At 37.9% G+C, this 144,179-nt stretch overlaps 1 protein-coding gene across 1 annotated transcript; it reads left to right on the top strand.

Annotated features, from left to right (window-relative positions):
- The first annotated feature begins 28,400 nt into the window (after window positions 1-28,400).
- On the top strand, window positions 28,401-134,286 carry LOC100713932 (zinc finger protein 124-like). Its single transcript, XM_013152689.3, has 5 exons — window positions 28,401-28,539; window positions 98,232-98,358; window positions 98,560-98,620; window positions 99,266-99,300; window positions 133,683-134,286. Exons 1-5 carry the CDS (start codon window positions 28,537-28,539, stop codon window positions 133,688-133,690), a joined length of 234 nt encoding a protein of 77 aa, XP_013008143.1. The 5' UTR covers window positions 28,401-28,536; the 3' UTR covers window positions 133,691-134,286.
- Window positions 134,287-144,179: the final 9,893 nt, after the last annotated feature.

The raw sequence follows: 144,179 nt of genomic DNA, 5'->3' as shown, positions 1-144,179 counted from the left end.
TAGTTTTATTTTGGTTATGACTATTTGGAGTTCTATATGCTTCACTGATCCTGATGTCAGTTTCTGATCTCATGCTTGGGAAATTTTCAGCTATTACTTCTCTAAATATCCTCTTGACATCCTTTATGTTGTCTCCTTCTTTTTCATTAATCCCTATCATTCTTATGTTATTTTTCTTTGCATTGTCTTGCAGTTGTTGAACTGTTGTTTCCTGATTCCTTGTTATTTTTAAAAGATCTTTCCTTTCCTGTTCACTAGCTGCAATCCTGTCTTCAAGGTCTGAAATTTTATCTTCACTTTCATTAAGGTGGTTTTTACAACTTTCAGTGGAGTTTTTTATTTCCTGTATATCTCTGTGCATCTGCATTATGTATTCTGTTTGTTTCTTATATTGCTCATCTAGGGATTCTATCTTTTTGTTTAGTTCCTCCAATTTTTTATCTGTGTTTTCTTAAATATATTCAGAATCTCTTTCATTTCTTTTATCATTTCTTCTTTTACCTGGGAGATTATTTTGAGTTTTAATTTCTTGAAAGCTTCCTGGAGTTGCTTGTTAATTTCAGTAGCTATTGTGTCTGATATTTGAGGTGAATGGCATATATTTTCTTCTATATACGTTGCTCCTAGGGTTTCTTGAGATGGGCTGGAGGTTTGAGGTTGTAATTTGGTCTTTCATTTTGTCATTTTCCTATATTTCTGTGTTCCCAGTGTTATTTGAAAGCTTCCTCAGGATCTGTTGTAAATCCCCTTCCACGTTTGCAGCTACTGAGACTCTGGCACCATGCTACCCCAAGCCATTGGTCCTGCAGAACCAATGGCCCTCCTCTGCCTGCTCAGAGCTCTGCAGTTCCAGACAAGCTGGGCCTCAGGGACACTGTGTGCCCACCTGCCTGTTGGAAGCTCCACAGCTCCCCAGTCACAGCCGGGATGTGGAGGCAGATGTAGAGGCCTCAAACCCACCTCTCCACTTCACTCCACCTGGAAGCCTCGAGGGACCCAAACAGTCTGGGCTCTGGGCAGAGTGCACTGAGCACTCACCACAGGCTGCAGGGCCTCCGGAACCCATGATGCTCCACCACCCACAGAGACATCCACAGTCCTCCAGACACCTGGGGAGGCTGATGCAGGCACCCCAGATCCGCTCAGCCCCTCCTCTGCACACCGTTGGCTAGGTGCAGGAGGCCCAAACAGGCTGGGCTCTAGGGATAGTGTGGGCCCGCCCACCCATTGGAAGCTTAGCAGTTCTCCAAGTGCAGCCGGGATGGGGAGGCAGATGTAGAGGCCTCAAACCCACTTCTCCACTTCACTGCACCTGGAAGCCTGGAGGTTCCGGAACAGTCTGGGATTTGGGCAGATTGCACTGAGCACTCACCACACGCCGTGGTGCCTCCGGAACCTGCAATCCCTCCCTGCTGGCTGAGATATTCACTGGCCCATGGGCTTTTTAGAAATAGGTATCTGTTTATAATCTTGTGTCTTTATAATCATAAGCTTTTATAGTTTGAACGAGATCTTTTACATAGTTTATCAACTCACTCACAATACAAGGCCCAGTAGAATTAACAAAGGTCTTGTAGCTGCCATTATTAAAGCTGTTAACCAAAAGGAGAAAGAAAACCAACATGTAAATTAACTCTGTTTTGTCTGATGACTCCAGAATGATTGACATATAAGTAACAATTTTTTTAAAGCCAGACAGAGGCCTCTTTGGGGTTTCTATAAGGGAAAACACAAGATTATCAGTTACATTTGGCATGCTTAAGTTTTAAAAAGTCCTTGGAGGGAACAATAGTCCACTTATCCATAGATTGATCATCTTTGGAAGCTGGGACCTGCTTGAAGTGGGAATGATGAATCCATGCAGCTTTTTTTGGCTACCACCAAGGCTCAAGAGATTCATGGTGATGCCACTTGATAAGCACCAGTGTCCAGCCTCCACAGAGGGCATTTGTCCTCACAGTGCACAGCAGGTGGAGGATATTTTTGTCCAAATAACTGGTGGGTGGAAGACAGAACTGGCTGAAAATCTGGGGGGACTTAATAAGATCTTGATTAGCTAAATAAGTTAAATTTTTTCAGAGATCTTAGGGACAAGAGGAAGAGGTCTCCCATACAAAGCCTCAAAAAAGGGAAATACCTACAACATAGGGGTACACCATGCATGCAAAAGAGCAAAAAGGAGACTCACCCAATTTTTGCCAGTTGCTAAGGCCATCTTAGTTATTATTGTCTTTAAAGTCTGATTTATCCTTTCTACTTGTACTGAAATTTGAGGCCGGTAAGCACAATAGAGTTTTCAATTGATCTGCAAAGCTTAGGTTAGTTTTTGAGTTATCTGGGCTATAAAAGCTGGGCCATTGTCTGCCCCCATGGGTAAAGGTAGGCTAAATCGGGGAAACTGCTATCAGGGCTGACTCAGCCTTAGTAGGCAAAGCTTTAACCTATCTAGTGAAAAATATCTATCATTACTAATAGGTACTTATTTCCTTGAAGTCGAGGCTTCTCCATTTTTGTAAAGTCTACTTCTCAATGTTCTCTAGACATAGTCCCATGAAGGCAGTGGTTTTTATTTGTGGCAGTTGTTTTGGGTTCACCAATTGGCACTGAGGGCATCTGAGGCTCACAGATGGGGCAAGCTTTGATATTAGCCCCCAGAGATCACTTGAAGTTGAGCTGCCAGATGCAAGTGTTTTTAAGTGTAAATAGGCTCTGACAAAGTAGGTGGGATCAGCAATAATGTCAGAGCTATCTCAGTCTCCACTGATTTTGTGCCTGCCTTTTGGGTGGTGGCATCTGCCAAATTATTTTTCTGTATGACAAGGTCATCTCCTGCCCAATGGGCTCCACAGCAGATAATACCTACTCTCTTTGGCATCAGATGGCAGCCAACAAGTCCAAAATTTAGGGGGCATTTCTAATGTTTTGACCCCACAAGTCAATAAGCACCGTTCTTGATAAATGGCCCCATGAACATGGGCAGTAAAAAATGCATACTTTGAGAACTTGAGGCTTCAGTGAGGGCAATGAGTTCATCCCATTGGGCAGATGTTTTTGGCTCCAGGGTTTGTTCCCATAGAATCTGAGAGTCTGTGGTAACAGCAGCTCCTGCAACCTGCTTACCTTGATAGATGTAATTGCTTCCATCAGAGAAATACAAAGGAACTCTGAATAGTGGCTCATCTGTCAAGTCTGATCCCCAATACAGTCATGGAGGGGCAAGGAGGGGCACCATCAGGCAGCAGAGTAGGAGGGTTTGAAGCTGCTGTTCTCTTGAAACTGATGGTAGTCAGATCTAGAAATAATGCCTGATAATTTATGACTTGGGAGTTGGGCAGCCATCGGTCCAGTGGAGCTTTGATGAGCATCTCCAGCAAATAGGAGGAGACAATTAAGAGTTTTTGTCCAAAAGTCAGTTTTTAAGGTTCCTTTACCAGGAGGGCCACTGACGAAATGACACGGAGACAAGGTAGCCATCCCGCTCCCACATAATCAATTGTCTTGGAAAGATAGGCAACAGGCCTCTGCAAGGGTCCCAAACTCTGGGTCAGTCCTATAGCTCCTAGAAATTCTCCAATTTGCTTTTTAGTCACAGGGACTGGAATCTGTTGGATGGCTTGCATCCGCTGGGAGGAAAGAGACTTATTTTTTTTTAATGAAGAGTCTAACAACCAATGTAGTCTTTTTGCCCAGCAGAAACCTCTTAAGCTGGGTCTTTAGGGTCCTCTTGGTTGTCAAGTCTCTTTTAAGCAACCTCTAATAACTGACTGAAGGGCATTTCCTCAAATCTCTCAAACTTTTGCAATGTTTGTTTAATATCAGGGGCCGACTGGGTTACAAAGACAATATTAATGGCCCTTGCATTTTTAGGTGCTACCGGTGTATAAATGTGATGGGCCTTTTGCAATCTTTTCAGAAAACCCCGAGGGAGACTTATTAGCCAACTGTCTCACATCTGTTATCTTGGTCATATTGGTGGGTTTTCTGGGGTGCCCTAATGGTGATATTGGCAATATTGATGGGGAACCTCCTTACCTCTGGTTGTCCATTTGGGGTGGGACAAAAGGAAAACATGGTTCTGGCATTTTGGATCAGAGGGCAGGTTTCATCTGGATGGCACAATGCTTTTTTTGTCCCAGGGCGCCACATGCAGGCCATTGTTCTACTGAAATTTTATACTTAACAAAAAAAGGGCTTTCTCATAGGTAACAAAATTAATTGTGCTGCATACTCTCTCAGATATTCACAGCACATGCAAGAACTTGTATTTCATCTCTATAATCACCAATCACATTAGGCACAATAGTTATTTTTTTGAAATTTAGATTGGCTTTTTCCTGTATAAGATGAATTGTTCCTTTTTTTTTTTTTTTTTACAACAATCAAAATAAAATCTCAACTCTGTCTTTACAATATATAGCATTCCTGGAAATTTTCCTCCCCCAAACTCACAATATTGCAAATTATCCCATTGGGGCCTTTGCTCTTGATAGCCATGCCACAGAAAGAAAGGCATTTTCTCTTTTACATTTTTACTTTAAGACAAAACCACTTTTTTTACTTATTGACAGTCAATTACCTTTTTTTGTTTTTTAGACATTAAAACCTTTAACAAAATCTTTGAAGTGACCTTTCTAAACATATTTTATGATTTTATGTCTTTTTAACCCATTAAAATGCTACATTTTAAAAACTGTAACTTTTTTAACTGGCTCAATTACAGTATGATCTGACTTTATTTGATAAAGTTAACATAATTTTTAAAAACCATAAATATACATATATATGTGCACATATAACCAGAAAGAAAAATACTTTTTAAAAGGCATGCCAAGGTCACAAGCAATCAAATCAGGACTACCACATTAAACAAGGTGCCACAAAAGACAAGACCAACATTAAAGACACAAACAAAGGTTTTTCTGTCCACAGTTTGGCGAGCTAAAGGAACACAAATGGACCCCAATACCCCACGTGGGCCTACGTCCCACACACGGGCCTAGGCCACACACATGGGCCTAAGCCCTGCACACAGGCCTAAGCCCTCACATGGGCCTAAGCCCTCACATGTGCCTAAACCCTACACATGGGTCTAAGCCCCCAAATTATTAATGGGTGAAAGTCCCTGGAGTCCGGTACAGAAGGAGCCCTAGCTCATGTGCAGTCACTGCACACATCTAATTACAAATGGGCAAAAACCCCCACAGGGACCGAAGCCCAAATTTACAAATGGGTCCCCAAAGCCCTAAAATACAAAAGGGGGAAAAGGCCCCCAGAAGTTGTCTCATTTTATCTGCAGTTATAAATGTGTGCATTCAGACTACAAACAGGTAAAAAATCCCCAAATACTTACAGATGTTTAGCTGATCGATCAGTGAAAAAATAATTTGAGGTGGTTCCCTCAGTAATCCAGAGTGAGCCCCCAAATCTTGTAATCCACAAATGAGCCCCCAAACTCGAGTTCAAAAAATGAGACAAAAACATATTAAAAAAAAAAAAAAGCAGCATTGATTTATTTTATCCTGGGCCCAGCAACACAGTGCAGTTGGAGTTGCAAAAGCTGTGTGTTGCTCCTCCATACTTGCAGCTTTTATGTACACATCACAGCAAAGCTCTTTTTGCTAGTGTACAGCATTCATGTATTTATTTATCTACTTATTTACTAAGCTACATGGATGAACTACCTGAGACCCAGAATTTAAGAAAATTCTGTTCATTTTGTCTCATGGTTTCAGATTGCAGTTTGCTTTGTGCTGTGTCAGGCATACACAGTACTGGGAGCAGTCTTAGGCTGAATCTGTTTGAGGATTTCACAGCAAACAGGAGATCAGTGCAGAGACAAACAGGATAAGGAGTAGTGGGCAGGATGAATAAAATACTGCTGGCAAGCGACTTGCCATATCAGCCATATTTGGAAGCCAACATCAAACCTATATCTAATCCAGCACAAATCTATTACACAATTCATAGAACACTGTTTGAGACAATACCACAAAGCAGTGGACACAAGAGGAATTTCATTTTTTTTCTTTGTTTCTGTGTATAGCCTTATATTATAAGACCCATCAGCCCTTTTACTTTTCTGCAAAAGAGGACAGTGCAGCCTAACAACAAATTTTGCTGGCAAACACAAGGGTGGGTGCTTATTTTCTAATTAAGTTTTGTTTGGTTGGTGTTTTGTTTCATTGATTATTCAGGTATTTATTTTTCTTTTTTGTGCTTATACATATATTTTTGTTCTATTCTATTTGTCTTTTTTTCTTCCTCTCCTCAAGTATCACTTTGCATCTTAGAATATCTTCATGTGATATTTTAAGATCCAGAGTGATGATCAAGTAAACATTGTACCCTAGCATTTTTAATTCACTTCCATAATCTTTGCTTTCTCCTGCATTGTCTCCTGCCCTATTCTCCAGCTTCCCAAACCTTGCATAATCATCCTACATCCTCCAGTTTTGCTATGACATTTCTTTTCATATCTCTCTCTGTTTTGCCCTCTATACTTCCTAAACCTTCTCACTGCAGAGAAAAAACACTCCACTTGAAAGAAACACATTGCATACCAATTTCTAATTTGCTTTGTGGTTTCTTAGAGAATTGCAGACATAGCCCTTATAGCTAATGATACCAAATCAAGATTTACCACAATTTGAAAGTTTGTAGGTTGTGCATGATTCTATTGTTGTGGCTAATCATAATACATTAGCCAGTATGTTATACTTGCAATAAGTTGGTCTGTCTTCTATAACAATACTGTGACAATTGATACTAATAAATGTCACCATTATGCAATACCAAGGAAATGGAGGCTGAGTGAAATTGATGGCAGCATCCCATACTTAAGAAATTGGAAAGATAGGCTCTTGAGACAGGCACAAAAACCAAAAAATTTCTACCCATAGAGTACATCTCTAAAAATACAAACTGCCTAGGGAGTCTCATATTAGTTAGGAAGCTATCTAATGTAAGAAATATGCAGGAATCAACATAGGAAAAATAAAATTAAAGTATCAGAAAATGAAAAGATACAGGACAACTGAACCCAACAGTTCCAACCCACCAAGGAAATGCCCAAGTGACAATGAGGTAGAAGAAAATGGAAGCTACCCATTTGAAATTTCTGAAATGTTTGCAGTACAAGTTCAAAAACACATGGAGAATTCTACAAAGGCGATAAAATGAGATGAGATCAGGTGAAATGGGAATTGTAACCACAATGAAAGACTTACTCACCAAGGCCATAGTAGACATAGATAAAAAAGACCAGTAAATGAAAACAATATAAATCAATTTTGCACAACATAGGAATAAATGGAATCCATGAGACAGATACAAAGAGATATTTGGGAAATAAAAACCTTCATTCAAAATTGGAAAAATCTCCTCAATGAAAGTGAAAACAGAATTGAAGACCTAAGAGACAAAATTACAGCTGGTGATCTTGTAAAGCAAGATATTTTGAAAATAAGTAGGGATCATAAAAATATTCCCATACCTGAAAAATATAATATCTGGTTCACTAGAGACAATGAAAAAGCAGAAGTCAGCACAAATGACATTAAAAAAGTTTATGGAAGTAATGACAGAAAACTTCCCAGGTATAGAAAAATAATTCCACTTACACATAATTGAGTTATATAGATCTCAAATTAGCCATTACCAAAATAAATTTATAAAGGCACATAATAATTAAGATGCAAGAAATCTATCACAAAGTCAGACTATTAAAATCTGTTACAGAAAAGAAACAAATCACCTATTAGTAAAAGTCCATCAGGACCACAGCAGACTTTGCAACATAAAAGCTTAAGTCATAGGGAACTTTCAGTGACATATTCCAAGTCCAGAAAGAAAATAACTTCCAACTCAGATTGAAGTATCCTGCCCAGTGAACACAAGGAGCTTGCGAGCTTCAGTGTGCCATGTGGCATGAATTCAAGGCCTTCACAGCATGTGCCACCTCACTTTGCAGCATTGATGCACCACTCAGGATCTGGTATGACCCCATCTAGTGGTACCAAGCAGCCAAAGAGCTTCAATGTGCCATGTGATACAAGTTGAAGGTCTCTATGTTATACTCTACCTAGATGTGTAGCCCCAGTGCACACTCAGGACATGGTAGGTTCCTGCCCAGTGAACCTAAGAGGCTATGAAACCTAGTTTGACTGTGCAGAGTGAGCTGAAAACATGTACAGTACATTCCACCTTGCTGTTCAGCACTGGTGTGCCACTCCGGAACTGGTATCGTCCCACCCTAAGACCCCAAGGATCTGGGAAACCTAGTTTCCCTGTGTGGGGTGATTCAAAGGCTGGCAAAGTGTACTTCATGTAGCCATGTGGCCTTAGTGTGCTGCACAGAACCTAGTGAGCCTTCCCAGTGAACCTAGCTTGAGAGCCTTTCTGGGCTATTCTGGACCTGCGAAGGTCCCACCTAGCAACCCCAAGCAGCCAAAGAACTTCAGTGCATAATGTGTGGTGAGCTGAAGGCCTGGAAACATTCTTCACCTAGCCATGCAGCTTTAGTGCACTGCTTGGAACTTGGTAAGGACCTGCCCACTGATGCCAAGCAGTCAGGGAGCCATGGTATGCCACTCTGGGCCTGGTAAAGCATTATCCATTGACCTCACACAGATGAGAAACATAGGTGTGCCTATTGGGGTGATCTGAAGTCTTGTACATCATACTCCACTTATTTGTGAAGCACTGGTGCACCTCTCAGGACCTGGTAGGGTTGCGTGCAGCAACCTCAAGCAGTCAAGGAGCACTGGTGTGACATGTGCCATGAGTTGAAGCCTTGCAAAGCACACTCTACTCAGCCATGTAGTCTTGGTGCCCACTTGGACCTGGTAGGGCCACACCCAGTGACCCAAATCAGCCAGTGAGACTCACTGTGCAATGTGGGGCATGCTGAAGGTCTACCCAGTGTACTCTTTCCATTCAGGGGGTCTCCAAGAGCTGCTCAGTATCTGGTAAGGCCTACCTAAGAAGCTATACTCAGCAGCCACTCCAGTATGGGCAGTCATACTCAACCCAGGAAAGAATGGAGTGTTAGCATTTAACTTCCCCAGGGAAACACAAGAAAATGAAAAAACAAAAGAGCAAAGTGCAATTGCAAAGCTCCAACCTATCCCCAATGAGCCTAGCAGACTTGGACTTAAATTAAAGTGTAAGTCATGCACCTGTCATTTTTGAAAAGATAGCAACTAAAGAAACAACTCCATGAAAATGTAAAAGAAATCAGATCAGAAATAATCTCCCAGGTAAAACAAGAGATGGTAACTATAATGAAAGAAATACTGAACACATCTAAAGAAGACCTAGTTTAAAAAATAGAGGACCACTGCTAAATGATGGAAACATTGGATGAACAATATAACAAAGAATTAGAATAGATAAAACAAGTTCAAAGTTGTTTACAGGAATTCAAAAATTCTATCAAATGCTGCCAAAATGGACTCAATGTGTGTGAAGATAGGCTTTGAGACCTCAAAGAAAAGATTGCTGCTAATGAACAGGAAAGAAAAGATGTAAAATTAACAAGGAATCAGGAAATAATGAATCAGTTATGATCAGACTATGCAAAGAAAAACAAGGTAAGATTAATAGGTGTCTATGAAAAAGAAGGTTATAACACAAAGATGCAAAGAGTCTATTTATAGAACTAATAGCAGAAAATTTCCAAAACATGGGAAAAGAAAATGACATACAGATAACTGAAGCATGGAGAACTCTAGTTAGCCATAAACAAAATAGAACTACACCCAGGCATATAAAACTCAACATTCCAAAGATTCAATATAAGGATAGAGTATCAAAAGCTGTTAGAAAAAGAAAAGAAATAAACAACTTATAAAATAAAACCCATCAGAATTATAACATTCTTCTTAACAGAAAAGAATCAAGTCAAGAAGATGGTGAAGTGAACTATTTCAAACCATAAAAGAAACAACTTCCAATGGGATGGATGTACCCTGCAAAAACATCCTTCAAAAATCAATGCAGAAATAAGATACTTACATGACAAAGAACAGTAAAAAAGCTTTATGATTACAAAACCAACCCTACGAAGAATGCTGAAAGATATGCAAGATAGACATAATAGTCAGTATAAATTCAAGGACACCAACAGAAAAAACCACCAAGCATGGCAATTAATTAAACAGAGGGGAGAGATAAAGAACCAACATAGAAAGATAACATGACAAAAATAAGGCAATATAAATGGTCCCAACTGACCAACAAAAAAAAAACCAGAAAGACAGAATAGATAAAGAGACAACATTCAACTCTCCACTATATACAAGAAACCCATCTAACTAAAAGGGAAATTTGTAGACTAAAAGTCAAAGAATGGAAAACAATGCTTCATCTAGCAGAGCCCAAAAGAAGCAGGCATAGATTTTCTATTTGCACACAATGATCAGAAGAGACAAGGAAAGTCATTATATTCTGGTTAATGTAAAATTTCAAGAGGAATAATTAACAAATTGAAATACATATGCTCCAAGTATGCGAGCACTCAGTTATATAAAACAAATACTAATAGAAAAGCAAAATCAAGTAAGCAATAACACAATCATAATGGGAGACCTTAACACCCCATTGACACAAAAAGACTGACCAACTAGACAAAAATCAACAAAGAAATAACAGAACAGAGCCAAACTGGTGAACAAATGGACTTAGTAATTGTGGACAGAGTGTTCTACCTAACAACATCAGAATACACATTCTTCTCAGCTTCACACAAGACATCTTCTAAAATAGATCATATACTAGCCCATGGAACATGCTTAAGTAAAAGAAAAGAATGAAAATTATCCCACGCATATTACCTAGTCAAAGTGCCATGATATGGAAAATTAATGACAAAAGAAACTGGAAACAATCCATCAACATATGAAAATTGAATAATACATTCCTCAGCAATCAGTGGGTCCAATAAAAAATAAAAAAGACATTAAGCAATATCTAGATGCAAATTAAAATGCAAATACAAGTTACCTGAACCTATAGGATGCAATAAAATAGTCCTCAGAGGAAATTTATTGTGGTAAATTCCCACATCAGGAAAACAGAACAAACACAAATAAATAACCTGATGCTACACCTTAAATATCTAGAAAAAGAAGAGCAAATCAAGCTTTAAGTCAGAAGTAGGGAAGAAATTCTAAAGATCAGAGCAGAAATTAATGCAATTGAGACTATGAGAATGATACAAAGAATTAATGAATCAAAGGGTTGCTTCTGTGAAAGGATGGGAATGGACATTTTTGCAAAATTTGTATACCGATGTAATGCAATTCCATTCAGGATATCACTAACATACCTCACAGATGTAGAGAAATCATTCCTAAAATTCATCTAGAACCAGAAGAGACCTACAATAGCAAAGGCCTTTCTGGGAAACAAATACAAGGCAGGAGGCACCACAATCCTTGACTTGAAAATACAGTACAAAGATACTGTGATAAAATCAGCATGGTACTGAAATTAAAATACACCTAAAGATCAAAGGCACAGATAGATGATACAATCAGAACTATAAACACAATCAGCTAACTCACATTTGACAAAGGATACAAACATTTTCAATGGAAGAAAGATAGCCTCTTTAATAAGTGATGCTGGAATAACTGGCTTTCCATATGCCAAAAATGAAAGCTAGATCTATGCCTAACATCATGCAGTTATCTATAGTCAAAATGTATCAGAGATCTAAGTATATAAAAAGAAATATTGAATCTGCTGGAAGAAACTTTAGGTAGAAACATGAAAACATGCTGTCCTCCATCATGAGCAAGTATTGTACCATACACCACTAGGGCACAAAAACAATAAAATTGAAAACTAAAGTAAGATTTACACTAAATAGTTTTTCTGTATTTTTCAGAAGGTATTTTACCAGGCCTAGGGGATGTTAAACAAGTTACTGTCTATTGGAGATAAATCCCAGAGTTCATAATTTGTATTCAAAGAGGGCCATACTCAGTTCTTCAGGCCAGCTGTTGTAACACTTCCTGTCAGAGTCCCCAAGTGGCTGAGAGTAAAGTTGTGAACTACCACACATCACTGATGATTATTTTACCCAAGCATTGAAATCTTGGCACATCATGCTGTATAAAAACATCCCAAAATTAAAGTGATATAAAACACATGTTTTGTTTCCTCACACTAAATTAGTTACCAACACTATAAAAAATTCACACCACTTAGGGCCACTTAGTAAGATCACATCTCAAAAATTTTTAGAAAATTTAAAAACTTAGCTCAGAGCAAAATTCCGGATTTCAGTCCTACACCAAAAAACAAACAATCAAGCAGGCTGAGCAGGGTGGTGTACACCTATAATCATAGCTCCAAAGAGGCTGAGGCAAGGAGTTTACCATGAATTTGGAGCCACCCTGCATTCCAAAGTGAGACCTTGTCTCAAAAAATTAATTAATAAATTAATCATTAAGAATAGCTGGAAGCACTTCCTGTGCAACTCCTGCTGGCCCTGGGGAATACATTCTGACCTCAGACCTTGGCCCGCACAGGTGTGTACTTCCTGCATGAGTCCAGCTGGCAATGAGGAATGCCACACCATCCTGGGACCGTGGCCTGTGCACAGCACGTGACCAGACCTAGGACATCTGCTGGCTCCTCAGCAATACTCTCTACCTATGGGACTTAATACTGCTGTTGATCTTCAGCTCCCACCTTTCTCCCAGAATCTTGAACTACAGCAGATTAACTGTGCTAGCTTGAAGGGAGATTTGGTAACTGCCTCATCCAAACAGGTCTCAGCAGTCTCCAGTCAGTGTGGTGGGTATGACCCTAAAATAGAGGTGTACAGTGGGTAAATAGGGCCAGTAGTAAAGCTCCCTCCAAATAACTGTCAGACCTTTGTGAGTCTGACAAGAGTCCTTCCTGTGCACAGAAAACATCAGGCAGAGTGAGGAGTGTGCCAATAAGGACTCTCCCAACTAGGAGAAAATCAAAAGGGCTTATGAAACAACAGGCACACAATAGGGACACAATAGGGCCTCAGCTTACACAAACACTATAGACAGGGAGGTTTGGTGAACTAGAAAGACCTGAAGATAAAGTAACAGTAGGAACTAAAAGTTGGTGCATGGCTCCTTCCTGCACACAGAAAACATCAGACAGAATGAGGAATGCATCAATAAGGACTCCCCAAACTTGGAGAAAATCAAAAGGGCTTATGAAACACATAGGCACACAATGAAGACACAGTAGGGCCTCAGCTGGCACAAACACTGTAGACAGGGAGGTTTAGTGACCTAGAAAAACCTGAAGAAAAAGTAATAGCAGGAACTAAATGTTGACCTACATCAATATTACTAAGCTTGTCAGCCCAGGAAGAATATAGGACTCACCAAAAAGGCCCTGCAGTGGGAAGTCAGGTAACTGGCCCACCTATTCATTGTGGGACCCAGCAATTGGACAAACATCAACCTTACATTAGGACTCCAAGATACACACTACAAAGAGTTAACACAAGTGGGATTGAAGAACCAAATATTAACTTGAAAGGGAAAATGGCAAAATACAATCTCAAACATCCAGTCAACCAGAAGCAGGTACAAGAGACATTGAAATAGAGGACTTCAAAAGTAACACACTGAAAATCTCTGAAAAGTTGGTGAATGAAATAAAACAACTCTATGAGGCTAAAGAGGAAATGAAATTAAAAGTACTCTCCCATGTAAAGATAGAAATAGAGGGAAAAGTACAGGAGCATTCGAAACCGATTGAAATCTTGAATGAACAATATAGAAAACAAGCAGAATTCATGAAACAAACTCAAAGAGACATCCAAGAAACAAAAATTTCTATTGAAAACTGGCAAAACCATTTAAATGAAGATGAGGAAGGATTTCAGACCTTGAGCACAGGATCACTATTAGTGATCATGAAAGGATAGAACTTTTAAAACTAATAAAGCAGCATGAAATGACAAACCAGGAGCTTCAAGAAGGTGCCAAGAGTAACAATGTAATATTAACAGGCATCAGTGAAGACACAGGAGTCAATGCGAATGACACAACTAAAATATTCACAGAAGTAATATCAGAAAATTACCCAAACATGGGGAAAAATCTGATATGCAGATAAGTGAGGCATTTAAAATTCCAAACAGTTACAAACAACATAAATCTACACCCAGAGAAAAAATAACTAAGATTTTTAGTTAAATAATAGCTAAAAGCTGTTAGAGAAAAAACACAACTCATCTATCAAGGAAAGCCCATTAGAATCATGGTAGACTTTTCAGCACAAACCTTCAAGTCAAGACAAACTTGGAGTGAAGTATTTCAAGTTCTGACAGAAAACAACTTTCATCACAGACTGATGTACCCAGCAAAATTTTCATTCAAATTTAATGGAGAAACAAAATATTTCCATGACAAAGAAAAATTGAGGAAATTCATGTCCACCAAACCAACCCTAGAAAGAATATTGAAAGCCATACTAAATAGAGATAAAAATGACCACAATCCCCAGAACAACAGCAGAAATAAACCACCAGGTAGGACAAGCAGGTAAACAGAAAGCAAACAACTAGGACATAACATGGCAAAGTTGAGCCAGCTCATATCAGTGATATCCATAAATGTAAACTGTCTCAATTCACCTGTCAAAAGAAATAGGTTGACAGAATCAATCAAGAAATATTATCCCACAATATGCTGTATACAAGAAACAATCTGACCCAAAATGAAACTCATAGATTAAAAGTCAAATGATGGAAAACAGTATTTCATGCAACACAAGGTCCCAAAAAAGCAGAGGTAACTATTTTATTTGCATACAACATAAACATCAAACCTAAAATGATAAAAAGAGATAAAGAAGGTCACTACATACTTGTTAGTGGAAAAATTCAAGAGGAAGAGCTAGCAATCATAAATATATATGTACCAAATACAGGAGCACATAACTATATAAGACAGATACTTACAGGGATAAAAAAAACCAAGTACACAAGAACACAATTATAACAGGGGACCTTAACACTCCATTGTCACAAAGAGATAGGTCAACTAGACAAAAAGTCAGCAAAAAAATAACCAAACTCAATCATACCTCTGAGCAGTTGGACTTAGGTGTTTACAGAGTGTTCCACCCAACTACACCAGAATACATATTTTGCTGAGCTGTGCATGAGACATTCTCCAAAATAGACTGTATATTATCCCATAAAACACTCTTCAGTAAATGAAAAGGTATTGAAATTATCCCATGTATAATTTATGACCAAAATGAATGGAAATTAGAAATTAATTGCAAAACCTGCAAAAATACATGGAAATTAAATAACAGCCTTTTGAACAAGCAGGGGCTACAGATTAAATTAAAGAAGTAATAAAGCAATACCTACAAGTCAGTGAAATTATGGCAATAACATTGTAATCTGTGGGATACAATGAACACAGATTAACAGGGAACTATAGAGACATAAATTGTCATATTAAGAAACAGAATTAGCAAAAATAAACAACCTAATGCTTAATCTCAAGTTTCTACGAAAAGAAGAGCAAGTTAAATTCAAAGCTCATAGACAAGAGGAAATTGTAAAGATTAAAACAGAAATCAATGCAATTGAAACTAAAAAAACAATACAAAGAATTAATGAATCGAAAAGCTGATTTTTTGAAAGAAGAAACAAAATTGATAAACCTCTAGCTAATCTTATCAAGAAAAAGAAAGAAAAACTTAAATTCACACAAGAAGGACTAAAAAGGGAGAAGTTATTGCAGATCCCATGGAAAATCAAAAGATCATGAGTACCTACTTGGAAAATCTCTACTCACATAGAGTGGAAAACAGAGGAAACTGACAGATTTCTATGAACGCATGAACTACCAAAGCTCAACTAAGAAATATAGCAATTTTGAATAACCCAGTATCAGATATTGAAATTGAAAACATAATTAAAAATTTACCAACAAAGAAAAGCCAAGGTCCTGATGGATTCACGGCTGAATTCTACAAGAAACTTGGAGAAGATTTGATTCCAGTACTCCTTAAACTCCTCAATGAAATTTAAAAGGAAGCAATCCTTGCTAACTCATTCCTGAAGGCAAATATCACTCTCATACCATAACCAGAGAAAAACCCAAGCAAAAAGGAGAAATAAAGGCCAATCTCACTAAAGGAAATTGATGTAAAGATTCTCAATAAAATATTGGCAAATATAGTGCAGCAAATTATCAAGAAGATTATACACCATGACCAATTGGGATTCATTCCAAGAATGCAGGGATAGATTAACATACATAAATCAATAAATGTAATACACCACATTAACAGAGCCAAAACCCAAAACCACATGATCATCTCCATAGACGCAGAAAAAGCTTTTGATAAATTCCAACACATGTTTATGAAAAAACCTTTCAGAAACTCTGAATACACAGTGTCTATCTTAATCTTATGAAGGTCATCTATGACAAACCAACAGCCAACATTATACTAAATGGACAAAAACTGAAAGCTTTCACTTTAAAATCAGGAACAAGACAAGAATGTCCACTAGCACTATTCCTATTCAATACAGTTCTGGAAAGCAGCCAGTACAATCAGACAAGAGAGAGAAATAAAAGGAATAAAAATAGGAGAGGGAGAAGTTAAATTATTGCTATTTGCTGATGACAACATACTCTGGATAGAAGACCCAAAAAACTCCAGTAATAGACTCCTAGAGGTAATAAAAAATTCAGCAGTATAGCTGGATACAAAGCCAATGCTCAAAAATCAATAACATTTCTGTATACAAACAAAAACTTCACTGAGAGAGAAATTATGGATATATCACCCTTCACAATAGCATGTAAAAAATTAAATACTTAGGAATCAGCCTAACAAAGAATATAAAAGACCTATATGCTGATAGTTATACTATGCTAAAAAGGGAAATTGAAGAGGATACTAGAAAATGGAAGGATATTCCTTACTTTTGACTAGGAAGAACCAACACTGTGAAAATGGCGATACTCCCCAAATTGCCATACCAATTTAATGCAATGTCAATCAAAATATCATTAACATACCTCACAGATCTAGAGAAAACACTCCTAAAATTCATTTGGGAATGGAAGAACAAAGGCAGTTCTGGGCAACAAAGACAAGGCAGGAGGCATCTCAATTCCTGACCTGAAAATATACTGTGAAGACACAGTAATTAAATCAGCATGGTATTGACAAAGAAATAGACCTGAGGATCAGTGGAACAGATTAGAATATGTACACACAACTACAGAGACATTCAGTGACCTTATATTTGACAAAGGGTGTAAACATATTCACTGGAAGAAAAAGAGGATAGCCTCTTGAACAATTGGTGTTGAAAAATTGACTTTCCTTATGCTGAAGACTGAAACTAGAGCTATGTCTATCAACATGCATTAGACAAAAGTCAAAATGCATCCCAGATCTAAATATTAAAACAGAAACACTAAATGTAGTGGAAGAAAAGGTACGTAGAAATCTTGGAGACATAGGGGTAGGCAAGCAATTCATGAACAAAAGGCAAACCACTTGGGAAATACATCAAAGAATCAACAACTGGGATCTCATATTATTAAACAGTTAGTGCACTTCATAAGAAATCACCAACAAAGTGAAAAGAAAATCCACAGAATGAGAAAGAATTATAACCGTCCGTCCCTCAGACACTGCACTTCTATCCAGAACACAAAGAATTAAAAAGCATCAAGCCCTCAAATTCAAAGACCCTCTCCAAAATGGGCATCACTGCAGAATGGGTGAAAAAGATGTGATATTTTTATACAATGGAATATTACTCAGCTATAAAAAGCATGATCTTGAAACTTTTGTGGGTAAATGGAGACAACTTGAGACTACCCTCAGAAGTGAGATAAATCAGATTCACATTTGTAAATATCATATTGTCTCTCTAGAAAAAATAAAAATAAAAAGCTGAAAGAGTAATAAGATCCAAAATGTATAGTAGATACTGTAAATTGAAAAGGAAAGAAGGTGCTCTACAGGATATAACTGTATGTGTGTCTAACTGTGCAAGATAGATAATTAAACTACTAAAACCTTTTTACATTCATCAAACAGATTAAGTTGTACTGTCATTTGATTTTCTGTCCGCATTTTATGCTTTGATTTCATAACTTGATTAATTACTTCTAAGGTAACAGTATGTAATTTATCAACTAGTCATTTCTTACTGTTTGTGTGTTTGAGAAAAATTCTGTATTATTTCTACCCTTCCTCTGTTTTGTTTTTTTCTCTAAATAAATAAAATATTCAATAAACCTCGTGAAAGAGTAAGAAACTGCTCACGGGGGAAAACATCTCATGGAAAAGAGGAAAAGAATGAAGGCAAAGCAAAAAGATACAAATTTGAGTGTATACACTTAAGATAGGTTAGATGATTGTACTAGTAATTTTATTCTTCATACAAAACAGCATTCATAGGTCAATTTTGCATGTCTATATGTGGTAATCTTAGTAACTCATTTGAAGATAACTGTGCAAAAAAACAACCTTTGTTAAACTCCTACAACCTTGTTTTGAAAGCCTACATTGTTGCTTTGGACTCTGATATTGTTATATAATTGTCTCTTTTGTTTCAAATAATTCATGAATTCTTTGTATATGTTTGTTTCTTTTGTTTCATCTTTTGTACTTTCTGTTTTCTTTTCCCCTCTAATATAAAAAGGATAGATGTACATGTATAGGGTTATACATGCCTAGAATTTCTCCTAAAGTGTTTGAGGAACCAATTTTATTGTATGTGATGGTGTGAGTAGCCATTTTGAAGCAAATAAGACATTATGGTAGTCACTGCTGTTTTCCTGCCATCTTGTTTTGAAATCCTATAGTGCTTTTATTCTTTCTTTTGATTTGTTTTAGTGTCTTTTCCATTATTTGATAATATATGTGAGCGATTAGAGAGCTGTTTTGAAAGGAACAAGAGCCATCACACTCGCTACTGTTGATTTTTCCTATTGCCTGGTTTTGAAGGCCTATATTTCTTTCATTCTTCTATTTTGATCAGTATTATACTGTTTTATATTGTTTGAATTCATTGCATGTGCAGATATGAACAACTATTTCAAAGTAAACAAGAGACACTATGGTAGCCACTGTTGATTTTCTGTTTTCTTGTTTTGAAATCCTGTATATTTCTTGTAATGGGAATAGAAACTGGGATATTCACTTTGGTTATTTTAAATGCTAACACTGGGTTTCAGTATGTTGCCCAGGCAAAGATGGAAATTGTGAGCTTCTTGCCTCTGCCTATTTGATAATGAGACCAAAGTTGTGGATCACCCAACCAAGATAGTGTGAGGGATTTATCTTTACTCCTACACTCAAAGTTTACAAATTCAATAAGACTACTGATTTGCATGTCAAGAAATTTGTAAATTCGTGTCCACTGAGAATGCATGAAGGCAAGCCTGACAGACACCCTTGTATTCTTCTGTAAAACTAAGTGTGTATAAATTTGAGATTAGCTATTTGTAGGTTAGTTTTTGAAATGTACTTCTTTCTCATGTTTTGAACACAGCCTCTCAGATGATCTTAATTTCTTTAGCATCAGGAAACACTATTCTTTCTCATCAGAAGCTCCTTGGAGGCAGTACATTTATTATTGTTAATTGGATGACTTGATGTACCACCCCTTGAGAACATTAGAGTGGTGACTCATAATGAATGACAATAGCCCATACTTTGAACAGTCATCTGCACTTGCAGTAGTGTACAGTAGTAGGACTCGACTCTGAAGTGGTCAGCACTATGATAACTCATGGGTAAGTTTACAAGTTTAACAAAGCCACTCAGGGAGTTGTTGTCCTTAGTATGTAAACATCCTCATCCTGTGCAACAGGAGGGCATGTCCACTGTGTGAATGCTACACCTACCATAGGAAGGGCTGTCCTGCTTACCGTAGAAGGAAGGAAAGGAAATTTGAATTCCCCACCCCACTTTTTGCTCTTGTTGCTTTTTCTGTCCTTGTGACACCTTGATCTCTTTCCTCTGTGCCATTCTAGCCTGCATTAGAGCTAACTGATTACGGACTGAAATCTCTGTGAACTCTTAGCTAAATAAACCTTTCCTTCTTTAATTTTGCATATCATGTATTTTATCCCAACAATGAGAGAATAGTATCTAAGACAGTACAGTGAAGAATTGTGCTTAAAGCTTTTCAATTTGTTATATAATGACTTAGGGACTGTAGTATCTAGAATATCCTTATATACCTCCTGGATTTACCTTAGTCTGAGGTGAACTCTTCCCTGTTGGCATCTTGGTAGGCCAGTGGAAATGGCTTATACAGAAAGGCTCATTAGGAATAAATGATGAGTCTTCAGTTTAAGGAATCTATTCAAAATCCCTGCACGACTTGCAGCTTGTCTCAACTTTCATCATTACTCAGTGAAGCCTCTTTTACCTTGTTAATGTAGGGCAGCCCAGATTGTGAGAAGCTAGGAAAGAGAGGGTGCAAGAGAGGGTGACAGACTTCGAAAACTTGTGATTCAGTTGCAGAGCTAGAGATATGGAGACATCTCCCAGGGAGACAGATTTCAGGGGTGTTAATTTGCCCCTTTGAAATACCGTGTCATATAGACAATTCAAGTGTCCAAAAACATTGCTAAGTCAACAGATTAGAGTTACTCATCATAGTGTTACAAATGATGTGAATTGTTTCAATAATTTTTACTGTCATGTTAGATTACGAGTGAATTTTACTGGCATCGTGTTGGTGATCACAAATTCAGAATGACTGACTTTACATATTTCCCAATGGGATAAGCAGAAGAATTAGGATTATTGGTACCACCATATGAGATTTCCCATTGACTCTTCCCAGTATCGATCATCTACACCTTCATGAGTCATCTCCAGGATTATACTTATTGTCAAGATATTTCTAAGCATATGATTATCTACCTTTCTTGCATCTGAATTTTAGGATGAATTGCGATCATTTATCAGACCCACCTATCACTGGATACACCAAAAAAAGAATGGCTGCTTTGGGAGTAAGGAAGTTGGATCCAGCGATTTTGACTTCCCAGCCAAGGTTTGGAATATTATAGTTTCTTCTGTTTTTTTTTTTTTTTTTTTTTTTTTTTTTTAAGTTTTCCTCAGCACATTAAGACTGACAATTGGGACTCTTGGCCTGGCTCTCAGTATTGACAATTGGGACTCTTGGCCTTCTTCCCTATCTTGTAGTGGTGGTTGGGTTATGTGTGATGCTCATTATTTCCCAAGAGATGAGATACCTCTATCCTAAGAAAATATTTGCCCACATGTCACTAGGAACATAGTTTCATGTGAGTCTTCATTCTGTTGCCAATCCCTCCTCATAATTATCATATTATAGGCCACTGTTCTCTGTACATTATCATGTTGCCTAGCCATCCTAGAGAATTCAGACCAGTATACATGAGTTTTACTGAGAAATCCAGTTTCAAATTTTTAATATGACCTAATTGATATAGTTAAGATTTCATCTCAATTTACATACTGTCATTTACCTCTGTATTTGCATTCTTCTATGTACATCTCATTCCTGCTATGGGCACTACATGTCCTCACAACATCTTATGTCCATCTTCCCCAGCAATGGGAAAGCAGTCTTTTCCAGTTCTCTTACTAAAATAAATTCAGCAGACATTTTGTTGTGGGTGACCTAGAGGATTTGACAAAGTTTCATAGACATCTTGGAGTATTTCACATGTCTACAGAGTCTGTATGCAATTGAAGACTTGAAATATATGTGTGTATTTTTTTTTCAAACCAAGATGTCTCTACCTTGCTCGCACTGCACTGGAACATGTGATCATCATGCCTCAGCTTGCTAAACATCTCAGATTACTGGTGTGTGGTACTGCATCTACCATGCTATCACACTGCCTACCCTCTTCTAGTAGTGTATGATAATATCTGCTTATAGGCAAAAAATACTGGCCATTTTCTAATCTAATGAACTCTCTAAATAGAAATTTAAATTCCATTGCTCATTCTAATTTGCCTATTTTTCTTAATTTTGTGCCTGTTATTAAATTACATGTACATTCCAAAAACATATGCTCATATCATCTGTTCATTTTTGTGAAGACTTTTATTTTTGGTAAAACTGATTTTTTGGCCTGCTCTAGGCTTTCCATCCTTACTCCAGGACACCTTTTCCAATTGAAGCAAATTCTAATCATTATATTTTTTGTGCATAAAGCATATAAGTATATATATACATATATATATACATATACATATATTTAAAATCATTTTATCATTTGTAGATTTGCAGTCTTATGTTTGAAATTAAGCTCAACTCTAGTTAGAGAGTTGTTTCGCCCATACATTTTGTATAGCCAGAATATTTGTGTTTTGTATTTTGTCCTGAACCTGCCTGGATTGAACATTTCCTTGTGTGTTCAGTAGAACACACAAGAGATATACTTGGCCTAAAAATAAGTAGCTCTTTTTTCCCATAATGAAATAATTAATGTCTTCTTTCTTTGCATTTGCACTGGCAGTTCTAGCAAGGTTTGGTTTTGAATACAGGAGAAGTATTTCTCAATTTTTCTTGTAAGTTTAATGTACGTGCCTGTTGCTCTCTGCTACAATTTAAATAACTGATTCTTAAAGTGACCCAAGAATTAGAGAAGAGGGAATGTCTCCTCTCTTTCCTTCTTTTATCCAAAATTTCTGTATTATATTATTATCCTTTATTTATCACTAAGAACTTTGAAGAATTTTTGTCCAATTTTCAATGGATTCACTGATATTATAAATACAATTATACTGAAAATGTAATTTTTTTATTTTAAACAGGGTAAGACAGAGCATAATAAAACAGAACAAAGCAAATCACAAGAAAATGATACAAGTGAAACAGGCTTTCAAAGTAAGACAACAGGTGATCAACAGTGGCTAAGATAATGACTCTTGTTTTGTTCAAAATAGTTGTCTATATCTTCACATACAATGAATTGAAATAAAACAAATAGTACAAAAACTGATGAGAACAGAAGAATGAAAGCATTATGACCTCCAAAACCAGACAATAGGAAAATCAACAATGGCTAGCATATCTTACTCTTTTCAAATAGCCATGCATACTGAAGATATAAATTAAAGGATTCATATTATTTCATATATCATCATATCCAAGGGTAACTATTCATTCTGTGTTTAAGTCATCCTTTAGAATCTATTTACTAGCATTATTGTGCATTTCAATGTTTTGCAAATATTTTTTCTATTCCTGAATATTGTGTAGAAGAATCAACAAAATAGGGTACAGGGAAACATAATGGTGTCTGAGTACATGTCCCAAAACCCACAAAGAAGAAAGAAAAAAAAAGAAAGATTCAAGTAACTAAAAAACTTTTAACTGAATTAAAATTGGGTTACCTAAAATTAGAATTACAGAACAGCATACTGGAAGAAAACACATTTATGACCCATGCTCAAGAAGAGTCTCCACTGAGCCCTATAAGAAAATAGGGTCAACTCTGAGACCACAGGGTAAAGCCCAGAATTGTGTTATTATAGGTGTGGGTTGCTAAATCCAACAGGAAGGGGATTTATAAATTAAATTAAAAACCAGCTGTTAGTTTTCATATCAAGAAAACTAATTTGTTTCTATTTCATATATAATAGGGCCATTCTGAAAGACATCCTTGCACCCTTTCTGCTATAGTTATGTTTCTCTACATTCTAAATTAATTGAATGTAGTATAATTGTCTCTGAAGGAGAGCAATGGAGCTGGCGTCTGTTATACTAAGATGCTAAAAATTAAAATAATTGATCAAAAGATAATTAACAAAAATAGTTACTTAAAAAGATAGTTATTAGTAAAATTGTCATTCTGTACTGAGCTCATTACCCTAGTAACCAAGCACCAACCACATAGTTATAAATTAACTGACCGCATCATTCTGCTGTTCTGTAACGTGTCATCCCCCCCCATCTTAGTGACCTGTGTGCTGTCAACTTTTGTTCCCCTTGAAAGAGACAAATGATGCTGTGTCAAACATTGTTCCCTTTATGAGAGACAAATGTTCCTGGAATTGGCAGACCAAGGGCTATGAATTGGCTAACCACCCACTGTGAAATGCCTCTTACCTCAAGCAAAGGGGAACAAAGGCCCACCTTATTTCTGTTTCTCATCACTATGTACTTAATGATCAATGAGCTAATCATAAATGAACTATAAAAATCAGTCAAAACTCTAACTCAGTTGCACAGCTTTGCAAATTCCATCTGCACTGTGTCACTGGGCCAGCTAAAATAAAAGCGCTTCTTTTAAAAAAGACATCTTGCCCCATTTGTCATCTTGGGGTTTTGCCCCATGTTTCATCATGGGGCCCTGTTTTTTGAGTAGAGTACAACAGCATCAATCAGGAATGAAGAGTCAGGCTGCATGAATTGTCCACGCAGGTGTGCCAAAGTAGGAAGGTTTTTCCTGCTATGTTGGCAGCACACCCTTAGCACATTGCTGGGAGTCACCCTTATCCCTGGAGACAGCTTTCTGTGACTTCTGCTGAGTGTGGGCTTCTTGGAGAGGACTCTAGGAGACCCTGGTCATGCAGAAGTTATGTTGTGTGACAGAAAAAGTGGATGGTACTGAATTGGGATGAGGCCTGATAGGAAGTGACCGGAACTACCTACAGGGATATGCAGCCTCCTTTCTTAGGTTCAGAATCTGAGGTTCTCCTGGTCTTTGGTGCTTCTGTCTTCTTTTCCTTTTTCTGTGTCAGTGTTAGTTCAGTTTCCTGCATACTGTTCCAGTTTGACACTATCAATGCACCATGCAATTTTGGGTGGTGCCAGGCACAGCCTCATCTATGTCAGTCTAGGAAGTTTGGCTGTACTGACTTCAACTCAGGTGGCTGTAGAAGCTGGGTGTATCTGTGTTGTGTTTATAACCCTGCTCTGCTTCCTTTCAGCAGCAGACCTGGAAGTTCTGACATTTATAAATGTCTACAGTGCAGGATCTTCCAACCACAACTCATCTCAGAACTCTGCCTTTTTATACTCCTGTTGAATTTTCAAGTTTCCAGTGTTTCCCCACATTGGCAAATTTATGAAAGGGCCATGAGAATTCAAAGATAGTTTTAACATCACAGGTGTCCTGATTCCGTGGGGTGCTTTTGCAAAGTATTCAGTGAACTCTTCCTACATCCCATAGTCAGCAACCCAAAATTTTGTCACCTTAATGATTTGTGTCCTACTTCTACTTACAAGAGTTTGTGTTCTCACAATAGTGTGTGATTCAGCCACAAACAAAAGGAGAATGTCCTATGTGGTTAGTATCACCCAATAAACTTGTATTCTATGTAGAATAAAAAGCAATATAGAGGTATTTTCCCCCATGAAGAAACTATGGTTTTGGCCACTTCTTTTGGTTTTTGGTCTCCAGTAAATTTGGCTTCCCAGTAGCCATTTTTCAGAATTCCAATGGGAATTCTTCAGGATAAAGTGACTGAGAAAAAGGAACTGGAGACTGGATGTAATATCTATGGTCATGCCTCTCTGTCTCAATCAGATCCACTCAGACATGGGCTTTACTAAATGTCCTAGGCATCTGTGAAGCTAATGCACTTCACAATAAGGCTAAATGCAGTGATTCAAGGTGATAACTTTACAGTGGTGAAATTAACACATTGCAAGAGAACATTTTTCAACCAATGAGGAAAGGGTAGTATACTACAGAAGAATTACTCTTGAGTTGGTAGGTTTTTGTGCCTCATCATTGATAAGAGAACAAAGATGGAGCTACACTATGCCTCTCATTCTGGCCCTCCTCATACAATTAGTCTTCAGAATTCTGACTTTCTTCATGACTCTGGATATAGAACTTGCCTGTCTGTGGTAGCCAAGATATTTTATTTCCTTTCACATTGGTTTCTTTGCATGGTACTGTTATCATATTATACATGAATTTTTCACTTATTGGAGAATTATATTCTCTTTCTCACATGGTTTTCTTTCCTTGGCTGAAAATGTCTAGATGGAGAGATAGGCTTTGAGAAAATCTGTGCTAGGAAGCCACCTTTTATAAATATTGGGTCTTCCCAACAAATCACAATATATTAGCCATTGTTAATTTCTTGTTATCATGTTCTGAATTTCTGCATTATAGTTTTTATTTTTGACTTATACTATCATTTTAAAATAGAAAATTGTTGAGTTACACATTAAAAAGCACTTTAAAAACCCTCAAAATTTTTATTTTGTATACATATTGTTCAGTTCCAAAGCTATTGGAATTTTATTTCATGGATTTTAATTTAAGAATGCCTCTCTTCTTTTAAAAAGAATTAGTGCTTTCCTTCTATTCCATCTTGTCCTACTCTTGCCTGGAGACACATTATTGGGTCTGGGGATTTTTTCCATGTGGCTTTGAATTTAGAAATTCTGGAGTAATTTCAGGATCAAATTTTTAGGAACAAAAAATAGGAAGGTCCCACTGGGAACAGGAAGAAGATACAAGCAGCTTTAAAAGGCTAGAAGTAAATCCTGCTTCAGGGCTGTAATCCTTCAGGCTGGTGATGGACACATCAAGGAAAGAAGTGATCAAAGATGGAGTGAGACTAGACAGAGAAGAATTTGATTAGAGTGTAGTATTTCAATGTCATACATGCAGGTAGTACACTGTTACTCTTGTGCCTATTGAGTCATCGTACACGAAACTGAGCAGCCTGGCATCAGTGAAGAAGAGTTTGTATTATGTGAATCATCCAGTCACATACACTGGCCAGAGAAGTGGGTTCTCCTCTGTCAGGCATCCAAGGCAGAAGCTCCCAGTGTGTTGCTGAGTGCCTTCCTACCTGCTAAACTTGACTTGTTTGTGGGATCTAATGACAGTGCCTGCATGGGAAAAACACTGGGAGAGAATTAGTCCAAAAATAATGCTTGTGCACTGCCCAATGATCCAAGATCAGAGTGGGGGTTGTGGTTAAGACATGATTCATGGTTGAAAGTGAACAGAAACATCCTTGTCAGGAACTAGTTCTATCGGCATCAGTTGGAATATTTGGTCCTAGGTGAAACTGTAGTGGTACCCATTTGTTTCTTTTGGCCCTGTACTTTGGACTGAGATTGCTTCCAGGACATAAGTATACTGTCAAGTTGAGGTAACCACCATGGCCAGAGACTGACCTTTGGCATCTCAATGCTTGAGCCTAACACTAATCCTAAATTCACTCCTCACCATACTGTGAAGCACATACGCAGAGTCAAGGGGAGTGTCCTGGATCCTGTGTGAGGTTTCTGTGCTGTTGCATGTCTTGTTATTCCTTCCAACATCAGTGTCATGGTTTTATCTGAAATGTTTTGTAAGTTTCAAAGTTGACTGCATTGTGTGGAATCAGTATTCATCATTAATCTATTGATGATTTCAGTGTATGAAAATGCTGTGAGGAGGATGGGTCCTGTTACACATGAGCCACTTGAAGCAAGTTCTGGAAACGTGTTCTGTCGGCAGCTTACCTATCTTTTTCGGCTTTCCAGCTGGCACCTTTGGAGAACATTTTTCTTCACCATGTGACTCTGCCATTGTATTTCTGCCTTGCAATTAGTAGACCATGTGGCTGATACTGGGAGACAAATAAAACTTCTCATTCGTTAAATTTTAGGTTTTGCATCTTTTGTCCCATGGATGTAAAAACGAATGACAACTAATAATTTTAAAACTATATAGAGTATATAATCTGAAACATGCAATTTTTTCTGGAAATCCGTGGTATTTATTCTAATAACAATAAAGTTTGAACTTCTGAACTATCTAAGCACTAGGTGGCTTTTATTAAAGCCATGAATATCTGCAGAAAATTTTAATGTTAACTATAATGCTTTGTGTTCCTTTTGAGGGACAGAAATTCATTTTCATAGCTGAAAAATTAATAGATTGATAGACATAATGTGAAAATCTTCAGACTGAAGCCAGATTCCTCATTCTTGGATACTGATCTCTCAAATAGCCAGTTCTCCCTCTATTGCATTGTTTCCTGGGCTGGCCTGGACCCAGGTTGTTTTCTGACATAAGACTATTGAGTCTTTATTAGAATACTGACCCTGGAACCTCTTTAACACATTCGTGGCCCATTTTTAGTTAGAGTCCACTGAGTCTTATAAGAAAATTGGGTTAATTCTGAGACCTCCGGGTAAAGCCTTTAAATGCAAGTACTATTATGCAGGCGAGATGAGATTAACATTTTATAAGAGAACCTGGTCCAGAAGTCTCTGCATTACAGTCTTGCACCTGGGCTGCACTCTTGCAGGTTTTGTTTGTTTTTCTTTTGCCGCTGGCTCAGAGGGCGGGCAATACTGCAGAAGTCAATCAATGAAAAGGAAGCCAACTGTATAAACTGTCCAATCAGAAAAGGCCAAGAGGGCGTGTTCTTCCGGTGTCATGGCGTCAAAGTGCCTGGAGCTTGTTACTGAGAGCACTCCAGCTGGATCGGCTCCTTTCTGTGATTTATACAAGCTATAGGCTGCATAGAAAAGACTCTAGGAGACCTTCAAGCTGCATAATGGTAACGCTGTGCGACGGGAGCTCTGAAATGGAGTGGGATCTGGAAGATGTCGTGTTAGAATTGGTCTGAACTATGTATGGTGGCCTAGGGGCCGGGATGTAGCTCAGAGACACAGCGCTTGTCTGAAAAGTGCGACACCGCGAGTTTGAATCCTGGTACCAAAGGGGAGAAAAAAAAACCCTAACTGTAGTGACTAGGCTCCCCCCCCCCCCCCCGTAGCTCCGGATCCTGATGTAGTTTCAGATGTGAGTTTAGCCATTCCTTGTTCGTTTTGACCTTTGCTGATATAAAGGGGGAAAAAAAAAAAAAAAACCCTCACAACCTACTAAATGTCCGGTGTGAGTTTGTGTTCTCTAAAATCAAAGAATGAATTTTAGGGTCACTGGAGATTAAGAGAGATCTATATATTTATTGATAGAAAGAAAGCTGTGTCCTAGTAAGATTTTAGCACGATAGAGACAAAGAAGCATAGGTGATACTCTTGGAGAGACAAGTTGCTTCTGTGAGCCCAGTTCCAAGTTGGAAAAAGGTCTTGTTAGGCATAGCTAAGCCCCACGCTGGAGGAATCTACCGTGTCTGAAAGAGAGAGGGAGACATCGAGAAAGATGGAATCCAGAAATAAAAAGACAGAGAGAATGGGCCCTCCATGGGTTTCCTAGGTCCCTGGTTTTCTAGGGATTTTTACAGAACAAAACCACAAGTTGAGGGGGGTCCAAAGTGGGCAAAAATGGAAACTCACAGTGCAGAGGGATGAGGTAGGACAAAATTGTGGTCAGTCAAGATTATGAGTTATTTGCTCAGGTAAATGATTAAATTGGGATCCAAGAGGGACACTAGCATGGAGGAGCAGGTTCTTTGCCCTAAGGAGACGGATTAGTGCTTCTTCTGGCTTCCTCAAGGTGATGAATATCTGTTGAGACTATTAATCCCTGATGTTTACACTGAAATTGTGGTTTTGTTTGTTTTCTCATTTGTCTTGAGACCTGGACCACAGAGAGGGGTGATTGTTACCCCCATAGTTGCAAGGTGTCTGGTCTTTTGCACTGGCTCCACTGAGGGCCTAGCCCTCTCTGACTGCATATAATATTTCTACTTAACTCAGCTGCCTATAACATCGCTAGCGCAAGGCCAGTACTAAGTTCTCAGGACATTTTGTCCGCTATGACACTGACAGCCTGAGTGCCCTCTTGAGAAACCCACTGCTACATTTGCATGTGCACCATTCTGAGCAGAACAGGGGCCTCAGGAAGATCCAAGATGCAAACTGTAGGTGGATGCGGTGGTGATGAACTACGTCCCTGGTTTCATTTCTATCAGCAGCACAGCTGAAAGATCTGAAAGTTATAAATATCTGTGTTGCAGGAATTCATACTCATAATTCCACCTCAAATTTTTGCTTTTTAATCTTTGTAGTGATCCTCTAAATTTACACTACCTTCCTACATTTCTAGAACCATGTTAGGTATTAAGAAGCTGAGAATTGATAACAGTGTGGTGATGTGTTCCAGTGGAGGAACACCTGCCAAAATCCCAGGGGACTCCTGAGTTCCATGCAGAGCAATGCAAAAAAAAATTTAAAAATTTATTTAGATGATAGGTCCACTCACAATTAGACAGTTCAAATGATATTGCCACAGAGTTAGAATGCCAAGGAAAACATAGTGGGTGGTAAAGCCTTAGCAAAGAAATGGAAAGTGTACCTTGCAGAGAAAACTTCCAGACGGGGCTGTCTATTAAGCATACATTGAGAGAAACGTTGAATTGGGGTATTTACCTGGGCATACATTTGTGATATGTGTAGGAGTGGAAAGCAGCCAGGACATCATCTCTGTATTAAGGGCTATAGTTCTTGGCCTAATTGTTCATATTTTTAAATAGAAAAAAGCTGCTTGTGTTAGTTTCCAAGGAGTACTAGAGCAGGGGAGAAGCTGGAAATAGTAGTTGTGCAGCGTATTAATGGTTAGTAATTAAGGGTTTTTGTTTAGCCAATAGTAGTGTCTAAAATATAGAAGATTCTGAAACTCAGATTGTCCTGAGGGTAAGCATGAAGGAAGACTTGTGTGCTTGCTTGCTCTGTGAATTGGGCAAAGGTCACAGATTTAAAGAAAAGATGGGAGCTTAATAATAGGTAACTATGCCTTCTGCTACCACTGATAAGTTCATCTAATGATTTTCAAGGCAAAATCTGAAATTAGTAAAGTATCTGGCTTAGTTTTAGATTTAAAATTAATGTGGACACCATAGCTGAAGTAGAATGATGGGGGTATCCCCAATAGATCAGAGATTTCCAGGTGTTCTTGATAATTTTAGTTTGTTTATTAATTTTTGAGACAGGATCTCACTTTGTAATGCAGGCAGGCCTCTAACTCATGGCAGTCATCTTGCCTCAGCATCCCAAGAGCTGGTACCATAGGTATACAGCACCACACTCAGCGTGCTGTGTGTGTGTGTGTACAGGGACTGAACTCTGGAGTTTTGCTCTGAGCTAAGTTTTTAATTTTCTAAAATCTTGGAGGCCAGGACTTACTAAGTTGCCCTCCAGGAGGTGTGAATTTTTAATAGTGTTTTTAAGTCTCTGACTGTGGGGATAATACATATGTGTCACCATGCAGGTTTAAGGTTGGGGTGTTTATATCTATTGTGATGTACCAAGATTTAAATGCTTGGGTAAAGTAAATATTGGTGAGGTATAATACTTCAAGTCTTTATTCTCAGTTGCTTGAGGAACTGAAACCAGAAGTCTTATAACAATGGCCTAAAGAATTGGGACTCTTTCAATATAAAATCTAAATTCTAGGATTTATCTCTAGTGAACAGTAATTTTAACATTCCCTGGGCCCTGTAAAAAAATCTTCTCAAAAATACAGTAAAACATTGTAGTGGAAATCTTTTCTATTTATTTTTTTTACTTTTTATTTTATATTTTTCTATTCATTTTGTGCACTAGTGATATGTGGTACAGTACTTGTGCATGATGGAGGACAGCAATCATGAATCACTGCTCTGTCAGCAGCAGGACATTGGTGCTGAGCAATTAGTGATTACAGTGGACTACTTTCAGTAAAGTTCAAGAGATATTAGTAATTCATTATGAAATTTGGAAAATGTTATATATATATATATTTCCCCAAACACAAATTAAGCAAATTGTTGAGCAGGTTTAAAAGTTCCAAGGTGTACAAGTAATGTTGACTTGAGTAGGTATATTCTGTGCACTTTCAACACATTTCTTTTTGAACTTCCTTTAAGTTGAGTATATTTTTGCTAACTTCAGCAATGTCACTAGAATACCTTGAAATTGTCTTAAAGTTCTCTATAGAACATGTTACTTAACTTATGTTTCTTCTTTTGAGTGCTGTATTAGTCAGGTTTTCCAAAACAACTGAATCAGGAGAATTACATGAATAGTATTTGGAAAAGGAACACTATGAATTTTGTGTTTCTTCTTTTGCTTTGACTAGTTTGGATGATGATGATCCTTATGAAATGTCCCTACTTTGTTCACAGTGTCTGGTTTGCATGACCCTAACAAGGGGATAGGGTAGAGATTTTCAATGATCAGACTGAGCATGAGCATTTTGAACACAAACCACCAACCATGTGTCTGGCTGAAGATGAAGCACTTCCATTTGTAGTTCTAATTCATGCTGGTTTTGGGAAACTTTCTAACTGTTTTGTCTTGAGTAAACTGCCTTGCTATGCCAGTTTGCCTTCTCATAGAAGCCCACTTTCATTTAATCTGTAACATTAATGGGCTGGATGCATGTCTGTCCAGTACTATGAATTCCAAGGCTCTTTCCCCTTGACAGTGATACATATCTCTGTGGGAAAAGAGAATACCATGAACCATTGTTACATGTCCCATAAATCAAAAGAGCCTGCAATCCCTGAAATTCCTCTCTTGGGGAATTTGAGTTCTCTTGGCCTGTGAATTCTGTGTGGCTGTACTGCAGATTGCCATGAGAATGGCCTATGCCATAGCTGAGATTCAGCACCAGCTTCAGTTCAAGGCACAGTTTAGTCTGTTGGTAGCTTCCTGTGGGTGTCATCTTGAAGCATGAAACTGTGGAGGCTGTTCTAGCTTTTCACACTGACATCTGAAATGTATCACAGATTTTAAGGACAAGGAAAGGGTCGCAAGGATAATAGCAGAGTACTTTGGAAAGACTTTCTGAACTTGAAGTGCAGCGGTAGCAATTTGGAAGCTCTTGGGGGTCTTTGCCTATTTTTGTACCTTGTCATTTGAGATCTGTGTCCACTGCATCTTCTGTGAGTCCTTTCCAGCAATAGTAATTCTGCACATGAAAAACCCTGGAATGTGTCTCAACTTTTTTACTTTTAATCATAATATAGATCATGAGAAAGATTTAGAAATATCTTGAGAGTGGAGATCAAGGATGTTGAATAATGTCATAGAAAAAAATGGGGCAGACTTTTTTAGAAGGAAATCTTGGGCCTAAATATCACTAGTGCTGTGCTTGAGAATCCTGTTGCAGGTGTATTTTATTTCCATATTGTACCACTTATCATCATGATTAGATTATACCCCATGGCTTATGTACATTTTATATGCTGGCTGTAGACCCTAGATATGAATAAGCACACTCTATATGTGCTCTACACTGCTCTACACTCCAACCCCATGTATGTATATTTTTGTGCTAAAATGGGAACGTTTTAGCTTGTTCATTCTGCATTTTAATTCTTTCAATATTATTTTCTAGATTTCTTTGCACTGCTGCATGTAGGTGTGATTCCTGACTCCACTGTTTGTCTCCATATTATTTTACTGGCCTTTGCACAGTTATGGGAGAGCAGGCTTCTCTAGTGCTGTCACTGTTATAGGTGCCACAAAGAACAGGATCCTCCCTGCTTCCCTGGAAGCAAGATTTGAGAACACGCCATGAATGCTCAGGAGCCTGCTTGATGGTAAATAGAGAGTATATTATTTAAAGTCTTCAAATGCAGTAACCACAGTTCCACAGCTAGTTTCTGTTCTGGCCTCTAGTTTCTATCTCTTATCACCATCAACACTGGACCTTTTTAGTTTGACAAATTTCATTGTTTCATTATGAAATTTAATTGCTTCTGTATAGTTTTTGCTCTATTTTATGCCTCCAGTGTTAGGCAATCATTTTTCCATTTCCTCCACAAATTACTGTTTAATAAATATTTAGATTTCTCTGTACATTTTGTGTGTGCTAACCTTTGGGTAAAACTGCTTGAGAGGTATTTACAGTTTCCATGCTGCTTGGGAATAATGTAGCTTGACTTAGCTTTAATGTGTAATAAAGGGTTAGTTTTCGTTTTCCTCATTCTCAAAGCAGTCCCTCACCTTATCAATTGAACTCAGACTATCTCTCCAAATTATTGGAGTATTTATCATCAATTAGGAGTTGACTTTTTCAGTTTTGCTAAAATTTACTCCCTTATTTTATTCATCTAAAAATATACATACTGTACAACGTAGTCTATTTAGAATAATACTTTCTTTTCCTTCTAAATAACTTCTCACTTCTTAATTCTATTTTCCCAAGACCTGTGAACTGTGTACAGTAGGATCTTCATTTTCTGTAAGTCATTTTTTTAAGAACATAATTCAGCATGGTCACTGGGTCTGTCTGTTTTATGATGTTTACAAGAGAGGCCCCAATGAAAGTAAAGAGTTTTTCTGGTGCCATTATTCAATACTAGAAAAGAGAAGAGAGAGACAGTGGCAGAGAGGCAGAGACACACCTGCACTCTTTTTTTTTCCCCCCTTTTTATCTGTGCTGGGGATCGAACTCACGACTTCCTGCTTGCAAGGCAGGCACTTATGCCTCTGAGCTAAATCCCCAGCCCCTCACACCTGCACTCTTAAGACACTCCATGTGATGCTGTATGACTTCAGTTCCCTCTCTTAGAAGAACATTGTGAGATGTAAATTTTGCAAAGCAGTAAGCCAAAATAAAGCTCCTTCATTATGTACCTAGTGCCAAGCATTTAATTTAGAAGCATGAAGAAAACGGGAGAGTGCCCATGGCTTTCATAAGTTTAGGAACTGTCAGTGTGTGTTCCAACCTGACAGCCCACCTGACACTCTCAGTTACCACTTGGGAGTTTTCTTCACAACTTCACCAGCAGTTCTTATTGTGTAGTTTTCTGACAATAGTCTGCTTAGTGGCATTTTGTTTTCATATAAAAAATATTTGCCTTATGCCTAGTGACAAGTGTGGTATTAATAATAGCTACAAATGCATGAATCAATTCATCCTGAGGAAAATAGAAAACTTTTATTTTATAATTTGGACAGCTATTTCAAAGATGACAATATGTAACCTATTAACTAGTGATATCTTACTGTATTTTTTCCCTTTGGAATTATGTATTATTTATACCCTTTTACTGCTTTGTTTTTTATTTTATTTCCTTTCTTTTTTTTCTCTTTAAATAATAATAAAAAAAAGTTAAAAAAAGAAGAAGTATCAGTTGTAAGATGGGATGTTAACTTATTTTGTCTTTTTTAAAAATTATAGTGAAAGAGAAAAATGAACAAATAATCTGTCGTGATATGTAAAATGAGTGGAGAGAAGCATAGTTTTCTGCAGAAGCCAATTTTTACCTGAAAGTTGGGAAGGCATGAATAGATATAAAATTCAAATGTTGGTCAGTGTCAATGCATTGAGTCAGCACTGTGAATATTATCTTTTAAAGCATGAGGGGGAAATGCCAGTGTGAAAAAACTAAGGAGAGCCCCAGTGAAATTGGCTCCCAGAATTAACTGAGCCAAAGGGAATCTCTTTTCTTTATCATTTCCTGAATCTGAACACTTGTGTTTAGGAAAACAAATGTAATAATACATCAGTTTTTGCTTCCACAAGTGCCACAAGTTACAAAGAGTGTCATCCTTTCAATATTAATAGGATTACACACAAAAAGTTGTGCTAGAACAGATGAAATAATGAGAATACTTGCCAAGCATTGTAGTAAACTGAATTGAACCTCATTACCTCAATTTTTTGAGAAAAAAATATTTGAAATTATTTGTAACTGTATTGGAGTAAAATCATAATCTAGAAGAGATATCTGTATTCCCATTTGCATTGAAAAAAATACGTTCCTTAGGCATGTTGTGGAAACAACATAAATCCACTGTTATGGCTCTGTTAGTGAGATTTTAATTACACCAGAAATAGCTGACAGAATGTAAAAGGAAGAAAATTTTAATATAGATCAGTTTCAGAGGTCATCCTGCAAAAAGGAAGACATATTACATATGCACAGCATAAAGAACTCTTGTCACTCTCATTTAACCCCTTAAAGAGAGAGACAGAGAGACAAAAGAGAAGAAAGAAGAATGGAATGTATCATTCTAGAGTGTATTCCAGGGACCTTCTTCTAAAACATCAAGATGTTACTGTCCTTAAGAAATTCTATGTGCTGTTCTTTGAGACAACAAATCTCATTGTGTCAAAATGTACAGAATGCAGCATTTAGAGTATCTTTGATTCCATCACAGTGTCTCCATGCACAAGAATAGGATCATTTGTTATAGATTGGAATAGTGTAGTCTCAAAAATGGACACTGTGCCTGCCATTCATAGAAACTTGAAGTAACTAAAGATCATAAAGAGAAATATAGCAGAGATGAGGCAGAGGTGATAAGCTATAATCTTTAATATAGATAGCCCTGATACACTAACAAAAAAGAAACACAGGAAGAATAGATTAGGAGGCAGAATCCATAAAGATGCTCTGAAGAGGAAATACACTCAACCTGAAAGAGTTTAATAAACTGAAAGTCAAAGATGAGAAAACAAAGCTTTAAGAGACAGGGATCCAGACCAGGGAAGAGACAGAAATAGGGACAACTCGTCCAGCAGCCGCAGATACGTTAGAAAGTTATGACACTTTTGTGCAGTGCAGAACCACAAAGCTAGAAGGAAGGAAAACTTTGTGGCTTTAGTAAGTAAAGGAATACAGCTCAAGAACAAGCTCAGGGGTAAAAAGATTTAGCAACACTCAGATAGATAACAGGTTGGCCCCCTAATCTAAAAACTAAAAGAGCTAGTGAGACCCAAAATATACAGAGCACCCTGAGAAAGGGAAAAGGGAGGAATTGCCTAAAAAAGGAAGGCAGAGAATACTGCTAATGGTATATCAAGATTTAAAAGTCACAGTAGTCTTTTTTAAATTTTTTTTTTTAATTTAAAGAGAAACAAAACAGAACAAAACAGTAAAGAGGTACAAGTAATACAGAATTTCAAAAAAATAAACAGTAAGAAAAGACTAGTTAATAGATTACATATTGTCATCTTAGAAATAGTTGTTCAAATTACAAAATTAAATCATACAAAGTGAACACTCATACAGTGAGATTGCAAACAGTTCTGTTCAATGACCCAACAAAAACTTGTAATATGGTTTTCTATCTTACACACTTAAATATGCATGCAGTTATATCCTTTAGAGCACTTTCTTTTCCTCTCTTTTTTTACATTAACAATTCCACACATCTTGGGTTTTATTACTCCCACAGTTCTTATTACCTTTTTTTGAAGAGAATAAAATGAAATTAAGAGTCACGGTAGTCTTATCGCTCTGTTTAATTTGATTATATTTTGTTCCGGCCTGTCTACTCAGAGTTGAGGGCACAGACAGCTAACCCAAAAATAGCAGGTAATACCATGGTAACTATCCTTAATTTCCTATTAACTTAACACTGAAACCCTATATTACATTGTCTTACTATGACTGATCTTATTTGAAGCTGATTTGTAAGACTGCTATTTAGCCTTGACTGATTTTATTCGAATTTGGTATGCTTGGTAGTATCAAGTCTTAAGAGTAGAGGCAACTACTCTGAAGATGACAAGATGTAAAAGATACCCATTCTGGTTTTGATTATTAACTGCTTGCAAGTCTTACAATGTCTTCAAAGTTGTGTTTTTATTAAAAGAGCTATGTAATGTTATGTTCAATTATATTGTGCATGATGATGTGGACAATTCTATTGAAAATAACAAGAGAAAGCATAGTAAGTACTGTAGATCACCTAATATTGTGGTCCTCTGTCTTTTTCATTTCATGTTTTTCTAGGATTTTATTTTGTTGTTCTGTTTTGATCTGGTTTTCCCTGTAATACAGAAAGGATAGATATACATGTAGAGATTCACACATGGTAAGAATTTCTAAACTTTTTAGGGGAACAGATTATATAGTATATGATGTACTGAACAGATATTCTGAAGAAGAAGAGACGCTAAGAAACCCAATGCTAATTCTGCAGCATTATGATATAAAATCTAGTAATACTATCAGATATTCACTGTTCAGAGTGATTAGTCTAGACTCTTATGTTCAATTTCAACATAGGTAAAGATAAAGACAGCTACTATGAAGAGACTGAGAAACATTATGGTAGTCATTATTGAAAGATTTAATTTTACTTTTGAAATATATGCAGTTTTACATACCATTATGTTTGAATCAAGTGAAATAAAATTTATCAAGTTAAAGTTAAAATGACCATGGACACATGATTTGTCTAATTCACCATCTTCCTGCAGAGATTATAGTTCTGCCCTACTTTAGTTTCTGACAAATATTAGGGTATATTAATAAAATTTATACTTCATTAATTAGAAATGTCAAAGAACTACTTACAGGATATAATTTGGGAAATAATTGACATTATGTCATCAGGGCTTTCCATTCATGACAGTCAGTATAGAAAATGTTCTACAATTTTGAGGTTTAATTCTTTCATTTAGGGAAGTATTGAAAGCTCTTTTCCATTTACTGAAGATTTTCTTACAGAACTTTTCACAATATTATATAGAGATACCTGTGTTTGTCTTGGTACTTTAGTTTGAAATTGCCTTTACAGATTTATTTTTGTGAGAGCCTTCATCTAAATATTGTGACACTGATTGAGTAAAGCGGCAATCCATTGAACTTTAATTGATTATCCCTGCCAGTAATTATGTGATTTAGTAAAGGAGAGAAAGTTGGGAAACATCATCACCTGGCTATTTATAGTACTCAAGTTGAAAGAGGAAGTGGACATATTGTTTTTGACTATCTGGTCATACCATGTGCACCAGTGTATCACTGACTAAGAACATAATTACATCCACTCTTTTGGTGTATTTCTGTTGCCCTTAATAGAATATCAATGTTTTGTTGCTTATTACAAACAATGAATTTTCAGAGTTGTGAATGCTTGTAATTCAAGGACCAAACACAGCTTCATTGTGTAGTAAGACATGACTTAGACTTGATGCATTCTCATTATGTCCTCTCAGAAAGAGTTTTCATTACTTATAATTGCAATCATATCATTATGGAGGGTTCTAACATCATGATCTAATTAGTCCATAATGCCTCCATCACTTCCAATGTTATCACCTTGGAACATAGGATTAAATAGATAAAAATGCAGAAAAGATCCCATGTGTATATGATTGTGTCTGTGTTCTACTTTTTACTGAAACAAGGACATTCTTTCTGAGGTATATGAGGCCTTTACAAATGGGTATGAATTTTTTATGTGCTGAGACTTGGTTTCACTCTGATACTCAGACTGCTACAGATCTTGGGAATCTTCTTGTCTAAGCTACCCACAATAGTGTTAATACAGGTGTGGATCACCAAATCCAACATGATGTAGATGTTTAAATTAAATTAATAATCAACTTAATTTTCATATCAAGAAAGCTATAATTTAACTCTACTGCTTATATGATAAGGCCATTCTGAAAGTAGTCCTTGGAATCTTTCTGCTCTAGATATGTTTATATACACATGAGATTAATTGTATGTCATGTAATTTATTTTTGAAACATGGCTGTTTCTTGCAGATTCTGGAACAGTGACCAAAGACAGTTGCAATTTTATGAATACTAACAGTGTCAACCCTCTTATGTTTTGGTTTAGGACTGCATTTTCATTTTGGTTAATAGGGTGAGTCATTGTGCTATTTCTTGATTCTTTCAGATGATGATACATGACAAACACAACAGCACATGATTTCAACTGCAGACTACACTTGGGGGAGTTTAATTGTAGATGGCATTGAATTTGACATAAATGTGGTAATTCTGAGTGGGGTGAGGATTAATTTTAAGCCCACAATTTCCCATTTGAGAAATGTTTAATGTTCAGCAAACAACACACATCTGTGTTCAAAAAAAAAAATTGGGAAAAGATGCAGTTCAACCTTAAAATGATGGGGTGAGACTATGTCACTACTGAGAATTGCTCCTAGGAATGGTTCAGTGAAAGAGCCAGGATACACCAGGTAACAGTGCTTTACTTATTATCAAAAGGTCTTCTTTAATGAGTAACTGCAAAGAGCTTTAAACACTCTGAAGTGTACTCTCATGGAATATGAACAGACTACACTATCAATTTTGTTCTTCGTTGCATCTTTATTAAGCCTTTGGTAGGATAAAATATTTTGCAGAATAATATTTCAGGAAGTCTATTGTGCATTGAATTCAGTAATATGCTTTAATGTGTCTCTCAATATTCCTTTTACTGCAGCATTTCCCTGTAATTCTACTCGCTTTTTGCCTCTTTTTGCCCTTTTTCAGTCTGGGATCTCATCACTTGAATCACTTGTTGTGGTTTGGTCTTTCTCTCTACATCCAGTTATTTCCTGGTGAAAAATCTTTTATCATTTGATTTATTATGTTTAAAATCTACTCACACCTTCATTATGGCTGCTATTTTGATGTGCCTTTGTCTATATTCTGTCTTTGCACTGAAATAGTAAAAGTAAGAGGCCTGTTTCTGTAACCTATGAAAGCTTTCTGCGATAGTATCACAGTAAATATTGCAGAATAAATGCTTCAGTGTTGCCTTAAAGTTAATAGGAGTGCAAAGTTCTGGGGAGAGAAATGGTTTCTTTTGGTAGAGCAGTGATATGATACATTCTACTTGGCCTGTATACAACCCTGCTTGATGTGTTCATGTCCTGAATATTTTACAGTGTTAAAAGTGATGCATAGCATATACATTGCTGTCCAAAAGCACAAAGCTGTCTCCTGACTCATGCTGATGCTCATAGATGAGGACACAACAGCCGTAGGCTAAAACAAAAAAGCTCTCATAGTTCTTCCTAGTCAGAGGTGCTTCCCAGGAGAATGTGAGGATTGTGTTAAGTGTCTTGTGTCTGATCATTTCCTATTAATGAGCCTTTTCTACTGTTGTGAGTGATTGACTGTGTAATTACTGTTATGTAAGAGATGATTTTAGGTCTTTCTTTGGATTTTAAGTGTCAAAAGAACCAAATTCCTACTTTGGAGGGAAAAGATAAGTTGTGTCTCTCCCTATACATGACCAAGTTTTATATCCAGCCTAATGTTATCACTTACTTTTCACATAGTGTAAAGCCTATGAAAAGCAAATGGAAGTTGATTTTAAAGATTGTTTAGATTCTGCATCAATAATAAATCATTATACTGTGGTTTTCATGGAGGAAAAATATTAGGTATCCTGAGAGCCTCCATGAAATGGCCTAATACCACCTGTCATGTTTATGTCAGTGGCCCCCAGGCCTCATTCATTTGTACCGTGCATCTGTGATCTGGTTCACTGTGTAGTGCTTGGGTTGATGGTGTCAGTGCTACACCCACATAGGGGTGGAGCCAGGATGTAATGTAATGGCAGAAAGAAGGTGTGTCTAACTCTCTTTCGCCTGTATCCTCCTTGCTGTTTGCAGCCGCCATGAACTGCGGCCCAACCATGCCACCCTGCCTTGGAGTCAACTGAGTATGGACTGAAACCTCCAGAAACTGTAAGAAATGAACCTTTCCTTCCCCAATTTGGGGCTTTAGGTATTTTGTGTCAGCAACAAGTAAAAAGTAACTAAAATACCACCTGAACTCCATACACTGATGCTTTTGCAGCCTGGTTTTGGCCTCTGGATTCTCAGTAAAGTGTGAACTCATGGACAGGCAATACTTGTTATTATTGATCAATAGTTTATAGCTCACTCTAGAGTCTTTGAGAGATTTTTACCTCTTTCAGGAAATATACATGAGATCCAGTTTGTTTCACCAAAAATTCAATAACAGAGCAGTATTGAAATATCTGCAATTTATAAGAATTGAAGTAAAATCCCTCTTATTCCACCTAGAATCTCCCATCAAGCTCTATGCTGAAACATTTTACAGGGCTCCTAGAAACCCAAAAGGATTAAATTTCTCAGAGACTTTCTGCTCCTTCATGATCTACATCAGCGAATACTTGATGATGTCATTCTCCATGCTCAGGATTCCTACATGCCTTTGTTTCAAACTGACTTGTCTGCCAACAGTGTTGCTTTTAACATTGCCTGGGTAATTCCTTTGTGTATCTCAAGCACTTCTCAAAAAAATGCCACCCTTTGTGTGAAATGGTTAGTTTCTTACTCCTTTCTTTCTTGTCCCCACAGCAACTATTCCTTTTCTAGTTCATCAGTTTTCTTGACAACTGCAAGTTCTGTGCTCCTTTGATATGAAAATATTGTACCTGCCTAGCTTTCTATGACTATAAACAAAGCTCTTTTCTGCTTTCAGTTCCTCAGAGAAATTCTCTTACATTGAACATGACAGGTTAGAGAAAAATGTGGTGAGGTAAGCCAGGTGTCCTTAGGCATTCAATAATATTTGAGGTGTCTGGAAGTGGTAATGTTTAAGTACAATCTGAAACATGTTTATGATGAGGTGAACTAGGGACCTAGGGAATTAATTTCCAGATAGAAAGACTATGTATGTACATACATACATACATACACACAGAAGAACGTGTCATGATGTTGTATCATGTTAGCACATTCAGGTGTATTAAGGGTTTTTTTTTTCTGAGAAAGCATTAACACATATTTTTCTCTAATGCAGAAACATAGCAAATACAAGGGATAGAGTAATTTATGAGAAGCAGGGCTTGGAGAGTTTAGAGAAGGAGCTTCAAAGGAAAGGGATAGATTTGGTTTTTGAGGACATATTACCATGACTCAACCAGACATTGAGAAGTTGGCTTTACAAGTATCCTGTACATCTTTTGACCCAATGAACTATAAATGAGAGTGTCACATGACTCCACATTATTTTTCCTTCATTAATATTTGTGTTGAATAGCAGAGAATTTCAAAGTGTGAGGAAAGAACTTTATACATGTAGAGTTTGCAATCTTAAGTCCTTAGGTGTCCCTGTCACATCACTGAATGGTGACCAAGTGGATCCAGCATGGGGCTCCATTGTAGCATCTAGTCGGGTTCCTATGTATAGTTGTAAGTTTAGCTTCAGATTTCAGGGCTTTTTATGACCCTGAATGAAGTACGTACCTTGTATTAAGAGAGTTGCATTGTATGGCTTTCTTTCATCTTTAGTCTTTTGTAGAATATTACTATACTTTAACTTTATTCTTTATGAAATATTTCTGTTTCTTTTGGAGGGGCACATATTCATCTTCTTGACATCAAATGAAGACTTTAAGATAGTATGAAAATCTTGATAGTGGAGCTTGCCTCATTCTCAAATATTACCTTTTCAAATTGCCTGCCCACTCTCTTCCATGGGTCTTAGCCTGGTCTGGACTCAGGATGTTTTCTAACGTTAGATTGATTGATTGCTAGCATACTCCCTGTGGAGCCTCCTAAATACATTTTCAACCCAAAACAGGAAGTGCCCACTAAGATCTTAAAGAAAACAGGGGCAGATCTGAAAAGCCAGGATCAAAGCTCTAAAATGCATCCCAGGTCAGGCAAAGTCAACATCATGGAGGAGAATGTGACCCAGAAGTCTTTTGCTTACAATCTTTTATTTGAGCATCACTCTTGCAATTAGGGGTTTGTTTCTCTTGTCACTCTTCTCTCTGAGGGAGAGTGAGGGAGCAGGCTCAATCAGCAATAAACAGTCAGGCTGCATGAACTGTCCACTCAGGTGAGCTAAAGTACGAAGGTTCTTCCTGCTATCTCTGCACCAAAGCTAGTGTCCTTAGCACATTGCTGAGAGCCACCACTGTCCCTGTGACATTTCTGTGACTTCTGTTTACTTTTGCCTGCTTTGAGAGGACTCTGGGAGACCCTGGTCATGCAATGGTGATGTTGTGTGACAGAAGCAAAGGGTGGTATGGCATTGAAATGAGGTCTGATATGAAGTAACCAGAACTATTTACAGGGATATACAGCCTCCCTTGCTAGGTTCAGACTCTGAAGTTCTCCTGCTTTTCTTCCTTCTGTCCCCTGTTCCTTTGTCTGTCAGTGTTTTGAGTTTCCTGCATCCTGTCCCAGCTGTGACACTACCAACCCACCAAGCTATGTATACCAGTCTAGTGAGAGTGGTGGTACTAACTCTAACTCAGGTGTGTGTAGGAGCTTGTGCTATAACCCTGGTCTGCTTCCTTTCAGCAGCAGACATGGAGTCTCTGACATTGATAAATGTCTGCAGTGCAGGATCTTCCATCCACAACTCCTCTCAGAACTCTGCCTTTTTATACTCATGGTGAATTCCCAAGTTTCCAATATGTTGCCCCATTTTTAAACTTATAAAAGTACAATGAGAATTCAAAGACAGCTTTAACATCTTAGGTCATCTGACTTGAATGAGGTGCTTTTCTCAATTATTCAGTGAACTCCTCCTGCATTCCATACTCAACAAACCAAAATATTGTCCCCTTAATGATTTCTGTCCTACTTCTACTTACAGTAATAAAAGTGGAGATTGTGTCCTCACAATAATTTGGGATTAGTTCACAAATGAAAGGAGAATATTAGGAAAGTTTTATTAAAGGAAACACGAATACTACTCTCCAATTCCTTGGAACCATAATGAGTGAGTGACCATGTGGCTAGTCAAGCTAGAGCTGATTACAGATAACTAGGGCACAATAATTGCTCCATTGCTTAATATCACCTACCTCAAGTTACTCCATATATTTAAAATGATCATTTAGATCTCAGGCACTGAAACCCATTTTCTTGCCAGATAATATTCAAAGTGTAAGGGTCAACTCAGCAGTGTGTGTGAAAGCAAGGAAACATATGGTTTGGCACCTGGACACGGGTAGACTTAGGGTAAAAAATGCCAACTGCAGGAAACAGAATAAATGGGTCTTCTTTACAGGGCTTCAAAGAAGGTAAGGGACATTCGGTTGAAGAGCTCAGTAAATGTCAGTGGGCAAAGTTCTCTGGCCGTTTCATCCTTCATTAGACAGAGTCCTTAAGGCATCTTGTGTGAGTACTTGGGTGTCTTCAGTTATCCAGCTGCTTGCATTCCATCTCATCATTTTTATCATCCTGTGTTTGCTGGCAGCACTGGTTCTGCAATGAGAACCATGCCTCTGCTAGCAGACAGGTTGTCTATGAAAGAGTCATGTACAAATGGAGCCTTATATTCCTGCCTTTTAGTTATTATAAACAAAAAGGAAAAAGAAAAAGTAAAAGATAGATGGATGCTGTTTCTCATGACAGTTTTCTGCATGGCACATGGTCTTAGTGGGCATCCCAGGGGGAAGGAAAGCCTTGGGGAACCATTTCATACTGGATGGAGGGGAAGCACAATAGCTGCTAATCACTGATTGCCTGATGTGGTGTTGTATGAATTGTAACACGTGTCTGGAAACACAGCAGCCAAGAGAAGAGGTGGATTATACAGACCAACAGACGAAGCCATGAGATCCATCCCCAGACATTAGTCCAGGAGACAAGCATATATTGTCTAAATTTTTTTAATATTGTCTAATTACTCAGGCCCTTCCATTAAGCCTTTTGGTTGCATTTTGTACTATGCCAAATTGGTTTGTGTAAAAATGGCACACTTTTCTTGGACGATGAATAGGCCACATTTTTCTAATGTAAAGAGGTGTAAGCTTCTTTGGTTTTGCAGTGACTGATTCTAAAGAATCAGTTTGTGACTGTAGACTCACAGTGGTTTGGATTATCTCCTTAAGGTTCTGAGATAGATCTTTAAATAAGGAGTGATAGACCAGAGACATGTTGCCAGTGCAGCTATTCCTGTTCTGATTGCAGCAGTGTTTCTCATGCCAGGAGGAAAAGAGATTAGCTAAATCACATTGCACTGTTGAACCTAGGCCTTCACTGTAACAGGCAGGCTCTGGTTTCCCAGATCTATGCCTAAATGTGCTGTATCATATACCAGTGTATATGGCTGAGTCCTGTTGGTGGGAAGGCATAGAGTGGTGGAGGTCACACAACAGAAGAAGGTTCTATGACTTGGTGATCAAAATTAATTATGAATGATAAAAAGATATTTAAATCTCCTTAGTTATTCAAATGTTTCATTTGCCTGACAGTACAGCACCTGTAAGTGATTGAATATGCCTTCTGGTTAGAGGATTCTGAGGGTCAGCTGTGGTTTGCTTTTTCCAGTGGAGGAAAATCCTCTTGATGCCTATCAGCTACTCAGAGGAATGATTGAAACTGAGCACAAAGAGGTAGTGAGAGTGGGTAAGAGTCTGAGTGAAGGCCTTCCCTTGATGCATCTCTGCATAGGGGAAATGACAGCCATTGCAGACATCAGAGTGTTTGTTAATCAGTGAAGCAGTGACAATCGGGGGAGAGGCTGAGAAGCAAAGGAGTTGAGTGAATGAGAGTTTTTAAGTTGTTCAGTGATTAACATTAATAGTGGAAGCTAACAAGATTAGCATAAAATTACACTGTTAGAGGGAAGGTGTCCAAATAAAGATCTGGAAGACATTGCACTGAGTAAAAGGGGGGTTTGAAAAGTTAGATCAGATTTATTGGTTATCAAGCTATCTGTAGTTTTATTTGAGTCCTTATAAGGAGTGAGACATGACAAGTAAGTTTGTAATAGCTAGATTGTTCAGCAGGTGTGTTAACTCTTTGAACTGCATCATGAGGGTATATCACAAGGATAAAAGGAGGGTCAAATCTCCCAAATGCTATTATGTATAATTAGAGAACCCTATTGTAAGCAGTGATGATGAGCTTTCTGCTTGCTCATACCTGAGACAAAATACATGTGGTCCCACAAGAGATAGCACATGTACAGACCCCAAGCCAACAATCCTTAGGCAGAGATGGGCTAGACCAGTGGAGTAAGGCATGGGCAAGATGTTCTCTTGTGTACAAACATTTGGACTTTGGTGGGGAGACTGGTCTGTGAGCATCTGTGGAGAATATGGGGATGATACCGGTGAATATGATTGTATACATAGGGAGTGATTCCATCCTGCAGGCAAGAAGCAACTGAGTTACAGTACTAACAGAATGAGAAGGGAGAACCCACAGGAAGAGGCCTTGGAAGAACAGAGGGTGTCTGGGCTGTGTCTTATTTGTCATGGGCCTTCACATAGAGTATCAAAAAGGAGAAAGGAAAGAAAGGAGAAAAGTAATGTTACTTCCTCTGAGGAGAAATCACACAGTGTATCCTGGCAAAGGAGATCGTTTATCTACTATGTAAAGATGGGAGAGTAGGAGCCTGATGTTGAAACCATGTCTAACCAGTATTAACTGATCAAACAAAATTTGATGAAATGCAATGATGTACATGGACAGGGAATTAAATGTTTTCTGGAATTTTGGCCAGCATGATGGATGTTGGGGAGATTACTTGCACCTTCCATGAAGGGGAGAAGTCAGGTGAGTTTTCAGCTGGACACAGTTTTATTCTGGAATGGTGAATCCACTGCAGGTAGTATTGCACCTGGACCAACATTGGAGTGCTATAGAGGACTCTGAAAGGTTTCTTTCCGTTTGCTTGCAGGGATCAGGTGTTTAATCAAAGTTAGTTTGTTAGCAAGGTTATCAGGGTAAAGCAAGTGTCAGAAGGCAGGAGAAGGTTAGAAGCACATTTTATTTCTTTTTGGATTTCTTGTAAACCTGGGAGATAATCTCCAATAGCATAGACCTCTGGTCTGAGATCCTGCCCAATCAGAAAACTGCAGAGTATAAAAGCTCCAATGAGTCATGCCCAGTAGATCCTAAAGGAGTAGCTTGAATTCTGAGGAAAGTTATTGGGCAGAGGATACCAGTCCTTTTGAAGCTGTAATGAAGCCAATACTTCTTTCTACATTTTCAGATGACTGAGGGAGACATGGAGTGTGAAGTATCCTTTGTGTACCAAGTGATCTGTACTCTTTCTGTGTAATCTGACTAATGCAAGCTGGGCCACTGTCTGATTGAATGGAGGTGGGAGACCAAGTCAGAGGAGTATATTAGGAAACAATCAGGGAGTGCTAAAGCTTTTTTTTTTTCTTTTTTGGAACTTGTAGAAAAGTCTGTACCCACCCACTGAAGATGTCAACCAACAGGAAATTATATCTCAAATTTTGGACAAGGGCATATAGGTGAAATCGATCTGCCAGTTCTAGGTTTGGAGAAACATTGTGGAAAAAGGAGAAATGAGTGTGGAAAAAGGAATAGGCCTTTGGGAACTCTAAGTCATAGTTACCTTGCAGACAAGCATTGAGCTATAAAAGTCATAATGGAGGTCTTCCAGGAAGGGAAGGAAATCAGTGGCTAAAGTAGACAGACTCTAGGTTTGTAAACTAATTTTATGATAATGAAAACTATCAAGGAGAGATGAAGAGATAGAGTAGATCTGTGAGGGAAGAAAGGAGGATCTTCCTTGAGCTGTGAACCACTTGTTCCTTGTTGGGTTGTTTTGGTATTGTTGATGATCAGAGGGTGAGCAGGCTAGAGTGAAGCAGGGAAGGGCCAAGTGTTTGCCTTTCATAGTTTGCTAGGAGAGATTAGTTGGACCTTGGTGGTGTATCTGCAAAGACATTTCCAATGGCTATGGGATCTGAACAAGTCCTTGGTGACCTCAACAGTTAAGCATGGCCATTCTTGTTGGCAGAAGAGTTGTTTGGAGGATGGCCTTAAAATATAGGGTATTGCTGATTGAGGGCCCATAAGAGGGGAAAAGCCCTTGCAGTTGTCTGTGAATAGCTGAGGCATACTGGCCAACAAAGTTCGTTCCTAATAAAACATCTTTGGTCTGTGCATTGGGCTTAATTTTAGTATATTTGTGGAGGGCCTCAGTTAAGCACCGCAGAAATAAAGAATGACTTTCTTCTTGTCCTGTTCAATTTCTCTATAATCTTTTTCCAATTGATTGACCCACTGATATGCCTTCTGCTTCCGTCAATTAAATGAATAATCACTTCCTTGTGTTTCATTGTCCTTATCTCCAGTCTGATATTGTCAATCATGTTCCCTATGATGCACTGCTACTTTACCCTTATTCCTGGCATTATTTCACACATGCATTTTGGTGGCCATAGTATGTGTTGTGCCTCACATGGAGGCCATCTTTTTAGGGCTGCAGCCATTAGAAAACAGTACAAGAAGATGTGTTTGAACTGGAGATTTAGCTCAGCAACATAAGCACCTGTCTTGTAAACAGGCAGTCGTGAGTTCGATCCCCGGTACTGATAAAAAAGAAAAAGACAAAAAAAAAAAAAAAAAAGAAAAAGAAAAAGAAAAAAAGGATGATGTGTTTAAGGTAGAGCACATATTATAACAAAAGCCTGAAATTCATCCATGAATCTATTAGGGTCTGGTTGTTTTTATCTGGCACCATTTATACGTGTGCACAACTTATTGTACAAGGTCCATGTAATTCTGTGTCTTGACCTAAAGCCCCAAAGATCTAGACACATGGCATATCTGTTCATACTTCCTTCATCTTACAAAATAGATCAAGCTCAAATACTGTAGCAAAGCCATGTTGCCATTCAGATCCCATGTCTTTCCACATTCTAACTCATACTTACCTCACTGTGAGCTGCAAAGAACAATCATCCATTTCTGATCTTTAAATCATCCCCTTTAAAATGGTCCCAATTGCCCATAATCCATCCTAAAGGTTATGCTTTGGGGAAAGACTCCAAGCCACACATGCTCCAGAAAGGTACATTTCACACCTTGAAGACCTCCCCTTTGAACCTCAAATGATGTATCCTCTTTACTTTCCCCTGATGGCTGGCTCATCAAGAAATGTGTCATTAGCTGGATCTCCTGGGCTCTAAGGCTGAAAGAAAGAACTCAAAACACACCTTCAAAAAGATTGTCATAATTGGAAACAAGATTCATGGATATATCATTAAAAAGCATATCAGGCGCCCCTCGGCTGCCTGGGGTGTGGGAACCCGCACCCGGTGCTGCTCCGCTTTCCTGTGTGTGGGTTTGCACAGACGCTCCTTCATTCAACAAACACGTGCTGATCGAAAAATATGTACCGGGGATGGAACTCACGACCGCCCATTTGCAAGGCAGGTGCTTATGCCGCTGAGCTAAATCTGCAGCCCCTAGTCTGCGTTCTTAAGAAGCAACACTCCGGCTGCCGCGCCTGGCCATAGGTCTGCAGAGGAGGAGCTGGGCAGATCTGGGGTGCCCTCACCGGCCTCTCTGCGTGTCTGGAGGACTCTGGATATCTCCGCCCAGACTGCTGGAGTTCACCCAGACTTCCAGGTGCAGTAAAGGGGAGAGGTGGGTTTGAGGCTTCCACATCAGCCTCCCCATTCCGCCTTCACTTGGAGACCTGCTGAGCTGCCAGTGGATGGGCGGGCCCACACTATCAGCCTAGCCCAGCCTGTTTAGCTGCCGCGCCTGGCCATAGGTCTGCAGAGGAGGAGCTGGGCAGATCTGGGGTGCCCTCACCGGCCTGTCTGCGTGTCTGGAGGACTCTGGATATCTCCGCCCAGACTGCTGGAGTTCACCCAGACTTCCAGGTGCAGTAAAGGGGAGAGGTGGGTTTGAGGCTTCCACATCAGCCTCCCCATTCCGCCTTCACTTGGAGACCTGCTGAGCTGCCGGCGGATGGGTGGGCCCACACTATCAGCCTAGCCCAGCCTGTTTAGCTGCCGCACCTGGCCATAGGTCTGCAGAGGAGGAGCTGGGCAGATCTGGGGTGCCCTCACCGGCCTCTCTGTGTGTCTGGAGGACTCTGGATATCTCCGCCCAGACTGCTGGAGTTCACCCAGCCTTCCAGGTGCAGTAAAGGGGAGAGGTGGGTTTGAGGCTTCCACATCAGCCTCCCCATTCCGCCTTCACTTGGAGACCTGCTGAGCTGCCGACAGATGGGCAGGCCCACACTATCAGCCTAGCCCAGCCTGTTTAGCTGCCGCGCCTGGCCATAGGTCTGCAGAGGAGGAGCTGGGCAGATCTGGGGTGCCCTCACCGACCTCTCTGCATGTCTGGAGGACTCTGGATATCTCTGCAACCAGGGAGGGTCCACAGGTTCCTGAAGCACTGCGGCCTGTGGTGAGTACCCTAACCCGGCTGCGATTGAAGAACTGTGGAGCTTCCAAGGGGCAGGTGGGCGCACAGTGTCCCTGAGGCCCAGCTTGTCTGGAACTGCGGAGTTCTGAGGAGGCAGAGGAGAGACACCGGTTCTGTAGGCCCAATGACTTGGGGTAGCGCGGTGCCAGAGTCTCAGTAGCTCCAAACATAGAAGGGGATTTTCAACAGATCCTGAGGAAGCTTTCAAATAACACTTGAAACACAGAAATATAGGAAAATGACAAAACGAAAGACCAAATTACAACCTCAAACCTCCAGCCCATCTCAAGAAACCCTAGGAGCAATGTATATAGAAGAAAATATATCCCATCCACCCCATATATTGGACATAATAGCCACTGAAATTGACAAGCAACTCCAGGAAGCTTTAAAGAAATTCAAACTCGAAATAATCTCCCAGATAAAAGAAGAAATGATAAAAGAAATGAAAGAGATTCTAAATATATCTAAAGAAAACACAGATAAAAAATTGGAGGAGCTAAACAAAAAGATAGAATCCCTAGATGAGCAATATAAGAAACAAACAGAATACATAATGCAGATGCACAGAGATATACAGGAAATAAAAAACTCCACTGAAAGTTGTAAAAACCGCCTTAATGAAAGTGAAGATAGAATTTCAGACCTTGAAGACAGGATTGCAGCTAGTGAACAGGAAAGGAAAGATCTTTTGAAAATACCAAGGAATCAGGAAACAACAATTCAACAACTGCAAGATGATGCAAAGAAGAATAACATAAGAATGATAGGGATTAATGAAAGAGAGGGAGACAACATGAAGGATGCCAGGAGGATATTTAGAGAAGTAATAGCTGAAAATTTCCCAAGCATGAGATCAGAAACTGACATCAGGATCAGTGAAGCATATAGAACTCCAAACAGTCATAACCAAAATAAAACTACACCCAGACATATAATAATCACCATCCCAGAAATCCAACACAAGAATAGATTGTTAAAAGCTCTCAGAGAGAAAAGACAGATCACTTATAAAGGAAAACCTATCAGAATCACAGCAGACTTCTCAGCACAAACGATAAAGTCAAGAAGAGCATGGAGTGAAGTATTCCAGATCCTAAAGCAAAATGATTTCCAACCGAGACTGATATATCCTGCAAAACTATCATTCAAAATAGATGGTGAAATACGATACTTCCATGACAAAGAACAGCTGAAGAACTTCATGAACACCAAACCAACCCTGCAAAAAATATTGAAAGACAGTTTAGATACACAAAGGAAAAAACCACTAAGCAAAGCAAATAATTAAACAGAACAGAAAGATAAAGATGCAACAGCAGAGAGATAACATTCCTACAATTAACCAGGATTTAACAGTAATAACCATTAATATAAATGGTCTCAATGCACCAATCAAAAGAAACAGACTAGCAGAATGGATCAAGAAACAAAATCCAACCATATGCTGTTTACAGGAAACCCATCTAACCCAGAAGGATACTCACAGACTGAAAGTCAAAGGATGGAAAACAATTCTCCATGCAGCAGGAATCCAAAAAAAGGCAGGAGTAGCCATTCTGTTTGCAGACAACGTGAACTTTAAACCAACAATGACCATAAAGGACAAAGAAGGTCACTACATACTCATAAGGGGAAAACTCCAAGAGGAAGAGATAACCATCTTAAATATATACGCACCAAACTCCAGAGCATCCATTTATATAAAACAATTATTAACAGAAATGAAAACTCAAATTATCAGTAACACAGTTGTAACAGGAGACCTTAATACACCACTGACACCAAGGGACAGATCAACCAGACAGAAAATGAGCAAAGGAATAACAGAACTGAATCACACCTGTGAACAAATGGGTTTGATAGACATATACAGAAGGTTCCACCCAACAACATCAGAATACAGATTCTTCTCAGCAGTACATGGATCATTTTCTAAAATAGACCATATATTAGCTCACAGAACATATTTAAGCAAATGCAAAAAAGTTGAAATCATCCCTTGCCTATTATCGGATCATAGCACTCTGAAATTAGAAATTAATGACAAAAGATACTGCAAAAATTCCACAAACACATGGAAACTAAATAAGACACTCTTGAGTAATCAGTGGGTCACAGAAGAAATTAAAGAAGAAATTAAACAATACCTAAAAGAAAATGAAAATGCAGATACAAATTACCGGAATCTGTGGGATGCAATGAAAGCCGTTCTGAGAGGAAAATTTATTGCACTGAGTTCCCACATCAGGAAAACAGAACGAATACAAATAAATAACTTGATGCTACACCTCAAACAGCTAGAAAAAGAAGAGCAAGTCAAGCCCAAAGCCAAAAGAAGAGAGGAAATTATAAAAATCAGAGCAGAAATCAATGCAATAGAGACTAAGAAAACAATCCAAAGAATCAACGAATCAAAGAGTTGGTTCTTTGAAAGAATAAATAAAATCGATAAGCCCCTGGCCAACCTTATTAAAAAAAGGGAAGAAAAAGCTCAAATTCATGCAATAAGAAATGAAAAAGGAGAAATCACTACAGACCCAATAGAAATACAGAGGATCATCAACACCTATTTCAAAAACCTCTACTCTCAAAAGTTTGATAACACAGAAGAAATAGACAGATTCTTAGAAGCATATGAAGTACCAAAGTTAGATCAAGAGGATATAAAACTGTTGAATAACCCAATCTCTGCTAATGAACTTGAAAATGTAATTAAGGCCTTACCCACCAAGAAGAGCCCAGGCCCAGACGGATTCACTGCAGAATTCTACAAGAAATATAAAGAAGACCTAATGCCGACACTCCTCAAACTATTCAATGAAATTGAAAGGGAAGCAATCCTTCCTAAGTCTTTCCTGGAAGCAAATATTACTCTAGTACCAGAACCTGAGAAACACCCAACTATAAAAGAGAACTATAGACCGATCTCCCTAATGAACACAGATGCAAAAATCCTCAATAAAATATTGGCAAATAGGATCCAGCAAATCATCAAGAAGATTATACACCATGACCAAGTGGGATTCATCCCAGGAATGCAAGGATGGTTCAACATACGCAAATCAATAAATGTAATCCACCATATCAATAAAGCCAAAAATAAGAATCACATGATCATTTCTATAGATGCAGAAAAAGCCTTCGATAAGGTCCAACACTTATTCATGATAAGAACTTTACAGAAAATTGGAATAAATGGTCTTTACCTCAATATAATAAAGGCCATTTATGACAAACCAACAGCCAGCATCATACTAAATGGCCAAAAATTGAAAGCCTTTACTTTAAAATCGGGCACAAGACAAGGATGTCCTTTATCACCACTCCTATTTAATATAGTACTGGAAGTACTAGCCAGAGCAATTAGGCAAGAAAGAGAAATAAAAGAGGTAAAGATAGGAAAAGAAGAAGTTAAATTATCATTGTTTGCAGATGACATGATACTCTACATAGAAGACCCCCTAAACTCCATTGAAATAGTCTTAGATACAATAAATAAATTCAGTAATGTGGCTGGATACAAAATCAATACTCAGAAATCAATAGCATTCCTATACACGAACAACAAAATTACAGAGAGGGGAATAAGAGAAACTGGACTATTCACATTAGCAAGCAAAAAAAATGAAATATTTAGGAATTACTCTTATGAAAGAAGTGAAAGACTTATACAGTGAAAATTATAATACACTGAAAAAGGAAATTGAAGATGATCTCAGAAAATGGAAAGACATCCCTTGCTCATGGATAGGAAGAACAAACATTGTGATGATGGCCATTCTCCCAAAACTGTTATACAGATTCAATGGAATCCCAATAGAAATTCCATCAACATACCTTATAGATCTAGAGAAATCACTCCTAAATTTCATCTGGAACCAGAAGAGACCTAGAATCGCAAAGGCAATTCTAAGCAGCAAAGACAAAGCAGGAGGCATCACAATCCCTGACTTGAAGTTATACTACAAAGAAACAGTAGTAAAATCAACATGGTATTGGAATCAAAACAGAGCCGAAGATCAGTGGAATAGATTAGAAGATACAACCACAACTACGAACACACTCAACCACCTTATCTTTGATAAAGGAGCCAAGCAGGTTCACTGGAAGAACGACAGTCTCTTTAATAAATGGTGCTGGAAAAACTGGCTCTCCATTTGTCGAAAACTAAAGCTAGACCCATGTCTATCACCATGTACTAAATTAAAATCTAAATGGGTCAAATATCTGAATATTAAAACAGAAACACTAAATCTATTGGAAGACAAATTAGGTAGGAACCTTGGAGACATAGGAGTAGGTAAAGAATTCATGAACAGGACTCAAACCGCACGGGAAATACTTCCCAGAATCAATAACTGGGACCACTTCTTATTAAAAAGTTTCTGCATGTCAAAAGAAATCTCCAGCATAGTGAAAAGAAAACCCACAAACTGGGAAAAGATTTTAGTGATCTCTCTCTCAGACAAGGGCCTCTTGTCTAAAACATATAAAGAATTAAAGAAACTCAGACCTCCAAAATTCAAAGATCCAATCCAAAAATGGGCATCTGAGATGAATTCGCAATTCTCAGATGAAGAAATGCAAATCGCAAATAAATACATGAAAAAATGCTCATCATCATTGGTCATTAGAGAAATGCAAATTAAAACCACACTGAGATACCATCTCACTCCTGAAAGAATGGCCAGGATCAAGAAAACCGACAACAAATGCTGGAGAGGCTGTGGGGAAAAAGGAACTCTCCTGCACTGCTGGTGGGAGTGTAGACTGGTATAGCCTTTGTGGAGATCTGTCTGGAGATTTCTCAAAAAGTTGGGACTGGAAATCCCATTTATTCCAGCTATTCCACTTCTAGGCATATTCCCAGAAGAACTGAAAGCATCATACCACAGTGATATATGTGCACCTATGTTTATAGCAGCACAATTTGTAATCGCCAGATGTTGGAAACAACCCAAGTGTCCATCAACTGAGGAATGGATAAAAAAGTTGTGGTATTTCTGTACAATGGAGTATTATTCAGCTATAAAGAAGGATCACATTGAGATATTTATCAATAAATGGGCGCAGCTTGAGACCATACTCATAAGTGAAATAAATCAATCTCGCATGTGTGAATACCAAATAGTTTCCCTAATGTAAGTAATGAATCAAATATATAAAAATATGTGGTAATCATGATTCCCCATTTGGTGGCCTTGGAGCCTTATAAAGTTTTCACTCATTAATTAGAAAGGCTTTATTCTGGGCTTCTTGATTTGAAAATATTTGAAGCTAGAGTATATGAAGTTTTATCCAAATATTTCAAGGAAAAAGACACTATGGTAACTACTATTAAGTCAGGTTATATGGTGGTGAAGTACTAGGTTGTTGAAACAGTCATGCTGGGACCTCTATTGTTATATTGTTATGTCCTGTTTTATCTCAATCTACCCCTTATTGTTTTAAAAAAAATTATTTAGTCATTTCTTATGTTTGTCTTAATTAAAGAAAAAATTCATAAAAAAAAGCATATCAGAAAGCTTTATTTCACTTATATCTGTGGAATAGAGTTGCATCTAGTAATTCACAAATATTTGCAATTTACCCTATTTCATGGCTTAATAATATTTCATTGTTAAAAAACAACCTTCTTTATCCATTAGTTAGTTGATGGGCATTTGACTTATGTCCAGATTCTACTATTACAAACTGTGCTGCTGCAAGCATGAGTACACACGTTTCACTATGGAAAGATGTTATTAATTGTTCTGGGGAAATATCCATAAGAGGAATAATTGGGTAAAACGGGACCACTAACACTACTTTTTTGAAATATCTCCATTCTGATTAGCACAATGGTTGCACTTGTCTACAGTCTCACCAACAGTGAATAAGGATTCCTTTTACCACACAGCCATTCGAGCATTGATAGTTAAATGACTTATTTTAATAGGCAATATTTCTGTGCTGAGATGGGATCTCAGTATTGTTTTAATTGTTATCTCTTGAATACCCAAAGATTGGCAGGTGATTTGTAATTGGTTGCTCTTTGTATTTGTTCTTCTGAGAAGTGTGTAATGATTTCAGATCCCCAGTTTTGGATTGTATCACTCAACTCTAGAAGTCTGGCTTTTCAGTTCTTTGTATATCCTCACTAGTAATCCTTTGTCTAAGGAACAGCTTGGAAATGTTTTTTTTTTTTTTTTTTCACAGATTCTGGGTTATCTTTTGGCAACCTAGGTTAATTGTTTCTCTTGCTGTGTAAAAGCTTTTTACAAAAATAAAATCCTAGTTTTTGGATTCTTTGTGATAGTTCTGCAATCAGTTTTATTCTTAAAGTCTTTGCCTATAGCATTGTCTTCAAGAAATTTACCATTTGTATATTCCAGCAGATTCAGTGTTTCTGTTTTACTATTTAGATCTTTAATCCACCTCAAATTTACATTAGTGTTTGATGAGAAATATGTGTCCAATTTTATCCCTGGCTTGTGCAAAGCCAGGTTTTCCAGCACCATTTATTGAACATGCTTTCTTTCCAGTGAATATGTTTGGCACTATTGGAAGCAAATATTACTCTAGTACCAAAACTTGAAAAAGACCCAACTAAAAAAGAGAACTACAGGCCAATTGCATTAATGGACACAGATGAAAAATCCTCAATAAAATACCGGCAAATAAGATGCAGCAAATCATCAAGAATATTATACACCAGGACCAAGTTGGATTCATCCCAGGTATACAGGAGTGTTTCAACATACATAAATCAATTAATGTAATCTATCATATCAATAAAGCCAAAAGTGAGAATCACGTGATCATTTCCATAGATGCAGAAAAAGCTTTTGATAAGGTCCAACATTCATTCATGATAAGAATCTTACAGAAAATTAGAATACATGGTCTTCACTTCAGTATGATAAAGAACATCTATGACAAGCCAACAGCCAGCATCACATTCAGTGGCCAAAAACTGAAAGCCTTTACCTTAAAATCAGGCACAAGATAAGGATATCTCTTATCACCACTCTTATTCAATATAGTACTGGAAATACTAGCTAGAAAAATTATACAAGACAGAGAAATAAAAGGGATAAAAGGAAAACAGGAAGTTGTTATTATTTGCAGATGAGATGATACTCTACATAGAAGCCCCCCAAAACTCCCTTGAAATACTCCTAGATATAATAAATAAATTTAGGAGTGTAGCTGGATACAAAATCAATGCTCAAAAATCAATAGGATTCCTATACACTAACCACAAAATCACTGAGAGAGAAATAAGAGAAGCAACAATCTTCACACTAGCATGCAAAAAAAAAAAAAAAAAGAAATACTTAGGAATTAATCTCACAAAAGTAAAAGATGTATACAGGGAAAATTATAATACCCTGAAAAAGGAAATTGAAGAGGATCTCAGAAAAAGGAAAGACATCCCTTGCTCATCGATAGGAAGGATAAATATTGTGAAAATGGCCATTTTGCCAAAACTGTTATACAGATTCAATGCAACCCCATTGAAAATACCAACATACCTCATAGATCTAGAGAAATCACTCCTAAAATTCTTCTGGAACCAGAAGAGACCTAGAAAGCAAAGGCAAGTCTAAGCAGCAAAGCAAGGCAGCAGGGCATCACAATCCCTGACACAATCTGGAGTGAGATTCTGTCTCACTCCAGAAAGAATGGCCAGGATCAAGAAAACTACCAATAACAAATGCTGGAGAGACTGTGGAGAAAAAGGAACTCTCCTGCACTGTTGGTGGGTGTAGTCTGGTGCAACCGCTGTGGAGTTCAGTCTGGAGATTCCTCAAAAACTTTGAGATTGGAAGTCCCGTTCGACCCAGCTATTTCACTTCTAGGCATATTCCCAGAAGAACTGAAAACATCATACAACCGTGATATATGTGCAACCATGTTTATAGCGGCACAATTTGTAATAGCCAGATCTTGGAAACAACCTAAGTGTCCATCAACTGAGGAATAGATAAAAAATTTGTGGTATTTTTATACAATGAAATACTACTCATGTCTAAAGAATGATCACCTTGACATATTTATAAATAAATGGTTGCAACTTGAGACCATATTCATAAGCAAAGTATATGAAACTCACTTGAATAAATACCATATAGTCCCCCTAGTGTAAGAAATGGTAAGAGTATCCAAAAGTTTATGGTAATCATGATTCTCCATTACATTGCTTTGAAGCCTTGTAATGTTTCCATTCATTAGTTGAAATGATTGTAACTTGGATTGTTTTATTTTATTATCTGTGATGATATGAAGAATTATTTTGAAGAAAACAAGTAGCCAGTGCTGATGTAATATCATCTTACTCTGAAGTCCTACCATGATTTGTTCTTCTGTTTCCATTGATTCTATCATGTTGTATCTTATTGGACTGTATTATGTCTGACAGTATAAACAAATTGTTTATGGACAGTGAGATAATACAGTAACCATTGTACACTTTCTGTTTTTTAGTTCTGAATGCCCTGTAATACTTTCTTTCTCTTGAATGGTTTTATACTATTTTGTTATGTTTGATACTATTGTGTATGTAGGCATACTCAACTATTTCAAGTAAAGAGACACTGTGGTAGCTACTATTATATCGGGTTGTCTTGTGCTGAAATACTGTGTTGCTTAAATTGTTCTGTTCTGACCTGCTCTGTTATGTCCTCTTTTTTTTAATCTTAATATTTTTAAAATAAAATATTTAAAAATCAAAGATTTTTGTGGAAACAACATAAATCCACTGTAATGGCTTGGTTACAGAGATTTTCATTGCAGTACAAAATAACTGACAGAATGTAAAAGGAAAAATTTTTAATATAATCAGTTTCAGAGGTCATCTTGCTGCAAGGAAGAAATACTACATGTGCATATCATGAAGAACTCTTGTCACTTTCATTTCACCCATTAGAGAATGAGAGAGAGAGTGAGAGAAAACAAAGAAAGAGGAATGTATCATTCTAGATTATGTGCCAGTGTATGTATCATTCTAGAGTATGTCCCAGTGACCTTCTTCTAAACATCAATGTTGATCTCCTTAAGAGAATCGGCATGATGATCTTTGGATAGCAAATCACCCAGTAAGAAAATGTACAGAATATGGCACTTAGAGGGCCTTTGCCTCCATAGCAGTGTTTAAGTGTCCAAGAATAGGATTATGTGACTGGAATAGTGTGTAGTCTCAAAAATGGATACCTTGCCTGCCATTCATTCCAGCTTGAACTAACCTGAAGATCATAAAGAGGAATATTCTGTCAGAAAAAAATATTGCATGAGCACATTCATACTTAGCATCTGCGGTAATTTGATAAAATAGAAAATTTAATGATAGTTGATGTTGGGTTGTGAAAAGGGAGATGTTAATGAAAACTGTTGATTTTTCTCTTTATAGTACAAACAGAATGTAGCAATTCCTTGACGACTGTGCTAAATGTTACAGCATCACAAATAGGGTTGAAATTGAGTTTTCACATTCTCAAGGTAATTAATTTTGTTATATGAAATATATACGCAATAAAGAGATTGTAGGAATCATTGCCCACGTAGACATATATTGAAACATCTAATTGTACTTTTGCAATATATGCAGTTGCATTTGCCATTATGTTTCAATCAAGTGAAATAAAAGTTATCAAGTTAAAGTTAAAATGACCATGGTAACATGATATGTCTAATTCAACACTTTACTTCAGAGAGAATAGTTCTTCCCTATTTTAATTTCTGACAAATATTAGGATATTTTACTAAAATTTATAATTCATTTATTAGAAATGTGAAAGAATTGCTTGCAGGATATAACTTGGGAAATAATTGACATTATGTCATCAGGACTTTCCATCCATTACAGTCAGTATAGACAATGTTCTACAAAGTTTGAAGTTTAAGTATTTTCATTTAGGGAAGTATTGTAAGCTCTTTTCAATTTATTGAAGATTTTCATACAGACATTTTCACAATATTATATAGAGATACCTGTGTGTCTCTTGGTACTTTAGTTTGGAATTGCTTTTTTGGACTTGTTTTTGTAACAGCCTTCATCTAAATATTTTGACCCTGGTGAAGAGAAAGAGGAATCCATTGAAATTTAATTGATTACTCCTGCCAGTAATTATGTGATTTAGTGAAGGGAGAAAGCTGGAAAGCATCTTCACCTGGCTATTTAAAAGAAAGCTGCAATTGGTTTGTATTGCATATATGATAGGGCCATTCTCAAAGCTGTACTTGGAATCATTTTGCTATAGATATGATTATGTACATTTGAAATTTATTGTGTATCACATAATTTATTTTTGAAAGATTTTTCTTGCAAATTCTGGAACAGTGATTTAAGACTTTTAATTTTCTGAGTACTAACAATGTCAATTCTCTTATGATTCTGCTGAGGGCTATATCTTCATTTTGGTTAATAGTGTGAGTCAGTGTGTTATTCCTCAATTCCTTCAAGATGATGACTCATGAGAAACACTACACTCTGGTTTTTATAGAGGAAAAGAATTAGATATCCTGCGAGGCTCCATGATATGGCCTCATACTATCTAAACTCTATTCTAGAGCCTGAAACACTGATGCTTTTGCAGTCTGGTCTCTGCACTGGATTATCACTAAAGTGTGAGCTCATGTAGATTACTTGTTGTTACTGACCACCAGTTTGCAACTGACTCTAGTGTCCTTAACACATTTTGCTTCTGTCAGAAAGTATTCATGAGACACATTTTGTTTCGCCAAACATGCATTAGCACAGCAGTATAGAAGTATCACAAATTTATAAGAATTGAAGTAAAATTCACGTTATTCCACCTGTAATCTCCCCTCCACCTAAATGGTGATGATAACTTTTACAGGGCTCCTACAGGTACAAAAGGTTTAAATTTCTCAGAGACTTTCTGCTCCTTCATGGTCAACATTCATGCAGTATATAATGATGGCTTCTTTCCATGCTCAGGATTCCCTAATGCCTTTGTTTTAAACAGATTTCTCTGTGAATGGTGTTGGTTTTAACACTGCCTCGGGAATTCCTATGTGTCTCAAGCACTTCTGAACACAATGTCACCCTTTCTTTGAAGCTGTTATTTTTTACTTCTTTCTTTCATGTACCCACAACTTCTCCTTTTCTAGTCATCATTTTTGACTACTGTGAGTTTTGTGCTCAATTGAATGGAAATATTGTTTCTGCCTAGCTCTCTATGATTATGAACAAAGCTCTTCTCTGCCTTTAGCAGAGAAATTCTGCTATATTGAACATGACACGTTAAAGTGATAAATGTAAGCCAGGTGTCCCTAGATGTTCAGTAATATTTGAGGTGTGTGGAAGTAGAATGCCTAAATGAGATCTGAAACATGTATGTTTTTCATGCAGGTGAAGAAAAAACGTAGAAAAATACTTTCCAGATGAAAGAGACTGCATGAATTTTTATGTGCATGCAGAGGAATCTGTCATGATTTTTTTGTCATGTAAACACATTCATTAATACTAGGGCTTTTATTCTGAAAAAGCATTGAAATACATTTTTTTTGTTCCTAATGCAGAAACATGGTACATCCAAGGAAAAGAGTATCTAATTTATGAGAAGCAGGAATTGGAAAGTTTAGAGAAGCACCATGAAAGGAAGGGGACAAATTTCATTTTTGAGGTCACATTAGCATGACTCAACCCCACATTTGTAAGTGGGTTTAACAATTATCCTGTTCAGGCTGCAGCCCCTCCGGGGGAGAAGCACCTGCTTCTCCTGAGGTCTGCACCATGTTGGAACTTAGGACCCTGGAAACCAAGCAAGCAGCTCGCCTCCCTGGTAAATGCCTGTAGTGTGGCAGACTGTGGTCACCTCTGGGCAGGCACCACCAGTGTCTCCTGAGATCCACCACATGTTGGAACTTAGGACCCTGGAAAACCAAGCAAGCAGTTCCCCTCCCTGGTAAGTGGCTGGGGTGTGGCAGGCTGTGGCCTCTCCAGGGGGAGAACCACCAGCATCTGAGATCCACACCATGTTGGAATTTAGGGTGCTGGGATACCAAGCAAGCAGTTCCCCTCCCTGTTAAGTGGCTGGGGTGTGGCAGGCTGTGGCCTCTCCAGGGGGAGAACCACCAGTCTCTCCTGAAATCTGTGCCATGTTGGATCTTAGGATGCTGGGAAACCAAGCAACCAGACTGCCTTCATGCAAAGCAATAGTGATCCTACTGGTACATGGGCTGTGAATCAAACATCCCACTTCTCCTAACTCTCTTCCCCTGCCTCCCATTAGCAAATGGGAACCAAAGATCTGAGCATCTCTTGGGAGGTTGACCATGGCAAATAAGGGGGATTTCACTCCATCTGTTTGGAGGCAAATATTTTTAGTACTGTTTTGCTTTATTCTGATTAATAATACTGGTCTATTCAACATTCTGTTTTGATAAGTTCTTCAATGTTCTGTATGCCATTTTATTTTGATACACATAATGAAAGAACAACTATTGTAAAGATAACAATATATCCTGTGATGCTTATTACTGTTATCCCAGTAACCTGCTGTGAAGTACTGTACCAATTTCACTACACTGTCTCAGTTGGCTTTATTCTGTCTTTTTCTTTGTATTTTACTACCTTCAAAATAAAAATAAAAAAAAATCCTATACACTTTTTTTTACATTACCCATTGTAAATGATAGTATCACATGACCCCACATTATTTTTCCTTCAGGAATACTTGTGTTGAATCCAGAGAATTCCAGTGACTGAGGAAAAGTCTTTTAGGAATGCAGAGCTTACAGTTTCAAGTCCTTATGTGTCTCTGTTGCATCACAGGATAGTGACTAAATGGATCAAGTATGGGGCTTTTGGCATCTAATCTGCTCGCCATGTCTGGTTATATGTTTGACTTTAGATTTCCGGGCTTTTTATGACTGTTTTCAAAGAAAACAAGAGAAAATATGGTAGCCACTATTGATTTCCTCTTCTCTTGTTTTGAAATCCTGTGTATTATTTGTACTGGCAACAGAAACAGACATTCACTTTTGTTATTTTAAATGTTAACATTGGAGCTCATGGAAATTGAGAGCGTATTGCCTCTGCCTGTCAGAGTGATGAGATCAGAGATATGGATTTCCAAGCCAAGATAGGGTGAGGATTTTATACTCACTCTTATACTCAATGTCACAAATTCAACTTCATGAATGTTTTACATGTCAAGAAATTTTAAAATTTGTGTCTTTTAAGAATGCATGAGGGCGATCCTGAAAGGCATTCTGGGATTCTTCTGTGTTACATAAGTATTTATAAATTTGAGATTACTTATTTGTGGCTTGCAGTTTTTGAAATGTACTTCTTTCCCCTTGGGTTTTGAACAATTTCTGAGATGATCTTAATTTCCTCAGCAGCAGGAAAGGCCATTCCTTCTCACCATCAGCTATTAAGGAGGCAGCATATTTATTGTTAATTGGGTGATTTGGTGTGCCACTCCTTGAGATCTTTAGGATGGTAACACATGATGAAAAACCACAGCCCATGCTTCAAACAGTCATCTGCACCTACAGTAGTGTACCGTACTAGGACTGGGCTCTGAACTTCTTAGCACTGTATAACTCCTGTGTATGGATTAAAATTTTTGCCTCAATTTTCTGCTGGAGAATTGCTGTAATTGTTGATATATTGTGTCAATTTGAGAAGTTTAAAAGTTTAGCTAAGCAACCTAGCAATGAGGGGTCCTTAGTATGTACGCATCCTCATCCTGTACAGCGGGAAGGCATGGACATTGTGTGAAAGCTACACTCACCATAGGGAGGGCTGACCTTCTTACCATATACAGGATGAAATGAAGTTTGAATCCCCCATCCAGTATTTTAATCTTGTTGCATTTGTCTTCTGCCAACGAGCTGTTTTTGCATGTCATTCCATCCTGAATTAATACCAACTGATTATGCACTGAAATCTCCACAAACTCTGAGCTAAATAAAGCTTTCCTTTTTTAATTTTGCATTTCATGTATTTTATTGCAGCAATGAGAGAACAGGATCTAAGACAGTACAGTAAAGAGTTATGCATAAAGCTTTTCAATGTGTTATATAATAACAGAGACCTTCTGTATTTACCATAGTCTGAGGAGATCCCTGCCCTGTTGGTACCTTGGTAGAATCAATGGCAGTGTTTTATACAGAAAGGGATATCAGGAATAAATGATGAGTCTTCAGTTTAAGGAACCTCTTAGAAATCCCTGCACAGCTTGCAACATGTCTCAACTCCCAGTATTACTCAGTGAAGCCTCTTTTACTTTGCTAATGTTGGGCAGCCCAGAAGGTGAGGAACTAGGAAAGAGAGGGTGCAAGACAAAGTGGCAGACTCTTATACCTTGTAATTCAGTTGCAGAGCTTCTCACAGGAAGGCAGAACTCAGAGGTCTTAGTTTGCCCTTGTCAAATAACTGTTCAATAGACAGTTTAATTTTCCAAAAAGATTGGTAAGTCAGTGAATTTCAGTGGTGCTGTGGATTAAAAACTGTGATCAACTTAATGCCCACTGGATTATATAACTGTGGTGCTGAGCATAAATGTTCCACCTGAGGAAAATTTCGAGACTAAATAGAGACATGGAGAAGAAGCTGTTGCAATGAGGTGTGCTGAGGTGTGCTTGTGGGTTCTTCTACATGTTGCTGCTTGAGCCATTAGGTTCTCCTGGAGAAGCTTTGGTCCTCACATCAACCATTGCTTCCTTGCTCTAAGGGGGAAGACATAAGCCCCTTGGTCTCTAGGATGAACTCCTCATGCTGGCTTCTTGACATGTACTCGACTGTGCTTGTTGTTCAAGAAGCTTGGGGCCTGTGTGTTGTTTACAATGACTGTGGTGCTTTTCAGGCCAACCCTGATCTTTGTTGTGAGTGTGACTTCTCAGCTCCCTCAACCTACCAGCACAGCTAGTCACTCTCCTGGCATAGACTTTCTAGCTTCGACCACTGATTTTTGGATCTTCCCATAACAGATCCATAAAAGATACTGGCATAAGTCCTTCTTGTGGGATCTAGACCTCTAGTTGGACTCATGGGAGGCATTGTCATGAGCTCTGGGTCTTCATCTGGACTCAAGTGGGGCACTGCTGTGGGATTCATGACCTTGGCTAAATATTCTATGTATTTGGTGATGTGGAAAATATTCTGCATTTCATTGTGTTAACTGTGGCTGACTATCATAAAACAATTACATGTTCTGTATTCTGATTCTAATTGTTCTCTGCACAACCCTAACTACAACAAGTGACTAGTCATAATCTTAGAAACCATGTTAATTGTTTCAGTATTTTTTGCTGTGATGTCAGATTATGAGTGAATTTTACTGGCATCGTGTTCGGGATCACAAATTCAGAATGGCAAATTTTACCTATTTTGCTATGGGATAAGAATTTGGATTATTGGTACCACCCATCTGAGATTTCCCATTGACTCTTCTGAGCAAAAAATCATCTCAACCTCCACAAGTCATCCCAGGATTAAATTTATGGTCAAGATATTTCTGTATCTACACATTCTTGAGTCTGACTTTTAGGATGAATTGTGATCCTTTATGAGCCCCACCTGTTACTGGATACACCAAATTAATGTGGCTTCTTTGGGAGTGAGGAAGGTGGATCCAGAGATATTGACTTGCCAGCCATTGTTGGAACAATATGCTTTTCTCTGTATTTTACTTTATTTTCCTCACCTCATTCTTGAGACTGACAACTGAGACTCTTTGCTTGGTTTCAGATACTGACAATTGGGACTCTTGGCCTGATTCCCCATAGCATCTTATGGTGGTGGTGGAGTTATGTATGATGCTCAGTATTGTGCAGAGATTGCATACCTCTATTCTTAATAAATATTGGCCCCCATGTCACTAGGAACACTGTTGCATGAGAGTCTTCATTCTGTGATCAACCCCATTTCATCATTATCAGATTATAGGCCATTGCTTCATGTAGTTTTATCATGTAGCCTGCTGAACCTAGAGAATTCAGAGAAGTGGTGCTGTGGATTAAAAACTGTGATCAACTTAATGCCAGCTGAATTATATAACTATGGTGCTGAGCATAGATGTTCCACCTGAGGAAAATTTTGAGACTAAATAGAGACATGGAGAAGAAGCTGTTGCAATGAGGTGTGCTGAGGTAGGCTTTTACTGAGAAATCCAGTTTCAAATTTTTAAACCATCCAAATTGAAGTAGTGAAGCCTTTTCTCAATTCATTTCATTTACCTCTTTATTTGCTTTACTCTTTGTAAACATCACTCTTGCCAAGGTCACTACTTGTTGTCTTCACGATATCTTCTATGTATCCTCCCCAGCAATGAGAAAGCAGCCTTTTCCTGTTCTCTTATTTAAATAAATTCTGCAGACATCTTTTTTGTGGCAACCTAGATGATATGAAAACATTTCACAAACATTTTTGAATATGTGTACAGGTCTACAGAGTGTGTATGCAATTAAAAACTTAAATATATGTGTATTTTTTTCAAAACAAGATGTCACTACATGGCTCAGACTCAGCTGGAACACGTGATCCTCATGCCCGCGGGTTTCTCAACAGCTCACATTAAGGTGTGTGATAAAAATACCCAACATGGAATTTTTAATTCACACTTCCTACTCTTTGCTAGTAGTGAGTGATAATGTCTATTTGTATCCTAGATACCCTGACTGGTTTCTAATCTGATGACCTCTAAATAGAAAATTAAATTCCATTGCTCATTTTCATTTACCTATCTTCCTTAATCTTTTGCTTGTTATTTTCATGCATCAACATTCCTAAAAAATTTTCTCATATCTTCTGTTGATTTTTGTAGTGAAGATTTTTATTTTTTGACAAAACTGATTTTTGACATGCTCTAGATATGCCATCTTTACTCTAGGACATTTTCCCCATGAAAGCAAATTTCAAATATTATAATGTTTGGTGTGCATAAAGCCTATATGTATATATATTTAAAACCACCTTATGTTTTGTAGATTTGCAACATTGTATTTGAAAATTTTCTCAATTGTAGATTAGAAAGTTGTTTCCCTGATATATTTTATATAGTTACCAGATTTATATTTCATATTTTGCCCTGAATCTGCCTGCACTGATTATTTCCTTGTATGTACATTAGAAATGAAATGTACTTGTCCTAAGAATAAGCAGTTCTTTTTACCCATAATGAAATAATTAATAGACTCTTTCTTTGCATTTGTATTAGCAGTCTTATCAACGTTTGGTTTTGAATATAGCAGAAGTATTTCTCAATTCTTCTTTTAAGTTTAATATACATGCCTATTGCTCCAGATTACAATTTAAATAACTGATTCTTAATGGGAGCTAGGAATTAGACAGAGGAAATGTCTCCTTTCCTTCTTTTATCTAAAGTTTTTGTAATATAGTATTATCCTGTTTATCACTAAGAACTTAGAAGAATTTTTGTCCAATTTTCAATGGATTTATTCTAAAGAAACAAAATTATATTGATTATATAATTTTTATAGAGGGTAAAACAAAACATAATTAACAGAATAAAGCAGATCAAAAGAAAACGATGCAAGTGACACCGAATTTCAAACCAAATAGGTGCCCAACAGTGGCTACCATAATGTCTCTTCTTTACTTTGAATAGTTATCCATGTCCTCACACACAATGAATTCAAACAAAGCAAAATAGTATAAAACTGATCAAAACAGAATAATGAAAGCATTATAATCCTTCAAAGCCAGATAATAGGAAAATCAACATCGGCTGCCATAATGTCTTGTTCTCTTCAGAAGGGCTGTGTATACTGAATATATAAATTGAAGTATTCATATTATTTCATATATCATCACATGCAAGGTAATTATTCATTCTGTATTTAGATCATCTACAATGCTGTTTGCTAATATTATTGTACATTTCAATGTTTTGCAAAGGTTTTTTTTCTATTCGTGAATATTTTGTAGAAGAGTCTACAAAGTAGGATTCAGTGAAGCCTAATGGTATCTGAGTCCACGTGCCAAAAACCAAGAAAAAGTAAGCAAAAAGGAAAGACTGAAATAATTAAAAGTATTTGAACTGAATTAAAATTGAGTTACCTAAAATTGAAATTACACAATGTTGTGCTAGTAGCAACCTAGGCACTTCATGACAAATGGGAAGCAGTGACAAGCAGAGTTATAAATGGTACACACTGTGCAAGAGCATACCTCTCGTGACCTCCTTTTCATACTGAAGATGTGTTAGAAGGCATCAGTCATTTAACTAAATGATCAAAGTAATTGATGCATTTGGAAGTTTATTTAGCAGAAACACCAAACTGAATTTTATTTGGTTTTTATGTGTGTATTTATGTACTTAGTTACTTACCTACAGGGATGAACTGCCTGAACCACGGAACTTAAGAAAAATAAATTCATTTTGTCTCCTTATTTCAGGATGCAATTTGCTTTAGGCTGTTTCCAATGTAGAAACATCTTGGCAAATAGAAATAAAAAAATCGATACCTACTTTATGAGCCTCAGGAGCCAAAGTATAGAGGAAGACAAAGAAAAAGAATCCAGGGACCAGAGTTAGTGGGTCCAACCAAACTAACATTAAAGAACCAGACAGAGCTAGAAGTGTGCTCATTTACTATCCTATGCATCTCTTAAACTAAATGAGTTAACAAAAGTATCACATGACTCCTTCTAAGGCAGTATGTTCCTTCTAAGATATTAATTTCTTGAAAGAGGCAAATTTTAATTTGTGAGGAGAACACTACAGGGCATCAGAAAATTATTCTTAGATGTTCTTATGATTACCTGCTCATCCCAAAGAAATAGGTCAATAGGTCAGTGGATGAGCAGTGCAGCTGCACTTCTAACCCTCAAGTGTCCAATATGCTTATTTTCAGAAATAAATGAGGTGGGTTTAGACTCTAAATGAGCAGCAATTTTGTGTGCAAGAGGTTGAAATGTTTTTTTTTTTTTTTTCATTTTTTCTCTTTTAGAGAATATTGCTACAATTTAATCCTACTGTTTGTTTTCCTCTTATGGGGCAAATCTTTATTCTATTAGCTGAAAACTGACAGGTGGAAAGAGTTAGTACAAAAATCTTCAGAATGAAGCCAGTTATGTCATTCCCAAATATTGACCTCTCAAATAACCAGTTATCCCTCTATTGTACTGTGTCCTGGGTTGGCTTTGACTCAAGTTGTTTTGTGATATAGGGAAATGGCTTCTTTACTAGACTATTGACCATGCACCTGTTACAGGCAGCTGAGTTAGTTAGAAATATTATTGGCTGTCAGACAGGGCCGAGCTCTTAAAGGAGCCAGAGTAGAAGTTCAGACATATTGCAGCCTTGCAAGAGACAAGCACCTCTTGCTGTGGTCCAGATCTCAAGACAAAAGGCAGAGCAAATACAATCATATCCTATGCATCAACAGTCCAAATAGTTCTCTATCACCCTGAGGAAGTCAGGAGTCAGTATCTCAACACCTACAACATCAGCCAGTGCTGCTAAGTGTGCCCACTTACTAAGAGAGTCACTCTATTTGTTCCAAATCTAATCAATTTTATCTGAGCCATTAATCTTACTAGTTGATCACAGTTTTGTCTGGCCTTATGCCCACCTGGTGAGTTCCCATTTCCCCGCTCCTTGGACACACTTAACCTCATGATGTTACCATACATAAATCCTTTAAAAAGAGCGTTTTTGGCAATCTGCTCAAGATTCCTTCTGTATTTTTCAGACAGAATCTTTCAATGAATATATTCCACTATTAACTTCTGTTGTCCCTAAACTTAATTTTAGAGAGCAGGAACTCATACTTGACATACAGTAGGCTGGATGTTTCCTTCCCTATAACAGAACCCTAAGAACACAATTGTGACCCATGCTCAAGAAGAGTGTCCACTGAGTCCTAAAAGAAAATAGCGTCAACTTTCCTCAGAGTAAAGCCTTTAAGTGCAAGTGTTATTAAGCATACGAGATGATATTAACATTTTATAAGATAACCTGGTTCAGAAGTCTCTGCATTACAGTCTTGGACCTGAGCCCCACTCTTGCAGGTAAAGATTTATTTCTCTTTTCCCACTTTGCTCTTAGGGCGGGCAACAGAAGAGAAGTCAATCAATGCAAAAAGGAGAATGCTGCATAAACTGTCCAATCAGAGGTGGCAAAGGGGAGGGCTCTTCCGGTGTCGTGGCGCCAAAGTTCCTGCCCCTAGCACATTGCAAAGAGTACCGGAGCTGAATGGACTTTTTTCTGTGACCGCCAAAGCTACAACCTGTATAGCAAAGAGTCTAGGAGAGCCTCAAACTGCACAATGGTAATGTTTGGGGACGGGCAGACTGAAGCGGGTCAATATCTGCAAGAGGTCTAGTTAGAATTGGACCAAACTAACTGTGGTGTCTTTAATTAAAGCCTGGAATATAGCTCAGAAGCACAGCGCCTTCCTGAAAAGTGAGATATCCTGAGTTGTAACCCTGGTACCAAAGGAAAAACAATCCCTAACTGTGGTTCCCGGGGTCCCCACGTTAGCTTCAGATTCTGATGTAATGTGAGATGGGTATTGATTTCATCTTTCTTCATTTTTCCCCTTGATGATAGAAGGGAAAGAAACTCACTACTTACTACAAACTTACTACTTACGCACAGTTCTTGGAACTGTGATATTTCTTGGTTTTTTTTTTTTTTTTTTTTTTTTTTTTTGAGACAGGGTCTCTATGCGGTTCAGGCTGCCCTTAAGTTCACTTTGTATCCAGGGTGGTCTTAGGCTCGCAAAGATTCTTCTGCCTCAACCTCCTGAGTGCTGGGATTACAGGCTTGAGCCACCATGTCTGGCTGAGAACTGCGATTTTTGTAGGGATTTTAGAACAGCAAAACCACAAGGTAAGGCGGGGGTGAGGGGGTAGGGGATGTGGCAACTAGCAATGCAGAGAAGCCTGAGGTGGGACAGGCAGAATTACAGTCAGTAGATAAAATTATGAGTTAATTGCTCAGGTAAAATTGAGTAAATTGAGATCCAATAGGGAAAGTTGCAAAGCAGAGGAGGGCCTTTGCTGTAGGGAGTTGGATTAGTAGCCTCTGTCTACCTCAAGGTGATTCTATTGAGACTATCAATCCCTGGTGTTTATATTAGGGTGTGGTTCTGTTTGTTTTGTCTATTGTTTTGAGATCTGGCCCACAGTGGAAAAAGTGTTTGTTACTTTCACTGTTGCCAGATATCTGGTCTTCTGAACTGGCTCCATTGAGGCCTAGTCCTCTCCGACTCCTTATAATATTTTATTCAGCTGATTACAACATTGCCAGAACAAGACCAGTTAGGAATTCTCAGGACCTTTTGACCAATGTTACAATGCAAGTCTGAGTGCCCTCTTGAAAAACCCATTGCTACATTTCTATTTGCACCATTTTGGGAAAAGCAGGAGTCTTGGGAAGATCCAGGCTTAGATGAAACTTGGAGTTGGATGCAGTGGTGGTGAGCTAGATCCCTGGTTTCATTCCTGTTAGCAACACTGCTGGAGAATTTGAAGGTTATTAACATTTCTGATGTAGGTTCTCATTCTCACAACCCCAAATCAAACTTTTGTTTTTTAATCTTTGTGGAGATCTCCTAAATATCCATTACCTTCCTTCATTTCTAAACTTATATTAGATATTAAAAAATGTCCTGAGAATCCAAAAAGGTGTGGTGATGTGCTCCAATGGAGGAGCACGTGCCTAACACCCAGTGAATTCCTGAGCTCTGTACAAAGCAATGCTAAAGAAATTTAAAATTTTCATTACTTAGCTGACAATTCCATTCACAATTAGTTTAAATGAGTTCTGCCACAGAGTTAGAACACTGAGGAAAATTTAGAGGAGATCAAAATCTTAGCAAAGGAAGGAGAAGGTATACCTGCCAGAGACAATTTCCAGAAGCGCTATTAAACCCACATTGAGAGACATTGGGGCATGGAGAGATAATTGGGGCATTTACATGGGCATATATGTGTGATATGTGTAGGAGTGGAAAAGAACCAGGGCATAATTTCTGTTAATGGCTATAGTTCTTGGCCTAATTGTTACTTTTATTAAAATAAAAAAGGCTGCTTGTGATAGACTTTCAAATTAGCACTGGAGTAGGGGAGAAGCCTGAGAAATAGAAGTAGTGCAGTGTTTCCTTGGTTAAGTAGTCAGACTTGTGTGCTTGCTTATTCTGTGAGGTGGGCAAAGGTCACAGGCTTGAAGAAAGGAAGGGAATTTAGTAATAGTGAACTATGCCTTCTGCTGCTACTGATCAATTCATGAAATCTACTCTGAGGCAAAATCTGAAATGAGGAAACTGCCTGGCTTTGTTTTGCTTTGAAATTATTGTGGGCACCATAGCAGAAGTAGAATGGAATGTGGTATCCGCAGTGTGTCAAATATTTCCAGATGATCTTAATGATTAATTTATTAATTTATTTTTTGAGACATTATTTCACTTTGTAGTTCAGGCTGACTTCAAATTCATAAACAACTTCTTGCCTCAGCCTCATTAGAGCTGGGATACAGATGTACATCACCCCGCTCAGGTTGTTTGTTTGTTTGTTATTGTAGGGACTGAACTCTGGAAGTTTGCTCTCACCTGAGTTTTCAAATTTTCTAAAAAATTTTGAGAACTGATCTTTCAGTAGCTTTCAGTGGTGTGAATTTTTGATAATGTTTGTAACTCATGTAATGTCATTATAATACATGTGTATCACTGTATCAGTTTAAGGTTGGGATGTTTTTATATACCATGATGTGCCAAGATTTGAATGCTTGGGAAAAGTAAACATCAGTGATGTATGATAGTTCACACCTTTACTCTCAGCCACTTGGGGACTATGACAAGTGATACAACAACTGCCCTGAAAAATTGAGTGTGACCCTCTTTCAATACAAAATATGAATATTGGGATTTATCTCCAATAGATAGTAACTTGTTTCACATCTCCTAGGCCCACTAAAAACTTTTCTGAAAAATAAGGAAAATTATTTAATGGAAATTTTACTTTGTTTCAGTTTTATTGTTTTTGTGCACTGGTCATGCATGGTATAATACTTGCTCATGATGGAGGACAGCAGTGATGAATCACTGCTCTTCAGCAACAGGACACTGATGCTGAACAACTAGTGATTGCAGTGAGCTATATTTAGTAAAGGTGGTGAGAATTTAGTATTTTATTATGAAATTTGGATAATGTTATCTATATATCCCCAAACTCAGATTAAGCATGTGTGTTGAGCAGATTTAAAGCATCCAGTGTATAGAAGTACTGTTTGCGCAATTGGGTATATTCTTGCACATTCAACACATTTCATTTTAAATATCATTTCTTTCTAACATCATAGTCTTTCTAACTCCAGTACTGTCACTAGATTTATACTTTGAATTCCTCTTAAAGTCCTCTATAGAACATGATACTTAACTTGTGGTTTCTGTCTTTGAGTGCTGTGTTAACTGGGCTCTCCAAAAGCAACTGAATCAGAAGAATAACATGAGTAGTATTTGGAAAAAGAAACATTATGAATTTTGGTTGTTCTGTTTGCTTTGCGTGGTTTTCATGATGTTGATCCTTATGAGATGCCCCACTCTTCACACTGTCTGGCTTACATGACCCTAACAAGGGGATAGAGTAGAGATTTTCAGTGATCAGACATGAGCCTGAGCAGTTTGAACACAAACCACCAACCATGTGTCTGGCTGAAAATAAACACTTTATGAGTTCTAAGTCATGCTGGTTTTGGAAACATTTCTAAGTGTTTTAACTTTGGGTAAACTGCCTGCCATGCCAGTTTACCTGCTCACGTTAGCCTACTTTCATTTCAGTAACATTCATGGGCTGAAGGCATGTTTGTCCAGTCCCATGACATCCAGGGCTCTCTCCCCTGAGCAGTGACATAAATGTCAATGGGAAAAGATGACCAGGAGCCTTAGTTACATGTTCCATAAGTCAAAAGAGACTGCAGTCTCTGAAATTCCCCTGAATTCTCTTGCCTGCCCATCCTATATGGGTATACTGTAGGTGGCTATAGGAAGGGTGTGTCACACAGCTGAGATACAGCACCAGTTTTAGTCTTTCTGAAACTTCCTGTGGGTGTTATCATAAAGCATGAAACAGTGGAGGCTGTTGTACCTTTTCACACTAGTGACATCTGATGTGTAGTGCAGGTGATAAGGACAAGAGGAGGGCATGCAAGAACAAGCAGAGCGTACTTTGGACAGACTCATTGAGCGTATGTTTGGGGTGCAGAGGTAGAAATGTGGCAGCTCTTGTGTCTTTGGTCATTCTTGTAACTGGTCATTCAGGAGCTATGTCCACTGCATCTGCATCAATCATTTTCATCAATGCTAATTCTGTACATGAGAAAACCTATAAATATGTCTCAACTTTTTTCTTGTAATCATGACATAGGTCATGAGGAATATTTGGAAGCATCTTAGAAGTGCCAGTCAAAGATGCTGAACAGTGTCACAGAAGAAATATAGACCTTTTTCTAAAGAAATCTTGGGCTTAAGTATCACTAGTGCTGTGCTTGTGGAACCTGCTGCAGAAAAATTTTCTTTCCATATTGTATCACTTATCATCTTGATTAAAATATACCCCATGGCTTCATGCACATTTTTGCCCTGGCTGTAGACCATAGATACGAATAAGCCCTCTACATGTGCTTTACTATTGAGTTGCACTCCAATCTCATGTATATATTTTAGTGGTCAAATTAGAATGTTTTAGATTGTTCATCTTGTATTTTAATTCTTTGAATATTACTTTTTGCATTTTCACACTGCTGTGTGTAGATGTAATTCATCGCAGAGACTCCCCTGTTTGTTTCCATAACATTTTACTTGCCTTTGCACAGTTATGGGAGTGCAGCTTTCTCCACTGATGTCACTGTTACAGGTGCCACAAAGAACATTCTCAGACTTGCTTCCATGGAAGCAAGATTTGAGAAAATGCCCTGAATGCTCAGAAGCCTCCTTACTGGTGCATAAGATTATATTGTTTAAAATCTTACTATGCACTATCCACACTACCACTGCCAGTGGGCCTTAGTTTCTGTTTCTTATCACAGTCAAACTGGATCTTTTCTAATTTAACAAGTTTCATGGATTCATAATGAAATTTAATTGCTATTTTATTTTAAATTTTATTTAAAAGGAAAAAGAGAAAAAACAAAACAAAACAAAGTTGTGTAAGGGTACAAGTAATACAGAACTACAAAAAAAAAAACAAAAACAAAAAACAAAAAAACCAGAAATCACCAGTTAATAGATTACACATTATCGTCTTAGAGATAGTTGCTCTTAATTGCTATTTTAAGCCTCCAGTTTTAGGCATTCATTTTTTCCAGTTCTTCTGCAAATTACTTTATAATACATACTCAGCTTTCTTCATACATTTTGTGTGTGCTGACCTTGAGTGCTATTTATCGTTTCTATTCTTGTTTGATATAATGTAGCTTTATTATATTGAGTTGATTTTAATTAGCAATAAAACTATGCAAAACACTATTTTCCAGTGAATCTTGTCTTTGGCAACATATGTGCCCCTGTCTTTTTTCTCAGTTTTTACCTCTTGTTTCTTATCATTTATGTACAGAAATTTTATCACTTTCATTTTCATTCTCTCTTCACTTTTTGTTTGTCTTGCTTTTTAGTATGACACATGAATTTTTCTTTTATGGTAAATCGTATTATCTGTGGTCTGATAAATTGAAGAACTGAACAAACTGCTTTGATAAATTGCAATAATGAACAAACAGCTTAATTATAATATAGTCACATTTTTGTGGTGTGTGGTGTTTAGGTTGAGCGCGGGAATTTCAAGCCTGGGAACCATGCTACCAGTGTGTTACATGCAAAGATGAGATTTTGCTAAGCAACGTTCTATCCTGGCTTTGAAACTCTCTATGTCCATATATTTGACTTTGTTTAAAAACATGTTGTCTGGACTTAGGTAAAGACTGCAACAACCTGATGAGGTAAACTGCAGAGATTTCTTACCCATTTTTGTATTACCAAGACTACATTTCAGATTGTGGCCAGATGAGTCTATAATTTCTCATTCCAACGTTCTTATTTGTACATATTTGCTACACATAATAAATATATTCATCCTGGGTAATGAGTACATACACAAATGGCATCTTCTTCTGTGTCCCAAAAGTTTCAAAGTAGGTTTTTACTGAGATACCCATTTATAAGAAAAAAATTCTCATTGCCAGTTGAGTTGCTTGCTAGTTTATTTCTTAACCCCCTCAGCTGCCAATTCTATTTTCATATTTTTAATTTTGTGTATTTGTATTTATCTGCTATCTAAAATTATGAGATGACAATTCTGTTATAATTCTTATTTCTTTTCAAATAACCTCAATGATCCATATGTTAGACATCTGTATCTACCATTCAGGTAGCTGATCCAAAAACATGTGTAGTGCACCATTCACGTAGCTGATCCAAGAGAATCATATTTTGTTTTTGTTTTTGCACTTGGAATGGACCTCAGTACCTGCACTTGCTAGCAGGCACTGTGCCACTGAGCTGTTTCACTGGGCCCTGAGGATCAAATACTGATGGCCAGTGTGTTTCCCATAGCAAGCCCATATCTCTAATATTAATATATCTATACTTTCATAATTGTTCCTGTGTTGTTACTGTCTTTATCTTTTCCAATACACTGATTTATTTTATTAATTCTTTTTTGAGTTCTTTTGATAAGACGTCTTCTTAATTACATTTTTTCAACTTGTATATTTAATTGAGATCATTGTTTTCAAACCATATTGTATCCTACAATCATGATCTAATTGTATGTATATTTTGATTTTATTATGTTTACCATTTATTCATACAGCCATTACGTGGCACCTTTGACTATATCCTTGTGTCTTTTCATTAAAATGTTAAAAGTAAGATGACTCTCTAACTTATTTCTGTAACCCATGAAAGCTTTCTGAGGTAATACCAACAGTAAATGTTGTAAAATAAATGCTTGAATGTTGTATCAAAGTTAGTGGAAATGGACAGTCATGGAGAGAAAAATGATTTCTCTTGAGAGATTTTTGTCCTGTATGTAACCCTGCTTGATGTGTTTATGTTCTGAATATTTTACCGTGTCAGAAGTAATGCATAGCATATGTGTTGCTTTCCAAATGCACAACTGTCTCCTGATTGATGCTGATGCCCATAAATGAGGACACTATGGCATGCAACATTAAAAAAAAAAAAAAAAAAAAAAAAAAAAGCTCATGGATTTCTTTCAAATCAGAGTTGCTGTCCAGGAAAATGTGAGAACTGTATTGTCTCTTGTGTCTGATCATTTCCTGTTAATAAGCCTCAGGTTTTTCTACAGTTATGTGAGGTTGACCAAATAACTACTGTTTGATATAAGATGATATTAGGTCTTTCTTTTGATCAAAGTTTCTGAAGAACCAAACTGATAACTTTGTTGCAAAAATAAATGTTGTATCTCTCTTGAGACCTGATCAAGTTTTTTCTGCAGCCTAATGTTATCACTTACTTTTCATATAGTGAAGCCTATGAAAAACAAAAAGAAGTTGATTTAGAAGATTGTTGAAATTCTCCATCAATAGCAAATCATTATACTCTGGTTTTCATGGAGGAAAGAATTAGATATACAAGCAGCCACAATGATATGGGCCTAATACCACCTGAACTCCATACCAGAGCCTGAAAGACTGATGCTTTTGCATTCCAGCCTCTGCATCTGGATTATCAGTAAAGTGAGAGCTCATTGAAGCAATCTTGGTTTTTATTAACCAACAGTTTGCGACTCACTCTTGAGTCTTTGATAGATTTTTGCTTCTGTCCGGATATATACTTGAGACTCTGTTTATTTCATCAAAAATTCATTAGCAGAGTGGTATAGAAGTATCTGAAATTTACAATTCTTGAAGTAAAATCTCCGCTTATTCCACCTAGAATCTTCCATCAACCTCTAAATGGTGCTGAAACCATGTAGAGGGCTCGTAGAGGCAAAAATGGATTAAATTTCTCAGAGACTTTCTGCCCCATCATGGTCTACATTCAGACAGTATTTAATGGAGGGTTCTCTCCATGCTTAGGATTTCCACATTCCTTTGTTTCAAACTGACTTAGCTGCTATCAGTGTTGCTTTTAACTTTGCCTCGGGAATTTGATTGTCTATCTCAAGCACTTCTGAAAAAAAAATGTCATCTTTTTGTTGTAGTGATTAGTTTCCAGCTACTTTTTTTTCATGTTCCATAGCAACTTTCCCTTTTCTAGTACATCAGATTTTTTGATCACTGTTGGATTTGTGCTAATTAGATATGGAAATAATTGTACTTGCTTGGAGAGAACACACCCAGTGAACCATCTGTGGGGAATAGCAGGATTACACTGTTGAATATGATTGTGTATATAGGAAGTGATTCTATCCTGTAGGCAAGAAGCAACTGAGTTACAGTACTAACAGAATAGTAAGGAGAACTCACAGGAAGAGGCCTAGTAAGAACAGAGAGTGTCTGGGTTCTGTCTTATTTGTCATGGGCCCCACATAGAGTAGCAAACAGGAGAAGGGGAAAAAAGAGAAAAATAATGTGACTTCCTGTGAGGAGAAATGACACATTGTAACCTGGAAAAGGCAATCATCTATCTACGTTTACATAGAGTAGAGAGTCAGAGATTGATGGGGAAACCAAATCAAACCAGAATAAACTGACCAAACAATAAATCAGATAGCACAATTTTCAGGCATAGGGCAGGAAGGTGTTTTCTGGAATTTTGTTCAGTTTGAAAATTGTTGGGGAGATTACTTGCACTTTCCATGAAGGGGAGAGGTCAGGTTCGTTTTTAGCTGGACACAGTTTTAATCTGCAATGGTGAATACACTGCAGGCAGTGTTGCACTGCAGGCAGTCCAACCCACCATTGGACTGTTACAGAAGACTCTGAAAGGTCCCTTCCTGTTTGCCTGCAGAGATCAGGAGTTAATCAAAGTCAGTTTATTAGCCTGGTTATCATGGTAAGGCAAGTGTCAAAAGGCAGGAAAAGATTAACAGTGCATTGCATTTCTTTTTTGATCTAATATAAACTTGGGAGATAATCTCTAATAGCACAGACCTAATTGCTGAATTCTGGTCTAGTCAGAAGCTCAAATAGATTTTACCAAGAGGATCTTGCAGGAGTGGCTTGAATTCTGAGAAAATTTATTGGGCAGAGGGAACAAATCCTTGTGCCAATTTGAGGTGGCAGTTAGTTCTTTTTAACTCTCAAGATTATTGAGGCAGTTAGGGAGTGTTAAGTATCTTTTGTATGTCAAGTGACACATTCTGGTAATCTGACTAAAGCAAGCAGGCCAGTATGTGATTGAATCCAGGTGAGGAGAGCAAGTCAGGAGAGTATATCAGCTGGGAGACAATCCATGAGTGCTGAATCTTTCTTTGAACTGTAAGGAAAGCCTCTAACAAATCAGGAAAGATGTCAACCAAAAAGTTATGTCAAGTTTGATTCCAGGGCATGTGGATGAAATCAATCTGGCAATCTTGGATTGGGAAAGGTCTTGTGCTTGAAGTGTGGGAAAAGAAGAGGTACTCAGGGAACTCTGAATCACAGTTACCTTGCAGACAAAGCATTGAGCTGTAATATTCAGAAGGGGGCATCATCATCATAAACCATTTTATGATAATGAAAAATCTCATAGACAGATGAAGAGATAGAGTAGGTGTGTGAGGCAGGGAACAGGGATCTTCCCTGAGCTAGGAATCACTTGTGTTTTGGGAGTTCTTTTGGTGTTATTGATGACCAGAAGGTGAGCAGGCTAGAGTGAAGCAGAGAAGGGCAAAGTGTATGCCTTTTGTAGTTTGGGAGAAGAGATCAGCCGCCTCCTTGGTGGTTTTATGTGCAAAGCTGTTTCTACTACTGCCTATGGGATCTGAAAATCCTGGTGTCCTTTAAAATAAACCACAGCCACCCATATTGACAGGAGAGCTGGCTGGAGAATGGCTTTAGAGTATGGAGCATTGCTGATTGAAGACCCTGAAAGGTGCCAAAACCTTGAAGTTGGCTGTGAGTATCTGAGGCATACTGGTCAATATAATTTGCTCCTAATAAATCATCTTTCAGTTGTGAGTTGGGCTTAACATTAGTGTATCTGTGGAGGGCCTCAGTTAAACACCCCAGAATTAAAGGATAAATTTCTTACTTGTCCTGGGCAACTTCTCTTATCTTTTTATTACTGACTGCTACTCATATGCCTTCTGCTTCCATCAATTAAATGAATAATCATTTCCTTGTGTTTTTTTGGCCATCATCTCTAGTCAGACATTGTCACTCCCAGTTCCTATCAGGTACTGCAACTTTACCCATGGCCCTGATATTGTTTCACACGTGTAGTTTGGTGGTCATGGTATGTGCTGTGCCCATATGTGGTCCATCTATTTAGCACTGCTGCAATTAGAACATAGCACATGAAGATCTGTTCAAGCCAGTATACATGTTATAACCAAAGCCTGAAAGTGATCCCTGAATCCATTAGGGTCTGGTTGTTCTATGTGACACCATTGGTACATGGCACAACTTACTGTGCAAGATCCATGTAATATTGTGTCTTCACATAGGACCTCAAAAACCTGCACATATTGTATTTCTCTCCATTCTTCCTTAGCTTACAAAACAGATTGAGCTGAAATAGTGCACAAAAGTGATGTTGCCATTCATGTCCCTTGTCTTTCCACCTTCTAACTCGTGCATATCCCGCTGTGAGCTGCAAAGAACAATCCTCCATTTCTGATTCTCAAATCCTCACCTTCGAAATGGCCACATTTTCCACTACCCATCTTCAAAATTATGATTGTGAGACAGATGTCCAAGCTACCCATGATGATCCAGAGAGGTACACTTCACAACTTAAAGAACACCCGTTTGAACTTCTAATGATGTGTCTTTTTTACTTCGTGCTCACAGCTCATGAAGAAATATATAATGGGCTAGACCTGTTGTCTCTAAGGCTGAAAGAACTCAAAACACACTTTCAAACACATTCCCATCATTGAAAAAGAACATTGATTATATATCAATAAAAGGGATATGAGAAAGCTTTTTTTCACTTATAAATGTGGATTAGAGTTGCATGTACTTAATTTATAAGTTGCAGTTCACTGTTTTATGGCTTAATAATACTCCATTGTTAGAAAACAATCTTATTTATCCATTCCTTACTTGGTGGACATTTGGTTTGTTTTCAAATTCTAATATTGCAAATTGTGCTATTGAAAGCACAGATGCATACATTTCACTATGTATGATGTTATTAATTTTTCTGGGAAAATGCCCAGAAGACAAATAACTGGGTCAAATGGGACTATTAGTACTAGTTTTTGAAAGAAAAGACCACTCTGATTTCCACAAAGACTGTACTAGTCTGTAGTCTTACCAACAGTGAAGAAGGATGCTTTTTCCCCACAGGCCTTCCAACTTTTATAGTTAACTGACTTCAATATAATAACCAATTTTTCTGGGCTGAGATGTAATCTCATGGTTGTTTTAATTCACATCTTTAGAAAGGACAGGGATTCTTTGCCAAATGTAATTGTTTGCTCTTTGTATTTCTACTTCTGAGAATTGTATATTCATCTCAGGTGCTCTCTTATGGATTGGATTGCTAAATTTCAGAGGCCTGACTTTTAAGTTCTTTGTATGTTCTCACTAGTAATCCTTTGACTAAGGAAGCACCAAAAATATTTTTTCCAAGATTCTAGGTTTTCTTTTGACAATCCATTGTTTCTCTTGCTTGAAAAGCTTGTTAGTAAAATAAAATCCCATTGGTTGAATGATAGTTCTTGTGCAATCAGCTTTATTCTTAAACTCTTGTGTACACCATTATCTTTAAGAGTTTTACTGATTGTATATTCCAGCAGATTCAATGTTTCAGTATTTGGATCTTTAATCCATCTCAAATATAGGTTAGTGTGTGATGTGATATATGAATCCAATTTAGGCATTGGCATGTGCCAACATTATGTTTACCAGCAATGATTTATAAAGAGGCTTTCTTTCCAGTGAATACATTAGGAAACGTTGTCAAAGATAAAGTGACTGAGTATGCTTGCAGTTGTTTAAGCATCTTGTCATCTCTTCCATTGATCCTCAGTTGTCTGGTTTTTGTTTTGTTTTGTTTTTTTTGTAGTGCCATGCTGTTGTTAATCACAGTACTTTTATAATATAATTTCAATTTGATGCTCCATGCTTGCCTTTGCTACCCAGAAATGCATTTGCTTTCTATGTCTCTTTTGGCTCCAAGTAAATTAAAGAATAGTTTTGTTAAATTCCTTGATGTATGTGGTAGAAACTTTGATCAAAATTGCATTACATCTGTTTAACAGTTTTGGAACTCTGGTCACTTTCACTATATTGGTTCTTTCTGTCTAAGATCAAGGAATATCTTTTTATTGTCTGATATCCTTTTCAACACTATTTTTCAAAGCATAATAGTTTTCAATGTAGAGATCTCTTACATCCTTGTGAAATCATTGGATGTACTTTTAGGTGTTTCATTCATTTAAGTAATATAATAAAAGACATTATTTGCCTAATTTCTCTCTCAGTGGGACTTTTTATTCAAGTACAGGAAGGCTATGCACTTTTGCATGTTGTTTTTATATCCAGCTACACTGCCAAATTTTCTGATAAAATGTAACAGTTTTTTATTGGCATTTTTGGCTCTTCTATATAAAGAATCATGTGATACACAAATAATGATACTTTACCATCTGTCTTTCATAATATTTTTTTATTTGCTTGTCTTGCCTAATTTCTCTGGCTAAGGTTTCCAGAATTATGTTGAATTAAGAGTGGAGACAGTGGGTATCATTCTCTTATACCTGAATCTGTTTTATGAATTTGTTTTCTTTCCAATCTTGGGCACTCAAAAGTTGCATCATTTTTTAAGTTACTCTATTTATTTTTATCTGTCTCTACTCCAGAATCACTAACCATGGTTTTGATTGCGCCTACAATTTCTTCAGGTATCTGTACATTATTTCTGATTTTTTAGCCTCTTTCAATTGCTTTGTTGTTACCACTTCAGAGAGGCAAGGTGGGTGGCAGTCAGATTGTCCCAGGTCTTTGGCCCATGAGTTTGCCTTTGGTGAGTTCAGTATCTGAGGTTTCATCTCATTTGTGTTTTCTCATTTTCATTTCTACTTTTTAAAGTTTATTTCCTGGTTGAATGCTTGTAAATTGCCTATAGTGAGTTATTTTTTTGCTAGTATTGAAACCACTTATGCAGTGAGAACATGTCTTCCATGTGTAGCTGGTTAGGTTTTCAGTCCATGTTAACATTCTCCCTCTTCAGTGTTGGAAAAATGAGATGTTCTTATATGTTCATCCTGTCCTATGTTTCTCTGGTACTGTCCCACATTGCCTTCCAAGAATCCTAGTAAATCTCAGTCTTGGAAAACCATGAACAACAGCCAAATAAAACAGTTATGCCACCCCCGCTAAAGGAGAACCACTGGACAATGCTTTGCCAACAAACAAGTCCTAGAAATTGATAAACTGAAGTAACCATATCTCTACCACCTTCAACTCCATGAAAATGATTTGTTGTTATATAACAAAATCTAAAAAGAACCAGAAATTGATACGCAGTGCATACATCATTATTATGCCAATTTTACAATAAGGGATTGAAATTTAATAGGAATTAGAGAAACAGAGTGTAGAATATGAGCAAGAGTTTAGAAATAAAGCCAAAAGACTAAGGAATGTCTTGCTTAATTTGGAGTACATGTGCAGAAGACAGAAAGGGGAAAGAAAGGAATGAGAAGACAAACAGAAAAATAACCACAGAAAGACTAAAAGCCACTTTCACACTCATATAGAAATAAAATAAAACAATGGAGGAGAACAAGTAAAAATCCTCTTCCAGATTTGTCTGTGCTGTCATTATTAGGTAATGTGTGAAGACAGAGTCCAGATCTGTGTTGATCTATCCCAGCATTCCAGCAGTAACTTTATATCTGAGTAGTAGATAATCTTAGCCAGCCTACATCTTTATTTCCCTTAGAGTTTATGTTGTATTCAGGAGGAAGGTACCAAGAACAGAACTCTTTAGGCTGCAGCAGTCAGTGACCCTTCTCTGGTCTGAAGCTTAGCTGGGAGCTCCTAGATGTACCAGTCTCTTGTTCTAAGTTCTGAAGTTACTTGGGCCTTCTACAAAATGGCTCCTGGCCAGTTGCTTTCCTGTGCAAAATGACTGAGGCCTCAGCACTCAGCCACACACAACACACTCCTCCACATCCACTGCTCCTCTCTACTGCTGCATCTCTCCATTGAGGCTTCTGCCACTGCCAGCAGTCCTCATGTATAACCAGGCCTGAACCACTCCCATGTGCTGAGTTCCAACTCATGGAGAGGATTCTGCTGGCTGCCGCCTTTGTTGAAGTTTCTCTTTTCACTCTTATCTGTGGGCTCCATTTCTAACTTCATATCTTTCCAGTGTGGCAGCAACCCACTTCCCTTTTCTTGTCTTCCTTGTATTGCTTTGTTCCAGTGTGTGGAGAGCCACTCTCAGAGATGTTCTTTCTCTGTTGTTTGTCACTATTCCATCTTCTTGAGAATCTCAGGCAGCAAGTTTTACTGAGCTGTTGTACACTTACCTAGATGAACTTGTAAACCTGCTGTGTACTATATTTTACACATGCAGCACTTCTCAGTGCAGACTACTAACTTTAGTTCAATCACTTGGCAACCATGAGTAGCAAAGTGACTACGTTAGCATAGGGCAGCTCAACCAGTCTCTGTTAACCCCCTAATGCCCCAGCAAGATCATCAGGGCATAAGTGTATGGGGTCTTTTTTTACACTTTAAAATCCCTGTGTGATGTTGATAACATCTATGATTTCTGAAAAAACTTAGAAATACCAATAGCAATATGTCTTAGCTTTTAAACAATTTCTAAGCTTGTAAAATTTCGTGGTGAAATCAACAATACTGAAAGAAGTAAAACTAAAAAAACTTTCCATTAGAATGTTCAGATCCAATGTTTAGAATGCCATGAAATTTGGAAGAAGAATTACTGTGTTAGGAAGAAAGAAAGGAAATAATCTTGCAAATGGCAGCTTTCCAAAAGGAACTGCATATTAGGTGGTAACTGATGCTCTCTTTCAAGTAAATGTAAATATCCACAAGGAAATAGACACAATTGTGTTATTTGACTATGTTTTTAAAGAGACATGGATGCCATGTCTCACATTATCATTACATTGTTGGTGAGTGTGTAGAAAGTTTTGGAGCAATGACATGCTTTGTGTGGTAGCTCTTTCATAAGAGTGTTAGCCATAGATGTTAACTAATCTCAAGCCTGTTTCAAATGTCCTGTTGCTTCAGAGATAGTTTTGTATGTTAGTAGATTCACAAGTGATTTCTCTTACGTACTGTTTATGTCACCCATGGTAAACATCAGTTTGAGGATAGTTTCCTTGTTTCACAATAGAATCTGTGCCCAAAGATTGATTCTTGTATTTTTCCCTGGGGTTGAATAGCCTTGGTATTGCCTTTTAATGTTTACATCTTTGCAGATATGATTATATAGAAATGTTTGCCTTTATGATCTTTCTCTGTAGTTATTTCCACCACATTTGCATTGTTAAAATAATGGCCTGGTTGGCTTTGTGTAGTTATGTACTGCCTATTTGAATTTTACTTTGTTCAATACACTTTTTCCTTTAAGATTCATCATTTCCTCTTCTCATGTATTATTTCTCATGAGTATACATTTGATTTATTTTGTGTGATAAATGTCAAAATACAAACTTTGGTTTTCCTTTTTTAGAGGTGATTTTGTCACTTTCACCTCGACCATCATGTCATTAATTTGTATGATTATCTGTGCAACAAGTCATATAACTGTTGGTTTAATGTGACTCAACCGTGGAGACAATGAATACACACATTTCAAAATTTAATTTATTAATTTTTTTAATTTTAAAGAGGTGAAGACAAAAGAGAACATAACAAAGCAGATCAGATCAGAACAATGCAAATAACACAGCATTTCACCACAAGACAACCCATATTTAACTACCATAGTGTCTCTTTCTTTGAAATAGTTAAGCATAGCTTCATATACGATAGTATCAAGCATAACAAAAAAGTATAAAACTATTCAAGAAAATGAAAGCATTACAGGGCTTTCAGAACCAAATAGCAGAGAATGAACGATGGCTACTATAATCTCATTTTCCATAGAAAATTTGTTTATACTATCACATGTAATAATATCCAACAAGATATAACAGGATAAAACCAAAGGCATCAGAAAAACAAAAGCCTAGTGGGACTTCAGAATAAGATGATACTAAATAATGTCTGGCTATTGTTTTCTTTAAAATAGCTGTTTATACTATCACAGATAGTTAAATCAAACAATCCAGGATAAAACCATTCCCACTAATGAATGCAGACATTGTAAGTCTTCAGAGTAATGCAATGAGGAACCATGATTACTATAAACTCTTATGTACTCTTACCATTTCTATTTGGTATTTATACATGTGAGTTTGATTTCTTTCATTAATGAGTATGGTCTCAAGTTTTGTCCATTTATTTATACATATCTCAATATGATCATTTTATAGCTCAGTAGTACTCCATTGTATAAAAATACCACAACTTTTTTATCCATTCCTCAGTTGATAGATGTTGTTTCAAAGATCTGGCTATTACAAATTGTGCTGCGATACACATGGGTGCACATATATCACTGTGGTATGATGATTTCAGTTCTTCTGGGAATATGCTTAGAAGCGGAATAGCTGGAACAAGTGAGACTTCCAATCCCAGCTTTCTGAGAAAACTCCACACTGCACCCCCAACATTGCAGGAGAGTTCCTTTTTCCCCACAGCTTCTCCAGCATTTGTTGTTGGTAGTTTTCTTGATCCTGGCCATTCTTTCATGAGTGAAATGGAATCTCAGTGTGGTTTTAATTTACATTTCTCTAATGCTTAATGATGATGAACATTTTTTCATGTATTTATTTGCCATTTGTATTTCTTCATCTGAGAACTGTTTGCTCATGACAAATGCCCATTTTTGGATTGCATCTTTGAATTTCAGGGGTCCAGTTTTTTTTAAATTCTTAATATGTTTTAAACAGAAGTCTTTTCAGGATCAGTTCACTTTAAGATTTTTTTCCAGTTTGTGATTTTTTTTTTTTTCACTATGCTGGAGGTTTCTCAGCAGCATAAGCACCTGCCTTGCAAGCAGGCAGTCGTGAGTTCGATCTCTGGTACCAATAAAAACGAAAATGAAAAAGACAAAAAAAAAAAAAAAAGACATAATTCCAGTTATTGATTCTGGGAAGTATTTCCTGTGTGGTTTGATTCCTGTTTATGAACTCTTTACCTACCCCTGTGTCTTCAAGATTTTTACCTAATTTGTCTTCCAACAGATTTACTGTTTCTGTTTTAATATTCATATCTTTGATTCACTTAGATTTTAGTTTAGTGTATGATGATAAACATGGGTCTAGTTTTAGGTTTTGGCATGTGCAGAGCCAGTTTTTCCAGCACCATTTATTAAAGAGACTGTTATTCTTCCAGGAACATGTTTGGCTCTTTTATCAAGGATAAGGTGGTTGAGTGTGTTTGTACTTCTCGTTGTATCGTCTAACCAATTCCATTGATCTTTGACTCGGTTTTGATTCCAGTACCATATTGATTTTATAACAGTAGCTTTGTAGTATAATTTCATGTCAGGGATTGTGATGCCTCCTGCCTTGCATTGTTGCTTAGAGTTGCCTTTACTTTTCTAGGTCTTTTCTGATTCAAGATGAATTTGAGAAATATTTCTCTAGATTTGTGAGGTATGCTAGTGGTATTTTGATTGGGTTGCATTAAATCTGTAAAACAGCTTTCGGAGAATAGCTATTTTCACAATATTTGTTCTTATCCATGAGCAAGGGATGTCTTTCCATTTTCTGAGATAGTCTTGAATTTTTCAGTATATTATAAATTTCCCTATATAGATCTTGTACTTCTTCTGTGAGATTAATTCCGAAGTATTTCATATTTTTGGATGTTATTGTGAAGGGTGTGGCTTCTTTTATTTCTTTCTCAATGATCTTGCTTTTAGTGTATAGAAATGCTGTTGATTTTTCATTATTGATTTTGTATCCAGCTACATTCCTGAATTTATTTATTATATCTAGGATTCTTTCAATGGAGTTTTGAGAGTCTTCTGTGTGGAGTATCATGTCATTTGCAAATAATGATAATTTAACTTCCTCTTTTCCTATCTTTACTCCTTTTGTGTCTCTCTCTTGTCTTATTTCTCTGGCTGGTATTACCAGTACGATGTTAAATAGGAGAGGTGATAAGGGGCATTCTTATCTTGTGCCTGATTTTAAGGTAAAGGCCTTCAGTTTTTGACCATTTAATATGATGCTGGCTGTGGGTTTGTCATAGATGGCCTTCATCATATTGAGGTAAAGACCATCTGTTCCAATTTTCTGTAAGATTCTTATTACGAATGAGTATTGGACCTTATCAAAAACTTTTTCTGCATTTATAGAGATGATCATGTGATGCTTACTTTTGGCTTTATTGATATGGTAGATTACATTTATTGACTTATGTATGTTGAATCATCCCTGCATTCCTGGGATGGATCTCACTTGGTCATAGTGTATAATATTCTTGATGATTTGGTACATACTGTTTGCCAATATTTTATTGAGGATTTTTGCATCTATGTTAATTAGGGAGATTCGTCTGTAGTTCTGTTTTTTGTTGGGTGTTTCTCAGGTTTTGATACTACAGTAATATTTGCTTCCAGGAATGTCTTAGGTAGAATTGCTTCCCTTTCAATTTCATTAAAGATTTTGAGGAGTTGTCGGCAGTAAGTCTTCTTTGTATTCCTTGTAGAATAATGCAGTGAATTCGTCTTGCCTGGGCTCTTAGTAGGTAAGGACTTCATTACATTGTCAATTTCATAAACAGAAATTGGGTTATTCAGCAGTTTTACATCTTGAACAAGCTTTGGTATGTTGTATGTCTCTAGAAAGTTGTCCATTTTTTCTGTTAGTGAACCTATGAGAGTAGAAGTTTTTGAAATAGGTGTTGATGATCTTCTGTATTTCCACAGTCTGCAGTGATTTTGTCTTTTCTATTCCTTGTTGCATGAATTTGAGCTGTTTCTTTCCTCTTTTTAATAAGATTGGGTATGGGCTTATCAATTTTATTTATTCTTTTAAAGAACTAACTCTGATTCATTGATATTTTTGGATTGTTTTCTTAGTCTCTGTTGTATTAATTTCTGCTCTTATTTTTATAATTTCCTCCCTTCTTTTGGCTTTGGGCTTGACTTGCTCTTGTTTTTCTGGATGTTTGAGGTATAGCAACAGGTTGTTTATTTGTATTTATTCTGTTTTCCTGATGTGGGAACTTAGTGCAGTAAAGTTTCCTCTGAGGACTGCTTTCATTGTATCCCACATATTCAGGTAAGTTGTATTTGTATTTTCGTTTGCTTGTTGGTATTGTTTAATTTCTTCTTTAATTTCCTCTGTGAACCACTGATTGCTCAAGTGTGTATTATTCATTTTCCCTGTGTCTGTGGGGCTTTTGCAGTTTCTTTTATCATCAATTTCTAGTTTTGTGGCACTATGATCTGATAACATGGCATGGGATATTTTGAATTCTTTTGCATTGATTTAAATATATTCTGTGAGCTAGTAGATTGTCTATTTTAATGAATGTCCCGTGTGCTGCTAAGGAAAATGTATATTCTGATGTTGTTAGATGGAACACTCTGTATATGTCTACCAAGTCTATTTGTTCACAGGTGTGAATCAGTTCTGTTATTTCTTGACTGATTTTCTGTATGGTTGATCTATCCCTTAGTGTCAATGGTGTGTTAAGGTCTCCACTTACAATTGTGTTATTGATAATTTGATTTTTCATTTCTACTAATACTTGCTTTGTATAGCTGCTTGCTCTGGAATTTGGTGCATACATAGTTAAGTTTGTTATCTCTTCCTCTTGAAGTTTTCTCCTAACCAGTATGCAGTGACCATCTTTTTCTCTTAGGATCATTCTTGGTTTGAAGTTCATATTATCTGCAAGCAAAATAGCTATCCCCACTTTTTTTTTTTCAGTTCCCATTGCATGAAATATTGTTTTCTATCCTTTGACTTTTAGTGTGTGAGTTTCCTTTTGGGTTAAATAGATTTCTTGGAGACAGCATATGGTTGGATGTTGTTTCTTGATCTATTCTGCCAGTCTGTTTCTTTTAATTGGTGAACTGATACCTTTTACATTAATGGTTTTAACTGTTATATATTGGTTTATTTTTTACGTTTTATCTTTCTGCTGTTGCATCTTTATCTTTCCATTCTGTTTAACTGTCTGCCTTGCTTAGTGTTTTATCCTATGTGTATCTAAAATTTCTTTCAGTATTATTTGCAGAATTGGCTTACTAATCATTCCGTTCTTCAGCTGTTCTTTGTCATAGAAGTATCTTATTTCTCCATCAGTTTTGAAGGACAGTGTTTTAGGGTTCATCAGTCTAGGTTGGAAATGATTTTCCTTTAGGATCTGGAATACTTCACTTCATACTCTTCTTGACTCCATTGTTTGTGTTGAAAAGTCTGCTGTGATTCTGATAGACTTTTCTTTATATGTGATCTGTCTTTTGTCTCTGATAGCTTTTAGTATTTTATTCTTATGTTGGATTTTTGGGATGGTGATTTTTATATGCCTGTGTGTAGTTTTATTTTTGTTATGCCTATTTGGAGTTCTACATGCTGCACTAATCTTAATTTCAGTTTCTATTCTCATGTTTGGGAAATTTTCAGCTATGAATTCTTTGAATAGCCTTTTGATATCATTTGTGTTGTTTCCTTCTTTTTCATTTATTCCTGTTAATCTTACGTTGTTTTTCTTTGAAGCATCTTACAGCTGTCAAATTGTTATTTCCTGATTTCTTGTTATTTTTAAAAGATCTTGCCTTTCCTGCTCACTAGCTGCCATCTTGTCTTTGAGGTCTGAAATTTTTCTTTACTTTCTTTCAGTCGGTTTTGAAAACTTTCGATGGAATTTTTGATTTCCTGTATATGACTTTGAATCTGCTTCATGTATTGGGTTTGTTTCTTAAATTGTTCATCCAAGGATTCTATCTTTTTGTTGTGTTCCTCTAATTTTTTAACTGTGTCTTCTTTAGATGTGTTCAGCATCTCTTTCATTACTTTTATCATTTCTTCTAACTGGGAGATTATTTCTAGTTTGAATTCCTTTAAAGATTCCTGGAGTTGCTTTATTTCAGTTGCTATTACAGGCATTTCAGGCATATGGCATATATTTTCTTCTATGTACATGGCTTGTAGGCTTTCTTGGGATGGGCTGGAGGTTTTCAATTGCATTTTGGACTTCTGTTTTGCCATTTTCCTATATTTCTTTGTTTCACGTTTTTTTCTAAGGCTTCCCCTGGATGTGCTGGACGTTGTCTCCTATGCCCTAGGCCCTAGGACTGAAAGGAGGTTGCTGAGCATGGTCCGGTCAGGCCCTCATGCCCTCCTGTGCTACCTTCAGTGTTCCAGGTAGCAGGGCAGGCACCTACCCATTGTGGATGATGGGCTAAAGCTCTCCCTGGGCAAAGACCAATTCCCTGAAGCTCACTTCACCTGCTCTCAACTCCTGTAATTGAAAAAGGCCACTGGGGGTAATCTACTCAGAGTACAAAACCTCCCAAGGCCAGTCTAGTGTGGGTAGGCTATGGGCGAATCCTTGAGCTCTCGGAGCAATGATCTTAACACAGTGTCCTGGGCTCGGGATGGCACGTGGACTCACCCCAGCCAACAGCTGAGTTTCTCAGTTCCTGGTTCCAGAGAAAGGTTGCTGGGCGTGTCCTGTTCAGGCCTGAAACGTGCCAGGTGAGTGCAGCCTAGTGTGCCTGGACTCTGGGCAGGCCCTTGAGCTCTGGGAGCAGTGATCTTAACACAGTCTCCCGGGCTCTGGATGGCACAGGGACTCACCACCGCCACCAGCTGAGTTTCTGGGTTCCCAGTCTGGAGAAGGTCCTAATTTCAGGTTTGGAGACCATGTGTTTGTTATAGGATCTTTGTACTTTATCTGGTTAGGACATTTCATTTAAGATTCTCTTCTGTAGAAACCTTGCAGAAATAATGAATAGAAATTGAATTATAGAAAATAACGTTTATACTAATATTCAAATAATCAGATGAGGGTTTTGTTTGTTGTTTTTTATAATTAATATTAAGATAAGTTTCTAATAGTGAGACATGCTTATCTTTGATGAACAGCATTTGAAAATGTGTAGTATCTTTCCTAAATGTTTACATTTCCTACACTATAAGAAGCTTGCTGTTTTTAGTGAGTAACAAAAAATGAGAATTTAAAAATGTAAATGTCTGCATTCTAAATTACTGAGATAAGACAGACTTTTTTGCAATGCATTTTATAAATGTTTTCAGATATTCCTGGAATATGTGCACTGTGGTATTTATCATCCCTGTTCATCAATTCCTATTGGGAATGACCTAAAACTTCATTTCCCTATTAATAAAATACACCTAGTTGCTAAATGTAGGCTTCAGTTTTAATATCCTCTATTGCCATGGGAAATGTTAGGAAATTTATTTTTAAATAGATGTTTTGAAAGACTCTTAAGTTGTAACACCTTATGCTAGGATGCCATTCGAGCTGACCCAGCAGCCAAAGTTCTCACTTGTGCTTCTTCATTCCATTTTAGATCTCAGCAACCACCACAGTCACACTTGTTTAGACATACTATACCCAACCACAGTTAATTTTCTTTGGCTTTCTTGTGGCAGCTCCAGCCAGTGTTCCTGGTGCTACACTTGCTGATGTTCATGTTCACACTGCTAATGAAAGCACTGTGTAGAGTAAATGTATGCTACACACATTTTGTGCCTACTGTATAGTTTTTGTACCTCAGAAATTGTGTTCAGTGTGATAATATAACCTGCTCTACTCTTACAACTGTGTCACATGTGTGGCATACACTAATTGCATATTCTGCACGTTTTCATACAGTCAACCATATTGATGGTTATGGATTCAGCCCACTGTCTTTAACTTTGCATTCCCTGTGTTAAAGTCTGTGCCCTTGCACTTGTAATCATGATTGTATTGTGTCTTTATACTGGCATATAGCTGTTCTATGAAAATCCCATGCACTCACAGATGGGAATTTTGGGAGGTGACCAAATCTTGGATGTCATGGATATATGATCTTTGATTATTCCATAGCTGTGTATGATTTTAGGAGGTAACAGAAAGAGGTGATTCACTGTGGATATGAACTATATGAGTGTACATATATCTCTCCTGCTCCTTTGATGACCTTTTCCTTTCCTGTGCCATGCCATGCACAAGTATCCTGTTTTCCATTCCCTTCTACCCAGCCACCATTCCTTGGATTTAGCAAGCTATGGACTGAAAATTCTTCATTTTTTCTTTTGAAGAGAATAAAGGGAAATGAGACAAAATAAAATAGGGTCAATCAAAATAATAGAATGGACATAGTACATGACTTTAAAATGAAAAACATGCTGATCTATAATGGCTACTGTAATGCCTCTTTTTGTCTTTTGAAGAATTGCCTGTATCATCAAGCATAATAAATCAAACAAAACAATACAGAACAAAACCAATTAAAACAAAACAAAGGAGACATTATAGGACTTCAAAGAAGATAGTCAAATAAAGATGGTATCATAGTATATCTTGTCTTCAAAGTAGTTGCCTATACTTGGTACTATCAAATAAAACAGAATAGAGTAAAATCAATCAACGCAAAACAATGAAAGCAATGCAGGTTTTCAAATGAAGCTGATAAGAAATCAAAAATGGTTATCATAATCTATCCCGCTATCTATGGAACAGCTATCCATGCTATCAAATCTAATAAAAGTAGCAAACTGAAACAAAATAAAACCAAATTAAACTGAGCAATGAAAACAATATGTTTCAGATCATGATACTGGATTAACAGTGAATACTGCCTTCCATTTTTAGACAATTCCTTCCCTTCCAATTTCACAGGGTGTATTATTCATTTTGGATTCCACTAACACCTTTAATTTTTGTATGAGGGATGTAACCTACTATTTACCTAAGTGATTACAAAACTTTTTACCACTGATCATGATCCCAAGTTGTATCCATTTACTTACAAGAGCCACAAGGTTATCTTTCTTTATGGCTGAATAGTTTTACATTGTATAAACATTTGTCATCTTAAACTTTCAGTCTAAAACTCCCTTTTTTGGTAAGTGTATTTCTTATATAAAGCACATTGATGTGTCATGTCTCCAGATCTGCTATGCCTGGGTTTGTTTTTATTGGTGAATTGAGGCCATCTATATTAGTAATTAAGGGCAACCTTTTTTGCCTCATCTCTGGCATGCTGTTTTTCTGCCAATGGTTGTCTACTTTTTCCATATATTCCACTGTCTGTCCATTCAGTGAGTACACTCATCACTGTTCCTGAATTCCTGGCCTATTTTTTCTCTCTCTAGAATGAATGTCCTTCATTATTTTTTGTAGGATTGGTTTGTTGGTCATGAATTCTTTTAGTTATTCTTTGTTGTGGGAGTATCTTGTTTCTCCATTAATTTTGAAAGATAATTTTGCAGGGTACATCCACCTGGGTTGGACATTATTTTCTTTCAGGACTTAGAATACTTTATTCCCAGGTCTTCTTGATTTGATGGTATGTGTTGAGAAGTCTATCATAATTCCTACGGGTTTTCCTTTTTATATGATCTGTTTCTTTTTTTCTGATGGCTTTTAATATTGTGTTCTTGTGTTGAATTTCTGGAATCTTGATTATTGTATATCTGGGTATAGATTTCTTTAGGTTATAGTTTGCTGGAGTTTTGTATGTCTCACTTATTTGAATATCATTTCCTTTTCCTATACTTGAGTAGTTTCCTTTAATTATTGGTGTAAAAAGGATTTGTATTTCATTTGTGTGCACACCTGCATTTTCCTTCACATTTTTTCTTAAATTATACATCTTTGTGTCATCCTGTAGCCTTTGTATTGCTACTTCCTGATTCTTTGTTATTTTGAAAAGATCTTTCCTTTCAAGATTACAAGCTGAAAATCTGTCTTCAGGGTTTGATAGTCTATTTTTAGTTACTTTCAGGCAATTTGCCAACTTTTAATTTTCTGATTATCTCTTTGAATCTGTTTCATGTATCCTGTCTTTTTTTTTATTCTTCATTGAAGTTTTCCCTCATTTTCCTATTCTCCTCTACTCTTGCATCTGTGTCTTCTTTAGATGTGTTTAGTATTTCTTATTACATTTCTCATTTCTTCTTTCCTTGTGATAGTATTTCTGTTCTAATTTATTTTGTAGTCTCTTGAAGTTGATTGTTTATTCAGTTATTGCTACTTCAGAAACTTCAGGAGTGTTACTCCCTGTCTCTTCTGTGTTTACATCTCCTTGACCAGTACTGCTTCGGTGGGAGGCCAGAGACTGCCTTTTGTTTCTTCCTTTTCTCATGTTCCTGGTTTCTTCTGTAAAAGTGAGTAGTAGGGTCCCTGGCTCTTCCTATGTTGTGTACAATTTCTCTGAAGCAAGGCTATTTGCTTTTTTTTTTTTTTAATTTTCTTTAAAAGGAAAAAGAGAAAAACACAAAACAAAACAAAGTGGTGTAAGGGTACACGTAATACAGAACTATAAAAAAAAAAGTAAGAAATCACCTGTTAATAGATTACATATTATCATCTTAGAAATAGTTGCTCAAATCACAGTATCAAAGATTACAAAGTGGACATTCAAACAGAGAGACTGCAAACAGCTGTGTTCAATGATCCAAAAACATTAATATAGTCAGCTATTTAACACCCCTAAACACACTTGCTGTTACATCCGTTAGAGCTCTTTTTTCCCCTCTCTTTTTTACAACAAAATTTACACATTTTGGATTTTATTACTCCTTAGTTCTTATTACTTTTTTTGGGGGGGAGAGAATAAAGTCAAATATGGCAAAACAAAGCTCTCAGTCAAAACCAAGGATAGACATAGCACATGATGTAGAACAGAGTACAAGGTTATTAACAATGGTTATCAACATTGTCTCTTGTTTCCTTAAAAGGAATTGTCTATCTCATTAGATATTATAAAGTTGGACAAAACAGTGGAGAACAAGACCAATAAAACTTAGGCATTGTGAACATTACAGGACTTCCAAAGGAGACAATAGTCAAACCAGAATGGGCATCTTTGTGAATCTTATTGCCTTCAAATTAGTTGCCTATACCCTCAGACTTGCTACTATCGCACAGAATGGAACAGAGTCTAATCAGTCAAAACAAGATCGTGGGAGTATTACAGGACTTCAAAACAAGTTAATAGGAGATCGAAAAGAGTTACTATTATATATCCTAATTTTTTAAATTTTTCCCTCTACGGCCATACCACCCTGAACACGCCCGATCTCGTCTGGAGTAATGTTTTCACTGGAAAAAAGAAGGGTGAAAAAAATGTCAAAAGCATTAGGGGTTAATATAAATACAAACTGAATCTCCTTGAGGTAGGGCATCTGCATATGCTTTGTGTATGCATGGAAAGGTAGAAAAAGCAAGTTCTCTCGCATAATTGCGATGGTGCATGAATGATTTGTAGATATTATTTCAAAAAATGAAAATTCTAGCTGGGTGTGGTGCCAGATGAGTGTATTGCTAGTACTCAGGAGGTTGATATCAGAGGATTCTTGGATGTTCAGTTTCACCCTGGGCTACACAATCAGTTCAAGCCCAGTCTTATGTATAAGGGAAAAACCTGATTCAAAAATAAAAACCTGACACACTGAATGAGGTAGGACAAAGTGTAGAAGCAGTATAAAAGCAGGTGAAAAGAGCCACTTGTAGGTCTGCAGACATATCAGTAATTAAGTGGAGAATGGTGTTCTGTTATTAGAAGAGCACGTGAAAGTACATACAGCATGGGAAAGCAGTGGATGGTGGTGACAGGCAATAACATTTTCTGAGCAAGAAATTTCCCTATGAAAAATGCCTGTTGTGTATAAAAATATATGATCATAATAGTGCTCAGTTAAATTCAGCATAATATATTATACATTTTGTGTCCAAAATCTTGTAATTTTTACTGTTGGGAATAGGCAGTGACCATTTTGAAAGGCATGCTTGCTGGCTTCTTTCTCTCAATAAGTATCTGAATTAGAGATAAGTTGTGTGTTGTATAGCTTTTACTGGAGTGCAGAATCTAACACTATGATAACTGCACAAACTGCAGTTATATACACTCCTTTTTGTCAAAAAGCAACCATGAAGCAGCTTTTTTTTGTTACTCTGTTTCATTTCTTTTCAGTCAGAGTCTCACAATGTAAATCATGCAGATGTTGAACTCACTCTGTAGCTCACAATGGTTTTGTAGTCATGACTGTCTTTTTGCCTCAGCCTCCTGAGTGCTGGGATTACAGACATGTATCACCACACTTTGCTCAAATATATGTATGATCCTCTAGGAATCAGTGACGTTTGAGGATGTGACTGTGACCTTCACCAGTGCGGAGTGGACTTTGCTGAGTGCATCCCAAAAGCAGCTCTACAGAGATGTGATGGAGGAAACCTTTCAGAGCATCATGACTATAGGTAAGAATGAAATCTCGTTCTTATTGATACACTTAGAGGAGATGGCTTTTTGCTCTTCAGTGCAGTTTCATTAAATAGAATGTGAAAACAATTAGAAAAATTAATTTGGCCTGCTTATATTATATCATGAATCTAATTGGCATGTGTTAATTTTTATGTAATAATGTAGTGACCACTTATACTTCTGTGTCTGTAATTCAGGAAGACTCTTGGGTAACCAGAAAGTGGAAGAAGAGTGCAGTAACCTCTGTAGAAATCTAAGGTAATTTGTCCTTTTAAGAAAAATGTATAAGCCTTAAGACACTACATAAGGAAAAGGACTAAAATAAAAAAAAAACCAACACCATTTTTAAATTTCTTTAATTTCACAAATACTCTCCAAAACTATATGCAGCTTGAGTATGTATAGTCTGAAAAGTAAACACAAAAATATTCCAACATAAGAAATGGATTTATAAGTAAAATCATACAAGTGACACTATCTCACGTGTAATACAAAAAAATGTTGCTTTATTGTCAACATCATGAACATGTATGACGTTGTTATTAGGTGTTTTGTGTAGCTGTGAATGAGAGGTAATGGATAAAGGAAAGTGATATTTTAGAGATGGGAAAGACAAATGGGATAAAAGTAGAACAGAAAGAGTAAATAGGAAATGGTGTTAAAATTAATCAACATGTGTTATGCATATATATGTAACTCAAAATAAAACTAAAATTACTCTTATAAAATATACCAACTGAAAAATTTCCAAAAATATAACAGTCTTTAGGGAAAAGCTTTCTCAAAAGATCCCTCATATGTATTCTTTTAATTCATTATCAAAATTCTTAGCAGGCATCAATTAATCTCTATTAAGTCATTGATATGGAGAGGTGTTTTATTTGTTTTTTTTTATTTTTACAGAAATGAAGATGTTGAGAAATACCATCTATATAAAGGTTGGAATCAGCACAAAGAATGCTTTCTTTGCTCTCACGATGCTAATGTGCATATGAAACCATGTGGTTTAAAACCAATTGAAAGTCTTACTTGCAGAAAGCTTTTGATTGGGCCTTTTTCACTAAACATGCCCATCATAGCTCACACCTCAGTAAAGACAGATGAATATTTTGAACTCAAAGGGAAGCTGTTTAAATGTAATGAAAGTAGAAAATACTGTGATGATTTGCAGTCCTTTCAGAATCCTGCAAGAACAGAAGCTGGCAAGAAACCACGTGAACATGATCAGTGTGAGAAATCCTCCTCTGGTCTTAGTGAAAGAACTCATCTTAGAGACAAGATATTTGCATGTCCAAAAATTATGAATGCCTCCAGGAGGCCCAGTGATGTTCAGATCTATCAGACAAATCACAGTTGGGGTGCACCCTCTGCATGTAAGCAATATGGGAAAGCTGTCAGCACACATACTATTTCTCAACAACAGGAAAGAATTGAGATAGAGGAGAAAAAGTATGTATGTAAGCAATGTGGGAAAGGGTTCAGGAAAAGTTGTTATTATCAAAAGCATGAAAGAACTCACACTGGTGCGAATCCATATATATGTAAGCAATGTGGGAAAGCTTTCACTACACAGTATTATTGTAAACTACACGAAAGATCTCATACTGGTGAGAATCCTTATATATGTAAGCAATGTGGAAAAGCTTTCAGTATAAAGAGCAGTTGTAAAAGACATGAAATAACTCACACTGGTGGGAGACCTTATGTATGCAAGAAATCTTATGTATGTAAGCAATGTGGGAAAGCTTTCACTACACAGGCAAATTTTAAAGTACATAACAGATGTCACACTGGTGAGAAACCTTATGTATGTATGCAATGTGGGAAAGCTTTCAGCAAACAGAGTAATTGTAAACTACATGAAAGAACTCACACTGGAGAGAAACCTTATGTATGTAAGCAATGTGGGAAAGCTTTCACTACACAGGCAAGTTTTAAAGTACATGACAGATGTCACACTGGTGAGAAACCTTATGTATGTAAGCAATGTGGGAAAGCTTTCAGTACACACAGTAGTTATAAAAGACATGAAACATCTCACACTGGTGATAAAGCATATGTATGTAAGCAGTGTAGAAAAGCTTTCAGTACACAGTGGTATTGTAAACTACATGAAAGATCTCACACTGAAAAGAAACCTTATGTATGTAAGCAATGTGGAAAAGCTTTCAGTACACAGGCGTATTGTAAACTACATGAAATCTCTCACACTGGAGAGAAACCTTATGTATGTAAGCAATGTGGGAAAGCTTTCACTACAAAGTCAAATTGTAAAGCACATGACATATGTCACACTGGTGAGAAACCTTATGTATGTAAGCAATGTGGGAAAGCTTTCAGTACACAGGGGTGTTGTAAACTACATGAAATATCTCACACTGGAGAGAAACCATATGTATGTAATCAATGTGGGAAAGCTTTCAATAGACAGAAGAGTTGTAAAAGACATGAAAGAACACACACTGGTGACAAACCTTATATACGTAAGCATTGAGGCAAAGCTTTCATACACAGGAGTATTGTAAACTACATGAAAGATCTCACTGGTGAGAAAGCTTATGTATGTAAGCAATATGGAAAAGTTTTCAGTACAGAGTTATTGTAAACTACATGAAAGATCTCACACTAGAGAGAAACTTTATGTATGTAAGCAATGTGGGAAAGCTTTCAGTACACAGAAATTGTAAACTACATGAAAGATGTTATACTGGAGAGAAAGATTATATATGTAAGCAGTGTGGAAAACCATTGATCACACATAAATATTAATATGAAAGAATTCATACTGCAGAGAAATCCTATGTATGTAGGAATGTGGGGAAGGTTTCAGCAGAAAGAGTCATTGTCAGAGACATAAAAAAACTCAAAATGAAAAGAAACTACACGTGTGCAATTTTTTAAGTCTTTCAGTACACATAATTATTGTAAAATAAATGAAATAAGCCACAGTGTAAAAACCCTATGTATGCAAGCAGTGTAGAAAATGATTTTTTCATTAAACAGACATTAAAACTCATTAGGGAGAAACCCTATGTCCATAAACAATGTGGAAAAAGATTCAGTGCACACAAGTCCATTACCATATATATTTTATATCAAATCCAAAAGGATCACTAGGAAGAAACTATATGTGTAAGACTATTTTAAAACCCTGTTAAGATGTTTCAGTTGGTGAAATTCTGTAGAAATAATACCATAGTATTTTATGTCAGTGTTGCCTTAGATATGTTCCAAATAAATCAAATTCCAGGTGATTTATTTGGAACAAATACATACATTATGTGGTTTATAATGCATCACATATGTACATTATTAATGTACAGTGTTTAAAAATATTGAGTTGCCACAATGAGGAATTTCTATCTGAGTGTCTGTGCTTAATCCATAATGTCTTAATTAAGCATGGTTGATAAAACTATTTTTTTCCTTTCAAGTACCATTAGAATTTGTGCTGTTTTCATTTTATCCTCAAGTTTGGGAAGAATAGGCTATTAAATATCTTAATTTTGTAACTTTTGCTATTAGAGTTTTGCACTATTTTGCTTTTCAATTACTGTGTGGGTTTTCTATATTCTATGTAAAAAATGATATTTTTAATTTGATGCTATATTTTCTATTGATATCTATTTTCAAAGATTTGTCAACGTGAGTTTTTGACACAGTTAGTCATGTTCACACAACTTGTAGATTAGCAAATTTTGTTTTTTATATGACAGGGTTCCTGCTTGTATACCATCAGTACTGTATACTGCATCATGTACATATATTGCGTACTTTTATTTCAATGCATTCATTTCCATGAAGTTTTATTTTTTCTTGTAAATCTTCTGTTTACATTGCAATGGCTTAATTTGTTTCACTGGTAGTTTCTTAAACATAGATACCAAACATAAACCATACTGCTCAGTATTTTTCATTGCCAGAACCCCACTGTTGGAGAATTCAAGATATCAGAACTAAGGTATTGGACTTTGAAAACTGACTGGGGCAATCAAGGACATGGAAACAATCAGAGAAGTTTATAACAACGTTGAAATGAGACAGAACTTATGAATCCTGTAAGAACAAGATGACACAAATTCTTCACGGTACATAGTTGTAAATCTTACCTCTAGCAAAACAGCAACATATAGCTACAGGGGAAGAGGGGGGAACTTTAGCAAGATTCATCTCAATGTCCCATTTCACCACATGACCATAACTTGTCTTTATAGGAAATCATTATTTACAGTCATCTGTCCAGAATATGTATATTGTTATATCAACCATAACAACACTTTGAATGGAATGCTCATCATCTGTGGAACTTTTCTCAGGAGCATGGTCACTACTGAATATTATGAGATTAATGCCTTTATTCTATTCCCTAATGCACTGATGCCAAAATATTTTTGGTAATTATTGTTTTTACATAGGAAGCTAAAATACTGGCACCAAGAAAAATGAAACTCCTCACATACATCAATCAACTTATTAAAAACAGAAATGTCTGAAATTTTTATTTATCCTGTGTTCTTGACCATTTTAGGATACATTACTATGATGATATTTTTCATCGATTGTTAAGGTTAATCATCTAGTTTTTTTTTTTTTTTTTTTTTTTTTAATTTTTAAAGAGGGTAAAATTAAACAGAAAGAACAGATCACAAAGTAACAATGTAAGAAACACAGATTCCAAAGCAGGACAACTGGAGATCTTCACTGTCTATAATATTGTCTCTTATATTCTTCCAAATATTTGTCCAGATTTTCACATAGAATGAACTCATACAAAACAAAATAGTATGAAACGGATCAGAACCCGATGATGAAAGTATTTTAGGTCTTCAAGACCAAAAAATCAGGAAGTCAATAATGGCTGCGATAATGTCTCTCATTCTTTTCAAAATAGATGTTCATACTTTCATGTATGTTGAAATTAAATGAAATAAAACAGAATAAAATCAGTCTGAACAAAAGGTAATAGTATTCCTGGATTTCACATCATGATGCTATAGAATCAGCACTGGGTATCTTAGTGTCTCTTCAAAGTAGCTCTTTCATTTCATCGTGCATTATATTAACGATTTTCATCAGGTTTTTAGAAGTTGTATGCACGCATGAGTCTCTACACATATACCTATCTTTTCTGTATTACAGGGAAAGCAAAACAAACCCAGACACTACAAAACAAATTCACAAAATAACATGAAATGAAAAAGACATATAAACAATAGGAAAGAGCCCAGAACACTGACAAGTATAGGCCTTAAAAACAAGGTGTTATGGGCAAAACTAGGGTTTTTATTTAACATGATGATCTTCAAGAGTTCCTTAGATAGCTATACAATAATATGTACAAATCTCCAATTCCTATGAATGTTAACTATTTTGTTCCAAGAACTTATGGTGTTTGCAGCGCAGTCATGTAAGCTATCATAAGTGTTTCTCTTTACTTTTTCATTATTTTCCCCTTTAAGCATATTGTTTTCCTTTCATTGTGATCATTCCGATTTTTGTATTTTATATACTCTTAACATTTCTTACACTAGGGAGACTAAGGTATTTAGATATGTGACTTTGATTTATTTCTCTTATGAGTATGGCCTCTACTTGCATCTGTTTACTTATGAACTTTTCAATGTTATCATTCTTTATAGCAGAGTAGTACTCCATTTTATAAAATTTCACATCATTAATCCATTCCTCAGTTGATGGGCATTTAGATTGTTTCCAAGACGTGGCTATTACAAATTGTGTTGCTATAAACTTGGATGCACATATACAATTGTGGTATAATGTTGTCAGTTGTTCTGGGAATATGCCCAGAAGTGGGAGAGCTGGGTCAAATGGGACTTCCTAACCCAAGTTTTTGAGGAACCTCCAAACTGACCTCCACAGTAGTTGCACCACTGTACACTCCCAAAAACAGTGCAGAGGAGTTCCTTTTTACACTCAACCTCTCCAGCAGTTTTTGTTCGTAGTTTTCTTAATCCTGGCCATTCTTTCTGCAGTGAGATGGAACCTTTGTGTTTTTTAAGGAACAGTGATGCTTGACATTTCTTATGTATTAATTTGTCATTTGAATTTCTTCATCTGAGAACTGTATATTCATTTCAGATGCCCATTTTTGGAACGGGTCTTTGAATTTTGGGGATCTCATTTTTTAAAAATTCTTTATATGTTCTAGACAGAAGTCCTTTGTCTGAGGGATCATTCACTAGGATTGTTTTCCAATTTGTGGGTTTTCTTTTGGCCATGTGGAGATTTCTTTCAGTATGAAATCCCCATTAATGATTTTGTGAGGTATTCTGTGTGCAGTTTGATTCTTGTTTATGAATTCACTACATATCCCTGTGTCTTTAAGATTTCTACCTAATTTGTCTTCCAACAAATTTAATGTATCTGTTTTAATATTTAGATCTTTGATCCATTTTGACTTTAGTACACGGTGATAGGCATGGTTCTAATTTTAGTTTTACTCATATGGAGAGCCCATTTTCCATCAACATTTATTAAAGAGTCTATCTTCCAGTGGATATGTTTGGCCCCTTTATCAAAGATAATGTGGCTGAATATGAATGTTATTGTAGTTGTATCTTCTACTCTATTCCATTGATCTTCAGGGCTTTTTATTCTAGTACCGTACTGATTTTATTACAGTACCTTTGTAGTATAATTTCAGGTCAGGGATTGTGATGTCTCCTGCCTTGTCTTTGTTGCTTAGAAATGTCTTAGCTTGTTTAGTTCTCATCTGGTTCCAGATGAAGTTTAGGAGTGATTTCTGTAGATCTCTGCAGTATACTAGTGGAATTTTGATTAGAATTGCATTAAGTCTGTGTAATAATTTTTGGAGAATGGACATTTTCACAATGTCTATTCTTCCTACCCATGAACAGGAATTTCTTTCCATTTTTGGAGGTCCTTTTTGATTTCTTTTTCCAGGGTATGATAATTTTCCTGAATAGGTCTTTTCCCTATTTCATTTTTTGTTGGATGCTATTATAAAGGGTGTGGCTTCTCTTATTTCTCTCTCTGTTGGTTTGTTGTTAGTGTATGGAAATGCTATTGATTTTTGATTGTTTACTTTTTATCCAGCTACATTACTGAATTTATTTATTATACCTAGGAATTTTTGAATGGAGTTTTAGGGGTCTTCTGTCATGTCATCTACAAATAGTGATAAGTTAACTTCTTCTGTTAATATCTTTAGTCCTTTTATTTCTCTCTCCTGTCTAATTGCTCTCACTGGTATAAACAGCACTATATGGAATAGCAGTGGTGTTAATGGACATCCTTGACTTGTTCATGATGTTAGGATAAAGGCTTTTAATATCTAGCCATGTAATACGATGCTGGCTGTTGGGTTGTCATATATGGCTTTTATCATATTGAGGTAAAGACTATATTCCATCTTTCTGTAAGGTTTTATCATAAATAAGTTTTGGACCATATCAAAAGCTTTTTCTCCATCTGTAGAAATTATTATGTAGTTATTATGTTTGACTCTGTTGATATGGTGGATTAGATTTTTTGATTTGAATATGTTGAACCATTCCTTCATTCCTGGGATGAATCTCACTTGGTCATGGTTTATAATATTCTTGTTGATTTACTGCCTTCTTTTAGCCAACTTTAATGAGCATTTTTGCATCTATGTTCATTAGGGAAATTGGTCTGTAGTTCTCTTTTTTGTTTGGATCTTTCATAGGTTTTATAATTAGAATAATGTTTTCTTCCAGGAATGAGTTAGGGAACATTGCTTCCCTTTCAGTGTCATTGAAGAGTTTCAAGGTTATTGGCATTAAATCTTTGGATTTCTTGTAGAATTCCACAGTGAATGTCTGTGTAACTAGGCTTTTCTTTTTTGGTAAAGATTTAATTACATTTTCAATATCATTAATTGAAATTGGGTTATTCAGAAGTTTTACTTCTTGTTGAGTCAGCTTTGGTATTTCATATGTTTCTAGTAATCTGTCCATTTCTTTCAGTCTATGAGCTTCCTTTTGGGTTAGATGGATTTCCTTTATGCAGCGTATGGTTGGATGTTGATTCATGATCCATTCTGCCAGTCTGTATCTTTCAATTGGTGAATTTAGGCCATTTACGTTAATGGTTATAACTGATACAGATTAGTTTACTTCTCATATTTTCTCTTTCTGCTGTTGATTGTGTACATTTCCACTCTGTTTAATTGTTTACCTTGCTTAGAGGTAAACCCAGAATAAAACCATTCCAACTAATAAATGAAAAAAATTATAAGGCTTCAGAGCAATATAATGGAGAGTCATGATTACACATACTTTCATGTATTCTTACTATTTCTTATAGTAGGGAAACTCCTCAGCATTTATACATGTGCATTTGATTTATTTCACTTATGAGTATGGTATCAAGCTGTGCCCATTTATTTATAAATATCTTAATGTGATCATTCTTTATAGCTGAGAAGTACTCCATTGTATAAAAACATCACATCTTTTTTATCCATTCCTCAGGTTATGGACACTTCGGTTGTTTCCAAGATCTGGCTCTTACAAATTGTACTGGCATAAACATAGGTGCACATATATCACAATGGTATGATGTTTTCAGTTCTTCTGGGAATATGCCTAGAAATGGAATAGGTGCAACAAATGGGACTTTCAATCCCAGCTTTTTCAGAAATCTCCAAACTGATCTCTGTAATGGTTGCACCAGTATACACAGTATACACTCCCAACAGTGCAGGAAAGTTCCTTTTTCCCCACAGCCTCTCCAGCATTTGTTATTGGTAGTTTTCTTGATCCTGGCCATTCTTTCAGGAGTGAGATGGAATCTCAGTGTGGTTTGAATTTTTCATTTCCCTAATGGCTAATAATGATGAACATTTATTCATGTATTTATTTGCCATTTGTATTTCTTTATCTGAGAATTGTGTATTCATGTCAGATGCCCATTTTTGGATTGGATCTTTGAATAGCCTTCACTTCTTTACCCAAGCCTTAGAAAATGATCTTGAAAGCATAAATGTACAACCTAATGTACTCATTTAATACATAGATGACCTTCATCTCTGCTCCTCTTCCTGTGCCACAACACAACACACAGCTGTTTTACTCAACTTTCTCTGTAGTGAAATATATAAGCTCTCTTGCTCCAAAGCTCAAATCACACCACCAAATGTCAAACATTTAGGCTCCATGCTGACTCTCATCACACGGTCCATAACCTATGAGCATAAGACTCTCCTTCATGATGTATACACTTGAGTCACCAAACAATGAAAGCTATTCTTAGGTCTATCAAACATTTTTGCCTATGGATTGCCAACTTTGCTTGCCCATACCACTATACCAGGCATATAAAAGGCCTACTTCCAACCCCCCCATCATAATTAGTACTCCCTTCAAAAGCTTAAAAGGCTCTCCTTAGATAGCCTACACTTACACTTCCTAATCCTCATATTCTTTTTATTCTATCCACTAAAACAGAAAAAGATTATGCAGTGGTAGTACTGGGACACAATAAAGAACCTCATTCCAGTCAATATCCTACCCCTCAAAACATTTAGATGTACTGTTAGAGGACGGCCTTCCTGACTTCAGGCAATAGCATCAACAGCCATCCTGACACAAGAAGGCAAAAGTTAAATTAGGGCAGACAGTCACAGTCTATTCACACTATTGAGTCAATCTAATTTCTCCCAAGACACTTCAAGCTCTAATGATCCTATCATAGCTACAAAAAACTAAATTTAATAAAACTCCCATTATCACAGTCTCAAACAGCAACACCTTCAATCCAGCCACCCTACTGCCCACTCCAACAAATACGGAGATACATTCTCTATAGTACTGCAAAGATGTTCTCCAGTTAACTCATACTTACTTCCCACATATACATGATTCTCCTCTCTACTGCCACTGATACCTGGTTTTCAGATGATCATTCAACCAACACCACTGCACAAAAAGTGATATTCTACAGTTAATAGGTCAAAAGTGATAGAGGCAAACCACTACTTCCAGGATCTTCCTCACAAAAGACAAAAATCATTTCCTTGATCTAAGCACTGTAACTATCAAGAGATAAAATTATTAACATATGTACTACTCCAGGTTATTATTCCCAGGCTTGGACTTCCACAAAATATACAATCTGACAATAGCCTGGCCTGCATTTCTCAGTATCTGCTAAAAGCTATATAAAACATATCATGTATGGTTCTTAAGAAAAATCAAATAGACAAACGGGCTCATCAAAATGCACCTAACGAAACTTATTCTACAATGACATTATATATGACTGAAGCACCTACCACCTCTAGCCCCTACAAATCTCCAAGCTTTTTACAGATCCCCTACTTAGTTAAACCCCTTTGAATTTATCTACAGTATATCATTTGTCTTACAAAACTGGCCTTGACCTTCTAGTCTTCCACTTTTGGCTGATTACATTCTGGTTCTCTTGCTTCTCTGACACCTTCAACAATGTGCAGATCTTTGTTTCCCTCAACTCTCTGAGGGACACACACCAGATCCTTCTGTATCTCAAAGAGACTTAATCTGTATTAAAATTCCTAAGCCCACATGCTTAATTCCAACTCCTCAGTGTAAGTAAAATGAACCTCACCTGGTGTATATTGTCACTCCAACTGCAGTAAGTGTAGAGGGATTCCCATGCTCTTTTCACATCATGCACATGAAGAAATATCAACCGCTGCCCAGTAACCTCAATCCCAAACACAGTAAAGGGACTTTGTGCACCTCACAGCCAGTAGTTCCCACCTGTCTCCCGTTAACACAACAGAAATACTGATGCTTTGCTACTCTACCTAGTTTTTGTCCTATATATGTCTCTATACGTCTCCTCTCCCTCACAGGTGCTCTAACACTTTACCCTCCAAAATTTCTCTAAAGACTTACATTTATTACACTTTTCATATTAATAATCTTACTGGTTACATTCCTCAATTGTCTTAGCCAAAATGACAGGCTTCCCCCTTTAACTCAATCCATTCCTTCAGCTCACCTTACAACACTCAGACATCCCAAAATATCAATTCTACATGTCAAACATGGGGGAGTAGTTGGTCCTTCCCACATAACCATTACTCAAGAAAATTAGACTTTAGGACCTCTAATACTTGATTTCACTTGGAATGCACTAATGATTAAAGGTGACAACCTCTGTATGCAACCTATCCCCCTCAATTGCTCCTCTTCCCTAAAAATCCAAACTATGCACCATATTTTGACCATTCCAGTTTTCATTGTCTCCACTGAAGATTTGAGACTATAGGGTAATAATCTTCAATTTTGGCCAAATCAAGATGACTATATCTGCATAAACAACTACCACATGTATATTTGGGACAAATGTCTTACCTTTTCACATAAAAAATATAGAAACATTTCGACTACTACCTTGCAGGCAAACATGGGGCTCTCATTTGTATGTCATGTCTGCCTCTAAACCCATATTTATAACTCTCCACAAACAACTGCTCTCCATTACACAAGTCCTCACATCTCAACACTTAAACACACTCCCCACTTTTAAGAGACATATATCTCACAAACTCTCACACATAGCAACTTTTAAACTCTTTTCAACTTTTACATGCTTTAAATTTCTCAGACACTAGCTGTTGGCTATGTCTACTCAATCAACAAAGAATCTCCATATGACATCTCTGATAAAATGAACCAGTGTCTATTACAACAAAAACCTCAAACTAAAGTGGTGGAGCCACTTACAATTGCCCCATCACAAATATGGCCTGTAGACATAACTTATATATACAACCCTGAAAATTCACAGAATGTTCCTCAGGTAAAAAACCTAACCTTCCACAATATATACATACTAAAGACACAAAAATAGCCAAACAACCTGTCCCTCAAGTGGAAAATTTTTTGCTTATGGACATGGGGGCTGCACATGTCTTACCTCCCTATGGTAGGAATCATCCACAGTGGTTGTGATAGCACCAAAAGTCACTTTACATAATCAATCACAAATTCTACACCATCTACAAGCCCTATTTTATCACACTATGAATGGCAATTGTACATATTATGAGTGGGTTAAATATATTTTCTTTCATCAATCTGGTAGCAAAGAGATTAAAAACCAGTCTAATATAGTACTATTGGGTATCACATGACTTGAGAACAGTGATAAAATCAGTCTCCCAAAATGTTAATTCACTTGAAGGTCAAATAAAAACTCACTGAACAAGATAGTTCTCTAGTAAGGAAAGGAACTCAATATTATCACAGAAGAAAAAGGGGAGTTCTATGCCTCTTCATGTTGGGAGAAGAATGCTGCTATTTGGTTAATGAACTGGGTATAGTAAAGACCAGGTAAAAACTCAAAAAATTGGCAGCTAATATATAAAACAGACATCACTTTTCAAAATCTACTTCCTGATCATCATGGTGGGGCTCCCTAGACATATGGGCCCTCATCTTAATGCCCATTATGGGTCCCCTAATTGCTATAATAATTATTTGCATTTTTCCCACTGACTTCAAGTTCCTCTCATGGTTTGTCCAAACCAAAATACAGGTGTTCACTAACAAAGAAATCCTACTACTGAGTGACATCTTTACCTCACAAATTCCAATGGGATTCTTGGATCCCATTCCGTTCTGCCCTATACCCCAATAATGCCTATCTCTTCACAGGAAGCAGTCAGAGAGACTCCAGGGTGCACACTAACACCTTGTGGTGTGCACACTAACACAAAGTGATGGGAATGATAAATACCCGCAATTATCATTGTGGCAGTTCCAAATTGTGCCATGATTATGCATAAATCCTTCTTCCCAGAAGGCCCTATGGCCTTATCCTTCTAAAAGTTCTTTCCAAAGCTCGTGTGTAAAGATTTACCCAATTCCCTGCACTCTCACAAAACAAATCCACCCACATCAGTCTCTGGAGGCCTACCATCATAAGATCCCATATCTAGCAGAGCTTGCGCTCTGTGTGCAGAGGGCCCTACATGCTAATTTGCGATGACACTGTCTGTGCCCTTATTAAATGTTCAGATCCCAAAATCAAACAACCCAGGTAAAAACCATTGCAATTAATGAGTGAACACATTATATGGATTCAAACCAATATGATTGGGGATCATTATTACCACATATTTTATGTATTCTTATCATTTCTTACACTAGGGAAGCTATTCGGCATTTATACATGTGAGTTCGATTTATTTCACTTATGAATATAGTCTCAAGTTGCATCCATTTATTTATAAATGTCTCAATGTGATCAATCTTTATAGCTGAGTAGTACTCCATTGTATACAAATACCACAACTTTTTTATCCATTCCTCATTTGATGGACACTTAGGTTGTTTCCAAGATCTGGCTATTATAAATTGTGCTGCTATAAACATGGGTGCACATATATCACTGTGGTATGATGCTTTCAGTTCTTCTGGGAATATGCCTAGAAGTGGAATAGATGGGTCAAAAGGGGCTTCCAGTCCCAGCTTTTTGAGAAATCTCCAGACTGACCTCCACAATGGTTGTACTAGTCTACACTCCCCCCAGCAGTGTAGGAGAGTTCCTTTTTCCCCACAGCCTCTCCAGCATTTGTTGTGGTTGGTTTTCTTGATCTTGGCCATTCTTTAAGGAGCGAGATGGTATCTCAGTGTGGTTTTAATTTGCATTTCTCTAATGTCTAATGATGATGAACATTTTTTCCTATATTTATTTGCTATTTGTATTTCTTCATCTGAGAATTTTTTATTCATCTCAGATACATACTTTTGGATTGGATCTTGAATTTTGGGGGTCTGATTTTTTAAAATTATTTATATGTTTTAGACAGACGTCCTTTGTCTGAGGCTCAGTTCACTAAGGTTTTTTCCCAGTTTGTGGATTTTCTTTTCACTATGCTAGAGATATCTTTTAATGTGCAGAAAATTTTTAAAAGAGATGATCCCAGTTATTGACTCTGGGAAATATTTTCCATGCGGTTTGAGTCCTGTTCATGAATTCTCTACCTACCCCTATGTCTTCAAGGATTTTGCCCAATATGTCTTCCAATAGATTTAGTGTTTCTGTTTTAATATTTAGATCTTTGATCCATTTAGATTTTATTTTAGTACAAGGTGATAGGCATGGGTCTAGTTTTAGTTTTTGGCATATGGAAAGCCAGTTTTTCGAACACTATTTATTAAAGAGACTGTCGTTCTTCCAGTGAACATGTTTGGCCCCTTTAGTGAAGATAAGGTGGTTGAGTGTGTTTGTAGTTGTGGTTGTGTCTTCTAATCTATTCCACTGATCTTTGGCTCTGTTTTGGTTCCAGTACCATGTTGATTTTACTATGGTGCTTTGTAGTATAACTTCAATTCTGAGATTGTGATAGCTCCTGCCTTGCCTTTGCTGCTTAGAACTGTCATTGCTATTCTAGGTCTCCTCTCCCTTCAGGTGAATTTTAGGAGTAATTTCTCAAGTTTTATGAGGTATGTTGATGGTACTTTTATCAGGATTATATTGAATCTGTATAAAAGTTTTGGAAGAATTGCCATTTTCACAGTATTTATTCTTCCTCTCTATGAGCAAAGGATGTTTTTCCATTTTCTGAGATCATCTTCATTTTTCACTATATCATAATTTTCCACGTATAGGTCTTTCACTACTTTTGTGAGAGTGATTCCTAAATATTTCATTTTTTGATAATGTAAAGGGTTTGCCTTCTCTTATTTCTTTCTCTGTGACTTTGTTTTTAGTGTATAGGAATGCTATTGATTTTTGAGTATTGATTTTATAGCCAGTTACATTACTGAATTTATTTATTATATCTAGGAGTCTTTCAATGGAGTTTTGAGGGTCTTCTCTATAGAGTATCATGTCACCTGCAAATAATGATAGCTTTACTTCTTCTTTTCCTACCTTACGCCTTTTATTGCTCTCTCTTGTCTAATTTCTTTGGCCAGTATTTCCAATTGTATATTAAATAGCAGTGGTGATAAGGGACATCCTTGACTTGTTCCAGATTTTAAAAATTAAAGACATTCAATTTTGGGCCATTTAGTATGATATTGGCTGTTGGTTTGTCATAGATGACCTTTATTTTATTGAGGTAAAGACCATGAATTCTAATTTTCTGCAAGGTTCTTATCATAAGTGAATGTTGGATCTTATCAAAAGCTTTTTCTGCATCTATATAAATGATCATTTGATTCTTACTTTTGTCTTAATTGATATGGTTTATTACATTTATTGATTTATGAATATTGAATGATCTCTACATGCCTAGGATGAATCCCACTTGGTCATGGTGTACGATCCTCTTGATGATTTGTTGCATCCTATTTGCCAATATTTTATTGAGGATTTTTGCATGTGTGTTCATTAGGGAGATTGGTCTGCAGTTTTCTTTTTCAGTTGGGTCCTTCTCAGGTTTTGGTAGTAGAGTAATATTTTTTTCTAGGAACAATTTAGGAAGGATTGCTTTCCTTTCAATTTCATTGAAGATTATGAGGATTGTTGGCATTAGGTCTTCTTTGTATTTCTTGTAGAATTCTGCAGTGAATCCATCTGTGCCTGGAATCTTCTTTGTATGTAAAGATTTCATTTTGTTCTTGATTTCAATAATACAAATTGGGTTATTCAGAAATTTTCCATCTTTATTATCTAGCTTTCACACTTGGTATGCTTCTAGGAATCTATTTCCTCTGTGTTATCAAACCTTTGAGAGTAGAGGTTTTCAAAATAGGTGTTGATGATTTTTCTATTATTATAGGGTCTGTAGTGATTTCTCCTCTTTCATTCCTTATTGTATGAATTTGAGCTTTTTCTTCCTTTTTAAAAATAAGGTTGACTAGGGGTTTGTCAATTTTATTTATTCTTTCAAAGAACCAGCTCTTTGAATCATTAATTTTTTGGATTGTTTTCTTTTAGTCTCTATTGCATTGATTTCTGCTCTGATTTTTATTATTTCTTCTCTTTTTTTGGCTTTGGGTTTGACTTGCTCTTCTTTTTCTAGATGTTTGCGGTGTAACATTAGGTTATTTATTTGTATTCATTATGATTTCCTGATGTTTGAACTCAGTACAATAAATTTTCCTCTGAGGACAGCTTTCATTGCATCCCACAGATTCAGGCAAGTTGTATTGGAGCTTTCATTTGTTTGTAGGTATTGTTTAATTTCTTCTTTAATTTTCTCTGTGACCCACTGATTACTCAAGAGTGTGTTATTCAGTTTCCATGTGTTTGTGGGAATTTTGCAGTATCTTTTATCATTAATTTGTAATTTCATAGTGCTATGGTCTGATAACATGCAAGGGTTAATTTCAACCCTTTTGCATTTATTTAAATATATTTTGTGAGTTAATGTATGATCTATTTTAGATAATGACCCATGTTTTGCTGAGAAGAATGTTTATTCTGCTGTTGTTGAGTGGAATCCTCTGTATATGTCTATTAAGTCCATTTGTTCACAGGTGCAATTCAGTTATTTTATTTCTTTGCTAATTTTCTGTCTGATTAATCTGTCCATTGGTGTCAATGGTGTGTTAAGATCTCCTGTTAGAATTGTGTTACTTTTAATTCGGCTTTTCATTTCTGTTAGTACTTGTTTTGTGTAGCTGGGTGCTCTGGTATTTGGTTCATATATATTTAAGATTGTTATCTCTTCTTCTTGGAGTTTTCCCCTAACCAGTATCTTTATCCCTTCTGATCATTATTGGCAGAATTTCCACCCCCACTTTTTTTGGGTTCCTGTTGCATGAAGTATTGTTTTCCATCCTTTGACTTTCAGTCTGTGCATATCCTTTTGGGTTAGATGTGTTTCTTGTAGACAGCACATGGTTGGAGTTTGTTTCTTGATCTGATCCGACCTGTGGATCAATCCATGGGTCTCACCTGGAGCAGGGATCGGGGATGGGGGAAGGGCAAGAGAAAAGAGAGACCCGAGACTTGGCAGGATTCCATTCAAGTCTCATTTATTTTTAAAATGGCTACAACTTATATAGGGTGGGGGTGGGCCAAAGGCAGGAAGAAGGCTTAATCTGATAGGTCATCATCACATCCAGTTATATGATGTAAGCAGGAGAGGATTATGGGTAATGTAGGCAGGCTGAAACAGGAAGTTCTCTTGTCATGTGCATTGCAAGCAAGGGGAGGATCAGGGGAAATGTAGGCTGACACACAAAATGCTCTCAGGCAAGAGGGGCAGGGCAGCTGTAGCTATTTGAAGCTGCTCCCTACATCTCCTCCCTTATTATTATTTATATTTTAGGGAACATGGCAGGCCCTTTGAGGACAGTGCCTGTCTTGGGTCAAGGACTCCTCATATGAACCTGATCGAGCCTTACCCGTCATGGGCCTGTAGGACAGCTGTTGGTCCTGGACCTGTCTTAGGTGTCCGATTGGCATTACATATGTGTCCTAGTTGCTTGTCTCCGACTGCCTGTCCAGTGCCTCAGGGCATTTGGGCCACAGCATCATGTGGGCCGTCGGTGGGTGTTTTTTCCCGATAAGTTTGTTGTTCTGCCATTTCCAACCGATGGTAATATACCTGAATGGGCTTTGCCATAAATGTGTCAACCTTGTTATTAACGTTATTAATGAGTGTCATGATCCTCTGGAAAATACAAGGTCCTACAGTAAGCAGCAACAGCAAGACAGCTAGGGGTCCCAAGAGGGGGAAGAGACCCCCCCACATGGAGGAAAAGGTGGTTGCTCCGATGCACTCCTTTTCTCTCTCTTTGAGGCGCTCTCTCAGTTTACTCATGGACTCTTTGACTACTCCCGAGTGGTCAGCATAAAAACAACACTCTTCCTTGAGGGCTGCACATAAGCCACCCTCCTGCATAAATAGGAGGTCTAGTCCTCTTCTATTTTGCAGGACTACCTCAGATAGAGACATCAGGGATGCCTGTAGAGCTGTCACAGATGCTTCTATTTCTTTTAAATCCTGATCCACTGCTGCCTGTAATTGAGCTAGATGCTTATTTCCCAACACTAGAGCCGTGGTCCCTGTCCCTCTTCCTGTTGCTACTCCTAATCCTAGTAACACAGCTAAGGTGAGTGTCACAGGTTCTCTCTTAAATATATAGCTGATCTGCGATGCCTGGAGGTAGTAGTCTCCTGGGTAGAAGGTTATGCAAGGAAGAACCTGTACAAGAACACAAAAATCTGCAGACTTGTTAAAAACAGCAGTTGCTATACAGGGTGAGAGGCCAAAATTGCAGGCCCAGGACCTTCCTGGGGGTGGAATGAGGTAATTATTTGGCTTGAATTTGGAATGAAGCTGGGCACAGAGTTGTGCTGCCAGTGCTGGTGGATGGCTGGAGTCCCCAAGACAAGTTCCTCTACCTGAGACATCAGGGAGAGTCAGCTTGTGGTGATTGTCCCAGTCACAGGCAGATGAGCTAGAAGAACTGACAAAGGTTAAATTGAGGGCCTTTCCTTCATAATATGGGGGAGGAGCAGCCAAGCATAACCAACATGATTGGGTGAGATTAGGTTGGGTATGATTTAAAGCCATGTATGCTCCTTTAATCAAACTGAATAGGTTAGAATGTGAATATTGAGGGGCAGGTACATGATCTGTCTGGTGTAGCAGAGCTTGAGAAACCGTTATGGTTGAGGGACTTACTGTGGTTATTTGAACAGTAGTAACAGGATCTGTAGTGGGCTGATTGTATTTTGGATTAGGATAATATTTTGGCTTTAGAGCAAAGTTTGGGCCTATGGGCACAAATGAAGTCTGTAGGGGAACCTTTTTTATGAGAATAAGACTTCCCCTGTCTTTACCTGACTCATAAACTCGAAGTCCCCAGGTGCATCCTGTCAGCCAACCTGGGTCCTCAGGAGTGGTGACAGTGACGTTTAGGACCTGACAGGATCTTTGATTGGCCAGTGGGTAGTCACCTAGGCTGCACCCCGGCGGCCCCCATGTCAGTTCAAGGTGTTTATTGGGGAAGGCAGGTTGCCACCCTGTTGCAGCTGTTTCACAGCCCCAATAAGCACAAAAATATTCTCCCAGAGAATTACAATATGATCTGCCCCTGGTTGCTGTGGGACAAAAGTAAAAATGATTTTGTTTGGGACATTGGAGCCCTGGAAAGAACCAACAGGGTGTGGGCGCAAACCATGGACTTCCTGATCCTATCCAAGTCGAAACCTTTTCTTCATCGTTCCAGCAGCTAAGATCCCATTTCCAGGGTTGATGGGGGTTGCTGTCCATTAGATGTAGTTGTGTCACAAGTCCAACGATGATCCATAAGGTTTTGACAAGTCGCACCATCTGTAAGAGAACACAGGGAATTGTGCCTCAGGAAGAGATTTTATTCCTGTGCGTCACATTGGTCCTCGATGAGGAACTGTCTATTTGTTTTATAAGCTGTTCAGGGAGCCATCTAGCTCCTTTTTCCTGTTTGGAATAAATGCATACAGAGCCTCGTCCCCAGATGAGGACTGGGTCTGGACCATTCCAAGTGTTGGTCAGGGGATCTCTCCAGAGAACAGATGCATATTGTGTGGCTGTCTGTGTGTGCCAGAAGTGAGATGCTGCAGAGTAGCCTAAGGCATCCAGGGATAGAAAATTCAAAATAAAAAGAGCATGTGAAAGAATATTTTTAGGAGAACCTTGGGTTGGATACCAGGTTCCTCCCTTTACCTTGTCTATGGTAGATTTGAGGGAATGATGTGCACGCTCAACAATGCCTTGTCCTTGAGGATTGTAAGATATATCCATGGTATGGAGAATATTAAGGCACTTACAAAATTTGGCAAAAGAGGTACTAGTATAGCCTGATCCATTTTCCGTTTTGAGTTGTTGAGGACATCCCAGAACTGAGAGAGCTGATAGCATATGGGCTATAATACGTTTAGTAGCCTCTCCAGTCTGGAGTGTGGTGAAGATGAAACCACTGTATGTATCAACACTTACATGTATATATTTTAGGTTGCCAAATTCATTAAAGTGAGTGACATCCATCTGCCACAAGGCATTGGGGATCAAACCTCTCGGGTTGACTCCCAGATGCTGAACAGGCAAATGAACAGCACAAGAGGGGCTGTTTTTTACAATTTGTCTGGCTTGTTCCTGAGTAATTTTGTGGAGGAGGCAGAGGGTCTGGGCATTGAGATGGTGTAGCTGATGAGCCTGTTGGGCCTCAGATATCTTGGAGTCATCTATAGGCCCAGAGTTGGCCATGAATACCTATGCCTGTGTGGCAATATCAGCCAAGTGATTTCCCTGTGCAAGGGGACCTGGGAGGCTAGAGTGAGCTCATAAGTAGCCAATGAAAAACTTATGACTACAAAGCCGAATCATGTCCTGTAATTGTTTTAATAGGTCTGTAGCTGGGGAGGCATGGCTTATGGTTGCAACAGTTTCTAGTAATGGAACAGACTGAGAGAGGTAGGCACTATTGGTGTACAAATTGAAGGGTTGGTTAGGATAAGCAGTGAAAACTGCAAGAATGGCCTGTAATTCAGCTAGCTGTGTGGAAGAGGTGGTTGTCTGAAGGGTGAAAACATTGTCTTGGCCTACATAAGCAGCCTTGCCAGAGGAGGAGCCATCAGTAAAAAACACTAGGGCACCAGAAAGGGGCTGTTAAGCTGTAATTTTGGGGAATACAAATGGATGACGGTTAGCAAAATCAACTAACTTATCTGGAGGGTAATGGTTATCAATGGTTCCTAAGAAGGAGGCTATAGCAATAGGCCATGCCTCAGTGGTCTGGAGTAACCAGTCCACTTGATCTTTGGTGAAGGGTTGAATGATAATATCTGGTTCCTTTCCATAATAACATTTTCCTAGCCTTCTGCCTTGAATTATTAGGTCAGAGACTGCTTGGTAGTAAGGCAATAATACTCTCTTTGGGGAAACTGGCAGATGAAGCCACATAAGAGGAGCCTGTTGCCAAAATACTGCTGTGGGAGAAAGTTTTGTATTAAAAATGAGATAATGGAGTGGCCTATTATAATCTATGAATGAGACAGTTTGTCGAGCAATAGCCTCTTCTACTGTATGGAGTGTTTTTCTAGCATTAGGTGTAAGCTCTCTAGGGGAAGTTGGGTCAATGTCTCCTCGGAGGATCTCATAAAGGGGTTGTAGGTCATGTTTGGTCAATTTTAAATAGGGCAAAAGCCAATTAATATCACCCAGAAGCTTTTGAAAATGATTAAGTGTCTTAAGGCCATCAAGCCTTAGCTGATGCTTTGGAGAAAACACCTGAGTGCCTTGTAACTGAAAACCCAAATATGTATATGGGTCAGTGAGCTGGACCTTGTCAGGGGCTATTTGAAGCCCAGCCTTTTGTAAGGCAGCTTGTAATGCCTGGTAACACTGTAAAGTTTGGTCCTGACTCTCTCCCGCCAAGAGGATATCGTCCATATAATGGGATATATATATATATATATATATATATATATATATATATATAGCCAATGATCTCTAACTGGCTCTATTGCAGCAGCTACAAAAGACTGGCATAGCGTTGGAGAGTTAGCCATACCTTGTGGTAAGACTCGCCATTGAAATCTCTGCATAGGGGCTCTAAAATTAATTGATGGAAGACTGAAGGCAAAACGCTTTTGGTCATTTGGATGTAAAGGACTAGAAAAAAAGCAATCTTTAAGATCAATGACAATTTTAAAAAATCCCAGAGGAATGGCACTGGGTGAAGGGAGGCCTGGCTGCAGGTGTCCCATTAAGACCAAGGTCTTATTTATTGCCCTAAGATCTTGTAGCAGCCTCCATTTCCCTGACTTCTTTCGAATAACAAAGATAGGTGTGTTGCAAGGGGAATCACTGAGGACAATGTGGCCTGCATCTAACTGGTCCTGCACCAGCTGCTGTGCGGCTGTAAGCTTTTCAGAGGTAAAGGGCCACTGATCGACCCAAACAGGTTTGTCTGACAACCAAGTAATCTCTTTTGCATGGGCCGCAGGAATGTCAATGACCCCTATTGAAAATGGCCTAGGCCTGCTTTAGAGGGGTTTGGAGTTGGGGAAATAGGGACTTTAATGCTTGAGCCCTGTTTGCCTAAGCCTTGATTAGGAAGGAAGCCCTGAGTGAGCATTTGTTTGGTGACTACAGCATTGGGACTGCCCATCATCATTCCCATTTGAGTTAGCAAATCTCTGCCCCACAAGTTAAGGGGCAGCCCTTCTACAATATAGGGCTGTATGTGCCCCTGATTGTTCTCACTATCTTTCCAGGTAAGTAGACTGGCACTACGTTGTGGATTTTTAGATTGTCCAATCCCTTGTAAATGCATCATAGTGGTTTCTAAGGGCCATGTGGGAGGCCAGTCTTCCTTTCTAATGACTGTTACATCAGCACCTGTATCTATGAGCCCTGAGAAACTTTTCCCATTAAGCAATAAAGCCATAAGGGGTTTATCTTTGGAAATGAACTGAGCCCAGTATATATGTGAGGATCCAAGGGAAGAATTTCCCCTGTAGGAAGCCACAGCTGCATTAGAAGTTTGAACTAAAGGCAGTAGCACCAACTGAGCAATACATTGTCCTTGGCTAATGGAAACTATGCCAGAGATAGAGGATATCATGACAACAATTTTGCCAGTATAGTCGTTATCTATGACTCCTGGAACAACTTGTAACCCTTTCAATATTGTGCTGCCGCGTCCAAGAACTAACCCACAAGTGTCCTTGGGAAGAGGGCCATAAATCCCTGTGGGGATGGCTTGTACTCCCATGTCGGGAGCTAATACTGCATCGGAGGTGGAACAGAGGTCCAGTCATGCACTTCCTGGCATGGTGCGGAGGAGGTTTGAAATGGATTGTTTTGTGCCTGGTCATGTTGTGTCAGGTTGTTTTGTTGTGGGACAAATCTTATAGCCCCGGAGGTCTGTCTGAGGTTGGGGGTCTGGGGCTGACCCCGAATCCCGTTTCCCTGCCGGGGGAGGGGATTGCCACCTGCATCTGTCTTTGACCTGCATTCATTAGCCCAATGATATCCCCTTCTGCATTTTGGGCATAGACTTGTGGGTTTTGGCCTTGAATTATTGTACTGAGACTTTTGGGCCACAGGGCAGTCTCTGGCAAAATGGCCTGTCTGATCACATTTAAAGCATTTGCCATTATTTGTTTTCCCTCCTTGCTTGTGTGCGAGGAAGATTTCTTTTACAGCTGTAGCCATAGCTAAACCTTGATGATAGGTGGGGCCTATGTCAGCACACAAGCAAATATAACCCAAAAGGTCCTCTTTTTTTCTATAGGGTTTGATAGCAGCCTGGCAGGCAGGAAGAGCATTTTCATAAGCCAGTTGCCTAATAAGGCCAGTGTTATCTTTGGCGGTGCTGAAGAGACACTCAGTTTCCTGTAAGAGGCAATCAACAAAATGAGAAAAGTGTTCCTCAGGTTTTTGTTTTATTTTTGTCAGGGAAGAAGCAGCTCCACCAGAGGGGAGCCTTTGCCATGCTCTGCTTGCTGCCAGGGTGATCTGAGCAAAAAGACCTGCCTCATATCGCATTTGGGGTTGTTGTGTGGCATATCGGCCTGTTCCCATCAGCATGGGAAGGGTGTAATGATTTTTCCTGTTACTATTGTCTTTAGCTTCACATTGATCTTGGAATTCTACCTTCCAGAGCAGATAGTTGCCCCCTGAAAGTGTAGCTCTGGCTAAATCTCTCCAATCATTAGGCGTAATCCAGCCTTGGGTTAAGGAATCTAAGACTGAAAGGGTGAAGGCTGCCATGGGACCATATTGAGATACTGCTTTTTAAAATTCTTTTAGGGCAGATACTGGGAATGGTGCATGGTCCCTATTGGCTCTCAGTGCTAGGGCCGGTTGGTCTGTGTCTGTATCACTGCTATGCGAGTCAGAGTCATTTTCTTCCTCACTATTATCAGTTTCTATACCTTGTCTCTGTAGACGTGGTGGCTGTCTTTTTTTATTTCCCCTTGTTGTGGTAGTGGCCTGTATTTTATCTCTTTCATGTTCCTGACTTGAGGATTGAGTCCCACGTCTAGTTCACCTCCTTTGTCTCCCCCTTTCCCTAATTGATTTAATGTCGCCCTCTTGTGGACTGGCACCACCTTGGGTGGGTTGAGTTGTCTCCCTACCATTGTGTAAGTTATCGCCACTCACGCCAGGTTGGGCAACTTCTGTTACAGGAAACAATAAGGGATGTGTTACTCTCAAGGCCTCTGTTTTGGGAGGGCAGGCAGTTTCTGTAACTGGGAACATCATTGTGGGCAGACCACCTGGCGACCCTGAGATAGGCGTTATCTTAGGGAGTGGCAGGCCCGTGACAGCCATCATTCTAGGGGGGTTTGCATGCAATGTTTGGAGCTCTAAGGAAAGCCTTTGTATATCTTTAGTCATCTGAACCTGCTGTTGTAAATCATGAAATTGTTCCTCTAATGAGAGAAGGGCAGAAGACGGACCAGGCGGTCGCTGAAGACCGGTGGGTAGTTCTGCAGCAACAGGAGCCATAACCCGGGGGGAATGGTATTGGGCTGCCTCTTCTGCTAATTGTCACCAATCAACTTCCTGGCCATTGGAAAGGTCAGGGTAAATAGGGCGGTATGGAGGAGGGACTGTGGCAGCGCCATTTTGAGGACCCTCCTGGTCTCCAGACAAAGGGAGTGTCGGCACATCACCATCTTGAACAGGCTCTGGGATCTCAAGGACAACAGAGCTGGGAGGGCTGGGTGCCTTAGATAAGACCGGTGGTGGTGGAGTACAATTGCGGGAGGCAGCTAACGCAGCCTCACCCTGGGCAAGCATCTCCGTGAGCTGGGGATCTGTGTGACGTTGTGCCAGCAGCTCAGAGATTAAAGTCCAATATGAAAAAGCAGTTACAGGGATCTTTTTTGGACCAAAAACTTCATAATAGTCTTTAAGAGCATCTCCTACTCCATTGCACCTGTTTAAATTAATGGTACCCTCTAGAGGGAACCATGGACACAGTGAATGTATAAACTGAAAGAACTTTATTAGTTCCTTTGTCTTAACCTTAATCCCTCTAGTCTTGAGTGCCTCCCTGAGGCCAGTCATGAACGATTCATGCTCACTGAGTGCTTGTCCCATGCTAATGCTGTTCACCTACCGTGATTCAGGCGAGACGTAAGGTGGCCTTCTGCACAGATCACAGGAACAATGTCCTTGAATCAGTCACACTGGCCAGTGCTTTACTCCTGTGACCGGTCCCGCGTCATTATCCCTCGTGCCAGGTGGGGTCCCTTCGTGGTCGCCACTTGATCCGACCTGCGGATCAATCCATGGGTCTCACCTGGAGAGGGGATCGGGGATGGGGGAAGGGCAAGAGAAAAGAGATACCCGAGACTTGGCGGGATTCCATTCAAGTCTCGTTTATTTTTAAAATGGCTACAACTTATATAGGGTGGGGGCGGGCCAAAGGCAGGAAGAAGGCTTAATCTAATAGTCCGGTTATATGATGTAAGCAGGAGAGGATTATGGGTAATGTAGGCAGGCTGAAACAGGAAGTTTGCTTGTCATGTGCATTGCAAGCAAGGGGAGGATCATGGGAAATGTAGACTGACACACAAAATGCCCTCAGGCAGGAGGGGCAGGGCAGCAGCAGCTATTCGAAGCTGCTACCTACATTGATCCATTATGCTAGTCTTTTTGTTTTAATTGGTGCATTGAGACCATTTTCATTTATGGTTATAACTGTTATAGGTTGATTTATTGTTGACATGTTATCTTTCTGTTCTGTTTAACTGTCTGCTTTGTTTAGTGGTTTTTTCCTAAGTGTATCTAGGCTGTCTTTCAGTATTCTTTGCAGGGTTGGCTGGATGATCATGTAGTTTTTCAGCTGTTCTTTGTCATGGAAGTATCCCATTTCTCCATCTATTTTCAAGGACAGTTTTGCAGGGTACATCAGTCTAGGTTGGAAATCATTTTCCTTTAGGATCTGAAATACTTCACTCCATGATCTTCTTGACTTTATTGTTTGTGCTGAGAAGTCTGCTGTGGTTCTGACAGGTTTGCCTTTATAGGTGATCTGTCTTTTCTCTCTGACAGCTTATAATATTCTAGTCTTTTGTTCGATTTCTGGGATGGCCATTATTACGTGTCTGGGTGTAGTTTTATTTTGGTTATGGCTATTTGGAGCTCTATATGCTTCACTGATCTTGATATCAGTTTCCAATCTCATGTTTGGGAAATTTTCAGCTATTACTTCTCTAAATGTCCTCTTGATATCCTTTATGTTGTCCCCTTCTTTTTCATTTATCCCTATCAACCTTATGTTGTTCTGCTTTGCATCATTTTGCAGGTGTTGAATTGATATTTCCTTATTTCTTGTTATTTTTAAAAGATCTTTCCTTTCCTGTTTGCTAGCTGCAATCTTGTCTTTGAGGTCAGATTTTATCTTCACATTCTTTGAGGCGGTTTTTACAACTTCCAGTGGAGTTTTTGATTTCCTGTATATCTCTTTGCATATGCTTTATGTATTCTGTTTGTTTCTTATTTTGTTCATCCAGAGATTCTATGTTTTTGTTTGGGTCCTCCAATTTTTTACCTGTGTCTTCTTTAGATATGTTCAGCATCGCCTTAATTTCTTTTATCATTTCTTCTTTTACCCAAGAGATTATTTCTCGTTTGAATTCCTTTAAGGCTTCCCAGAGTTGCTTCTTTATTTCAGTTACTATTACTTCAGGTATTTCAGGGATGTGGCATATATTTTCTTCTATGCATGTGGTTCCTAGGCTTTCTTGGGATGGGCTGGATATTTGAGATTGCATTTGGGTCTTTTGTTTTGTCATTTTCCTATGTTTTTGAGCTTCAAGTGGTGTTCCAAGTGAGACAGAGAAGTCAGCCAGGCTGGGACTGGTTCTGTGGCTTGGCTGGACTCACTGTTACTCGCAGGAAGCCATGGTCTGCACCCCAGACAAGTGAGAGAGTTCTGCCAGGCTGGGATGTGATTCCTTGCCCCCTCCTTACTCACTGATCCCAACAGGAAGCTGTGGCCTGGCCTCCATGCAAGGGAGAGAGTTCTGCCAGGCTGAGACAGGGTTCCCTGTCCCCTCTTGACTCACTGATCCCAACAAGAAGCCACAGCCTGGCCCCCACGCAAGGGAGAGAGTTTTGCCAGGCTAGGACAGGTTTCCTGCCCCCTCCCGACCCACTGATCCCAACGGGAAGCCAGGGCCTCGCCTCCAGGCAAGGAAAGAGTTCTGCCGGCCTGGGATGGGGTTCTCCACCTCCGCTGGACTTACCAGTTCTGACAGGTAACCAGTTTGGTCATTTCTTTGCTGATTTTTTTGGTTGATCTGTCCCTTGGTTTCAATGGTGTGTTAAGGTCTCCTGTTAATTTGGTTTTTCATTTCTGTTAATATTTGTTTTATATAACTGTGTGCTCTGGAATTTGGTGCATATATATTTGACAGTTATCTCTTCCTCTTGAAGTTTTCCCCTAACCAGTATGTAATGACCTTCTTTATCTCTTCTGATCATTATTGTTTTGAAGTTCACATTGTCTGCAAAGAGAATAGCTACACTACTTTTTTTTAGGGTTCCTGTTGCGTGAAGTATTGTTTTCCATCCTTTGACTTTCAGTCTGTGAGTATACTTTTGGTTTAGATGAGTTTCTGGTAGGCAGCATATGGTTGGATTTTGTTTCTTGATCCATTCTGCCAGTCTGTTTCTTTTAACTGGGGCACTGAAACCATTTACATTAATTGTTATCACTGTTATATGTTGGCTTATTGTTGACATTTTATCTTTCTGCTGTTGCATCTTTATCTTTCCATTCTGTTTAACTGTCTGCTTTGCCTAGTGTTTTTTTCCTAAGTGTATCTAAACTGTCTTTCAGTATTCTTTGCAGGGTTGGCTTGGTGATCATGAATTTCTTCAGCTGTTCTTTGTTGTGGAAGTGTCTTATTTCTCCAACTATTTTGAAGGACAGTTTTCCAGGCTACATCAGTCTAGGTTTAAAATCATTTTCCTTTAGGATCTGAAATACTTCACTCCATTCACTTCTTGAATTCTTTGTTTGTGTTGAGAAATCTGCTGTAATTCTGATACGCTTTTCTTTACATATGATCTGTCTTTTCTCTCTGACAGCTTTTAGTATTCTATTCTTATGTTGGCTTTCTCGGATGGTTATTATTATATGCCTGGGTGTAGATTTATTTTGGTTATGGCTATTTGGAGTTCTGTATGTTTCTCTAGTCCTAATTTTAGTTTCCATTGACATGTTTTGGAAATTTTCAGCTATAACTTCTGTGAATAGCTTTTTGATATCATTTGTGCTGTTTCCTTCTTTTTCATTTATCCCTGTTAATCTTATGTTGTTTTTCTTTGCATCATCTTGCAGGTGTTGAATTGTTATTTCCTGATTCCTTGTTTTTTTAAACAATCTTTCCTTTTCTGTTCACTAGGTGCAACCTTGTCTTCGAGGTCTGAAATTCTATCTTCACTTTTGTTGAGTTGGTTTTGACAACTTTTGATGGAATTTTTGATTTCCTGTATATCTCTTTGAATCTGCTTCATGCATTCTGTGTGTTCCTTAAATTGTTCATCCAGGGATTCTTTTTTTTTCTCTAATTTTTTAACTGTGTCTTCTTTAGATGTGTTCAGCATCTCTTTCATTACTTTTATCATTTCTTTTCTACCTGGAAAATTATTTCTAATTTGAATTCCTTTAAAGCTTCTTTATTTTGTTTGCTATTATTACAGGTATTTCAAGTGTATGGCATATATTTTCTTCTATGTATATGGCACCTATAGTTTCTTGTGAGGGGCTGGAGGTTTGAGATTTAATTTTGATCCTTCATTTTGTCATTTTCCTATATTTCTATCTTTCAAGTGTTTTTGTATGGTTTTCCTGGATGTGCTGGAAATCATCTCCTATGTCCTAAGCTGCTGGGACTGAATTGAGGTTGTTGAGCATGGTAGTCAGGCCCTCAGGCCCTCCTGTGCTACCATCAGTGTTCCAGATAGCTGGGCAGGCACCTACCCACGGTGGATGATGGGCTAAAACTCTCCCCAGGCAAATACCAATGCCCTGAAACTCATTTCACCTGCTCTCCACTCCCATAATTGAAGAAGCTTGCTGGGCATAATCTACTCAGACTGCAAAAGCTCCCAAGCTAAGTTTAGAGTGGCTGGGTGGGACCTTGAGCTCTGGGAGCAATGATCTTAACACAATGTCCTGGGCTCGGGATGGCATGTGGTCTTACCCAGCTGCCAGCTGAGGTTCCTGGTTCCTGGTTTCAGAGAAGGACTCTGGGCATGTCCTGGGCAGGCCTGAAACCTTCCAGGCAAGAGCAGCCTAATGTGGCTGTGCTCTGGGTGGGTTCTTGAGCTCTGGGAGTGATGCTATTAACACAGTCTCCCAGGCTCTGAATTGTGATCAGAGTCACCCCAGCCACAAGCTGAGTTTCCAGTTTCCCTTCCTTCTGGAGAAGGTTACTGGTCGTATCCTAAGCAGGCCTGAAACCTGGCAGGAAAGTGCAGCCTAGTGTGGCTGGGTTCTCTAGTTCTTATCACCATAATCCCAGCATTGGACCATGAATCACTCACAAATTCTAGAAGTCTGCTTCATTAATCAGATGAGGTTTTGAAATGATATTCTATGCAAATCATAACACGTTATTTTATGAAGTCTTAGTACATTTATGCTCAGTTTGAATTCCTTTTTCTGTAAGTCCTTTCCATTGTAATAACATTTCCAACAACAAAAATTTGGAAATAGTTTGTGTAGGTCACAAGTGCACCTCTACTTGATCAGAATATATGATGGGATCCAAACTCTGTTTCTATTCTTTACTTTTGCTCTTATTTTTATATGTAAAACATCATAGTAAAATACAGATTTTATTTAAGAAAATAAGGTATGCTTGACTTCAAATTCTAGGACCTGTGTTCCAAATAGTGATGAATAAATTGGAAAATGAAGAGAGGATTTTGTGATGATATCTCAGACAGTGAACTTACTGTGTCATATATCCCTTGTTTGTCCTGTGAGGCAATTCGTGAAGCATAATTCTTTCACCTCCCCACTTCTCCATGTACATTGGGGTACTTGATGCATATGTTGTTCCACATGACCAGAGAAGCCTCTTGGTCTACCTTCTATCTTCTTCCGGAGAAGATGGAAGGACTGGGGACAGAAAACATCAGCATGTTGCTGTGCCAATATGGCCAGTACATACTGTGGTTACTGTTTCCTGTGAATTAAGAATGGGTAATTCAGGACAGAGTCCAGTGAGTCTGCCTTGAGGGGCACAAGTTTCTCTGAAGAGGCCCATGTTTGTAAATGCCAGTTGCACAGAGGTGATGTGAAGGGAGTAGATACCAGACTCCCCAAGAAATGGATGGACTATGCACAAAGAAACAGTTTTTCTGGGAAAATGATAGTTTCCAGAGCAAAATGGCCTGGATTTAAAACACTTACAAGCACTGAATATTCACAGACTACCTCTAAGCATAAAGGCTAGAGTTAGAAATCACTGTGTGCTGCATTCCCATAGCTCTAAGCTCTCCAATTGATGAGCTAACTCTTTGTGTTCCACTTTAGGAACTAGTAGGAATCTTGACTCCCTAGCACACTTGTATAATCCCATCATTCAGGAGGCTGAGGCAGTAAGATCACTGCAAATTCAAGTCCTCTCTGTGCTACATAGAAAGATTGCATCTCAAAAAATCAAAAGCAAGGCAAGAAGTAAGGAAGAGATTAAGAATGAATACAAGGAAGAATGGAAGGATCAAAGAAAGAAAGAAAGAAGAAAAGAAAAGAAAAGAAAAGAAAAAGAAAAAAAAGAAAAAGAGAGAGAGTCAAGTTCCAACACATCAAAGTTGCATGTAGGTAGTTCAAAGACTGTGAACTCCTTACAGGCAGGTGAAAGACTTCTGCAGCATCAAATTCTAGAGGTATGACCAGAGATGCTTCTTGGGTTGTGCTAGCTCTGAAATTCCCCCAGCCAGGCACAATTCTCCCCATGTCACACAATGGGAGTGTATACTTGCTAGCTTTTTTTGCAATTTCACAGCATAGGCCATTAGTTGAATGCCAATCCAGCCTCATAAGAAAAAATATACCTAGACGAATCCATCCCAGAGCCCCAGAGACACCCATTAGGGAGTGTCCAGTGGATCCGGCAGCATTTGAGCTCCACCCGTCAGAGCACAAGGCACCATGAACTATGGTTCAGGCATCCATCGCATATTCATAACTTCCCCCAGCGAGGCACAAGTTCCCAGTCTAAGCACCAGAGGTGTTCTCAAGGTTGCCATGTGTTCCAAGGCACTGGACATCTTGCAATCAGCTGCAAGGCCCCAGAAGCACCACACTCTGGGGACATGTGTAGAGTAACCCTCTAGATCCAGAAGGTTATGCACTCCCTTCAAGTCCAGAAGATTTGGAGTGAAGCATTATAAGTCCAGAAAAAAACTGTAAAACTATCTTTGAAAATTAATAGAGAAATAAGACAGTTACCTGACAATGAAAACTTGAAAAAATTCATGCCCATGAAAGCAACAGTACAGAGTACTGAAAGACACTCTATTGAAGGACCAATTCCCAGAAATATGTGAATCAAAAATGTTAAAGAATAATGGTTAAAACTGTTGAATAACCTAATTTCAGTTAATGAAATTGAAAATGTAATTAAAATGCTAACAAAGACAAGCCCATGTCCTGATGGGTTGCCTTCTGAATTCTACAGAAATTTAGAGAAAGCTTAATGCCAATAATTCTCAAAATCTTCAATGAAATTGAAAGGTATATATGTATCCTGAACTCATTTCTGTAAGCGAGTATTACGCTATGACCAAAATCAGAAAGAGACCCAATCAAAACAGTGAACTACAGGCCAATATCCCTAATGAAAATTGATGCAGAAATCATCAATAAAATTTTGACAATAAGAATTAAGCAAGTGATCAATAAAATTATAAACTAACATCAAGTGGGACTCATTACAAGATTGCAGGTGTGGTTTAACATATATCAATCAATGAACATAATACACCATATCAACAGAGCCAAAGATGAGAACCACAAGATCAGCTCAATAGATGCAGACAAATCTTTTAAAAATTCCAACACTCATACAAAATTTTTTAAAAACCCTACAGAATATTGGTAAAAGTTGTATTTACCTCAATATGATAAAAGTCAAGTATGACAGACCAAGAGTCAACAACTTACTAAATGGACAAAAACTGAAAACTTTCATCCTAAACTAAGGAACAAGACAAAGATGTCCATTGTCACCACTCTTACTCACTATAGTTCTGGAAACATTTGATCAATTAGAGAAGAAGGAGAAGTAAAATGAATAAAGATTGGAAAGGAAGATGTTAATTATCATTATTGGCAAATGGTATGTAACTCAACATAGAAGATCTGCAAAATGCCCATGAAAGACTTCTAGATATAATAACTGAATTCAGTAATACAACTGCATACAAGGTCAACACTCAAAAGTCAATAGCATTCCTGTACAAAAACACCAAACTCACTGAGAACGAAATTAGGGAGACCATACGTTTCACTATAGTATCCAAAAGAATGAAATACTTAGGATTCAATCTAATGAAGAAAGTAAAAGAACTATTCAGTGAAAATCGCAATACTCTGAAAATGATATCAAAGAGGATTTCAGAAAATGGAAGGACATTCCCATTCATGGATACAAAGAAAAAAAACATTCTGAAAATGGACATTGTCTGAAAATTGTTATAGAGTTTTAATTCAATTCCAATCAAAATATTTTCATCCCTCATAGATCTAGAGAAGTAATTTCTACCAGTCTTCTGGAATCAGAAGAGAAAAAAGACATAGAAAAGAAAAATGAAGCAGCAAGAAAGACTGATAAACAACAAAAATCAAACCAAAGTAATAAGATTATATGTTTCAAAACAAATTGATCTGTGCTGGAAGCACATTTGCTTCCAGTGAACCAAGACTTGATAGGGTAATCTGGAGATTTCACTCTTCTATGAGGAAACCCTGGATTATGCCTCTCTAGGAAGAGATGGGACCTCCTCTTAAGGTCAGAAAAAGGAGATGGGATCTTAAGAATTTAGGAGTAGTGTATCATGCATGCTGAAATCTGGCTTTTATATTATTGTGCACAGTGATTTTTTTCAATGTCAATTCCAAATTAAAACCAAAACTCCTAGCAATGAGGAAGACAAACTTGTGGAGTGGAGCTACCCTCAGAGGGAGGGACCACAAACTTCACTCCATAATTGCAAGACTAATTCCTGGCTTTCCTTGCCATCACTCACCTATGTGCACCCACTTCTCAAAGTGGTTTATTATCACTCCCTCTAATTTTTCTGTAAATAAATCTTAATCTTACTTTAAACAGTTGTTTGACTCCTCATTCTATTTCTGTATGTTAGAGTCAAAACTGGCAAAAATTTCAGGGTTTGCTGATTACTTTAGGCCCATTCAGGTAGTGGACACAATGGATGTATAATGTCACTAATTAACATAGGGGATGGGAGAAATAAATGACCCACAACTCAGCCTGTTGAAACCAAAGGACAATCACATGATGCATGTCTGTGCTCATGTTGTCCTAGCCCAGTGACACTGACATGCAACATAAGCACTGCAGCACATCCCTGCAGAGGTAGAGTAAAAAAAACACCCTGTGCCTCTGAGGGGGCAATCCAATCACGTTCCTGGAGAAAAAGGAGAGGAAAATGCTCAGATTTAAGAAAATGGCGAAGAAAGGAAATTAAATGTAGAATCATTTAGGGTATTCCAGAGTAATCCATGTTGATGAAGCAAATTTTATTCCTTATAACTGCACTAAAACATGGGTGTTTGCAAATTCACATTACAAATTTCAAAAAGAGCTCTCTCACTGTGAACATTTAATGGTTGCAAGGACAGAATACATGTTTCTATGCTGTCCTGAAAATAAGGAGTATAAGTTCGAAGATAAAACAGGAGATTCCATCTCAAAGTTTTGACTTTTGCAAAAATCTCATGTTGTATGGAACCACTTTAATGGCTCTGAGCTTTCTAACAACGTCTAAGGTTATGATTCCACTTGTCTTGAACAAGTACAGATTTGGAAACATTTGTTTCATCATTTTTTAACGCAGGTAACCACTTATTTACTGGTTATGTAAATCTTTAATCATGTAAATATGAGATAACAACCTATATATTAATTATACAACAAAAGTACTAAAGGTGTTGTGTCTCTGTCTCTCTCTCTTTGTCTCTCTCAGGGTCTGTCTGTCTCTCAGTCTCTGTCTCTGTTTCTCTCTCTTTACCATGGGTTGAACTCACAACCTGGTACTTACAAGGCAAGTGCTTCTTTGGCTAAGCTTACTACTTGGCTTTTGTGGATATTTGGCATACATGCATCCTATCCTTGTGTCCTCACACATAGAAATCTCACTTTTTCCCCTGAAGCAGGATGACAGTGTTGATAATGGGATAAAATAATTCACTCAGTGTGTATATATCTTGAAAAGAACTATGGTTCTTAGATATTGTGGGAAAAACTTTTTGACATTATCCTCCTCTAGCTTTATTTCTCTTCCATTCTCCCCTCCCCATTAAAGAAAATAAAACATAAACAAAATTTTAAAAAAAGATAAAAGGAATTTTTATTATTAAATTCTGTGTCAAAATTTTCACAACCCAGCTTCCTGAGCTGTCCATACCTGACTTTCTGCCTGTGTAGGAGCCATCCTGATTGCTTCTGATTCACTCCTCATTCCACAAGGGAGAAAATCCAAATGTGAACTGATTTCTTTCCAAAAATATAAATAATTACTATCTTGTAAATTAAATGTGGAGATTAAAAATTATGACTTTCTATCACTGCCTCAAATGAACAACAAAAAACATAGAAAATAATTTACAAAGTTAAATTTCCTCACTGTGAGATGAATGGAAAAAGGTGAATTAGGGTCTAAAATTTTTCAGGGCTAGCACAGGTCTTCTCAGCTACTTTGAGTACAAATGTATGTTACAGTGACTTAGTGCCAAGTGCTTTATAGAGATAGAAATTAAACTGAATGTACAGATTTACCAAAAGAAGGTTTTCCTTGCAATTCTAGAGGGGAACCAAGCAAGAATTGTAGCTTAAGTGGCTGAGGGGCAAACATTGAGATATGGGGCTATATTAACTCTCTTGTAAGAATCAGAAACCAGCTTTTAAGCATTAGGAGGTAAGACAGAGAATGTTTGTTCATTTTTTCAGCGTGTATCATAGTTGTGATATCTTTAAGACTGATGTGCTCCTATTTCATCTCTCTGTGCAGTGGTCCCAATTATATGGGGATTAATGCTTATCAAACATTACTAGCAAAAGATTATTTTGAAGACATCACCTGTTTGACTGCTTATTTATAAGAAAATATATGACAGAAAATAAAGAAGAATTTCTCATAACTTTACAGGCCTTTGAAGCAAGGAAGTCACCAACTGCAGTTGGAAAGCATGTAATGGCCTGCCAAAGTTCGCCAGAGGCACCAACTTACCTTTACCATCCAAAGTTGTGTGTCACACATCCTCGACTTACAAGTGAAGGTATATTATGACATTTTCAACTGTTATGTGAATACAACAAAACAGTAAATTAATTATCTACCCAGGAGGCACAAGTGCTGAAAGTGGTAGTAGAGAAGCAACAAATAGCGAAATTGTGTGACCCATTACCTTTCCTCCATTCAACTCTAAACACAATATGACTGATATCTTACGTTAGCACCTATTGGTCTCTGAGTCAGCAAATCATCAACACTAGTAAAACACAAAACAGATTTAGAGGCATCTGACCACAGTGGGATGTACGTGGCCCAAATATATCTGATTGCCACAACAGGCACAAGGATTAGCCTTGTCTCACAACTCTGGAAGACATCTGGATCTGAATCCTTAAGTACCGTATCCCAGAATCATTAAAGATTGCTGTTTCTCTTTGTTTTCCTTTTTACACTTGTAATTCATCCTATTTTTGATACTGTCATCCTGTGATATCAATAAAGAGCAACTTACTACTAAGCATGAGGTGTATGCCAGGCAGTTCTCTTCCATTTGTACACAAGAACCTGGACAAATTTTTGCCTATTAAACTCTAACACAGCTCTATGGCTGAGTTAGAAGCAAAAGCAGCAGTCCCCCACCTCCCATCAGCCATGCTGGTTGCCTGAATTAAAAGGCTTTGCTGCAGAAACAGAATGACATGGAAAATGGTTCAAAATTTTCCTACAAGGCTGACAATTTCTTAATGGAATGAGGAGTTTCTACAGTGTATCAAATGAAGAAACTTGTTCAATATTCTGAGTAGGAAAATCTGGAAAAAATTTTACCCTATTCAAATTGGACTTAATGAGCTAGTGTTTCATTAGCTTAACTACACTTTGTGTGTGAGTGTGTGTGTGTGTATGTGTGTGTGTGTGTCTGTTTCTGTGTTTGTTTCTAACTGTGAGTGCTATTGCCCATTTTTATAAAAGAAGCTATATGTTGTGCCCCAAAATGAGACCCAAAATGTGGCTCAGAACAAGGCAAAACATTTTTCAAGAAGAAGTCCTTTATTTTAACTGGTATCCAGCAATGCAGGAAGCAATGGAGACTGACAACCTCTGCATGCTAAGAGAGTGGGCTGCACAGCTTTTATTGGCAAAAAACACAAAACAGGGTGGAGGTTTGCAAGATAGGGTGGGATTCCTAGGAGTTTTACAAGTGACATCTGGAGCACAGTGATCTCAGAAAATGGGGTGTTGGACTGCACTGGGCTGAGGGCTAGGTCTGGAATGTTTCTCTGATAAAAGGGGTGGGGGAGGTAGAAGGCTGGCAGTTAACTTATCTATATGAGCTTAGCTAAGAAGGAACAGAAAAAGGGGGATGGGAAATGCATACAGAATTGAAACATGGCATGGAGTGATCTGTGGAAAATTACAAGTTATAACATTCCCCACAGATTATATTGCAAGGAGTCAAATCCTTGATTTTATTCCCTAGGTACCAATTTATATCCTTGGTTTCTTTAAATCATTAATTTTACAGATTGCATTCTTCTTTGCACATATGAGACTAATTTGTTGATTACACAATGTCCAATAGTTACTAGTAACAGGAGCATTAGTAAAGGGCCTGCTGCCCCGGTCAAGAGGGTGGCCAACCATAGTAAGAATGAGACCCATAGTTTAAACCAATTCTGACTAGTGAGAAACAGCTTGCTCCCTTTCCTGTAATCTCCTTTTTAGTGTTGGTAAATTTTGCCTAATAACACCTGAATGATTTACATACAGGCAGCAAGTTTCACCTAGAGCTAGACACAGGCCCCCTTTCTTAAGGAAAAAGAGATATAGTCCTTGTCTGTTGTGCAAAACCATTTCAACTAGTGTCTCAAAGAATCTTCTAACTTTTCTATAGTATCTCCCAGGCATAACAAAAGAATTCTGTACTGTCAGCATAGGGACAGTACGTTGTGTTGGATGAGTCAACAACTTCACCACAGTACTGGAACTGAGGGCAGAGATACCAACTGATGGATCTTAATTTTTTTGGATATTTAAGTCTCTACAAGGAATGATTGGTTTTCCTCCCATTAGCAGTTGATCATATTGCATGGCGTGCTGACCTAACAACATCCTCTTATGTCTAATCCTTGTTGGGATGTTATTCAACAGGGAACATAAATCTACTTTAATTATTCCATGGATGGTGGAATTGGCTTCCAGGAGTTAACCTGTGTTATAATCCACTATTTTCCAGGTCCCAAAATAGAAGATATGCTGAGGTTTGTGAAGTGAAACTGCAGGGATCAGACAGACTAGAATATACAGCCACATCAAGCACATCTGGTGATTTTAAACTTTAAGGGGTCCTAAAAGAGGGTTGCAATCCACTTATCTGTAAGTTGATCCTCTGAGGGAGGTGCCAGCTTGATGTGGGAATGATGAATCCAGGCAGTCTTTCCAGCAATGTTGACACCAGTTGGGGTGCTGAGGGCTATGGTGTAGGGGCCTTCCCAGCAAGGTGTGAGTGATTCTAGATGGTGCCTTTTGATGAGGACCAGTGCTCCTGGTTCTGCAATTGGTTGCTGATCCCTAGGTGGAGTCGTCTCAGAGGAGGGTGCTGCTGTGGGAACAACCAATGGATGGATGCCAGAGTTGGCTGGAGGGCCTGGAGGGGCTTAATAAGATCCTGGTTAGTCATTTCTGCTAGTTTTTCCTCAGAGATTTTAGGAATAAGAGGGGAGGAGTCTTCCATATAGAGCTTCAAAAGGGGAAATCACTACAACATAGGGAGTACAACGCGCACACCAGAAAGCAAAAGGAAGGAGACTCACCCAGTTCTCACCAGTTTCTAAGGGCATTTTGGTTATTACAGTCTTTAGGGTCTGGTTCATCTTTTCTACTTTACCCTGAACTTTGAGGCCGGTAGGCACAATGAAGCTTCCAACTAATCTGTAAAACCTGAGCTAATTTTTGAGTTATTTGAAGTATAAAAGCCGGGCCTTTGTCAGATGCCATGGATAAGGGAAAGCCAAATGAGGTACAACTTCATATAAAAGTTTTTAACTACAATTAATGCTGACTCTGACTTAGTGGGGAAAGCCTCAGTCCAGCCAGTGAAAGTGTCAGCCATTACTAGCAAATGCTCGTGTGCATAGAGCCTAGGTTTTCCCATTTTAGTAAAGTCTATTTCCCAATGTTCTCCAGGCATAGTTCCTCGATAACAGGTGGTCTCTGTTTGTTGAGGTCACTTAGGATTTACAAGCTGGTATTGTGGGCACCTTGAACTTATTGACTGTGCAAGCCTTGACAATTGAGGAATAAAGAACCTGTCTCAAAATAGGGCAGCCAGTTTGGATCCTCCCAGATGAGCTGATTGGTGAGCCTGCTCAAGGAGTTCCCATCCTAAAATCTTTGGAAGGAGAACTTGTTTATCAGGCAGTTGATACCAGCCTCCTGGGATATTGGCTTTTTCTTGAAGTTGTGTTGCCACATGTAAGTGTGCACAGGTTCTGACAGGGTAGGTGGAATCAACAACAATGTCAGGCTGTATCAATCCCCATTGATTTTATGGCTGCTTCCCATGCATTGACATCTGCCAAGTTGTTCCCACATGTAATGAGGTCTTCTCCCTTTTGGTGGGCCTTTCAATGAATAATGGACACTTTCCTTGGTAGCTAAATGGCATACAACAAGTCCAGTATCTGGGGGCATTTTTAATCTTTTGGCCCCCTGAATTTAGAAAGACGTGTTCCTGATAAATGGCCCCATGGACATGAGCAATGATGAATGAATACCTGCTATCAGTTTAGATATTTATGTCCTTTTCTTCTGACGATTTTAGGGCCTCAGTCAGCGCCACAAGTTCAACCTTCTGAGCTGAGGTGCCAGGTTCTAGAGTGTGTTCCTATAGAACTTGAGAGTCTGTGGTATCAACAGCTCCTGCAACCCACTTACCTTGATGGATATAACTGCTCCTATCAGAAAAATAGGAGGAGACCCCAGGTAGGGCTTCATCTGTCAAGTCAGGTAAAGTCGGTGAGGTACTCTATAATCTCAGTGCAATCATGAAGATGAAAAATGGGGTCATCATCAGGCAGCAGGGTTGTTGAATTCAGGCCAGCTGTTTCCCTGAAATTGATGGTAGCCAGATCCAGGAGCAATGCCTGATAGTGCAAATCTCAAGAGCTTGACAGCCACCAGTCTGGGTGGGGGCAGATTTAATGAGGGTCTCCAGTGAATAAGAGGAGACAATTGTGAGTTTTTGCTCAAAAGTTAGTTTTTGAGCTTCCTTAACCAGTAGGGCTACCGAGGCGACCACTTGCAGGCATGGTGGTCACCCGGCCACCACATTATCTAGTCTTATGGAGGCATAGTTGATACGTCTTTGCCATGGTCCAAGGCTCTGGGTTAAAGCTCCTTTTACAATTCTTCATTTTTCATCCACATAAAGGAAAAAGGGTTTTTGCAAGTTTAGAACATGAGGGATGGTGCCTCAGTTAGAACCATTTTTAGTTGACTGAAATCATGGACCTGTGAGCCTGTCCATTCTAGAGGGTCTTGTGTGACTCCTCTCAGTGAATCATATAATGGCTGAGCTATCTCAGCAAAGTTGATAATCCAGAGTTGACAGTATCCCACCACCCCCCGAAATTCTCTCACTTGCTTTTCAGTTGTAGGGGTGGGAATTTTTCGAATAGCCTGTATCCACTGAGGGGAGAGAATACCTTTCCCTTCATGAATCAGGTAGCCCAAATAGGTCACCTTTTTTGACATAACTGAGCTTTCTTTGCTGAGACCTTATAACCCAGTTTATCAAGAGCCTCTAATAAGCCTGGGGGCACTTTTACAATTTTCATTGGTGTTGGTTGCCACCAAGAGGTCATCTACATAATGCAAGAGAGTCAATTTGGGAAAATCCACTCTGTAGCCCAGAAGGTCTCTGGCTAGAGCTTCATCAAATATAGTGGGCACATTTTTGAAACCTGTGGCAGGCATGTCCAATCCAATTGTTCAGAGACCCCTGTGATGGGGTCAGTCCACTCAAAAGCAAAAATGGTTTGACTCACCGGGGCAATAGGCACAGTGAAGAAGGTATTTTTCAAGTCCAATACAGAATACCAAGTTCATTCTGGGTTCAGTAAACTCCACAAAGTATAGGGGTTAGGCACAATCACGTGGAAGGTTACAATCCTTTTGTTTACCTCTCTGAGATCCTGTACTGGTGGTTAGTCCTGGGTTCCTGGCTTCTGGACTGGCAACAGGGGGGTATTCCAAGGAGAAACACAATATTTCAATATACCATGTTCTTTCAGCCTTAGTATATGTTTTACAATGCACTGGTGGGCCTTCAGGTTGATGGGATATTGCTTGAGTCGAATGGGAGAGGTTTTTGGTATAAGCTCATTTACCATAGGGACTTGGTTTATTGCTAAATCAGGAGGGTTATGTTCTGCCTACACCCTGGGGGATTTCTTGCATACATTTTTCTAACTGGCTATTGTTATTCAAGATTTTTGGGCTTTCCAATAGCAAATGTCCTTCTCTTTCAGGGTATAGGGCTAGAACCTTTGTGGTACTGGAGGTTTCAAGTGGGCTATAATCTATTTGCACTGTTGAAGTGGCTGTTTCAAAACTGAGATGAACCTTTAATTTGTGTAAGAGGTCTTGACTTAGTAAGGGGTATGGACATTCTGGGACTCATAGGAATTCATGAGAAATGGTCTTTTGTCCTGGTCAGGCTAACTGAGACTGGAACTTCAGGTAAACTTTTGCAATGCCAGTGGCTCCTAATACTTTTAGTTTGTCCCCCATAGGAGTTCCTATGGGCCATGTTAATACTGAGTGGGTGGCCCCAGAATCCACCAAGAAATCAATTGGTTGGCACCCCACAGACAAAGTTAGCCTGGGCTCCAGGGGAGCATGAGAGCCTTGACATCTCTAATTGTGAGACAGTAAGGCCTTTGCCAATTTCTCTAATTTTGATTTCAGTTTGGGGTAGTTTTTTCACCAATGTCCCATCTCCTTGCAATAGGCACACTTATCAAAATGTGGCTGGGACTTTTCCTTCTTCTTAGTCACCTTTTCACTTAAAAGTTCTAATACTTTAGTCAGCTTCTGGTCTCTAAGTTCTTCACGATTCTCAAACACTATATGAGCAATTTCTAATAACTGGCTAAGATGCATCCCCTCAAATCCATCTAGTTTCTACAATTTTCTTTGACTATCTGGGGCTGACTGCATCACAAAGGCTATATTTATGGCCCTTGCATTCTCTGGTTCCACAGGGTCAATGGGAGTGTAAATGCAATAGGCCTCCTGTAACTTTTCCAGAAAACCCACAGGGGATTCATTAACCAATTGCCTTACCTCTGAGACCTTGCATAGGTTGGAAAGTTTTCTAGTTGCAACTTTAATTGAACTTTAAAGGAATTATGGAATGCAACTTTAAAGGTATAACTGGCGATACTGTTCCACAGACTCCTGACCTCCCATTGTGTTGGGATTCCAGTAGGGTCAGGTCAAGGGGAAAATAAGGTTAAGCATGCCAGGTCAGAAGAAGGGCTCCATTGGTGTCATGAATTGCCTTTCTTCCCAGTGACTGCATGCGATCCCTTTCTTCAGCTGTAAAAAGAACTTGCAAAATCTGCTACCAGTTATTCCAAGTGGTTCTGTGAGTGGAAAAGATGGATTCAATGAAATAAGGCTTTTAGGGTCCTTAGAGAAAGGTGGGTTTTGCCCCTTGCAGTTATAGAGATCAGAAGTAGAGAAGGGGACAAGGTGTACTGGGTCTTCAGGGCTGGGGTCTTCTCAGAGTGGGAGCAAGGCAGGGGTGGCAGAGGAGGAATCCAGGAAGACCAGACTGTAGTGACTCCAGGCTCAAATGGGACTGAGTGCCGGAGAGGATCACTCAGGTGAAGTGGGCTCCTCATCTTGAGGGGATCAGTAACCCCTCGGGCACTAAGGAGGTGGGGCAAGGTTCCTTTGGTATCTACCTCTAAGACTGGAACTGTTGGTTTCAGTTTTTCCTTCAACGATGCCAGCAGTGTGGAGTTCCAAGGCTGTTGCAAAGAAGCCTGTGTATATTTCTTTATCCAAGGGGAAGAATCATATATGAGATCAATTGAAACCTGTATGTAAACAATTTGGTCAGGGTGGGAAGGGGAGCCAAAGACATATCTCCAGGCCACCTCTGTGAGAGGCATGTCAAAAGAACCTTCAAGTGATCAACCCAGCACCCCCTGAGGCCATTCTAGTGAGACACAGACACTGGGTGAACTGGTTCTCTATAGCCTCAAGCTATCTGTTTAAAGTCCTTAAAATGGTTTAAAAAAAAGCATTAATGGATCAAGAGAGGTGGTTGAATTTCCTTGCCCCATGTTTTGTAAAGAAAAATGTTCTGTTAGAAGGACACAAATGACACTGACACTGAAAACACAAAAGACGCAGACAAGACACATAATAGTACCAGTATCTAAGGCTTTTTGGTCTCTAAGAGGATGGTAAAATATGCCTTCCAACCAAAAGGCCCCTTAAGGCTGCTTAATCTGCCACATGAGAATAGACAAATACTCCTTATAAAGAAAAGTTCTCTACAAAGAGGCAAATTGAGAAAACAATGTTCCTAATTGGGAGGGCTTCTAACTCCCACAAAGTCAAATGCAGACTGGAAGTCTCAAAATGTACGTACAGAGGTCCTTCAAGTCAAGTTGTGAGGCTGATGGTTGAGTGAAGCCTAAAAGGGGGTCTAGCTGAAAGGGGGACTCAGGATGGCCTCAGTCCATTCTGGACGAGACCCCAAATGTTGTTCCCAAAATGAGACCCCAAATGTGGCTCAGAATGAGGCAAGACATTTTTGAAGAAATAGAAGTGCTTTATTTTAGCTGGTATGCTGCCACGTAGGGAGCAGTGGAAACTGACAACCTCTGCATGCTGAGATAATGGGGGCACATCCTTTATTTGCGAAAGCCACACAACAGTGTGGAGGTTTGCAAGATAGGTTGGGAGTCCAGGGAATTTAACAAGGGACATCTGGAGCACAGTGGCCTCAGAAAATGGGATGTTGGGTTGCCTTAGGCTGAGGGTAGGTGCAGAATATGTCTCTGATAAAAGGTGGGGGGGGGTACAAGGCTGGTGTTTAACTTATCTATATGAGCTCAGATAAGAAGGAACAGAAAAAGGGGGGTGGGTGACCCACCCAGAACAGGAACACAGCATGGAGGGGTCTGTGGAAATTTACAAGTTGTAATACTATACAGAAGAAAACATATTTCATATTGCATATGATTTCCATTTTTGTTGTCATTTTGTACAAGAAAATGAAAGAGTTTTGGCCCAGACAGGACAGCGTAGCCAGTAAAGCCAAGGAGCTCCTATCTCCCCCTCCCCTAGGAATTTATGTATGGTACCAAACAAAGACCAGTGGGCTACCTGTGCATCCCTAATGCCCCCTTAGGTTCCACCCCAAACCAAGGCTCCTTATGTGCCTCACTTCATGTGTTCCACGGAGAGATTGCCGACTCCCAGGGGATCGGGGGTGTCTGTCCCCTCATTCTCAAAATAAAGAGAAGTTATATTCAATGTTTCTTATCTTTTCAGCTGCCACCAGGCCCCACAGTTCTATCAAAAGTATCTTTGTAGTGTAGAAGTACCAAAATCTACAGAACAGAAGTACCACTATGTGTGCATATTTTACACACTATTCAGAAACTAAAAATAGCTAATAGAGGGCAGGAAATATGAATTTTGGGTATTGTACTGGCATTGAAGCTTATATTAGTTATTGCAAAACCAGGAAATCATCAACACTAGCCAGGGGAGATGTTTGAACCTGGGGACACTTGTTCATGGTAACAGTGGCAGCTAGTGATCACAGTGGTCTTTGGAGAGAGACTCAGCAGAGAAGGTGAGGAGCAGCAGACATAGAGGCCTGTACTGTCTGGCAGAGACTGGAGAAGGGTTGAGTCATTCTGCAGTAGGGAGAGATTGGCCAGGAGCCATTCTGGAGTCAAGTCGGATGAGACAGAACCAAAACAGCTGCTGGTTACCTTCAGCAGATTCTACCTGGGAGCAGACACATAGAAATTGCTTGGACTGAGATTAGCCCAGTTAGTCTACTCTAAAGGCAGGCATTTAAGGTTCTCTAATGCTCTGGCATAATTCAGTGCTTGGTTTGAGGGGAAACAGTAGCATGACTCGGAATATTATCTCCATAGGATGTCTACTAGAGAATCCAGAGAAAATCCTGGAAGTGAATGATTTTTTTGTTTTGAGCTTTTTTTTGTTTTCTTGTTTTATTCATCTGTTTTTTGTTTCTCTTTCTCTTTTATTTTATTCTTATTTTCTGAGTGTGAGTCTGGTTCCTAACTTCAGATAATAATGATTACAACTCAATGAATTCTAACAGAATGAATAGACCAAGAAAGGCAAGCAGTTAGGGGAAAAAGAAAAAGAAAAAGAGAAAACCTATAACAGGAAAATAACATGACAAGGGTTAGTCAATAATAACAGTTTTAAGAATTAATGTTAATCGTCTCAATTCAGCAATAAATTACCAAACTTGTGGAACAGATCAAGAAGCATGATGCAGCAACATGCTGTATACAAGAAACACATTTAATTAAAAAATTCATATGTGTAATTACCATATTGACTCTGCAGTATAAGAAATTGAAAGAGTAAGTATGATTAAAAAATCTTCAATAAATATTGTAAAAGTGTTCGAGACTGCTTAAAGAGGAAAAAGTAGCTCAGGACAAGGGAGAGAAGAAAGAGGAAAAATATATAAACTTGTTTATATGCATTTCATGTTACTAAAATGAACGTACCACTAATTCCATTACATCTTAGAACAAACAGTTAACATTCATGTTATATCAATATTGCATAATTATATCTGGTAATTTGAATTAGAATTTTGAAGATAACTATAAAAACAATAAAATTATTTATGTCCATACCACCTTGTTTTGAAAGCCTGTTATTGTTTTGGTCACTTTAGTATAGTTATTTATCTGACTTTTGCTTATTTTGCTAAAACTTTACTGTTTGGATTCATTTTTCCCTCTAACACAAAAAGAATAGATGGATGTATGTAGGCTAATATGTGCCCAGTACTTCAATTAATGAGTTCACAATTACTAATTTTATTATGTGTGATGATATGAACAGCTATGATAAAGAAAATGAGACATCATGGTAGTCATTTCTAATTCTCTATCATTTGTTTTGAAGTCCAATAATGCTTTCATTCTTGGTTTTGATTGGTTTTAGCCTGTTGTCAGCTACATGACTTAAATGTCTGTGAAGGTATGGACAGCTACTTTGAAGAAAACAAGAGATAATATGGTAGTCATTATTGATTTCCTATTGTCTGTTTTTGAAGGCACATATGGCTCTCATTCTTTTTGTTTTCATTGTTTTTGTACTATTTTG

Source organism: Cavia porcellus, unplaced genomic scaffold, assembly GCF_034190915.1.
Source record: "Cavia porcellus strain 051 isolate PalLab524CR breed Dunkin Hartley unplaced genomic scaffold, mCavPor4.1 scaffold_23, whole genome shotgun sequence".
Classification (NCBI taxonomy): domain Eukaryota; kingdom Metazoa; phylum Chordata; class Mammalia; order Rodentia; family Caviidae; genus Cavia; species Cavia porcellus.
The sequence above is the reverse complement of the archived record's forward strand: the minus strand, read 5'-3'. Positions and strand labels throughout refer to the sequence as shown.

Excerpts from the sequence above, each read along its gene's own strand:
- LOC100713932 (XM_013152689.3), top strand. Across the intron at positions 98,359-98,559 it reads TCAGAGCATCATGACTATAG|GAAGACTCTTGGGTAACCAG; the intron begins GTAAGAATGAAA and ends TCTGTAATTCAG. Across the intron at positions 98,621-99,265 it reads AACCTCTGTAGAAATCTAAG|AAATGAAGATGTTGAGAAAT; the intron begins GTAATTTGTCCT and ends TTATTTTTACAG.